Genomic DNA, 121,896 nt, shown 5'->3' with positions numbered 1-121,896 from the left:
GTGTTAAATTGTTTATCATTCTATAATGGCCAGAAAACCACGCGATGATACCGAAGCGCTGTGAAAAATTAATTTGCTACTTGTAGTCCAAGTTTGCAATCTCGAAAACCAGCCGTATTTTATGAGATAAGTGGAAAAAAGGGTAGTCTATTTGTAAGGTTACACCCGAAAACGTATTACTGTAAAAGCAAAGCCATATTGATCAGATTACAGTTGTTCATGGTCTATTGTTCTCTTATAGTATGTAGGCACTTCGATTTAAACGAACGAGCTAGCATACGCATATGAAAGTTGGAATAGAATTTTCACTTCGAATTTCGAAGTAGCTGTATTTCGAACTAACAGAATTTCTTAACAAAAACAGCCGTGGGGGTTGCAGTTGCCTGCGCGACAGGAAGTCGCAAGGTGTGACCACGGTTTAAGGGTTAAATAGGGGTTTCAGTTTTGCCCATTAAAATCTGCCTGATCTATAACGCACGTTGTGCGGAAAGACTTGTTTATCCATAAAGATTCTAGAGATTCCAATTCGACGGCCGGATGGCCGAGCGGTCAAGGTGGCAGCCTACCGCTCTGGGGGACCCGGGATCAAATCCGAACGGGTCGAATAATCCCCAGGAATTTTTCGGGGGGTGGTCCGTTCGGATATGTCGGGCCCCGTCCCTCACCACCCGGTCGCCCCATTGTGGGCCTGGCCGAACCCATAATGGGCCTTCTAAAAGAGGCCCTCTTAGTGCCCACAGGGCGGAAAGAGTTAAAAAAAAAAAAAGAGAGAGAGAGATTCCAATTCGGCTTCAAATCTAGAATCCTCAGAATGGAAAACTTTCAGTGGAGCGTTATACCTACGCAAATTTAAATTAGGAGGCCCCGTGTACAGTGTTGAGTTCACACATTTTTTTTTGAGAAAATTTTTGGGAGAAATATTTTTTTATAAAAGGTTGGTTAGAGCCCGCTGTTGGTGGGGGCGCTCTTTTTTCCCATAAGATAACGCGCTACTGACAGACTTTTATCATTTTGTCTGGCTCTGTAATTTTATGCACGATTTAAATTGTTTACATAAATAAATATTTAAAGTTCTAATTTAATATTTTATAAATTATTATTATATTAAAAAATTTATGTATTATTAAAATAAATAACAGTAATAATTTAAACATCGAAGAAATAAAACAAAGTTTTAGTAGGTTGGCAACCTGTAACGAGTTTGTTATGTTTGTGGGTAATGTTCGTCTGATTTGATTCATTACAAAGTGTGTGTGTTTGACGCAAAGATAAGCTACACCATGTAAATTCCTCCAATTTTAACGAAAAATCGCAAGATCCAAGGTAAAATTATATGTTATTTGTTTAAAATTCTCAATTATTATACTTCTACTATTTTAAACTACGAATATAAATAATATATAAGAACAATATTTGTTAATTTCCACAACAACACCTTATCTGACTGAGAATTATTTATTAAGTTTAACAAACGTTTTTAACTTGTTCTACAGGCTATCATCAGGTTTTTAAAATACTATGGATCATTGATAACTTCTTTTTTGTATAGAACAGTTAAGAACACATTTAAAATACAAACTTCTTTGGAATATTGAGCTATTTGAATCCAATGAATAAATTACAGTAATATATATACAATTTAAAATAACAAAATAATAAATATAATAAGATAAAAAGGAACAATAAAATAAAATTTCATTTGCGACATAAGTTGCATCAGTTGCATCATGCATAACATAACATCAGTTGTTGATTATATGGACATTATGCACTATTCTTCAGTAAGTTCTTTTCGACTATATATTTCAGTTAATGGGATGCCAGAAGACTCTAACTATTTAGCCCATGCGACTGTGCCGGCTTCAAGTAGTTTACTTGACCATTTGTAGAGTATTTGATGTTATATAGTTTTAGGGGTGTAGGAACTCACCCCTGTGCGGCCCACCAGTGGCCAAGCAGTTCTGCCACTTGGCCACTGTTCCCTGAACACTGGGAGTTTGATCGTGGGTTTGCACTTCTCTGGGACAGTGGAGTTTTTTGGGTTTTCTCCATGTCTGTAACACCTGAATAGGGGTCAGTTACTCTTAAAAAGGCCTCCCGGAAAGCATTTCCTCTAGGCAGATTGCCCAAGTGTTGTGTTGCCATAACTTAATAAAACCTAAATCTCACCCCTGTGCAGCATTGAGGTACTCGCTATTGCTCATGCTGAAGTGCCCAACTACATGCAGAGCATCAGTCAAATACTGGTAGTGGTACTGATATACAGTAAAAATCTGATTTTTGGAGACAAATATCTTGCAAGGATTGCATGTACAGGTATGGTTCCTTTGACTTTTTTGCTCATACAGGAGGTCTACAATTCTGAGGTTGTGTAACCCTTCATTCAGTGTTCACATCTGACCTAAACTGCTCTAAATTAATAACAAAAATCTGTTTTATTGGAGCACTTGTATTAAGTAACAATTTATTGAATACTTTTGGTCAATCAAACCCACTGCCAGAATATAGAAAAGTAAACTATGGGAGAATACAACGTGATAAAGCAGCAGTTCTCAACCAGTGGTACACAAGAAGGATTCATTAGTGCTACAAATCTATTCATGGAAGGCTCAGGTTGTACATGGGTGAAAAAAAGGTTGAAAACTGCTATGTTAAAATGTTAATGGTTCTTAAGGGATAAGATACTGGGGACTATTAGATAGAATGGCATCCAGATGTATGTGGACAGATAATGGTGACTTGGCTGGTCCACTTTTGTGTAACCTGATGATGAGCTTGGTTGCACAAAAGTACTCAAGAAGTTGTTACTTAAATTAATATAATAAACTCCAATAAAACAGATTTTTAGCAGCAAAGAACACACCTTAGAAATTCCAGCAACTGTGATTTATTTGTGACAAATGTTTTCAGTCATGTTTAAAAGCCTTCTTAATCACATGTCAACTATGTAAAAGAATCCAAAAAGGAATAATATTTTCAAATTGTAGAATTCAAAATTATTAGAATATACAAATACTCATAAAACTTTAAATATATTGTAAACATAAATTAGAGATAAAAACAAGGAAAGATATTTGGAGGAAAATACATTAAGAGATTTCGTATAGAGATCTCAAAGCACAAGAAATTGTTTTAACATCATTTGCATTTATAGTTCCCTAAGGGTCGATTTACACACAACAGTGACATGCCGGCACAGTGACCGTTTGGTGCAGTAAGCATTGATAAATATCACACATAGCCAATCAGAGTTTCATCTAGGACACGTGATCTGTATTCTGTCAATCATACAAGTGTTGTAAATGAAACTCTGATTGGCTATGTGTGAAATTTATTGATGCTTACTGCACCAAACGGTCACTGTGCCGGCACGTCACTGTTGCGTGTAAATTGACCCTAATACTTCCAGCTGTTTTAAGTCAAAATTACTATGTTAGACATTACAATCCTTGAAAGTTATCTGTTTGTCCTGTGCCATAACATAGGGATCTAAGATAGTGACAGGTTACTTTTTCGAGATTATCATCTCTTCTTCCCTGACTCTCGTTTGAAGTGTGAAATATGGTCCAACTCAGCATTAAATCTGTGATCAGTAAGAAGAATGCTGTAAACACTCAGTCTGTGATGTCAGTTGGATGGTCCTTTGTTGTTTACAGCAGTAAAATATAAAGGAATTGACTTTGTACTTGTCAGTACTTTTCCTTTGTTTTCAGTTTTTTTTTTTTTTGCAGCATATTTGGTGTTCAATTAAGAACAGCATGAGAAAGCCTTTAAACTTGGCCAAAAATATTTGTTCCAAATAAATCTGAAGAATTCAAAGGTGTGTTCTTTGTTGCTATTGCTTTTCTAGCCATTGGTTTTCCTACACAAAGCAGATGTTTGTTATTAATTTAAGAAATTGATGTTAAATTCATTACATATCTAAACTGTTTTATGCAGTAGTATGTGAATATATTGGTATATCTACATTGGTAAATCTAAATATTTAGAAATCTGAGAGTTTAATAGAAAATGTTTTCATATCTTTAATTTAGCTAAGATTTAAATTAACATTTTCATAAATTTATGGATTTTTAAATGTTCCAATTATTTATTTCAAAAATAATATTGCTTTGTTATTTCCAAACAGTTATTCTTACAGTCTGATAAAATTGATGTTTGCTATTGTAAAGATTTTCTGAATGTAACACTGAAAACATTTAAAGGGATCTTTCAGATACAAAAAAAAAAAAAAAAAAAATAGTATTGAGAAGAATTTGGAAAATATTATCTAAGATTGAAACACTATCAAATAGTAGTGTTTTTATATATACTGTACAGTCAAACTTCTCTTTTTGAAATTAAGTCATTCCTAAAATCAATTTGTTCTCAAGCTGAAATAAATTTTTCCTTAAGAAACAATATAATATGGATTAATCTGTTCGTGACCCCCAACAAAGTTTTTTTTTTGCCATTTTAGTCTCATTTCATGCATAAAAATGCCTACAAATGCAATATAATATATTATCATCTATATCCATTATATATATATATATATATATATATATTAAAAACAAAATGTTCTGTCACTGCCAACAGAAACGATTGCTTTAAAGAAGTGCTAAAAAAAGAGACTCAACTCTTTTTGGATGAAACATAACCAAATCAATGAAGACAGACAAGTACTTGACTCACACTTTCTGAAATATTATGTTTCAATTGCTTTGATTTAAACTCAAAATTAATTAATTAATTAAAATTTCTTTTTAATTTTACAGTTTCAGTTTCATTGTAAAAACCAGAGATTTTAAAATCTTTATTGTTATTTTATTATTTTTAGCTTTAATTAACTGGCTACCTAGTATTAATAGATATTAATATTTTCACTAAAAAATAGTAACAGCTAAAATGTAATAGTTCAAAATTTGAAAAAGTGACAAAATAGGTAACAAAGTAAACTTAACAAATATGCTTTGTGATCCTAACTATAAATGCAATATCATCTTGAGGAATAAGAAACTGACTACAGTTAGCTCAAAATAATAAATTCAGTTGTACTTACAGTTTAATGTCTTCTCATGTAGCCTTATTACTTAACACTATTATGGGAGAAATGGATAAATGCTTGTAAATTAGAATGTGCATAAACATACCTAATATTAACTAATCTTTCTCTTTTTCAATACTCTACACCAGGGGTTGCCAAAGTGGTCGATATCGACCCCACGGGTCGATGCAGCTAACAGGTCGATTGGGGTAGATGGAAAAATTGAAACTAAATTAATTTTAGTTAGTCTTAGCCTTTTCTTTGTTTCTTTGTTCTCTCTTTTCGTAAAACTTTCCGACGACTGTTATCGCCTTTGGGTAGGATTAGCCGTTCTAAGAATCGGGGAAGACAATAGAAGGTAGTGTGGTGTGGGGAAGAGCGGCCAAGAGATAAGACACTTTTTGACTAGACACAAACGGTGTCGGAAGGAGCTCTGAACGAAGTTTTGTATAGAGGAGAGAAGTTTGAGAGTCCAGCGAGGGACCGAGATAGATAGTTTGGAGTATCTGGACCATACTTGGACGGTATTTGGACCGTACTGTATTACTTTTACGAACACCACATATAACTACAAAACTTGCAGAGGTCACAGACAAAGGTTTATAGAAGGTAAGCTAAATTCATTTGATAAAAATACTAATGTAGAAAGCTAAATAATCTTTTTTTTTTTTTTTTTCGAAACAAATTTTTTTCACTGGAGTTAGACTCCAGCGTGGGTTTTGAGTCCCACCTCGGTCGAGGGCGGTAACGGGCTAGCCTTGTTTTTTTACATCCAATAAACTACGCGCTGCGGTTTTTGGTTGTGTATCTATTTGTTAAAAGAAAAAAATAAGTATACGCCTAAAGCAGTAACGCCTCGTTTATTGGATTTAATATCCGAAAAAAAGCTAGGATTGATGAAGCGGTGGCAAGCTAAACTCGGTTAGAAAATTGTAGTTACTTTTGTTCGCCTTGATACGATGTAACTTCATTTCTTTTATTATTTATAGATCCCCAATTCTGCAATGGCAGCTTCAGTTTCTGAAAAAAATGTTGACAATATTCATTGGATTATTTAAAGTTTGGATTTATTCTTTCTCCAACAAATGAAACAATGCCTATGTGTCTTTTTTGTGAGAAAACTTTTATAAATGATGCGATGAAACCAGCTAAAATGAAAGACCATCTTGAGAGAGTTCATTCTGATAAAAAGGATAAAGATCTTGATTTTTTTAAAACACTTAAAAGAAAACTTGCAACACAACTAAATATAAAAAGTTTTATGAAGCCGTCTGCTTCTTCTATAAATGATATTAAAGGAGGCTTAATTGCTTCGTACAAGATTTTGCTCAATATAGCAAAAAAAGGGAAAACAATATGCAACTGCAGAAGATATAGTTGTACCTGCAATTAAAGATGTCATTGAAAATGAAAAGAAAAAAGACTCTGTTGACGTTTTAAAGTGCTTACCATTAAGTGCGAATTCAGTAAAACAGCATATTGACGAAATGGCGGAAACGTCGAAAATATATTAGTTTCAGAGCTCAAAAATTTCAAATTTCCTATTCAACTTGATGAGTTTGTTTTTGGTGTTTCTTCTCTTCTTATGGCTTATGTCAGATATTTTAGTAAAAGTAAATGTCAAATCATTGATGAATTTTTATTTGCTAAATATCTTGAATGTGATGGAAAAGGTCTGACAATATATCGGAATTTAGAAGATTTGAATAAATACGACATTCCAATTAACAATATAACAGCAGTAGCCACAGATGGTGCACCTGCTATGGTAGGCTGTTACCGAGGTTTTGCAACTTTTCTTAAAGAAAAAGTCTCTGGAATGTGTACTGTTCACTGTGTGCTGGATAGAAACCACCTTGTAGCAAAATATCTCAGTCCAGATTTGCATAATGCTTTACAGTTTTGTATTAAATCTATTAATCAAATTAGAGCCCACTCTCTTAAATCAAGATTGTTTTCCAAACTTTGTGAGAAAAATGGCGAATTAACAAACCAGTTACTTTTACACACCGAAGTCAGATGGTTATCTAGAGGTGCATGTGTACAAAGACTCGTTGAGTTATTTGATTCTACAATAGAATTTCTTACCAAAATAAATTCTGTTCTAAGTGATGAACTGCAAAAACATAAGAACCACATTTTTTACTTAGCAGACTTATTTGTAAAATTCAATGATGTTCAAACAAGGCTCCAAGGTGAAGACGTCACAATTATTCAAGCTCGGACAATTCTTTTAGGTTTTCAAGTTAAATTAAACTTGTTTAAATCTTCATTGTTACGTAAAGATTTTCAGTACTTTCCAAATCTAAGACAATTGCAAATAATAGATGAAGACGTGGAAATATATACAAATCATCTTCAAAAATTGAGCAATGATTTTAAAGTGCGTTTTGCAGATTTAGAAAATATCGATATTCCAGAATGGATTATGGCGCCATTTTCCCTCATATCGAAAACGTTGACATCAACCTGCAAGATGAACTTATAGAATTATTAGCAGACCTTGAAGCAAGAACGCTTTATAAAAATTTAACTTTAAGAAATTTCTGGATGAATGTAAACATAACAAAAAAATACACCAAACTTTGTGATATTGTAAATCGTCTTTTGTTGGCATTTCCAAGTTCATTTACAGTCGAAGCTGGTTTTAGCCATGTTAATTCCATCTTAACCAAACAGAGAAATAAGTTAAATGTGGAACTTCGAGGTTATTTAAGATTAAAGCTAACAAATTTTGACCAAATATTGCTAATCTTGCAAAGGAACATCAAGCTCACCCATATCACTGATTGTGAGTTACAAATAAACGTAAAGTATGTAAAATTAAAGGAAATGCATAGTAAGATTGTTTCTCTGTTTTTTTCTTTGCTCATACACTTGCACTTGTAATAAAACTTTTCAGAGGGGGTCAATGTGAGGTTTCAGAAAGTTGTTGGGGGTCGACGGTTAAAAAAGTTTGGCGACCTCTGCTCTACACTAATACAAACAATCAAGTTATTTCTAAAAAGTGTTTTCAAAAATAAAATACAATATCCATTATACTTCTATTCATTTAAAATAAAGAATTAGTTAATTGATTTACTAAAGTGATGAGGTTAAAGTTAAAGAATTGTGTGACATTTGCCCTTGAGTTGCATGGAGATCACTTAAATCTCACAGCGCTAATGAGTAACAAAGTAAATGAGCATGGAAAGATTTTTATTTTATGTATACTTACATTTTTTATTTTGTTGTTTATGATAAATGCCTTATATTAATATTTCACATTCATGTTATTAAATTTAATAAAACATAATTTAAAATTACATACTTCAAAATATTTAATAATAATAACAATAATTATTTTTCTTTTTTCTCTGTAAACAATACAGATTTCAGAATTTTAGTACAGGACTTCTAGTATACAAAAGTTTTCAATGATGGTAACTTTATTCATTTAATTTATTGTTACAAATGCATTTCAGAACAATGTATATTTTCATTCCATCTTCAGTCTAATCTATATAAATAAAAATGTAATGTTCATTTATTCCTAATAGCTAATCTCTAAAAGTTCTTCACAGATTGCTTTGAAATTTTGACACAACATTGCATTCAAATACGCGCGTGTTTTTATATAATATAGATGTCGAATTTCCCCCTGCGGTTAGAGGGACAAAATTAAGGCTTACCATGAAGAACTTGGCTTCTATTATATTATTTTAGATGCCATTTTTTTTTTTTTGCATTTTTCATTGTGTTTTAATCGGGTATGTCAAGTGAATGTACACCAAGAAGGGATTTTTCGAAATCCCTCCTACGGGGGAAGTGTTATACATTTATAATAGATACGTTTTGAGCCACAGCAACGCGTGGCGGGTACTGCTAGTTATAAATAAAAAACTCAGTATGTTACACATCATCACTCACTATTCCTATTTTAAACACAAAAAAATAAAACGGCAAGGCCATTTTTGGAACGAAACTATATCTCAGAGACTCAGGGCTTGACTGCACATCATTTTCTAGGGTAAAGAGAAAAATGAACACACTCCAATGAGGAAAAGCCAACACCAGTACTCAGGATCCTGGTGTAGATTACAGTGGGCTTTGTTGCCGCTGTGGTTATGACAGATTGCATTGTCATGGGCCTGTTCTTGGCTATGGTAAGCAGGATCACTTCAACGCTCATGGCAGGTCTCGTTCTCATTCTCGAATCTTCTTTGTTATTGCTGATTTTGATCATGATCGTTCAAACTTTGCCAGCCCCGGCCATGACCACAAGGTCGTCCACGAGGCATTTCCGGTGAAATTAATGGGTCAAAGGGATTCAAATGAGGTGTCAGCAACTCACAAGAAAATCGAAATGATGAGAGGAAGAGAATACACATGTAACGTGTGTCACATATTTCTCAAAATTCATTTTTGCAACATTTGCATTTCGAACTTCCCAACACGTGCGTTTGTCAAAATTCAATTTCATAACGTTTGCATTTCGAACTTTCCAATGAGTAATGCATTCACAAATCTCGCACTAGCACCTGTTTGAACAAACAGTGTCGCCATTTTCTATTTTATTTTGACTCGGTTCTCAGTCCCCTGACTACTTACAAGTCTGGTTTTTTTTTATGTGTGCATGATTTGGGCACCAAATACTCTGTGCCAAATTGCAACTCCTGACATGTACTCCTTCATACCTCTAAGGTTTACAGCCGTTGACAGCAGCGCAATTTTATAGACGAGACATGGCCTCATCAATTATATCAGTACTTACAAGTTAAAAAAATAGTTTCAATAATTTTTGAATTCAAATATATCAAAATCGCATACATTAAAAACTTGTTAAAATACCACTCTCGTATTTGTAATGTTAAACAAATAATATGTAAGACAATATTGATATTTAACTTAATACTTAATTTTTGTTCAATAGAATCATCATAAAATGTAATTACTTACATTTTAAACATTTACTATTTCATACTATTAAAATGTTATACAGATATTTTACACAATTAAAAAACATTTTAATCTTATTACGTAATGATGCTTCTTTACTTATTATTTTAACATTATGCCCTTTATTATGTCGTATATTATATTATTCATTTGCATACCTTCTGATATATTAATAATTATTATTTTTTTAGAATTATCTGTCATGACAACTAGAAGGGCAAGGCTACAGATTCGACCCAATACTGGACTAAGTATTCGAGACAGTACTGATACTACAGCCAGAAAAACTAATTTGACGAAAAAACCAGCCTTAAAGAAAAATGAAAATTCTGTTAATGTAATACAAAATGGCATTGATAAAACAACTGATTTACAAACTGTAGAATGTGTTGAAAAAACTATAGATTCATTTCCAAAAGAACAGGAACAAATCTTGTTACAAAAAGAATTAAATCCAATTCCTAAATCTCCATTAATAGAGAAAAAAGTTGATATAAACCAACAGAATCAGTCATTGTTACCTCATAATGGAACTGTACATAAGCCAAAGGACGAGATTCTTCAGAATAAAAATATAGAAGATATAACTGAACAATGTGAAAAATCTTCTGTAAAGTCTGACTTTCATGATAAAGAATTAAATAGTGATAAGGATATATCATCAAAAGAAACTTCAGAAGTTACGCCTAGCAAAATAACAACCAAAACTGTTGAAAATAATGAAATAACAAACAACACGTCACCTGTGAAAACCAGTGAGAAGAGTGTGGCAAGGCGGAGGTTAGTTAGAGCTCAACCAAATATACGTGAAGCGGGTCAGAGAAATAGTAGACAGTGGAAGACATCATTAAATGAAGTGATCAGTGAAAAGAAAAAATCCACTAAATCAAAAGAACAGTGAGTTTAATTTAACATAGACTTTTTTATTTGAAACATTAACTCTGACTTTACTTTGTTTTACAATGTACAATTTAACTATAATATATAATAATGTATAAAAATATACAATATTATATAATAGACTTTAATATAATTAAAATGAAAACAACACCTTTCTTTCAAAAATTCCAGCAACAAACTTTAATCATATAAAAATGTTTTCAACTGATTTCATCAGTCTTCTTCAGTTAACCGAACAAAAAATAAAAAGAACGATCTAATAATTCAAATTTACAAAATCATGAGAACGAAAAGAATTTTCGCGATTGCTCAGACTATGCAAAAAACGATATACTGAAAAACAGTAATAAAAATGCAGATTCTTGACAAACTATATATAATATCCCATTCTTACGTTATCCAATGAACAATTTCCAGGCAGATGACAGCCCATCTGCATCTCTGTGGTTTATTTTTTGTTCGGTTAACTGAAGAAGACTGATGAAATCAGTTGAAAACGTTTTTATATGATTAAAGTTTGTTGCTGGAATTTTTGAAAGAAAGGTGTTGTTTTCATTTTATTATACCAGTTCCAGTAAGTTCGTTATTTTTATTTAATATAATTATTTATATAAACTAACTATGGGTCTAGGTTACTCATAGAGTTATTCTAAATATGTGTAACTAATTTATCTTTATTTATTTAAATAAATTAAAAGTACATTTAATATTTATTTAAAATTAATTTAACTTTTTTTGAAGTGCTGTTCCAAATCTTGGAAGTCCTACATCAGAAAACAATAAAATCTCCTCACCAACTAAAGAAATAACTTTAGCAACTAACACAAAGCAATATATAAGTCCTCAAAGTACTTCACCGGTTGCCTCGGAAAAGAAAAATGTAAATAAATCAAATGATGATGTAAGTATTCTATATTATTTCTTACACATGCAACATTGTACTTATGCACTTTGGGTGTACAGCAGTTTGAAAGGTTTTCTTCCATAATATTAATTGATTCTAGACTAATTTGACTCGAACATTTCCAAAACACACAGAAGTTTTTGGGGATTTCCATAATAAATATGCTATAAACAAAAAATTTTAGGAATGCTTACTGTATGTGTGTGTGTGTGCCATTCAAAGATGCCATTGCTTAAACTTATTTTTGCTGTAGAGCAGCACATTGGATGGCAGATACATATAAAGTGTGTCACATGACACTTTCATGGTGTCATTTGGTCGTGTGACTACTCATTCATCTTAGCCACACCTCGCATCTATGACATGTTTCCTGATAATTTATTCTTCTTGTGAAAGAATTCATTCTTTTGCCCTGTACTTTGGAGACATCATGTGATAGAGTAGTGACGTCATATTTCCTATCACGTGATTTTACTCTTTGACTTCAAAGAATCCCTGGACTACAGGTTGATAAACATTGCATTAGTTACATTTCTGGTAATACTGCAACAATCTACAACAAAACCCACCAAGTTAACTTTGCAAAAAACAAACAATTTTTAAAAACTAAAGAATAACCTTTAAAATTCTGATTGAATTCCTATAATTCCAAATTAAATAATTAGAAATTTCTTATCTAAATTTACAAATAAATTTTAACATAAAATCATATAAACTAAAGTTATATAACAATTATATACATATAATTTATGTAAGATATGTGACTAATTCTATATAAAGATTTTGTTTTGAAATAAAATGTTTTATCTAAAACGATAGAGGAAATGTGTGTCAAAGCTAGGATTACTCATTTCTTGGTCTTTTGGTTGTCTCAGGATTCCAGGATAAAAGTGAACTGTTTCCCGGGATAGAATTAATTACTTTTAAGATATACAAAATGTCATGAAATCAAATGATATAATTATTTTTCATTTTTAAAGTAATTTAATGCATTCTGAAACCTCCAAATTCATATTAATAATGCTGTTTATTAATACATTACATTATACATTTAAGATATATATTAAAAATTATCTTTGAATTACGTAGAAATTTTCACAAATAGAAAAAAATTATTAAAGTTTGCAGGAAACTGCATACAACAACAACAACAACAGCAAAAACAAAATGCTTTGAATTGAGTTGAAAATTTAAAAAAATGAACTGAGATCAAACTTCTAACTTAAAAAGTAATTTTCGTTTTTTAAATAAAACATAATACAGAATATTATTGTAAATTTTTATAATAAGATTTTAAAAAGCAAAGATGGTCAATACTCTGATCACTCAATCTGATTCTTCCCAACGCACTTGTTTGTCAAAATTTGATTTCACAATATTCGTATTTTTAACTTAGCAACGAGCAATGCATGCGCAAATCTCGCACTACTGCCCGTTTGTAGAGAGTGTCGCCATTTTGTATTTTATTGTGTTTCGGTTCTCAGTCCCCTGACTACCTACAAGTCTTGTTTTTTTTTATGCATGCATGATTTGGGCAGCTAATACTCTGCGCCAAATTTCAACTCCTGACATGTACTCTTTCGTACCTCTAAGCTGATAAGACAGCAGGCAGTACGATTTTATAAACAAGACATAGTCTTGTCAAAAAGGAAAGATATTACATAATGATTAATGTAAATACCATACAAATTAGAGTTCAGGAATTATATAAAATATTTTGAAATATGATAGAAAATGATTGAATATGATATGATACAAAAATGAAACAAATAAGAGTCAACTAATTAGCTGCATCAGGCTAAATTTGATGCACTTGAGAATTTTTCTTTGAAACCGTTGACACCATAAAAATTCTGTGAAATAATTCTGAAGCATGACATGATGAGTGCCAAAGTGACATTTATTTATTTCCTTGGCCTTTTGCCGAATACATTTGACATGATTTGTACTTGCATGAGTGACAAGGTCAACAAAGTTAACTGAATGGTTAACAGTAAGATGTTGGTACCAAGAAAATGTCACATGACATGCTTCGTACACATCCACTTCACAACTAAAATAAGCTTAATTAATTAAGCAATGGCATCTTCAAATGGTACACAGTTGGTAAGTATTCCTACAATTTTTTTATTTATAGCATATTTTATATGGATCATCCCCAAAAAATCTGTTTGTTTGGAAATATTCAAGTCAAATTAGTCTAGAATCGATGAAAAATTACTGCTATACCAAAACTGTCTAAGTGCCCATTCAAAAAATCTGTTTAAAATCTTAAATACAAGATTACTATTAGAATATTTCATAAAACTATAGTTTCTTATCATTATGAGTTTTCTTTTAATTTTTTTTTTTAAGAGATTTAATTTTTTTTAATATTTGATAGACATTTTCAAAACATCAAATTTTTTCTTGCTGACATAAACAAAAAAAACTGTAGGACTACTTACATAAAAACTCTGCACTGTTTGGGTCACCATTGCTTAAGATTATTTCTGTTGTGGAGTATCATGTCGGACAGCGGATGTGTATAAAACATGTGATGTGACCTTACTTCAATTAGAGCATCAGATTATACAAGCATAACAATTTGCCATTTTGAATCTCAACATTCATTTAAACAAATATCAATAAATTTGTTTGCATAAAATATTTCATTAATAGTTAATTTATTACACTTATTACATTCTTTTATTTTTAAAATAATCTTTATTTTTTATATTTATTAAGCTAACAGTTTAATTGAAACAATAAAAAATGATAAACACATACAAAACTTTACTGCTGTTTAGAAATTACATTGAAATTACATTGAATCTTACATTGAAAAGTTCTTTATTTATATTATATCTGGGATTTAGGATTTTTATTTAGAGCTGTGTAAAAAATTCTATGAAATTAATATTATATACATTGTAATATTATAATAAAATAGTATTAATTTTTCTGTTGTTTTAGTGTTCTGTCTGTTTTGAAAATTTTGAGGCACTTTTCTTTTAAATATTTACTAAAAGAAAAACCTCACACAGTTATATAATGTAAAAGTAAATTTTTGCCTATATAACAGCTTGTTGGATCTTGCTGAAAGCAATTCATTACAGTGTTGATAATAGTATTCATATTTAAGTTTGATATTAGAAGACTGTGATTATGCTTTTGAATGATTTCTTCAGTAACAACACAAAGTTTAAATATAATGTCAGACACAATTTAAATTGCTTCCATGAGTATTCTGTTAATTTTTTTTGAGCTAGGTGTGATGTTTTCTAATTCCATGGTCAAAAATTCTTTACAAGTTTTTCAAAATTCTTTCTTTTTTTATAGCCTTTAATGCACTTCTGGCAATATAATAAATGCTTTTGATTTGATAAAAATTTGATAAAAAATTAGGATTTTCATCATTTATTGATAATGATTCCTACTGAACTTCAGCTTGTATAGGTTATGTTGTTTTTAGATTTGAATAAATCAATAGTACCTTGTCATTATCACAAAAATAATTTGTACTTTTAGATTGTGATGTATATTGTGAAATACAAATTAATTTAATTGTTCTTAAACAAGCTAAAGTGGAAGGATTAGCGTCATCTTTACTTTTAATCTGAAAAAATACATTTTCCAAGCCATCTTGGGAAAATCAACTTCCGAATATCCATCATGTCTTTGAAAAAATTTTTGGATAATTTAATAAAAGATAATGTTGACAATGATTCAGTATTTAAAGGTTTCCATCCACCTGAGCCATCTTGCACAATGTCAATGAAATTTTTGAGAAAGGTAACTTTTTTTAAACTGATTTTTCCATGTTATTGATTTTGTCCTGTTTCTTGATGTCAGAAAAGTAAATTGTTCATGCAATAAACAAATAAACCATGCTGTAATGAGAGCATTCAATGGCAAAATTTTACACGTAACAACTGTTTCTAATGCTGTAGCAGTTTTTAATGTAAAGAAATTCACTGCAAAAGCCAACATTCATTTTTTTAAAATGCAAAGGATAAATAAAACTTTCATTTAAGTGGAATCAAGTGTGTAATCCACTAGTCAAATTAATTTCTTTTTCCCATAAATCTATAATGTATTTTGATGATACTACTGCAGATGGTAAACCTTCATTACTTACTACAAATTCTGGAAAATTGAAATCAGAATTTAACATTGCTGTATGCCAATTTTTTTAATAAATGGAGAACATCTGCAAATATTATTATTATATGTAAAATAATGGTTTCTGTCAGATCTTGTTACAGAATCTTCAACTTTCTGACAAGTTTTATGCTGTAATTTCTGACATTCCTTGTCAGAAACTACAGCATAAACACAGTCCAACATCACTAACTCTATCTAAATTTTTCATTATCAAATCTTTTAATTCAAATCATTTGTTGTAGAATCAGTAATGTGAACAGTGACAATTTATATTTAATTTGTATTAATTCCTTGTAAAAGAACAACTGTTAAATGATTTCCTACATGGGCATTTCCTAAAGTTGGGGTACCAAAAAAAGTTTTTGTTGTTTTGTCATAATCTAGATTTCTGATATTTCCAATCTTTTTCAAAAGCTGTCATGGATTCAACTTTTGTTTTCAAAACTACAAAAACATCTTGGAGTATAACAAACTACACTTTAAATCCACGAAGATGATTATTAAGTCTGCTATATGATGGAATAGGAAAAATCATGGAACACAAAAAAATTATATTTCCTTCTTCCTAATACAAATCTTAATTTCAGTCCTTTCATAATCCCTTCTTCAGACAAATTTTTTATTTTTTTTGCACTGATAAAAATTCAAACATTGCCAATTTCATATTTATAATTACTTTCTTCATTGATTCATTTTTTTTAAAGATTAATTATTTCTTCTTTTAACTTGGAAATAACTTTGGGAAATACTTTATCTTCAATAATGAGATTATTTTGTGATAGTTATATTCCATCCCTAACCTACATAAAAATTATACAGTTAATAAAGATAATGAAGTTCAACACACAGAACTATAATTCTATTCAATATATAAATATTTTATTATAAATTGAAAAATAGAGACTAAATTTCTGTAAAAAAATCAAAAATTGTCTCTGATAAAATGCAGTTATGGATAAAAAATGGCAGTTATATTCTGTAACCCTTGAAGTTTTTTTAATTTTTTAAAGAAATATATAAAAAACCGCACCACAAGAAATATATATACTGTATTTGTTACTTATATATATATTTTACAAGAGACTGAATTACATGAAATTGGTATTGATGAATAACAATGTTGTTATATTAATGGAAGTAATATATTAAAGTATAAATAAATAATTACTCTTTCACTATTTATTTGTGTTGCTAAAGTTATTTTATAAACATTCTTCTTTCTACATTATAGATCTCTAGATGGATTAAGTACCGTACATCAAACAATGTAGGAATAGCATTTGGCTTCAATTTTTTTTCGGCCATCAGCCCTGTGCTGTTCAAATTGGCTTTCCTCAAAGTGAACCTGTTATGATGTTCATAAAATTAATCTTAAACCCTTATTGACCCCATTTTATAATAATTATTAACTTACTTTAACCTATATTATTTTTTTAAAATTAAAATGTAAATTTTCAAAGAGAACTTTTGAATTATAAGTATCCAATTATAGAAAAATGTTTCATTTTTATTAGATTTTAATAACATGAATCACAATTAAGATTTTTTTCAAATCATCAATATTCTGTTTTTGTGCTCATGACATACATATTTATGTTGCATTTACAAATTGATGAAAGTCGAAGAAAAAATCATATTTTAAGAACTTGATTAATTTTAGCAGTGAAATAAATTATGTAATTGCTCAAAAAATTTAAACATCAGTACTGAACTTATTACTTCAGCTGCACATAAATTAAAAGAAAAAGAAGTTACTGAATTTCTCAAATATTAATAACAACATAGAAATAAAGAAAGGAATGGAGATAAATATATAAATATAAATTAATTAATATCATAAATTTGCGATATTTGATAAACTTTTAGTGTTCAGATACGATTGATAAATTGACTAGGCCTAGGATACTTAATTTATTCTGACAAATATAATTAAAAAAAATAATAATAATTTACTTGATATGCACAACATATCATCAATATTTCTTCTTCTGCCAGCGCCTTCTCCTAGGGGAGGTTGGCGGCCAGCAAATACCACGAATCTCTATTGTGAATCTTACAAATAATTTCTTCGGTATTTAGTCCTGTCCAGTCCTTAAGGTCATCCATCCAGCCTCATCTTCTTCTTCCCCTTGATCTTCTTCCCTCAATCTTTCCTTCTAATGTGAGTATGAGGATTTCATATTTTTTTCCCCTCAGTATGTGTCCACAGTATGCTAGTTTTCTCCTCTTTATTATTTTTATTAATTCTCTTTTAGTATCTGCCATCTATAACACCCTGTCATTAGTGGTTCTGCTAGTCCACTTTATCTTCAATATTCTTCTGACTGCCCACATATCAAAGGCCTCAATTTTTCTCTCCATATCTTTTGTAGTGTCCATGCCTCACATCCATAAAGAAAAATGGACCAAATGTAGAATTTTAGCATTTTTAGTCTTAATTGTAGATTTAGTTTCTTTTCACACAGAATGTTTTTCATCTGGTTAAACTTGTCTTTAGCTTGTCCAGTTCTGCTTCAGATTTCCTTTGATACATTATTGTCTGAATAAAATTTTTTCCCCAAATAACGGAAACTATCTACTTGTTCAAGGTTCTCCCTCTGCATTTCATCTTTATTGTGTACTTTATTGTGTACTCATCTTTATTGTGTATTTACTTGTGCACATTGCCTTACTATTCTTTGTATTTACTGTGTGTCCCATTTTTTCACTTTTTGATACTAGTTCATTTAACAGTATTTGTAATTCTTTTTATGATGTAGTGAGAATGACTTGTGTCATCTGCATATCTGAGATTGTTAATGCTTATCCCGTTAATCTTTACACCTTCTGTTCTTTCTTCCAGGGCCTCCCACATTATGTGCTCAGCATACAAATTATATAGGATTGGTGAAAGTACACAGCCCTATCTAACCCCTCTTTTCACTTCAATCCATTCAGATTTTTTATTTTTCAATCTAACTTTTGTTTTCTGATTCCAATATGCATCTTTAATGATATTAATGTCTCTTTTGTCTAGTCCTAGGTTACAAAGAATTTTAAGTAGTTTATCATGCCGTATCTTATCAAATGCTTTTTTCATAGTCCAGGAAGTACACAAAAATGAGGACATTCATATTTATTGTTTTTTAGCAATTTGAGAGAGAACAAAGATCGCTTCTCTTATGCCAACTCCTGTTCGAAATCCAAATTGAGTATTATTGATGTTACTTTCAATTTTGCCATATATTCTGTTGTGAATGATTTTTAGTAATATTTTGTTTATATGGTTTAGCAAGCTAATTGTTCTGTGTTCACAAAGTTTTATAGTTCCTGTTTTCTTGGATATAGGTACCCATAATACCCATAATAGAATAGTTCATTTCATCTGGTGCCTTCCCTTTTTTCGTATATGTTATTCAAGATGTCTGCTAATGCATCTATTCCTTTGTCACTTATATTTTTGATAAGTTCAATGGGAATTCCATCTGGTCCAGTTGCCTTACCTTCATTCATGTTTTTAATTGCATGTTCTCAACGACAACCTTATGCTAAGAAAATACATTTAGTAAAGAGTACAGCAAGCAACCAAGAACCAAGATTTATTTGTTCTGTTTTTTAAGGAGTTAATCTCGAAAAATAAATCATCATTGTCAAATCTTAAGTCGGTGGATTTTGTTATAGAATTTTATGGAACCGTAACTAAAGAATGTTCATCGCACCATGGTCTGCGGGGTGTTTTGAGTAACAATAACAATCACATGTTAGGAATGAGACGTCACTCACTGCTCTATCATGTGACATCAAAGAGGTCTTGAGTGAAATTTCTGTATAGTCACGTGACAAAATGGCATGTGTGAAAAGTAATGTGACACACTGCTTCTGCTGTCCAACGTGTTGCGTTGCGATGACAACAAGCTTAAGCAATGGCATCTCAAACGGGGTACAGTCAGTAAGTAGTCCTATGATTTTTTGTTTATAGCATTTTATATACAGGTCACCCAGAAAAATGTTATGCATTTTCTGAATGTCTATTAAATGTATCTTCTTTTTAAAATAAAATAAGAAAAAATCTCATGTTTCCTTAAACTGTATAATTACTGTGAGGTATCTTAAGGAAGAAAAATTATGAAAAAATGTGTAATGAGGGAATCCTGTACAATTACCGAAATAAATTCAATAAAAACTAATAGGAATTATGTATTGATAATTTAAACATGAATAAGTTTTTTAGCCTTAAGATTTGTATTTAGAAAAAGTTTTGATATAACGTACAATTTTATTGTTCTAGGAAGTATCAAAAAAACGCAACAGATACAACAAAAAACCACCGGAACGTAATCAAATGACAATGATGGATTTAATTTATTGGAATCCACCAAATAATCCAATGAGGTTGGATAAAATTTATTCTTTGTATTGTTAATTATTAATTATTTAAATTTTCATTTAAAAAATTAACTTTCAAATGTCTATGAATGTTGTTATATCATCGTCAATACGTGAAAACCTTGTAAATGCCACTATGGATCAAATAATTTTTATGTCATAGTCATGCAGGCCCTTGGAATATGTGTTCTGCGAAAATCTCAAAAATATTAAATCAGTAGAATAATCTGTACTTTTACTTGTATATAGTTGAGTAGTCTGCATTGCTGAGGATATCTGGTAAACAACTAAATTATTTTTTATTTTTTGGTCAAGTTTAGTCATTAGTAAATCTAGATAATTTTGTGATTACAATTTATAATGAACCTTTGCGTGATAAAAATTTTGTTATTATATGCAATATTAATTGTCTTTTATTGCTTCTGTAAAATTGATTTTTAGTACTTAATGGGGTTTTAGTGTGTTGATGACAGTATAATTTCGGTACTTTTCGTTAATGGGACACCAGCCAATATGTACGGCAACAAGTAAGATTCAAGCTGTGAATGAGAGGTTTCATACAACTCCTAGAATTGTTAACCCTTCACAAGATATTTGCTTCCAAAGGTTTTTAACATATATGAGTATACTGTCTATTCTACTTGCTTGGCATGCAGACCTGCACCTTGGTGCTTGCTATAACATTTGCCTTGACACCAAAATGGGGCGAGTACTCCATGAAACTATATAACATCAAGTACTCCATGAACAGTCGAGTGGGCTACTCGAGGCTAGCACAGTTGCATGAGCTAAATTGTTAAACACGATAGTCTTTTGTCATCATCTTCTGGCATCCCATTAACCAAAAAGAACCATAATTTCTTTGTTATATATCTTTTTAGATATTCAATAAACTGTACTAATTAATTTTATTGAATTATTAGTATTTTCGTTATATTGTTTTCAATATGGTTTAGCATTTCTTTTTAGTATTAAAATATTCAAATAAATTACACATTGGTTGAAAAAAATTATATGTTTATATACAGAGGTTGTAATCCAAATCATGATGCTAGTTTAATTAACATGTTTTTCACACACTTAAAAAAACATTTCCATAGACATGTGAAAATTTTTTATTTTATTGAAAAGTAATAAAAATCCCTACATAAAAAAAGAAGTTGAATCAGACTAATTTGTATATTAAATAAGACTAAATGAAGATTTCATAACTGAAAAATTACTTCTATGGCAAAGTTACAGGAATTTGAAGGCATTACTTCTATATATATATTAATTAGTTTTCGTAAACATTTTTAGTAAGACCAGACAATAGAAAATGATGTTTAAAATTTTGATGGTTGTAATGTATAAAATACAAATTTCTGCATAAATTATTAAGATCAAATCAGATAATTAAGTTTTATAGCCAGAAAATTTTTCATTAACATGTTTTGACAAATTTGAACTATGAAAAATAATTTTAAATAAAGAACTTCAAATTATTTTGAAATGTTGAAATTAATTTAAACATATGAAAGAATAATTTTTAAATGTGAAACCTCAATGTAGTTGCCCTCCTAAATAATGCCATTCTCTTAAAGCACAAATGATTATTTATGAATGGATTACTCTCAAAAGTATTAAATAGTAATTCACAGATAGTGAAAGGGTTTCTAACAAGGAGAAGGTAAGATGTTCATGTCTCTGATTTGAACAAACCTTGCTGAGCACATAGCCCTAAACACAAACAGCTCCTTGTTCAAATAATAGGACCCACTTTTGAAGCATTTCCAAAAAACAGGCCTCTGAAATTGAACGTTTAGTTTATAAGTCTTTGGAAGTTTCACGTCTTGTAATAGTGATAACCAAATTGATAAGGTGCTAGCTACCAGAGCACAATGTAGATTCAAACCTTCACAATTTTAATGTGTAACAAAATAATTTTTTATTTTACCATAGCATTATTATTATTATATTTAATAATTAATTAATTAATTATATTTATAAAATGAGATTTAAAAAACATGATGTCATTTCATGTTCATCAAAAATGAAGTCTGTGGATTTAACTCTTCTTTTTCATTAAATAAAATTTTTATTTCTTCATACAGTAGAGCATCGATTATCCAACCTCCTATCAACCGTCACATCGGTTAACCGACCGCGTTCTAGTCGGCAAATTCAAATGTCCACTAGTGATGTGGTGCTACAATATTTGGCTATGTCTTGGTACTTTAATAATATTTTTGTTAAATTTTTGCGTGTTTTAGCTGGCAACACTGGCTTGACCATGAAAGGGAAGCCAGTATTTAAACGAGGCTTAATTTTATTTAATGAAGCAATCCAATTGCTGTTTTTAAAATTTGTGAGGGATTTAGCGGCAAAAAAACGAGTGTCAGCTGAGAAGCAAAAGAAAATTTTGGACTTCTTTTTCTAATGTATAGGCCTACTTTATGTAAAATATGTAACCCAAATATATATTTTTTTGTTTTATATTTTTCAATATACAGTACAGTACTGTATTTATTTTGTGCAAAATGAAGAAATAATTTTTAACAATACAATAGTGACGATTATTATTTAAAAAGAAATTTTGTTAGGCTTAACATCGATGAAAATTTAATGCGAAGTTGGTTAATAGCGATATACTAATATACTGTACTAATAATGTATTTTTTCATACTTTTCGGTTATCCATTTTTTCAGTTATCCGACCAACCCCAGTCCCCAATTGTGTCGGATAATCGATGCTCTACTGTATTTATTTTCAGATATTTTCACTCTTGGTTACTTACTATGTCATCACAAGCAAATAACTTTCAGACATTACTGTACATGGACAAAAATGGCAAGTCTGATATGAAAATGCTGTGATGATGCTACTGTATCGTTTTTAATTATTAATGTTATGGACAATTTTCTCACACACCCATGTTTGTTATACCTCAAATATAACAATACCACCATATCTGAAAGTAAATATGAAGAAATTAAAACTTTATTTAATGACATACAAGACTTCGTTTTCCCTAAACTGGAAATGACATGTTTTAAGTCTCTATTTTATAAGCTTTTAACACGAAGAATAATGATAGTAATAATAATGCTAAAAATACAGAAAAATAATAATTTTGTTATACATAAAAAAAACTGAAATTGCAAAGGTTCAAACCAACATCATATAACTCCAGTACCTAGTTATTTATCCACTCATCTTGTGCCAATACAAGAAGTGAAACTTCCAAAGACATAAGCTAAACACTCAATTTTCAGAGGCTCAGTTTTTGGAAATGCTTGAGAAGTGGGTCCTATTACTTAGACAAGCAGTTGTTTGCATTTAGAGCTACATGCTCACCAAGTTTTGTACAAATCAGAGACTCAAATGTCTGGCTGTTTCTCTGTGTTATTTGCAATTCAAAGTCACACACTGTCATCGCTAAATCGTGTGATTTCTTTTTCAAACTCTCAAACTCAAACTTTCCATGTAGGTCTTGCACACGATTATCTTTTTTTGAGGTTATTCAGTTTAATGCAACATTTGATTTAGTTCCAGTCTCAAAATGTATTGAAATTTACTGAATTTGATTTTCTTTGTGAATACAGTTAAAGATTGAAAGTAAAAAGTTGTAAAATTGGCAGAAAATATTCAATAAATTTTAATCAATGTAATATACATTAAACATAGATACAACTCAAAATTTGTTAGCTTAAACATAGTTATTTATATAGACCCTTTTTGTGAATTTTAAAAGATTTTATTTTATTCATTTATTTATATTCTATTAGTAATTCTTAATTCTCTTCTCTTACAAATCACTCTTAGAGGAAAATTGTTTTAGTGTCAAAATAATTGCTATATCCATTCAACATTAAAATTTGAAACAATCTTTTGCATACTGTAGAGCAGTTTCTCAAAATGGGTGATAATGCCCCCTTGTGGGCGGTGAGTAAATCTAGGGAGGTGCTGGAGGCAGGGTATCGAACGGTGACCAAAGGCAAAAGTTGGGGTCACTGACAGCCATTCCCTTTCCTCTGTTAAACTGATAAGAGGAAACATTGCATTTAATGGTTTCCAGATGTCGAGAACAATGTACGGTAAGGGCACAAAGTGTGAGATTCATAGAAAAGTTTTCCTAAGAATATTTCCAATCCTTTCTCACACAAGAGAAAATGGGTTAGGGGGCGTTGGGTATAACTTTATGGAACAAAGGGGGCGATGGATCAAAAAAGTTTGGGAATCACTGCTGTAGAGGAATCATTTAATTTCCTTTACAGAAAACAAAATGTTTTTATTCATAAGATTTTATTAAAATTATAACAAATTTTACATTGATTATATGCACTTATATAAATCTGTTTTGAATAATAACAAATATATTGTAATTTATTATTAGAAATAATAATTTTAAAAATTAGAAATGGTATCCAAATATATATGCTGTTTTTTGATTTTGGGTTATTTCCATAATTGATTAGTTTTAGCTTATTATATTACGTTCATTATAAAAACTTATCCGACTTTCAATATTGGGACTGGGGTTGGTCGGATAACTGAAAAGTCGGATAACCGAAAAGTACGAAAAAATACATTATTAGTATAGTGTATTAGGCCTGGTTTAAATACTAGCCTCCCTTTCATGGTCGAGCCAGTGCTGCCAGCTAAAACATGCAAAAATTTAACAAAAATAATAATAAAGTAGCCAAGACATAACCAAATATTGTAGCGCCACATCACTAGCGGACATTTGAATTTGCCGACTAGAACGTGGTTGGTTAACCGATAAGTCGGCTAATCGATGCTCTACTGTATATTACTTTCATTATAAAAACTATATTATTTTAAATATTTTATTTCAGTCAAAAGAAAGAAAATAAAGGATTGAATACAGTGACTATATTACAGCCAATGTAAGCCCTTATTTCTTTATATTTAATTTAGTATAATATATTATTACAAAATGAATCTTAAATGGGTCATACTAGTTATTCATATTATCGGTCCATTGTGGTCCCATTTTCAAACATCATCCAGCTAAGTACAGCCAATGACAGTAGAAGATTATAGCATGTGTTAAGTCATTTGATGTTTTTCTGCAATTATACACCTATTTTTTCCAAGCAAGACGGTCGTCTTGTTTATTACACTCTCTCAAATTTATGATAAATGAAGGAACAAGATGTAGATAGAGTTAAATATGATATCTTATAATTACAATAAAGAAATAACACTGGAAATATGTTTGCTGTTAGGCTGAGAATAAGATGATTGTTATGATAAATAAGACATTGCACTAGTTTGATTTTATCACATATACAACATTTTAATTTATAAATAATGTTAGCTCAATTTGAATACAATTTGTTAAATTGCAAACTTTTGCATAACTGATAGTAGCTTTAGCCCAAAGCATTGTAATATGCATAAAGTTGAATATTAGATATTTACTAGGAAGGCAATTGTTTATTAAATTAATCTTTATAAAGAGATTTTTTGACTTGAGTAAATTCAACTGTGCATAAGTTTTTCTTAATCAGTGCAAACTTTAAAGAATCATAAAACTTAAAAAAGTTTCGGTATGTCAATTGCCAGATCTTTGCCAAAATCATTCATTATGTTGTCTAAGTGTTAATTATTTTGGCCTTCTCAATTTTCAATTGTAAGATGTTTGTACTGTTCCTTCTTATCATACATTCCAAAATACACTGTAATGTTTCTTTTATATGAGACAAAAATTGAATAAACAATTTTATTTATGCATTTTTTTGCAAATTTCTTTTCTACTTCACTCAAATTAAGCATGTATACTGGTTCTATTCCCTAAGCATTTAGGGAAATTTCAACTTAACTTTTAATAAATAAAATTTAACTTGTATAAAATTTAAGTAGTATTGATAATACTTACATAAATTAGTAAGTGGCTTGCATTCTCATATTTATTATTTATTTTATTTTAATTTAATTTTGTTATAACTGTAGTCAATACTGTATTGCATATTAATTCGCAATAATCAGGAAGCTCTAAATAATTAACATTTTCTTATTGCCACCTATAGAAAAAAATCCAAACTAATGTCTTTAAAATTCTTCTTGTAATTATTTACAAATATAATTCAATATTCTTGACAAAATAACTTTTTTCAATTTTGTCAATGCTCCTTTTTTGATAAAATATTCTGTATTAGCCAATTTATTATAAGCAATAATGACCATTTATTTAAGCTCTGGATTCTAATCTGTCAAGTAATAAAATTTATAAGTTGACACTTTTGTTGCCAATTGATGCAACTTTGTGTCATCTAGGAAGTTTTTGGTAAATTGCACATGTGTTAGTTCAGATGTCATTTTATTACTACTTGGAAGTACAAGAAATATATTAGAAGTTTTATTTTATTCCTTGGTTTCTTATTTCCCCAGGACATGAACAAGGAAAAACCATTGTAATTAAGTATGTCTTCATATAGTTGTCAGTGACTCAATTTCACGTCATCACATATAATTCCATAAAGGTTACTCAAAATGAAAAACAAATCAGCATATTTGGTACAATTTTTTTCAGCAGTGGCAGTGAAATGTTAAATTGAATATGTCAAAACATCTCAAAGAGAATGAAGTTAGACAAGTATAGTAATTTGTTTTCTTTTCCTATGTATATGTAAGGATGGATAAAACTATTCAGAAATTTATCAAAATTTTTTTAACATAGTGTATTTCATGTGTTAAAAAAATAATTTGAGTAATTGGAACATTTTCGTTTAACTTAGAATTCCTTATTGATACTTACTGTATTTTACAGACTATAAGACGCACTTTTTTTTTCGAAAAATTGTTTCCAAAATTCAGGTGTGTCTTATAGTCCATAGCGTCTTATAGGTATTTTTTTTAAAAAATTGTTTAAAAATTAAGGTGCATCTTATAGTCCATAGCGTCTTATAGTCCGTAAAATACGGTATATTTAAAAAAAGTGTGCAATAAAGTGTTATGATGACATTGGTATAAAAAAAAAGAACGGTTTTGAAGAATACATGATTAAATTTAACCATAGAAATCTTATTAATTAGTGAGTATTAGTATTATCATTCCATTCGTGCATCACTACATGTGAGAAACTCTAACAAAGTTGCTAATTGGTTTTTTTCTGTTTAATATGTTTATAACCTGTTACATGTAAATATTCAATATAATACTGTATATTATGTTGAAAAGAAATACCCTTCTAATATAAATTAAGTCATATGTTGAAACCACATTCATATTTAAAGCTGTTGTTTCAAATATAGAGCATATTGTTTTGTACTTTTTTGATGAAGGCTTTTTGATTAGTATTTTAGTAGTTAAAATACTTTATTGACATTGTTGTCATCTATATATATAAAAACGAATGTATGTCTGTGTGTGTGTGTGTGTGTGTGTGTGTGTTTGTCCTTTATGCATTACCACACCATTTATCCGATTGCCATGAAACTTTGGGAAGTTGTTTAATACATTCCCACGAAGGTTTGTGGCATATGTGAAGATCACCATTTCCCCCCTTTCAAAAATATATTTATATATGGATTAAGGCTTTTATGTCCAACAGATGGTGCTAACTTCCGACGACCTAAGTTTGCTTTTCTGTAAGGCATTATGCTTTTCAGTGAGAATGGACCTAAGCAGATCATTTTCTACCTATCTATATAAATAAAATACAACGTTTGTTTGTTCCTACCGATTCCTTTGAAATTTTGACACAACGTTGCATTCGAATATGCACGTGTTTTTATATAATATACATGTCGAAATTCCCCTACGGGGGGGAGATGGACGGGATTAAAGCTTACCGCGAAGAACTCCGCTTCTATTTATACTATTTTACATGCGGTTTTTTGCGTTTTAATAGGTGACGTCAACAGAATATACACTAAAAAGGGATTTTTCGATATTCGCCAGCGGGGAAAGGGACAGAATTAAGGCTTACCGTGAAGAACTCTGCTTCTATTTATACTATTTTACATGCGGTTTTTTGCGTTTTTAATTGCGTTTTAATAGGTGACGTCAACAGAATATACACTAAAAAGAGATTTTTCGATATTCCCCAGCGGGGAGAGGGACAGGATTAAGGCTTACCGTGAAGAACTCTGCTTCTATTTATACTATTTTACATGCGGTTTTTTGCGTTTTTCATTGCGTTTCAATAGGTGACGTCAACAGAATATACACTAAAAAGAGATTTTTCGATATTCCCCAGCGGGGAGAAGGACAGGATTAAGGCTTACCGTGAAGAACTCTGCTTCTATTTATACTATTTTACATGCGGTTTTTTGCGTTTTAATAGGTGACGTCAACAGAATATACACTAAAAAGGGATTTTTCGATATTCGCCAGCGGGGAAAGGGACAGAATTAAGGCTTACCGTGAAGAACTCTGGCTTCTATTTATACTATTTTACATGCGGTTTTTTGCGTTTTTAATTGCGTTTTAATAGGTGATGTCAACAGAATATACACTAAAAAGAGATTTTTCGATATTCCCCAGCGGGGAGAGGGACAGGATTAAGGCTTACCGTGAAGAACTTGGCTTCTATTTATACTATTTTACATGCGGTTTTTTGCGTTTTTAATTGCGTTTTAATAGGTGACGTCAACAGAATATACACTAAAAAGAGATTTTTCGATATTCCCCAGCGGGGAGAGGGACAGGATTAAGGCTTACCGTGAAGAACTCTGCTTCTATTTATACTATTTTACATGCGGTTTTTTGCGTTTTTCATTGCGTTTCAATAGGTGACGTCAACAGAATATACACTAAAAAGGGATTTTTCGATATTCCCCAGCGGGGAAAGGGACAGAATTAAGGCTTACCGTGAAGAACTCGGCTTCTATTTATACTATTTTACATGCGGTTTTTTGCGTTTTTAATTGCGTTTTAATAGGTGACGTCAACAGAATATACACTAAAAAGGGATTTTTTGAAATTCCCCCCATGGGGGAAGTGTTACACATTTATAATAGATACATTTTGAGCCACAACAACGCGTGGCCGGGTCAGCTAGTATACTATATATTATATAACACTGAAACATATTTTAACGAAATAATAATATTGAAGAATTCATGTCAGTAGTTCTTCAGTGATAAAATTAATTTTGAACATAATCAATCTGTTTAGTTTATTTCCAGATGATTTAATACGGTTAAAATAAATTCTTGATCTTGAAAAAAATCAATATTTATAAGTGGATGGGTGCAACAATTCAGCGTGTACTTTATTTTGATTGGAATATATTAATACTAGTAACTGTGATAAGTTTCAAAAAGAGATAATAATACTAAAAGATCTATATTAATTGCTAGCATACTTTCTTCTAATCTACATATCTGATTTTATAAACTATTTAAACGACTCAAGAATATTGTGTGTAATTCGGAAAAAGCATTTCCCATATCATTGTGCTCTTAGGAGTCTAGAGGTGTCTTCTTAGATAGTTTTCAGAATTGGAACTTTTCACCTTAATTTTATTTATTAATACAAGTATGTATTAAATCCTAGGGTATCTAAAAAAATTCTAATCATTAATTTAGCCTGTATTCTGGAACTAATGATCAGAACAGCATGAAAATTAACATACAAGCAGAATATTTTATTTTTTATGCAGCAAAACAATTGAAAAGCATTAAATTTAATGTAATTTAGTACTTTTTTTGGTTTTACCTAAACATTTTCATAAATCTTTTTGCACAGAAAATTATTAATATGGCATGATGCAACACTAGATGAAATTTTGTGAATTTGAGTACAGAAATTTATAGATAGAAGGACAGTTAGAAGTATTTTACAGAAACTAAATCTTGATAGGCCTTTTTAAATTAACTTAAAAACATAGTATTTCATTACGTAATGAAATATAATTTATTTTTACTTGGAATTAAAAGTAGTATATCATTTGCACAAAGATAACTTTTTATTGGTTTTAATAGTAATTTTTATTTTTAAATTTGTAGAGAGGAAGAAGATGAAGAAGAAGAAGAAGTTGATGATCCTCAGGATATGCCAAGTAATGAGAATTTAGAGGAGCAGGAAATTGAACAACCTTCGGAAGAATCCATACCCGGGCCACGTGTGATGGTTGGTCCAAATGGAGAAATTACAATTGATGAAGATTCTTTAGTGATTCGAAGAAGCAATGATAAAAACACTTTAACAGAAGTTGTTCAAGAGGTCTCTGAATGTACATATTCTTCTTTTAGAAAACAGAGGCCAAAACATTTTTGGACAGATAAAGGTACAATAAATTATTTTATTTATAACTTAAAAATTTTTATGTAGTTAATATGCTATATATTTACATTATAAAATTATGAAGTATTTTTATCTTTAAATGGAAAGTAATATCAGTCATAATGCATTATCATCATTACACAATAAATGTGTATTTTGTTATGTTGATAAGATGGCAAACATTTTGAGACTGCATGTCAAAAATACATTTAACTTAAAAAAGTTTGATTTTGGGGCTTTTACTGGATAAGCACAATGTTGAAAGAAGTGAACTATTATTATTTGGATTATCATAAATATATGAAAAGAAAGATTATTATTTGTTATTATTATGGTAGTGTTGAAGTGTATGTTACTACATGCTACTCTTATATACCAGTGTGTAATGCTATATTGGATTTAAATTAAGGCATGATAAAAATTTGTTTTCTAGTTAGTTACATACACATACAGTATATAAACATGTGTTTAGTATGGCAGCCTTCCATAGTGTGATGAAACATTAGGGCTTCACAACAGCATAAAAAGATTTTTGTGTAGTGTATGATGCCTGGGCAAGAAAGAACTACTGTCATAATAAGTACAATTAAATGCATTAAATTTTATATAGTTAACAGATGTGGGTATGTTCCATTTGTTTTGAATGGGATAAGTGTATAAGTTTTGCAAACATGAAGTGAAGGAATTGCTGTAACACAAATTATAGTGATGCATGCAATAAGGTCATGATCCTTGTATAAGTTATTAAGTTATTTTGTTTACTTTGGGAAAAGGTTTAAATCACTTTACAGGCGTCATGATCACACTGCTACACCTGATCATTCTAAAATGTTGAAGCTGGGAGAAATAGAGCATTATCTTAACCAAATACTTTGTTATTCTGCCAATTACAAAACTACGTCATAAATAAAATTTTCATTGGCCTGTTCTGACACTCATGTTATAGCAATTCCTTCACCTCTTGCTTTTAAATATCCTCTATACCTACAAAGCAAATGGAATATGCCCAAACCTTTCCATTGTCTAAAATTTAATGCATCTAACTGTATCTTAGCCATTATCCACAGACACTTCATTTCCTGAGCAAGTTCTCAGTATTTACTAATTCTTTCAGTGTGTATATATTGGATGTTTGGATAGATATGTCTGTGATGTAAGTGGTTTTGTTTTGTTTGTTAATGAATATATCTGGTCTATTGACCAAGACTTCTATTATTACCAAGATAATTCCCATCTAAAACTAAAACTAAATTCAAGATACTCATTAGGTAACATAGTTACAAAAGTTAAATGCTAAGACGACAAAATTGAATTATAAATAATACAATAAGCTTCAAATTTAGAATGTTTTTAGCATTGCAATGCATTTGCATTTACATTACAAGCATGCCTAAAATGTTGTCGTGAAATATAGAATTAAGGCTATTCTATGAGAAAGGACTGACTAAGTAGAACAGTATTCAATTCAAAGGTTTTTATTACACTTTAAAAATCCAATAATTCTGATGTGCTGGAATGAAATATTATTCCAGCACATCAGGAGCACATAATCAAGAAACATTGAGAAAAATTTTGTCAACAAGAGCTAAAGTTGCTGAATCACAAAAAAATAAGAAAAGTGTTTTCTTCTCACATGCTCAGCACACTCCAGAACTAACATGTATATAGTGTTGTCAGAATACTTTTATGTCAAACATTGGAGCAGAGCTACATAATTTTAAATGTATTCATAATTTTATTATCTTAAACTTTCCTAAAGATTTCACTTTCTGAAACCAATATTCCATTCTGGTCCAAAACTAGTCTTAACTGTCTTGACCATCCAGCCATTACTACATAAACTGACTTCAACACTGTATGTTGAAAGTCTAGTCTATTTACAGAATGGTTCATGCTGACATCAGAAAATTAAATTATGATGCATTGTTGTCAAAATTTTCTTCTGGTAGCTTAGCATAAGTCTACAACTTACTGTTTGTGCTGCAAAATACTATAGTTTGTGTACACTGTTGCATTACAATACTATGTCACACTGTCATGATTTAATAAACTGTCAGGCATTGTCAGTGCAAGTTGTTTGCAACTGCTTATTTTCAGATTGTATGTATTATGATATTAAAAATGTCAAAAAGATCCAGATGATAATTCTCTTCAGTTTCACTATACAGGGTGGGCCAACGAAAACGAAACGGCAGAGTGTTTGTGTTCGTCCAAGCAAATCGCTCAGACAGGTCGATTTTATTCTCAAGGGGACATCTTATGCAATAAAGTTTTTGCGAATCTGAATATTAACTAAACAAAGATTTTTTTCGAAATAAATGTTTGTTTAGTTAATACAAAATAAATGAGTTTTTAAAATTTTTTGTTGTCTGTTGTATTCAGAATCGCAAAAACTTTATTGCAAAAGATGTCCCCTCGAGAATAAAATCGACCTGTCCGAGCGATTTGCTTGGACGAACACAAACACTCTGCCGTTTCGTTTTCGCTGGCCCACCCTGTATGTATTCAAAAATATGAAACATTTTCAATCCTAAACATTTCAGGTACAGTATAATCAACCTGTACAAGCATTTTCAAATACAGTGGGTGATCGGGTTATGGACTGCAAACAAATCGGAAACCAGTGATGTGGAAATCAAATAAAATGGCATGGGTCAAGCAGGCTCTTTCCAAAGAATGGCTGTTTGAAGTTTGTGCTCCAAACATCAAGAATTATCTCCAGATCAATGAATAGCCATTGAAAGCACTGTTATTATTGGACAATGCACCAGGACACCCAAAAGATCTTGATGATAATTTGCTGGAAGACTTTCCCTGGCTGACAGTTCAGTTTCTGTCTCCAAATACCACTTTGTTGATTCAACCAATGGATCAGGAAATTATTGTGGGTTTCAAGAAATTGTACATTTGCACATTGTTTCATCAGTGTTTTGAATCATGCCTATTCTCCTCAATGATGACATTAAAAACATTTTGGAAAGAAAAATTTGATATTCTTGAAGTCATTTGGCTCATTCGAAAGGTGTCATAAGAAGTCATTCAACAACAGTTGAATTCTGCTTGGCAAAAGCTGTGTTTCTTCTACATTCCAGGCGGCAGAGCTGAGGTTCCTGAAATTATGGATGAAATTGTGACAACTGCTAGAGATCTTAAATTGGCGATGAATGAAGATGACATTGAAGAGCTCATAACATAAACCTGAAACTGATCTGAAGACAGAAGAACTCCAAGAAATCTTGAATGAGCACACCAAGATATGTTCTCTCCTGAAAAAGAGGACATATGCTGACCATCTGCTAATAAAAATCTTTTGAAGAAGTGGGAGGATGTCAGAACAATGATCTTAGAATGGCATCCAAACCAGGTTGAGGTTAATAAGCTTGGTGATCTCTACAACGATAATGCTGTTAATTACTTCCAAAAAATCTTGAATAAGAGAGAAAAGCAATTGACATTAGACAGATTCTTTGATGCTCCACAAATGGAAAAAAAAAAACATGACTGATAAAAATGCAAGACTGTGTGTGTGTGTGTGTGTGTTTGTATATTATTATGTTTAGTTATATGTAATAATAAAGATGACAAATTATTTATTTATTTATTTATTTTTTTTTGGGGTCTTCAGACAAATTAATCAAATTCCCATAAATATGTATGATAAATTGATAATCGGTTAACGAACAATTTGGGTAGCAAACATGGTCTTGGAATGGATTATGTTCATTAACCGATTACCCACTGTAATTGCATCAGAGGATTATTAGCTATATTTTAAGCTAATTACTGTTCATATATCTGAGTTTTTACTTTAAAATACAATACAACATAAATAAATAATGGGTTTTTTATTTTTTATGTAGAGGTAGAAATCTCATGCCTTATGCGTTACTTACTTTAGTGTGTAAAATAAAAAAAATATATTGTAAATAATGTTTATTTTATATTTTCTGTGAAACTTTTTTCATTTAGAGTTAGCTACTCATAATAAATTTTAAAATTTCTTATGAAATATTCTAGAAGTATAGACTTGTCGTATAGACTATATTTAATTTTCCTGCAGAATTATTGTATTTACTTTCTATAATTTATATATTAAATTTAATTTTAAAATAATAATAATAATAATAATATTTTAGTAATCTTATATTAGCAGATATGTTTTGATTTAAAAAAAATTTTTTTTACAGAAACAACAAAATTTTATAAAGCATTAAATGTTGTTGGGACAGATTTTAGCTTAATGCAAAACCTTTTTCCAAATAGAACTAGACAGGAGTTAAAGGTAAAAACCAATTACATATTACTGTTGTTTATATATCGTTTATTTAAATTTTATTTATTTTTTTAGAATAAATTTAAAAGAGAAGAGAGACTAAACAGAAAGTTAGTTGATAGAGCAATGAGTAAGTAAAAATTCTATTTGTTATATAAAGGAAACCAATTATAAAAATGAAATGTCTTATTGTATGTTCTATTTGAAAATTCATACTGAAATATTCATTTCATGAAATCTAAATTTATCAAAAGCTCTCAACTTAAGAACTTATATATATATATTATATATAAATTTACACGTGTGTGTGTGTGTGTGTGTGTGTGGAAGATAAAATTATTAGTGCTATTTTTAGTGCTTAGTGTCAAACTAACACCTAACGAAAAACTCTGCATATCAACATTTAATTAAAAGAATTGTATAATAAAACTTACAAGTTTAATGCTTGACAGCTGTAATTCTGTCAAAAGTACTATTAATCTTCTGGAGAAAATTCAAATTGAAAAGGACAGTATTCTACAAATTTAAAATTGTCAAATACCAACTTATTTACTTTACTGTAAATAAGTTGGTATATTATTAAGTAAAATATTACTTACATCACCACGTAAGTGATGTGATCATCTCAACTGATGTAAAACTCTAACATTTAAAAAGCTCTTTTAAATAAAATATATTCTTAATTATTATAAAATGGAAAAGAGCTTAATTTTGAGGATAGTGATGAGTTTTATTTTAAAAAAAAATTATAAATGTTAATAATGAATAACATTTTTATTAAATCTAATTTCTCTCAAGATATGACACATGACACCCCTCTATCTCCCCACCCTTTTATCCTCTAACCACCAAAATTTAATAACATCAGTGCTTCTTATACAAAAGCTATCATGCCAAATTTTGTTTCTTATAAATGCCAACACACATACATGGAATATTTTTACCTTTTTCAACTTTGTTGGATTCAGGTTTCAAAACAAAGATTTGCAAAAAACTCAGTCAAGTTTGACACGATTCCAATGCTTTCCCTTGTTATGTATACATAACAGTCAGGAAAGTAAAATTAAGAATGTTTAGAAATGCATTTAACCTATTGCCTCAAAATATTTTGTATTGCTTAGAAAAATTTAAATAAAAGGTTAAAGAAAGAAATGTCTAATTATTAACTTTTAAAATTTAAAAAAAATACTAAGTAGGGTCATTTTGACTTGCACCACCTTGGTTAAAATTCTTCCTTTCCTTTGCACACTTTTACACAATGAGTTAGAATATTCTAACTCATTGCCTTTACACAATACAGAAGACACACCCCCTTGACTAAAAGGAAAATGGTAGGTATTCAATTTTCTTTCAACATGGCATTGCTGCAGCCACTATGTATATTCTAGCTCATTAATTTTCTGAATTTATGTAAAACCAAAGAAAAATTCTTAAATGGAAGTAACTAGATATGCAGAATTGTCCAAGTACAGTGGAACCTCACTTAATGAGCATAATTTGTTCCAGTACCTTACTCGTAATGCGAAATACTCATTATGCAAAACAATTTTTTCCATAGAAATTAATGTAAAATACGATGTGTTTGACACCGAAAAAAATACTCAAATATTTTGTGTATAACATTTATTCAAAGACAATTTACATTCCTTAACAATATCTTCACTTTTTCTTCTAGCGCAGAATAAACCAACCTGGAATGTGAATTCGATTTACAGAAAACTAAACTAGTTATTTCAATTTTTTTTTTGTTTATGATACAGTACATAATTCTTTTTTACTAGAAAGCTAGCTGTTTAGAGACATTTGTTTTTGTCGATGCTGTGTCTCATTTTCACCAAATTTTGAAGCGTCATCATTAAATAAATTTGTAGCACATGTAGCCATTGCCTTATTCGATGATGATTCTCAATGTACAATGCAACAGTTTCCCATGCTTTCAGCATTTCTCTTATTTCTCCAGAAGATTGTTGCTATGCAGTTACCTCCTCTTCTGACAAACTCTCCTCCATGACTTCTTGCTGTGAAATGCAATACAACTCTTAAGCTTTTCAGTGGTCAGCTCTTGGCTATGCTCTTCCACAAGCTCATTGATATCATTGTTATCCACTGCCAGTCCCATGATTTTGGCCAAAGACACAATCTCGTTGACTACAGGGTCCACAAGCACTGTCTCAAACTTCTCAGAATCACATTTGATAATGCTCTCCGGCCAAAGCTTCTTCCAGGCAGAAGTGAGGGTTCTCTTGGTAACACCTTCCTATGCCTTTTGGATCATCTTGAGGAAAGCAACGATGTGAAAGTGATATTTCCAAAATTCTCTGAGAGTGAGATTGGTACCTTCAGTCACCTCAAAACAATGCTCGAAAAGTGCTTTAGTGTATAGCTTCTTAAAGTTAGAAATAACCTGCTGGTCCATTGGCTGGAGTAACGGAGTAGCGTTGGGAGGCAGAAACTGGATCTTGATAAATTTAAATTCTTGAAGGAGGTCAGTCATCTTGTAGGCTTGGAGGATGGGCAGGAGCATTGTTCATAAACAAGCAAGACATGGAGTGGCATACTCATCTCAAGCAAATATTTTTTTACAGACAGACCAAACACTTCATTCATCCAATTAGTAAAAAGGTCACATGTCACCCAAGCCTTGTTGTTGGATCTCCACATCACATTTAGCCTGCTCTTCTGGACTTTACACTTCTTGAAGGCTTGTGGAGTTTCCGAATGGTAAACAAGCAGTGATTTAATTTTCAAATCGCCACTTGCATTGATGCAAAATAGCAGCATAAGACTGTCTTTTATTGGCTTGTAGTCAGGCAATGTATTCTCTTCTGCTGTTATATAGGTTCACTTCGGCATCTTTTTCCAGAAGAGACCCATTTCATCGCAATGAAAAACCTGTTGTGGCAGATAACCCTCAGAATCTATGAACTTCTTGAAGTTGCCAATGAAGTTCTCTGCTGCCTTTGTGTCAGAGCTTGCTACTTTACCATGCCTTACAATGTTATGGATGCCGGTTTTTCTCTTAAACTTCTTGAACCACCCACAACTTCCCTTAAATACATCTTCTTCAGTCGATGATCCTGGCATTTTTTTAACGAGGTCAGCGAAAATCACTTTTATCTTCTCACAAATGATGTTCTCGTTAATAGTGTTGCCTTGCAATTTCTTTTCGTTTATCCGTATGAGAAGTAACCTTTCAACATCGTCAAGAATACATAACTGTTGCCTAGATATTCTTGTCACACCCTTTGAAGCAACTATCTTCTTAATCTTATCCTTGTTCTTGAGCATAGTGCAAATCGTTGATGTAGATCGATTGTATGTGTATGCTAGATCAGCCACATTCACACCTTGTTCTCACTTTTTAATGATTTTACGTTTTATTTCTGTGGTTATTTTTTAATTCTCTTATGGTTCTCTTCTTGCATCTTTTTCTTTGGGGACATCTTTGCAATGGTAATTAAATGATGCAGAAAAAAAATTCCAAATAATATGTCTGATAAACACACATTTCTCACTTCAACCTTATATAACCGTCGACAGCTATCGGCCAACCAATCAGTGACTATGCTAGTCATAGCTGTATTCTAGGTCTGCCACATCACATGATGTGTCAGCCAATGGTCTCTTCCTTGAGACACATGCACTACCAGTTCAAATTTAACTGATCGTGTTCCTCAATGATCTCTCCTCAGCAGCATTCGTTACCAGTTGAAATCGACCAATCCTGTTCATTACATGATATCACAATCCATATGTTTCTATATTCAACGATTGACTCAATGGTGAGAAAACGACGTTTGTAAATGGACTGTTGAGTTTTCCGTTGAGACTAGTGAGTAACGTCACTGCTGATTCACTGTTGAGCTCAACGGTCTCAATGACCTGAAAGACTGTTGAGTATTCAACAAACTAACATGGCGACTTCCATGAAATAAGTAAATTTTGCTTATAGAAACTATCCATTTGCTCTTGCTGTGGATGCTGTAATAGCAGACAGATTAATGAACGATCTGAATATGATAAAACGCGATTTCATGATTATGTTGGATAATTTAGTCAATATTAAAATATTAAGCTTTTTTTCATAAGCAAACAACGTCCACAAATTTGTCTAAAAGTGATTAGGACCAATATTGACCTAAGGACTTAGGACCTTTTTAAGTCTTCCTAATGATATAAATATTCAAGAAATTCAAATTATTAAAGACCCAGTATAGAAGAAATTGATACAGATAAGGGTTCATTTGAATAAAAGGATTTATTTGAATTAATGATTAAGTGAGTTACTTTAATTATTTAGCAAAACAGTCACAATCGTTGCCTTCTCCATAATTAAGTCCGCCATCATGAAAAGTGCCCTCTCAATGGAAACGTTTTTTTTTTTTCTACAAAACATGACATCAGATCGTTCAAGAGAGGAACTCAATGGAAAATTCACTGTTGAGTGAACCGTTGAATATAGAAATGTACGGCATGACAATGCCAAACAATATGCCAAATTCTTGGGCTATGTAAGGGCTATAATTAAATATTAGAAATCAGTTAACTTGACTACAGATAGGCAGTTATGCTGCCATATCGTATTAAATTTAATAGAGTGGAACCTCGCTTAACGAGCAAATCAAATTTTTTAAAAAACGACTCGCTTAATGAGTGATGAGGAGAGGGGAAGTCCAGATTGTGTGCATATCAATGCTATTATCTGTGATTTTTTTTTGTATTCTGCAAATCGAATTTGCATTCTAGGTTGTACCATTCCGTGCTAGAAGAAACAATTATGATGATTCATGCTCCTTAACAATGTATATTGTATAATTTCCTTTGAATAAACATTATATGTAAAATACCATATTTACTTGCGTATAGGACAATCTTGCATATAGGACAAGGTGTGACTTTAAAGATGAAAATAAAGAAAATTAGATTTATTAATACAATTCTAATTTTATTTTGTTTAATCAGAAATAAATTATCATCAAACGCACGTATTAAGACAAACAATCATGTTTTCTTGATGCAATCACCTTTTATCTACTTGGACTCACCCCCCGAAGCTTCGTTACAATTCTCTTCTTTTTCACTCATACTCCACAAAGCATCATCCATTCAAGTGAATTTAAAATGCAGTATTTTCTGAATGACTGCTATCAGCTTTTGAAGATTGCTTTTCCACACACCTGATACCCATGTAGCAAAACCAAAAGATTATAATGCACGTGAGAAGAAAAAGTTTATTTTTAATGATTCAGAATGTACAAATATTCATTAAAAATACCAATTTAACAAATATGAAATACCTACATTTATAATCATTGCTAAGTGACCAGCTATTTTCGGATCATCTTTTTAAAAGTGACATTCACCTTGACCTCGATAGCACTCTGCTATAATGGCAGCATGAACTATACACAGTTCACAAAAATTATTACAAAAACACAAAGGATCCTTCACTTGCGCTTATAGGACGACCTAGGTTTTTGATACAGTGAAAAAATGAATAAAAACCTTGTCTTATATGCAAGTAAATACAGTATATGAGAATTTTTTTTGGCATGGAACGCATTATTGTATTTTACATTAATTTCTATGGGAAAAATTGTTTTGCATTACAAGTGAGGTTCTGAAACGAATTATGCTTGTTAAGCGTGGTTCCATTGTAATTATAAATAATTAATTTTTAATTTACACATTTCTGGAATTTAATTTAGAATTGGTCATTAAATTTAATCTGAGATGGCAGCATAACTGCCTAACTCTAGCCTGCCTCTAATCAAATTAATTAATTTCTAATATTTAATTATGGCCTTTACATAGCCCAAGAATTTACATAGCATATTGTTTGGTGTGATTATTATATACTGTAGCAGGCTATGGTTGTTAATGTTTATATGTAATATGTCTGAACATAAGTTTGGAAAAATGTGTTATCACAAGCCACACTAAGATGCTAGTGGAACAAGTGCAAAACTCATACTGATGTAGCATGCACAAAATCCGGGACTTTCCTCACCTGACCACTCGTTAAGTGAGTCATTTTTTCACAATTTATTTTGCTTGTTGTGTGAAACACTCGTTATGCAAGGTGCTTGTTAAGTGAGGTTTCACTGTATCAGAAAAGAAAGTTTAATATCACTAAATAACTACTTGAAATTCTATAGTTGTTATTCAAATATATAAAATATGTGATATGAAATATATTTTAAACTATTTAATAATCTTAAAACAAATCAATATATTTAAAGTAAGTTTTTACTATTTTAGAAGATCCTCAGCAATTTGATTTAACTGGATTTGATGAAGATGACGATGATGGTTCAAACTACAGTAGTGAAGAAGAAAAATCTAAAAGAAAATGTTCAAAAGATTTGAACCCAAAGACTAAAGTCAAAAAAAGAAAAAAAGATAAGAGTCTTGATAAAGGTAGTAAATTGACTTAATAATAATTCAGTAACTTTGTACAACTGATGTAGATTTTGATAAATAGTATAAAAAGAGTTATTTAAAGCACATTAATATTGTTGCATTCTAATCTTTCATTAATATCATATTTGATATAAAAAGTTGATACTCACTTAAATACATCACTTAATCCTTTTGATTTGTGATTAAGTAATATAAAGGATCATATATTGTTGCCAAAATGTCTTTTGACATAAAAATTATACAATAACATAGGTAATGTTTATTTTTATGTGATGCAAAAATTAGAGTCTACAAGTCTAAATAAATTCAAACATTTGTAGATATAAATACTGCTTAAGATTTTTAATGTGAATTCATTGATGAAATACAGCTTTCAAATTATCACCATGTATATCATAATAAAACTCATTAGTTGTACTAGGACATAGCACTACTTTCTTGTATTGCAATAGAATTGAGACAGAGCCAGAAAGAAAAAGGCAATTTTTGTATATGATGGTTGTGAACAGGCAAACTTTGCACTTGCCTCCACAAATTAGGCTATACTTGTACCTATATACAGTCGAGTCCGCATAAGTAGACACCCCAAGGGGAAGTGAAAATAGTTGAGTTATTCGATATGATGACTAAAGCGAAGTTGAAAAAAACCACAATACTACAATTAGGAAAATACAGTAGAACAATGTACCTCTTTGACCATCCATCACTGGCACTAAAGTTGGTTTCTACTCCAAGTATCCCAGCAATTTCCATCACCTTTTTTTTCCAGTATCGGTCCTGAAACGGAAAGATTCGATGAATGAATTTGCTTTAGCCAACGTACGAGAGCATCTTCAACATCTTTGTACGGCGACTTTCTCTGGCATTTTCAAGACAGCCGTGATGAAAATCCAAGAAAAAGCTTATTAATTTCCTCTTTTTTCTTCAGGATTCTCACCAATGTAGTTTTTGGAAGGTTTTTTTGTTTGCAAATTCAGCTTGTGGAGTTTTCTAACATTCAAATTCAGACAAGTTTGTATTTTTCCTTCAGCCTCAGCATTGTTAGCTTTTGGACACTCATTTCTAACAGAAATGTGAAACATGTGCTACAAATAACGCTTGATGTGAGAAAATGCAAAATCTGGTTCTGCTGTGACATTGATGTAGATCATATATTTTCTTTCTGTTTATCTGTTATTATTTTATATATAAAAATACATAAAATGTTTATACATATTAATAAAAATTCCTTTATTAATAAATAAGTTGACTCCCCTCCTGAAAAAAAAAAATGAGTTTACACTGCACAGTGTGGTGTAAACTCATTTTTTTCAGGAGGGGAGTAGACTTATCAGAAGTCTAAACGAGTGTGGGCCAGCAAAAGTATGTCGATTTATCCAGTGATGACAAGTTAAAAAACTCAGGTTTACTTGACACCATTTATTTTAACATTAATGCCTATGTAAGTCGGCCGGGACCACAGAAAACTGACTACTTAACCGATGGTGTCGAGTTATACCTATGACGACTTATGTATATAGCTGGAGCATTTGGCACCAGGGGCAAGTGTTAATCAAGTGCTTATCCAAAAGGTGCCATATTTGTCTGTTAAAAATTTAAAAATTATAAAATCACTTTTTAGTAATATAATGGATATTATATTTTCATCGTATAGTGCTACCATACTCTATAATAGAGCTCGGCAACACGTGTAATGTTAAAGTACCAACGAAAACCCTTAATATCGCCAGGACCAATGAACTGGTTTGGATGAAATTTAAAATATTTAGTGACTGTGGTGATTACTATGGACATCTTAAATTTTGAATAAATTCATTGGATTATTTTGAACTTGCATGATTGACATTTTATCACTTATAATTTACAAGAGAGAATAGTGACACTGAGTTACTGAACGTTATAGGAGGATTCTAATGTTTAATAGCTCTTTCAAGAGCTGACTGACTCTTAAATGAAACCTTTAAAAAAACCACATAAATGTATTGAGTATTTATAAAATAATAGCATATTTTTTTAAATTTTAACATATTATTAGTCAATTGACACCAGAAGTTCCTTCACTGATACTGGTCAAAGATGCTCTAATGTTTAGCCAAATTATTGTAAGTGCAGTGACTTTAAGGCACAAAATAAAGCTTGAAGCCTTTTTTTATGATGATGCTTGTTTTGTGATTTATCATCATGATGATATTGCTCCATCCAAAACCTCCTGTAGTTATAGTCTGTAGTTATTGTCTGTTAAAAATTTAAAAATTATAAAATTACTTTTTAGTAATATAATGGATATTATATTTTGTCGTATAGTGCTACCATACTCTATAATAGAGCTCGGCAACGCGTGTAATGTTAAAGTACCAACTAAAACCCTTAATATCGCCAGGACCAATATTCTTACGCCACAAGTTTCAAAAGTTTTCTTTATTTAGATGTTTTTGCCGAGCTTTATTTTTCAACCTGGCTCCACCGGTTTTTTATGAGATAATATAATTTTTCATACTCATGTGTGACAGTTTTCTATGAATTTGTTAGTGAGCAAACTAATTATTTTGGCACTCTGGACAAGTACTCCCTCTTCCCCTGCTTGTACCTGCCAGCCATGGGAGATGCAGTCCTTGCACTGACTGACATAGAATCAAAACAAGAACAAGGCAATTGCCATCAATTGCTTTTTATTTGTGTTTTGTTTGTTTTTTTTATCTATTTTCCGTTAGGCACATACAATGCTGTTATTTTTCTGTTAAGCATGCTCAATCACTTCAGGGAGCACAGATATTGTTACTTTGACTCCAGTGTGTATCAAAAATAAAGTCATGGATCCCTATTTTTTACTTTTAAATGGAACCTCATTGCATTTTTTGATTCCTCATCAGAACTAATGGAAAATGGCAAAGTTTTGTCAAAATCGGCCCTTCAAATTTTGAGAACAAATTCAATTCTATAAGCTTATGGTTGATGTGCTAGCAACCTTGGGACATTGTGTGATATAGCAATGCTTTGTTGCACGTACTCATGTTATGACCTTGTATCTCAAAAAAAAAGGGGGGGGTCCATGACTTTGTTTTTAACATTTTTGGATTCTTCATTGCAATAAATGGAAAGTGGCAAAGTTTTATAAAAATCAATTGATCAAATTTTGAGATTGATCACAATATTGTAAGCCACATAGAAGAGGCTTTGCAAACTCTCTTCAGTGAAGCTCAAATTTTGCCAGAAAGGAAAGTTATCCAGTGAAACTCCCACCTTAGTTTTGCCACGTGACAAAAGTGAAAATGGCATTGACCATGCATCAACAAACAGTTTGATAGTATTGTAAATTTGATGAACTAACATTAATAAATCATACACTTTTAAACTTTGCTTACCAAAAAACAAAAAAGACACTCTGGCAGTCATAAGCATGATCTCAAGAAAGAAGCCCTTAATTAAAATTGAAGACAAAAAATGTGTTAAACTAAGATAAAAACACTTTTAAAAAAAATATCCAATTTAAAAGGAGTTTCTTAAAATTTTTTGGTGATCAAGTAGCCTAAAACGAAAAGCCAGGCTATCGTGGTATGGTTATCACGAAAGTGAAAAAAATGCAGTTTTTTTCTATGAACTTTGTCTTCAATTTTAATTAATAAAAAAATACCATCTGCAATTTTTAAAAATTGATGAAAGCCCTTATCACTGCATTGGTGTGTGGGCCAAGGAAAGGTCACTCTATGATGGTTATCCTTGGAGTTGACTCTGAAGAATGCACTAGCATGTTGTGTGTCAGTGGGTAAGTAGTATGTGTACAATAAATTATTTTTTATTTTAAAGAAAAATTTAAAAAGTATCAGACAAAGCCTGTATAGTCTAAAGTGTAGTTATAAAAAGTATATCACCTGTGTGTAATACTTCTGTTACTGTGATTTATAAATCAGTTTTTGTATTAATTTTCTCAGCTAAGATGTTTTAATATATGTAAAATATAAGAAATTTTAATAAAAAATATTTTTTAAAATCTACAGTCCATTATTTCTATAATTATTGCATTTATACCCATATTTCAAATTTATATAATATTTATTGCATAATAAAGTTTTTGTTTCATTTCTATATATATATATATATACACATATACATAGATGTGTTATCCATCCCACAGCATAAGTTGATTGCATGACTGCTCTTAATTGCCTATGCACCCTGGCCTATCTTGCTGGCTTTGGCACACTTGATTGTGACATCACACCTAAGATGGATAAAAACCTTACATAAACTGAAGATGGCAAGGTGAAATGCCTGTGAGCAAGCGAGGCAATTTCAAAATGAATTTGATTGATTAAAGGATTTTTTGGCATTTTTGGTGTGATGGTTAGGCAGTTTAGATTGTAAGTAATCTAATTCTGATTTACTTTCAGTTCTCGTGGAGAATTAATTTTAAGTTTTAAGATGTGTTGGCTAGTGTTTGCAAACACATGACTAAATTTCAAGACCGATTGAAAAAGGCCCAAGACCTTACTTGTAAAATTTCTGGAGAGGTATAAAATTTCCCAGTTAGAAAACGTTTTGGTATCATTAACTTCCTAAATCAAAAATTTTGTAATGCATCATGTAATAGTCCAGAAACAAACCTAACAATGCAGCATTACATGTAACAAAAGATGAGGGTCAGTCAGTACGGTGTCTGTCCCAGAGTTTGGAAACGGGGAACATGAACGGGAAGAACATGAACAAAAATAATCCATATATCAATAGAAACAAAAAAAAAAATTATTGAAAATGTTACAAATGAGCTATATACAAGATATTAATAAAAAAAAAAACAAAAATATGTTAGCAATAATAACACAAAAGTTAAAGAAAGAACAGTAATTAGTTTAAATCAAAAACAAAACAAATGTTCACAAAACTTACTCAATTTCATGAAACCTAAAATTAATTCTTTATGAGAACTGAAAGTAAATCAGAACTAGATTACTTCCATTCTAAACTTCCTAACCAACCATCACACTAAAAATGCCAGAAAATCCTTTATCAATCAAATTCATTTTGAAATTGCCTCACTAGCTCACAGGTGTTTCACCTCGCCATCTTCAGTTTATGTAAGGTTTTTATCCATCTTAGGTGTGATGTCACAATCAAGTGTGCCAAGGTCAACAAGAAAGACAGGCCAAGGTGCATAGGCAATTAAGAGCAGTCATGCAATCAACTTATGCTGTGGCATGGATAACATGTATATATATATATATATATACACAGAAATGAAACAAAAACTTTATTATGCAATAAATATTATATAAATTTGAAATATGGGTATAAATGCAATAATTATAGAAATAATGGACTGTAGATTTTTTAAATATTTTTATTAAAATTTCTTACATTTTACATACATTAAAACATCTTAGCAGGGGAAAATACAAAAAATGATTTATAAATTACAGTAACAGAAGTATTACATACAGGCAGTGGTGATATTTGAAATATTTAACAAAGGGTTCACTAACAGAAAATTTTAACTTAACATTTTTTTTTTCCTCAAATGATGCATTAGCAACATTAGCACAAAAACTGACCTTAAGATACTCAAATAAATAAAAACAACGATGCATTTGCAAAATTCAGTCGGTTAAAATTTAACATTTTTTTTATTATTTATCAAAAAATATAGTTCTGGCATAAACAGTGTTCAAAATGGTTATTTTGTACATATTTTAATATTTTTCATTCAAAATATTTTATAAGCTTATAAAAATTGGCTTTTTTTTTAATCAGAAAAAGTCATAGGGGAAGCAGTTAAACAAGAAAAAACTTTTTTAAATCATTTATTTTATCATTAGGTATTATTATAATGTATAATAATAGACTCAGCTATGTTGCATCATGACTCGCACACGTCTAACAACTAACTGGCTCCCCCCAGTACTGGCTCATGCTCCGAGCAGTTTTCTTGGAAACTACGAACGGTCTAAGGCTCTAATTTAATAGTGTTACAGGGTATAATATTGTGAGATAAGCAGAGGGTCAGGGGGAAAACCTCGCTGACCACTTACGCTGCACGGGTTGGTAAAATCAGACCTCGTTGTCGTTGGATGGCTAGCAGGGCAAAAAGTGAGTGGTGAGATGCGTTAGTAAGTCGACAGACGTCCTTACTTTGACAGGAAACAGGTTTTACAAATAACAATAAAGGTTTATTAAATAACAAAAGCAAACATACAATAAAGATATAAAGATAACTACTGCTAAAATGCGGATAAAATATTTGTATCGCTAACCGCGATCTAACCAATAAAGTGGTCACATGCCTAACTTCTAGTGAGAGAGAGTTTACAAAGGCTACATCGATATACCTTACTATGTAGTCCGATGACAGTATGCGATGACCTCCTAGACTATGGAAGCTGGCATCAGTCTTATGTCCGGGACTGGAGACACTGGATTCAGACCTTCCTGGACGATTGCGCCTTTTCCAGAGTCGATCAGGTTTTTATACGATCGTTGTTGGCACTGAGCCAGCCTATCATTCAACGTTTGATGACTAATTTGCTGACTCGTGATGACTTGGATTTTTGTTTTCTCTTTGATTGGATCGCGATGACTTGGATTTTTGTTTTCTCTTTCTGATCGGATCAGATGTGTAATCAACATCCGATCGATTTCCGATGAACTTGCGGGTCACGAACCCCCTTTAAACTCTCGAATTTACACCCTCAAAACCTGCATGCTCACAATATGTATATTTTAATATATTTTTTAAAAGAAACAAAACCACTGAGAAATGTTACGTGTGTTTAACAAGGTTTGGAAAACTTTGAAAATTCTAACAACGGTTTGGCAGAACCTGTGCGAACCTGCTGAATATCACCACTACATACAGGTGATATACTTTTTTTCACTTTTTTACAGAAATACATTCCTCAAGAAGGAATGCAAATAGCCACATGCACAGTGAAATGGGAGACATGCAAATAATTAAAAGAACAAAGATATGCAAAAGATGCCTGTTTATTCAGTAACAAATATGGCTTCATGGGCTGCTATACAGGCCACTATATGAGAAAGCATACTATCAATGAGGCAATTAATGGTTGCCCGAGGTGTCCACTTCAGCATGCATGTTGTCTAAGGTATGTGGTGGTGGTCCCAGTGCACCTCATGTCAGATGAAATCCCATAGGTGTTGAACAAGAGAGAAATCCAGCAAAGATGCCGGCTGGGGAAGGATGTGAATTGCCTTTGGACTGGTGTGATGTACTGTTGGGCACTATCTTGCCGAAATAGTGTGTCGGGTGTGGCTTGCACCAGTGGGTCCATAATTCATGCAATACTCTGGTCTGCTATCAGAGTACCAGAAATGTGTGCCAGGGTAATCCATTGCTGAAATATGATGCGTGGTGCGGGGCCAGTGAGATGCTTGGCAAAAATGGCTGACGTGGAGTTTTCCAGAATACCACCACCCTCATCGTGACCGTCATTCCTCCACAGACAGAAGTGGGATTCATCCTTAAACAATACCCGATGCCATTCGGTGGTCCAGTTGTGACAACAATACTGTGCCAGGCATGCAGTGTGTCAAGCAGTTAATGGCACCTGTTTTTTCACTTGAGCTTCCGTGCATTTCTTCACACGACAAAGAATTGGCTGGCCGAGGAATAACCATCACAAGGTCATCATTTATATGTCCTTATTCATATGGGGTAGGTCAGTCCTTCCTTCTCATGCAAAATATTACATGCTCCACATCTTCCAGCAACACAAAATGGCATATTGAAAATCTCCCACACCGTTCCATCGGCAGCAAAATTGTTTTTTAGGTAATATTTCCAGTAACATTCTCCCATTTCTGCAGTTAACTCTACCGTGACAGTGACAATTTTTACTTCCTCTAGCAATAGATGAAGATTGTCTGTTCATACAATAATCCCAATTGCCAATGCATCTTTTGAGTCAACTCAGTTGTTCCACTGCTATACTAAACTATTACTCCACTATCATCATCCGAAACTTTCATCATCTCATTACCTGATTCACATTCTGATTTTGACACATTTTGTAAATGTCTAAGGATACCTTCAAAAGAACATACAAGTGACAACATTGTTGTATTGATTCAATACATACATACAAGAAAGACTTTAGCCGTACACAAGATGTTTAGCCAGTAGAAAAGAGGGTAAGGGAAAGGGGGAAGAAGGAGGTAGACAAGATAGATAGTAGAGAAAGGTTGCATCCCTCTGAACGGCGTACATATGGCTACAGTACCCTCTATGTTTGATGTTGGCGTGCAGTTTTTAGGCTGCAAGGCCATAATCCCCCAAAGGATCTAAAAGAAAATCTGAGTGTAGCGAACACCAATGATCGAGTCCTGCCAAGAATAGCTAAGTGTTGAAGTTAGTGCCAAATGGTTATTAGTAGGAAGACTTATATTTACTTAATACTAATAAAACTGAACGTGAGCACGAATCTTAATACTACTTATAGCTAGACAGACAGTGCGAAAAACACAAACACAAAACAAACTAGACGAGATGAACAGACTGACAAAAGACAAACAAGCAAGACCCCAATATATATATATATATATATATTTTTAGTAAGTTAATGTTAAAAACAACAACAAACTAAATAAAATGACCTACCATAACTAAAATGAATCTAACTAGACAACTAAAGCTAACAATCTCTAATCTAATTTAACCTAACCGGAAACCAAGCTAAGAGTCCCTAAGCTAACTTACAACTATGACTAACTTAAACTAACTGAATTTAGACTGACAAAGAAGACAGAAAATAAGAATTAAAATACAAAGTTGAAAGGCAACTATATACCAACAGTTGGAACAAAGCAAGGGAAAGCTAATTGCCATCTGTGCCCCAGAGCAAGTGGTGCTCTCAAGAGCCCCACTTAGGGATATGAATGCAAGTAGACGATGGAACATTGTGTGCATTTCAATGAGTTGGTGCGGATTGCAAGGCCAGTTGTACCCCTCAAGAATAGCAGCTCTCATTAAACTATCCCTAATGTGATAGTTTTTCACTGCAATAGGTACAAAGTGAAGTAGTGTTTGGTCCTCCTGAATACTAAAATCACATTGTGGATTGTCCTCAAGGTTAAATCTATGCAAGTATTGCTTAAAGTTGCCGTGTCCCGTAAGTAGCTGAGTGAGGGTGTAACTAGAGTAAAAGTGAAGAGTTGCAGTAGTGTTAACCTTGGGGATGAAAGTGTAAGTGAGCTACCAGTGGTGTCACAGTCCCAGCTGTCTTGCCACAGAATGAAGATTTGCGTCTTGTTGTTATTGTTGATGTATAAGGTAGGAATGTAACTGAAAGTGCTAGTGACTGAAGACTTTGCAAGACGGTCAGCGGTCTTGTTGCCTAGAACCCCCGCATGACCCGGGACCATTGAAAATCTATTCTAATGTTGTTGTCTAAATGTCTGAGGATGTGGTATATGAGATGGATGAGTTTTAAGCAACTATCAGACTTTGCAATCCTGTGTAAAGCTACCCTACTGTCAGAATAAATGCAATAGTGTAAGTAGTGTCGTTTGTTCTTCCTACACCTAGTGTGAATTAAGCTCATAAATAGCTAAAGTTTCCACCTGTGCTATTGAGCAGTGTGTGCCTAGATGGAAACAAGCATTGTGAATTTGATTCAATACAGTAAGATTTCTCTCATTAAAAAAAAAGAAATTTGAGACTAAATTGTCTTGTTTAGCTGAAAAATCATCAATTTACAAACATAACAGCAGAGGGAGAGTTGATAAACCTCAGTATCTCAGTGAAATGCATAATTTTTATCTTTTTATTATATTAAAATATTGTATTATTGTGTATTTATTGCTTTAAAATATATCTCCCAATGTTTGGCAGCAGCACACAAAATTTTCGTAAAAGGCTGTAACTATTATTAATTAATCTACAGTTATACTATATTATCAATTAATTTTTCCATAATATTTAAAATACAAAAAGAAAATGGCAAACAAAATTTTTTGGAGGCGTCAGAAAAGAAACAAGACAGGATGGTCAAAACAATCACTCTTACTGTTCTAATGTTAAATCAATACTGCAAGATTGATGACAAATTTGGAAAGATGCCAATTAACCCTCTTTATTTAAAACATTGAAGTCAAAACATTGAATATTTTATATTCAATGTGTTGAATTCAAAAAGTTCAATATGACATGGAACTTTTTATTTAAAAGTTACATTATTTAACATCAATCTTTTTTTTAATATAGGTTCTTTGAAAGAATTTCTTCAAAATGATGAAGCCAACATTCCCAAAAAGAGAAGAAAAGAAACTGCCAAACAGGCAGGAGACTCTTTGAGTAATTCGAGAGAAGACTGCAAGAAGACTGTGGAAGGCGAAGAGATGCCCGAAGAATCCGAAGTGATCAAAAGTAGACTGGTGGAGAATTCCACTTTTTGTAACAGTTTGTCCAGTGAAACAGATCTTTCAAAAACTACAGAAGAAGCAGAGGCGCAGTCCGGTTGTCGGGGCGGGGAAGGCTTCGTCCCCGATGCAATTCCGGAAAATAGCAAGGTCTCTCGACTCTCGCCCGGACAGATAGTTCTGTTGCCCGTGAAGACGACAAACAAGGAACAGGTGTTGCACGTCTACGTGGTGTCGCCCAAACATCCGTTCGGTTCGAACTCTGACCGACCGCCAGACAAATCTTGCGATTCCTCCGAGGATAAGTTACAAGAATCTTAGCTCTAAAAGTACGGTAATGCGCGGTTTGGAGGTAAGCGGCAGTTTTAAAATTCCAACTTTTGCAATGTGCTGTACATATTTATACTGTATATATTTGCATTAAATGATAATTATTATTATTTATCGAGTTACCGTAATAAATAGCAACATAAAATTTATCAAATTCTAAAAACATAATAAACATTTGTAAAAAGAAGTTATATAAATATTAAAAATTATTTTAGTAAATTGTTTGCAATTATTAAAAAAACAATAAAAGGAGGAAACCGGGTTTTGTTTTTATATGTATTAAATACGTTCTTTGCCAGAAGCACCTCCATTCTTTTTTAGATGAGAAAATTTTCCACAATAAAATGTGACAGTGCGCCACATTTTCGTATTTACAAACTAACTGGACAATGTTTTTACACAAAAAATAAGGGACAAGTCAAGTCAGGTACTCCAAATATGTTAATGTACATTGTCTCTTTTCATTCCAAAGTTTCACACTTATAATGACAGTTTCCAATGATATTGTATAGATAACTTTTTCTGAATGGACTGAAATTCTGAAAACGTTTGAAAATTTATTTTTAACAGATGAGTTTTCAAAGAAGAGAAAATTATTTTTAATAGAAAAGCAATTCTGAAAATGTGAGCAGACAAAATTATAAACTCATCTAATTTACAAATATTGTAAAAATTGCATTGATTTGAAAAAGAAAAAAAAAATAGCTTACTCGCACAGATAAACTGGCAATCTAGCAATTAGCAGACGAGTACAATGCTGCCAAGTCACAGTGTCTTCTCTGAAAGTTCTGCAATGCATACTCTTAATTTTCTCGAGTTTTTTTACTTCAAATTTCTTCAGAATGTGTAAGAAGTGTGCATTCTGCTCAATAAAGGTTCCTACCGAATCTTTATTGAGCAGAAAACACACATCTTAAACATTATCATACAAATGATATCATTGAAAACTGACGACCAAATTACGACATACCCATTCTGATGTCTGTTGGCCATCTTGGATTCACCTTAAGAATGTTCAATGGGAAGGGAGGATTGCTTGTCATAACTTTAGGCCAGAATTTCACTGGTGAAGTGTGGTTTTGGTATCCGTAAACCATTCTGTGCCAGTAATAATTTTTTGAAACGAAATACTCTAGTTAGAAAGAATGTTTTGATGTAATGGGTACAGTTTCACATGATATGCTCAAAATGTACTCTATTTTGAGCCTTAAGAGTGTTTCCCCGATTGGCACGAAGTCGGTGGAGTGTGTCTGCTGTGTTCTTTGAGCAAGCTTGAAGGATTTTAAACTTGAAATAGTATGTCAGAAATTTCGCACGCACTAGCTTTCAAGTAATTTCACGGGTAACCTGCTCAAAGATCACAGCAGACATAATCGACACAAGTCAGTGGAATATGTGTAAGAAAATTTAAGGTGGAATTATTTTTCGAAAGTTTTTCTAAGAATAATTCCTAACCTTTTTCACACAAGAGAAAATGGATTAAGAGGGATGTTGGATATAAGTTTAGTCAACAGAGAAGGCAGTGGCTAAAAAAAGTTGGGACTTGCCAATTTAGGCTTTGTGCTCTTCCACAATTCAGCATTTCACACGTGGGCCAGACCCTGTAATGGAATGGACCAACAAGGGTGAAAGACAGAACGAAGCCAGAACTTTGTAATTTTTCATGTTGGCAATAAAGTCCTGAGTGGCTCTCAAATGCCGATCTACAACCTATCTCACCTTGCAACTGCCTGACTCATTCATAACAAGTTTTTCACAATAAAAGTTGGAATTTACTCCATTCTTCAAATTATCTCGATTATCATTGCAATAAGACTCCACTTTACGTGAATCACATAGTGCTAAATCCCCCCGTTTTGGCAAGTTTCCATTTCAAACAGGTTTAGGTGTTTTCATCTTCTTTTAAACTTTTATGGAGTTGTGCTGGTCATCTATCTAACTCTATGAAAAAACAGCAAATAAAGTTTCAAAATATATACAGGCTTATATATAGAACTGAAATGAAAATGTAACAAATTAATTATTTGCACATTGTTCCCCAAAACATTCAAATTGCCCCCTGGTGGGCTTACGCCCCAAATTGAAGAACACTGCTCTACGGCAAACAGTGCCAATGGCGGGAGATCGAATTTAAGTCATCAGAAGGGATCCCAGTGTGATACATCCCACTATGCTGATCCCTTCAGGAAAACCGAACAACTCAAGCGAAAGACAAAATTGCTTTGTCTCCGCCAACCATTAGGCCTATACGACTTTAGTAAACGTAGTGTAGCATTATTTTCGGAAGATCCCCAAAATATATCAAAAATTGCTTTTTTCCTACTGTCCAATTAGCGTTTAAATTATGTATTAGTTTATTACTTTGGTTTCTGATTTTTGAGATTTGGCCCAAAAAAGCAGCTGCTAAAATTATACTTCAGAAAAATAAGTCAATAACGCAGACACCGACTGTGAATTAGGATATTCAAATAATGATGATAAAGTTGATAAGAATATAATCTCAACAAAACGAAAAAAAAAAAAAGAAATTCTTAACTTAATTATTTTTTTTAGAATTATCTGGTCATCACAACTAGAAGGTCAAGGCTACAGATTCGACACAATACTGAACAAGTATTCGAGACAGTACTGAACAAGTATTCGAGACAGTACTGATGCTACAGCCAAGAAAACTAATTTGACAAAAAAGCCAGCCTTAAAGAAAAATGAAAATTCTCTTAATGTAATCAGAAAAATGGCATTGATATAACTGTTGTGCAAACTAGAATGTGTTGAAAAATTATAGATTCATTCCCAAAAGAACAAGAACAAATCTGGTTGCAAAAAGAATTCAATTCAATTCCCAAATCTCCATTAATAGAGAAAACAGTTGATATAAATCAACAGAATCAGTCATATTTGTCTTATAATGGAAATGTACATAAGACAAAGGATGAGATTCTTCAGATTAACAATAGAAGATATTACAGAAGATTTTTCACATTTTTCAGTTAAGTCTGACTTTCATAATAAAGAATTAAATAGTGATAATGATATACCAATAGAAACTTCAGAAGTTACGCCTAGCAAAATATTTTCAGTTTTGGTTTATAATGAGGTAACAAATAACGCATCACCTGCGAAAACCAGCGAGAAGCGTGTGAGGAAACGAAAGTTAATTACAGCTCAACCAAATATATGTGCGAGATTTCTGAAGACATCAATATTTTAACAGAAAATATTTTTAAAAAATTAAATATAATATTTCGATATTTTATTTTAAAAAAAGTTAAAAACAATCAAAGAGAACAAGGAACAAATGTTTCCTGTGTTGACAGCCAGTTCCTGAGAGAGATCTTTATCTCCCCATGACTAAGGGGCCGACTAAACCAAAAGACTCATCATGACACCCAGTCAGATGGTCTAAAATTTGAATCTCCATTGTAGGAGAATGGGAGTATAAATAAGAGATGCGCGCCAAACTCGGTGCACATTACTATATCCTCCTATGTTTCAATAAGTGCCATACTCCCTGGAATGGAACTTCCGCCCACAGAACAGAATTGTTATTGTACTGTATAAGTTATTAAGAGGTAATATAAAGGATTTTTGTAAACTTTCTGTCGAACTCTCAGATTAGGGACATTTAGTTAAGGCATAATAACAACTGGATTCCTGTCCATTTTTAACATAACAAGCATACAAACTAAATTCATATTTTATATAGTAAAATAGTTTTTGATTATTAATTAACTTGATTGTCATTATCTAAACGGACATCTTATCACTTAACTACGTGTCTCCTTACTCCATAGATTCTAAGCCCTCCTTTATCTTAGTGATATATTAAATTTAGACGGTGAGTAAACCGCGATTAGAAATAATAGTTTAACTGGTGTCAGCATCCTGACTGGGTTGAGATTTCACAATCTCGATCCCCATACTAGACATAATGGGCAGTTTCTACCAAACTGTTACCGATTAAGAGGTATAAAGAAAATTCATATACCCCTGGTTCCTCACTTACTTGAAGCGGGTTAGAGAAATACAGTGGAAGGCATCATTAAATGATCAGTGAAAAGTAAATCAACGAAGTCAAAAGAACAGCGCATTTAATTTAGCATAGACTTTCTTACTCATAACATTAACTCATATTGTAAAACAAAGTAAAAATATTTAACTATAATGTATAAAAATATTTGGTTAATGTTACCTATGGTTCCAAAATGGCGGCTCGTATCTGATTCCAGCAAATAGAAGAAAGGAAACAGTGGGAACGCACGTTCTAACCTATTCTAATAATTTGGTTGGTAATAATTATGGTAATTTATCAGAATAGGTTAGGTTAGGTTAGAACGTGCGTCCCCACTGTTTCCTTTTTTCTATTTGCTGGAATCAGAGACGAGCCACCATCTTGAAACCATAGGTAACATTAACCAAATATTTATATATCATATAGACTTTAGTTACTTATATTATTATATAATTATATTAGACTCATGGTTACTTAAATTAGTTATATTTAGAATAACTCTAAGCTATCTATTAATTTATATAAAAGTACATATTTAAAATTAAATACTTATAATTACAAAAAACTTAAACAAACACCTTAATGTTCGCTGAGAAATTTATTAATTTAACTAACGTTTTCGGCTTATTCAATAAGCCATCTTCAGGTTTTAACTTTCGAACAAGAAACAATATCGTTCTATTAAAAGAATACAATAGTTTGAAAAAATTCAAATCATTAGTAACGGACAAAAAATAAAACAAAGAGGATGAACATGGTAATAAAAATAAATAAATAAACATAAATAAATAAAAATGGTAATATAAATAAATAAATATACAAAAATATATAAAAACAAAAAAAGAAAAAAAGGAAGAACGTGGTAATATAAATAAATATACAATAAAATCGTAAAAGATACAACAAATGTAAGGTAAAAACGTTTTACTCGTGCCCATATATACTACTATCTATCCTAACCAGAAATACTTTCCCATAGAGCTCACGTGTCTCTTATAAATTTTTAACTGCATATTTCCAAGCAGAAGGAAGACCTTCTGCGTCCCTTGCGTTAATACATTTATCTCTTAGTTTGCTTCTGTAAATTTCTATCTTTTCAGCCGCTCTTGCCAAAGTTGGGGAGTGTACCTGCTTTATGATTTTCGCCTCATTCCAATGTACTAAGGATCCCTCCGCCTGCCCCATCTGGGCTAATACCGTTGTGTTGGAACCTTTTCTAATATCATATTTATGTTCCTTGATCCTTATTCCTAGGTTTCTAGTAGTAACCCCTACATAATCTTTATTAATACCTAATAGCTGGTTCTCGTAGGGAATCTTATACACACCCGCCTTATCTTCTTTTTTAACTAACCCTTTATCGTTTCTAAGTATTTTATACAAATTCGGAGCTCTTTTCAAGATCACCCTTGTATCCTTAGTTCTTGCTATTTCTTTCATAATCCCTCCCAGATACTTATTGTATTACAAATTCTGTATTAGAAATTTACAGAAGCAAACTAAGAGATAAATGTATTAACGCAAGGGACGCAGAAGGTCTTCCTTCTGCTTGGAAATATGCAGTTAAAAATTTATAAGAGACACGTGAGCTCTATGGGAAAGTATTTCTGGTTAGGATAGATAGTAGTATATATGGGCACGAGTAAAACGTTTTTACCTTACATTCGTTGTATCTTTTACGATTTTATTGTATATTTATTTATATTACCACGTTCTTCCTTTTTTTCTTTTTTTGTTTTTATATATTTTTGTATATTTATTTATTTATATTACCATTTTTATTTATTTATTTTATTTATTTATTTTTATTACCATGTTCATCCTCTTTGTTTTATTTTTTGTCCGTTACTAATGATTTGAATTTTTTCAAACTATTGTATTCTTTTAATAGAACGATATTGTTTCTTGTTCGAAAGTTAAAACCTGAAGATGGCTTATTGAATAAGCCGAAAACGTTAGTTAAATTAATAAATTTCTCAACGAACATTAAGGTGTTTGTTTAAGTTTTTTGTATATTGAATTCTGCTGGGTACGAGTGTGGTTTATACTTATAATTACTTTAAAAAAGTATTAAAAGTAATGTTTCAAATCTCAAAAGTTTTACATCAGAAAACAATAAAATCTCGACAACTAAAGCAATAGAGGTTGCGGCCGAAGTTTTCAACGCGAAACGTGTACGTCGGACGTTCGGCGCCGCTTTCCTGTAAGTCTAGAAGTTTGACAATGGCGTTTGGAACGTCAGTGGAAGCATGCTCGACGTTCCAAACGCATTGTCAAACTTCTAGGCTTGCAAGTAGATATAAAACATGGCCGATGGTATTACATTTAATTGTATAAATAAATAGAAAATTGCAACGTTTAATTAACAAAAGTAAAATACTTTGCTTCTGTTTTTCGTTCCAGTGGCAGTCCAGAAATTCACAAGCGCGGAGGCGACTTTCCTTTTCAGGTTACTGCCTCCGCAGTAAAATGCAAATATGATATTTAAAAAAAAAAATGTTTTCTTTTAATAATCTGAAACCGTGCTGTAAACTTTGTTGCTGCTTCAAACACAATAAAGTGCTATAAATTAATACACTTGGCGGTTTTTCTCATCTTTAATTTAGTCGATACGTGTGAAAATATACACGTTTCGGTCTCCTAAGCCCCTCTTTTTTTTTTTTTTTTTTTTAACTCTTTCCGCCCTGTGGGCACTAAGAGGGCCTCTTTTAGTAGGCCCATTATGGGTTCGGCCAGGCCCACAAGGGGCGACCGGGTGGTGAGGGACGGGGCCCGACATCCTAAGCCCCTCTTCAGCCAACTAAAATATTAAGAGTATACAACACGTGTATAAAAAATACGTAAGTTTTTAAGGATTTATAAAAATATTTTGATTTAAAACATACCTATGCATACACAAGTTTTACAAATTAAAGTTGCATCATGAACAGCGTATTCTCAAGTTTCTTCAATACATCTTTAAGGCTTTATACGTCAGAGACATCGCAATGCACTAAGACAGTTAAGCATACCGAACAATGTCCGATGTAAAATACTATTCACCTCCATTACCTGGGGGACAACTATTATTAAAGACAGTACTTAATTAACTATACTTTCCATCTGTATGTCACTCATAAATTACGTTTGTAAAATCATTACCTCTGTTGATACTCGTTCATCCTTTACGTAATATAATACAAATTTGCATATCGTATAACGCCTATGACAATTTTACAGTTGTATATCTTTTGTTAAGTTATTTAACAGTTTAATATCTATTATTATAAATTATTGCGTGAACTATAATAATTAAAAAAATGGTGAACATGATTAATAGTTAATATAAAATTTTTAGCCAGTTTTCACTTATTGAAATGCTAGGATTTTTATTTATACAATTTTGAGTTTGATGATTTCTACACTTTCTTTAAATTTAATTTTAAATGTATCTTTTTCTCAGTATAAAATATTTACAGTAGGCCCCCCTATAACACGGTAGATACGTTCCGTGTTATATGAATTCCGTGTTGTACGAGTCACTTAAATATACGAGCCAATCACAGCCGGGCACGTGTGCAGTTTAGGGTCTACGGCTATTTGAAAGGTTTTCTTTCATAAAATTAATCGATTCTAGACTAATTTGACTCAACATTTCAAATCACGTATAATTTTTCGGGAAAAATCCATATAAACTATGCCATACACAAAAAATTGTAGGATTACTTACCGAGTGCGCACCGTTCGACGACGCTATTGCTTAAGCTTGTTTTCGTCGCGGAGCGGCTCATCGAACGGCGGACGCGTGTTTCCTGATAAGTTATCTTTCTGCGAAAAATTCGCTGAACTTTGGCGACATCATTAATAGAAATATAATTTTTATGGCCGTTGAATAATAAATGGTTTTTAGTAGGTCCAGTGCTCGTTTAAACTCAACCGTTTGTAAAATATCCGCTATTGGTCCAGATTCGACCAATCCTGTCGCAACACCAGTCGGCGATGAGGTTTTACCGTCTTATACGAGTCTCTTTTAGCGTGTTATACGAATACGATCGCAATTTTTTCACCGTGTTATATGAACCCGTGTTATAGGGGATCTACTGTATTACAATTATTTAAAAGACAGTGTTCATGAAAAGCAGAATTTAGTCTTCGATATTTTAAATCGGCTATATGTTCTTTCAATCTTACGTTTAGTTTCTCCTGTATAAAAATTAGTATTTTCACATGTACACGGAATTTTATAAACGCCATTTTTGCTTTCTTCTTTCTTTGCTATGTTTGTCTTCCTAAGTTGTTTCGCAGTTAATCTAGAGTGTAGCTTTTCATATGTCGGAACCAATTTTACATTAATTTTTTTCACTTCATTAACTTTCTCATATAAGTCTTTTATGTACGGAAAACGAATGTATTTTGTCCGTTTGTTTAGGATCTACTCTTATTTCTTTATCTATTTTTTTGGCTATTTCTTTTTCTTAAGCGCTAAGAATTCTGTTAGGGTATATGCAGTCAAGAGAATAAATTTTCTCTTGAGTGCATTTAAATGTTCAATTTGTTTGGTATTTACACTAGTTCTGTTTTTGATCTTAGTGTATTTCATATTAAATATGTTTCGTTTTATATGAAGTGGTATGTTAGAATTGTAGTTAAACAACGTAACACAATCAGGTTCAATGACAATACAAGTCCATACGGGACATTCCAATTTTCAACATTGATTCGGCGCTCGTTAAAATTCGTTCCATTTTTCAATGTTGAGGTAGCGCTGTTGTCAGCACTAACTCAGCATTCAACAGATATGTTGACTGCTACTTTCCAATGAATTATGGGTAATTGGAGCGACATATGAATGAAAAATGGCGGCAATGCAGGAGATGCACATTACGTATCTATAGGTACCAGTGGCGTAGCGTAGTGGGGGCGGCAGGGACGGCCCGCCCCGGGCGGCATTTTTTCACAATAAATAATAATAATATCTTGTAAAAATTTGAACCATTCCATTTCATATTTTTATCGCAGCTACGATACCGATTGAAATGAGCACGGTATTTTTCATTACTTATTCTGTGATGAAACTGGGAAATCCCCTTTCTTTAAATGAATGCATAATAATGACATCTTGCTCATTGTAGAGACTGACAACACCGTCTGTACTGTACAGACGGTGTTGCCAAGTCAGTACAGATTGTACTGACTTGTAGGGATTCCCCGTATTTTATTTAAGAGGGGGGCGAAATTTTCCTCCGCCCCGGGCGGCTGACACCCACGCTACGCCACTGTATATACATAATCACTAAATTCAATTTTTCTGTGGTAGACGCCATTATATATATATTAATTTTAATCAGAGTTTTAGAAGATTTGTCTTTGTTCTTTGTTCCTTCTCACTTCTAGAACTTCCTTTTCTGACTCTTTTCTCTTAGATGGTGAGGGCGCGGTTCATGGAACTACAGGAAACAAAGAGAGAATGAGGTAGTGAAGATCTTTATTGTAATCCAGTGAAGATCTTTACGATAATCTGTCTCGAGTTGGTTCTTACGTTGGTTCGTAGAAAGGTACACCTCCACACTCAATCCAGTGAATATTTACAGTTTATTTACAAAACAAAATATTTCAGAATATACAAGTTTGACGACATTACACACACGGTACAACAAAGGGAGGGTGTCTCACGTAACAGCTTGTTCTTCGGGGACTATTAGACTCTGGGGAAACTCCGGTCGGTTTGTGGAGTTGGCTCAACCGTACGACCTGTCCAGTCTCCGCACTTACCCGTCCCCAGATCGTTGCCTGAGGAGAACAATCTCTCTACGCTCAGCGGGCTAAGTGCCCGAGACTATCGTACCATCCGTCTCTTGCCCTTCTCCCCGTTCCTCTCGCCACTCTTACTATTTAAAGCAGCGGTTCCCAACCTTTTTTTGACCAGAGACCACAAGGTTTAAGAAAAATAAACTGTGTCAATTTAAAAATAAACTTTAATCAAAACTTTTAACATAAGTAATCGTTAAACTCAAGAGTAACATGCTTCAACAGTACTATTATAATAGAAAACATAACATTTTTAGTAAAAATTAAATTCGTTTTGTATCAATGTGGAAATAATAATTTAAAATGAATAAAAGTTTTAAATCTTTCGCGGACCATACTTTAGCTCTTGCGGACCACTGGTCGGGAACCGCTGATTTAGAGTCCCTTGACGAAAAGTTACGACCAATCAGGGTCCTTCCTTTCCCGGAAGCTTTCAAAAACGTCCGCTCTTCTCACGACGAAACAGCTTACCGTCACGTCCGTTCCTTGTTTACATTTTTCTAGCCGACAAACATGTGGCAAACACATTGACGCATACAGACGAGTCCTATAAACGGAGACGCTACAGCCTTTGTCTTCCCGACCGTTTATAGACACAACGTAAGGTGGGACCAATTACCAAGGTCGTGTTGCTTTTATACCTGCTCTGCCAAAAGCGGTCCTTTACAGAGGTTGTGAGGGAACGAGTGAGATATTGCTTATTTTTATGCAATTTGTCCATCTAAAACAAAAATTATTATTATTATTATTATTATTATTAAATTAAGTCTTCCTCTTCCTTGATCCTATCAAATGACTTTATTTCATAGCAAACAAAAAATAAAATAAAAGCTATTTTACCAAATTCAAATTTACCTTTTTAAAGGTGCACGTTTGATAATATTTCTGAACTAGAGTTTACTTTCTGAAGTTTTACTGTGGGGTTTACGATCCTCCCTTATGTATGCATTGTTTACAGTTTGCGAGTAGTTTGAAATGTAGGGTCTAATATATTTTCTTAAAATCAAATTATAAACTATTTTTGGGCGCTTACGTCTTGGCTACGTGCAATTATTGGATATTTTTCTATCGACGGCTGAATTATTTTGCACAGACGAAACATCACAGCTGGCTGGCGAATAAAAGATGGTAGAGCAACTTCAATTGCTTTTTCTAGTTGTAGCAAAAATATAATAAATTCTAGCTTTGGATATAAAAGTTTCCCACGACCATTTAAATTTATTAGATTCATAGAAGAGAGTGGAGTCTTCACTGATTGAATCATGTCCAAACAGTCAGAACAATCAACATGCTCTTCTACAACCCTAACTAAGTAGCCACCAATGTACGCCATTGTTACAGAACAAATATTGGTTTGTATAACGTTACAAGGTCTGGTTGCAATCAGTTTCAGTTCTGGTTCAATTACCTCTTCGACACCTTTAATTTCATCAGTTGACACATTTTTGATTTATTCCAAGTACAAAATGGTACAGAAAAATGAGCCACAGTAAATTAATCTTACAAAAACAGCAAAAAGTACTAAGAAAAATAATGTTGAAAGATTATTCGAATAATACTGAAAAAATTAATAATTTTCACACTTATAAAACTTGTATCAGTGCAGGGAATCAGTACAGTAAAACAGCGCTGCTGTGAGAAAAATCTACAAATTGCGGCAAGGCAGATTTGCCATCTGTACGATAATTATCGTACAGATTATTTCAGGTGACGTACGATGTACGATCATTTCAGAAATACACTTTACACCCGAAACAACCGTTAATTATTGAAAAAATCCAATTCGCAATCACCATTTTTATACGTATCATCTCGTCATTGATATTTCGTGTCTTTTTTTCCTCCGCTAAAGAACTACTAGATTTCTAGAAGTTTTTGGTTCTACTGTATATTCTCGATTATAATGCACACCTTTCTCATACTTTTCGAGCTGCTAACTGTTATACTGTGCTTTTAGACCGACTGATAAACTACTCAAAACGACGCACGAAGAAAATTTGCACAAATAAACATTCTGTCGAAATACCATTATGTTTCTACTTGTACAAAATATAGGTACTACATTAGTTAATACATTTTATTGCAGAATAATTTCCATCTACTGAGCTGTCAAGAACTGGCAGTTTTTTAAACTAGGAGTTGCGACCATTCGAGGGGTAGACTAAAAATTTTAGACGATCGCAAAAGTTTTGAAAAACGGTTTATAAAGAATATGTTACATATTTGTTAATGTTTGATATGTTCAAATTGTATAAAGAAACATAGATTTTTAGATTATGCCCATTCAGAGTATGTTTTGAACCAGAGAATATTCTAACATGCAACTGGACACAAAATGTGTAATGGGGAATTCGAACTATGCAGAGGGAATTTCATAATTAATTGTCCAATTTATAAGTATATTTCTTTCTTCTAGTTATGTTAAAGTTAAAATATTTACGTAAATTAAACAGTGTACGATAAAACCTGTCTAAAACAGAACCCGAATAAGTCTAAACGGGAAAAAATTCTTCGGAATGGAACGATTTTTTATGTTAAAAAGCTGTTCGAAACGGAAATCCGGCAAACCAAAAAATATTTGGTACTATGCGATTCTGGTGTACACAAGTTTTATTATATATTTTATTGGGTTTACGAAAAAGAACTACGAAAGGTATATTGGTAAGACTTCCGCCATTGTAAATATACTGACCGTCAGCTGGCAACAATGTAAATACATAAACGCGTTGTGTTTTAACACGTGCAACGTCAAAGTAAACAATTCGATCACGTGATATAAAAGCGGTGAAGTGAAACGTCAATTTAATTATACTACATATTGTCTCTTTATTCTGCTCTGAACTATTAAACAATATCTCAGAATGAGTAAAGTTTAAAAAACAAAATTTGGTACAGTAGCGTGTGTATAAAGGGCATTAATGCTATTAAATTTTGGTTCTTTATTAAAGGTCGACAGGGTACAGCAGACATGGAAGGAGTCATGTGTCATATCTGCAGTGTGGTCGGACTTAATGAATATTTTACTCGTTATTAGCATTCACAATCTTATAATATAATCGAGATGGGATTAATAATAATAATAATGATAAGCTCAGAGTTCAAACTGTTAAGAGTTGAAATTTGGTACACAGTTAGGATACATCATAAGAATGTACACTAAAGGGATTTTTCGAAATTCCTCTCGCGGAGGGAAGAGAGAGAGGGTTAAGGATACCCCGAAGAACCGTCCGTACTATTTTAGATGCGGTATTTTGCGTTTTTGTGAAAATCGAACATTTAGATCCGTCTAAAAATTCTCTAATTAGCCTCGGAAGAGAGAGGACCTAATTCTTGCACCCGGTGAAAACCAGTTTAAATCGGCCATAATCTAAATATCTTAATCTTCGTTATCGTTACTTTTTACGTGAGCAACATCTGGCTCATCTGCTGATTTTTTTTTTTTTTTTTTTATATAAAACTCGTCTCTACCCTCAAAATTAAGCTCGAGTTCTAATATGAGCACAGACAGAAAAGGAAATCTTACAAAATTTGAAGATTCACTGGAAAAAATAAATCAAATTGGCCATTTTGTACATAGAAGCCCGTAGGATTATTTTGACTAATTACATTAATGAAAGTTTAGACCATACAAAAATAAATTTCGAGGTTCCTGGTTTGGAATAAAAGGATATTAATAGGCAAAAAGACTCAAAATTTATTTTTGTATGGTCTAAACTTTCATTAATGAAATACACATTGACCAATCTTCGAGTTTGGGTGTTAAAACGGCAATACCGCATTATCCAGACATTATCTAAACTACAACATTGATTGTCACAGCATTGTCACCAACCGAGTTTCGGTAGAGCGTTTATTTTCCTCTCTTAAAATTATTAAATATGATTTAAGAGCTTCAGTGAATGCTGACTTAATAGAAGTGATATTTTTTGTAAGAAATAATTCAGTTTATGACAGACATGAAAAATAATAAATTAATCAACATGGTAAAATAAGCAACCTCTTTTACCAGTCTAAATGTTACATTTCTCATTCTTGACTTAGTTTAATGTATCTATATACTTATATATTACCCAATATACTCGTATATTATGTACTGTACAACATTTTCATTAAACTAATTTGTTTGTATAAGAAAGTATTTACTATTTTTATTTATACATGCCTACCAAATACCAATGCCATCATCAAACGAGTCAATAAATGTGAACTTATATATTCGGTATCGTTTTATTTTGTATTAAAAATAATAATCAGAATCGTCGTCATTATTATTTTCCCGGCTGTTATACAGTATAGGCCTGTAACAAAGGAAAAGAATGACTTTCTCAGACTTTTATCTTTTGCACTCGGGAAGCCTCGAAACGTAGAGAAGTGCAAACGGATGTGAGAATGTGTATCAACCGATTTAGTTCAACTATTTTCAAGCTTAATAACTCCTGCGTTAAACCATCCCACTCCGATTCAAAATCGTGTCTCCCATACACTCTAACATTCGTACATACAAGAAAAAAATACCGAATCTTTTGCGTATCTCGACATTTCGAGGTGCCCCGAGTCCAAAAATGCAAAAATTTGGGGTGGGATCATTTTTGAACGATCGCTACACTTTTCCTCTGTTAGATATAACAACAGAAAAGTAAAAATGATCCTATTGACTCATTTCTTAGAGGCATATTTTAGCTTTGGAATAAAAAAGTTTCTACGTTCTATCTTTATTAGAACTATATTTATTGATGCTAATATTCTGAGGCCACCTGATGACGTCAGCATTTTCGGGCCCTACTTTGTTAACAACTCCGCCCCTGGTCGGAGTCGGAGTCGTGTAAAAATCTACCGGCTCCACAGCCCTGATTATAACAATGACACACGCAAATTTTTATTTATTTAATTGTTTTGGTATACACATAATGGGAAACAAAAGTTTTAATAGATATATAATATTGCTTAGAGGGCCACACAATTTAACGTGACGGGCCGCGGGCTGGCCAGGCCTGATCTAGGATATTGTTCTATAAACTGAATAAATGCTTACAGATATAAATTAACAATTCATATTAGCTTAATATGTTTATTAATTAACATGTATAATATTTATTGTCGTGATCAACTTGCAGTTATTTTTCTCATACGACTTAAAGTTTAATATTTATCAGAATTTACCATTGTAATTAACACGGTTCATTAGAACATAGACAATTTAACTAAAATCAAAACAGTAGATTGATTTCAGTTTTCTAAATTTAACATTTGAAAGTTTTCTAATATATGTATTATATATTTTAGGATAATTGAAACAAACCATTTTAAAATAAATGTAATCGTTTTAAGTATTCTTTAGATAAGCTGATAATAGCATTTACAACTCAGAATCAGTGAAAATGGGTTCTAAAACTAATCGAACATTGATTATTTTTGAAAATTTATTTATTTATTCATCTATATTTGTGTTAATTAAATCGGTTCTAGTCAAAGATTGATTTCACGAACTCTAATAACCACTACCTTATAAGTTGCTGAGGCAATTTTTAATTAAGAAAACTAACGTTTTCTTAATTAAAAATTTCACCTACAAATATTAAAAACCGTAAACATCTGGTCCTCATTAAGGTTAAGTGGTGTATTGTATTAACTCTCAGATAATAGTTTCATCTTTTGTTGCAAGGTAATAAACCCCGGGGACACGCTCAGTACGTTAAGTTTTCAAAATAAATCCCTTCCCCGAATTTTCCAAGTAAGAAAAGTTTTTTTTTTTTTAACTCTTTCCGCCCTGTGGGCACTAAGAGGGCCTTTTTTAGTAGGCCCATTATGGGTTCGGCCAGGCCCACAATGGGGCGACCGGGTGGTGAGGGACGGGGCCCGACATATCCGAACGGACCACCCCCCTGAAAAATACCTGGGGATTATTCGACCCGTTCGGATTCGATCCCGGGTCCCCCAGAGCGGTAGGCTGCCACCTTTACCGCTCGGCCATCCGGCCTAGTAAGAAAAGTTAATGACAAATACAAGCAAGCGCTTTCTGACTTTTATGAAAGTTTATAGAAAAACTTATTTCGTAAAAATGTAAAAAATAAATATAGGCCCAACTGAACGAGTGAGATGCACAGCATAAGCACCGTTACCCGACTTTTGTATTAATAGGCCTGCCCAAATATCCATAAATGTATTAGTGTATTATTATTTTTTTTAAATTTAAATTTGTGTAATGTATCTAAGTTTAACATACTTTAATATTGTTGGATTTACTTACAAATATTTGTTTAAATGTTTGTATGAATAAAATTAGCTGTAAAGCCGTTAACAATTAAAGTTACGTGACTTGGAGAAACAGCTTAAGTCGTACACCTCCCGCTGTACAATAAATGAAATTTATTTTTACTGTTCTTATTTTTTCAAAATTATGTTTTATATCAATTTAATTTAAACCAGTAATTATTTTTCAAATATATTACAAATACAATTCCGAATCAAGTAACACTAGATTTGCGTAGTATTTTAAACGGGATAGAGTATTTACAGTATGTAAGCAGCTGTACGGATAAGAATTTTTTTGAAATATTTATTAGTAAATAATATCAAACAATATAAAATATATCTGTAGGATAATAGTTTTATTTGTAATTTTTTAATCAAAATATTCTATTAGATTGCGATATATCTAAGAAAGCATTTAATAAGTGATAAATTTTGTCGTTTAAATTAATAACTAAGAATTTTTATTATAAAGAAAAATGGATCCACACATCCACAAGAGCCGAACCATCGGGCTAGAGTTGGCTATAATAAATAAATAATTAATAAGACAATTTGGCACTAGAGCTTGGCGTTAGGCGCCATCTCTTACTAAACTTAATAATTATAATTAAATTAAATAAATAAAAAATGGATCGTTTTCATTATACGACGAATGAATATTTCCGATTTTACTTTTTAAATATTAAAATCGAATTTTATTATGCATCTTTTTATTTAATAAAAGTAAATAATTTCGTTCAAAATTTTAAATATTTTTAAATAAATTTTCCATTAATATATTTTCGAACCAAGATTTTTTTTTAGCAATTAATATTTTATAAGATCTATAAATTTTCGAACTATTTATTGTAAGATTGAAGTTATTCGAGTGAAACATTAATTCAAAATTAAGAATTTAAGTAAATAAGTAATATCGTAATTTTAAATGCATTTTTGAAAGTATATGCACGTGAAAAAAGTTATAACTTTAATAAAAATATTTATAAAAGTTTTTATGAAATGTTTAAAATATTACTTTTTTCAAATTTTAATTCATTATGTACAATGTTTGACTTAATATGTGGCTAGCTTGGGATCGGAAGAGGTCCGAATTTCTGGATTTTCTGGTTTTTTTGTACACACCAGCGCTCACCATGAAATCATTTATTCGAGTCTACCTATACGTATACATCAGGGATTTCTTTAAATATTTACTGCTTCTTCGCCCAATAATTACACATTTTCACTACTCTTTTTTTCTACTTATCTATCTTATTGAAAATAGATTGCTAAATTTAAAAAAAAAAAGAGTTTGTTTAATGATAAAATGTGCAGATTACACCCGCTGCACAAAAACAATGTACTTCCCACCTCCGCCCTCCCAGATTGAAAATCCTGGCACCGTTACTACTGGACACAGGCTAAATATATACTTAAAATATGAAGTAAACAATGGAAAGTAAAAAACGGAAGTGTTTTTAACACACCGTATGCCAACAGTTACACTAGAACGGGCGTCGTGCAATGCGTACGCCATGGGGAAAAAAAATGGTCGCGTGGCGAGTTACAGCTTTATTACAGCCCTCCAAATTTAAACCTAGCGAATTTCATAAATAGCCGATTTTCCGGTAAGCCGGATATTTGGTTTGTTACTGTATAACATTTCAGTATTAATATTGACATTAATTAACGTATATACAAGCACACATAGGCTATAATTTTACAATATAAAATTTTTATTATTAGTGTCTTGTATTTTGTGTATAAGATTTATATCATTTCAAAATAAATAATTATAAGATATATATAAAGTAATAAAATTAGTAAAATATTTTTATGAAAGTTTCGAATACTGTAATATTATTTAATTATAATAGTAAACCTACATGTTTTATACTCCTAATAAATACAATAGTACAGTACATATGAAGCTACTATAAAGCAGTAGAAGTGATTTATTGAAAATGATATTAATTAACACATTGGTACTGTACATATTGATAATTTCTATAATAAATAATCAAAAATGTTTTAAAAATTCCTTATGCAATAAGTATTTTATATTTAAAAGATTTATGCATATTTTCTTAACTACATATTTAAGCTTGATAAATATTCAAAAATATTTTTTATTAATTATTTGCAACTTTAAAAAATAGAATTACTTACTTATAGAATTACTAGCCGCGGGACATTGTCACTGACTCAGTTATTCCTAGAACGTGACGTCACAGCAAGGATGAGGTCGTGTTGTTCTAATTAGCGTCACCTGTATAATTTACCGGTTACTTGTTCACTCGTCAGATGCCTCGTGTCTGTGGAGAAGTAAGCAGTGTTACTGAAGTTCTTTGTGTTCATCGTATCGATTATTAAGTTTTTATTTGAAGACTTCGAAAGTCGGTAAGTAATTTAGAAATATCGCGGTTATTTGTTTATTTCAGTTAGTATTACTTACTTAATTTTGTTGTAATATTAATCTTTAATTAGGTCGTTAATTAAGATCTGAGACATAATTTTCATGATTATATCTATTGATAAGCGGAAATGAAGTTTTCTAAATTTCTTTACTATTCGTTTCCACGTGGTTTCGTATATGCTTTTTAGTACATGATTGCTTTTCTCCACGTAATGTGTCTCTCAATAAATGTGATGATTAACTTCAGTATAATTTATAATTAAGAAAGACGATTTTTTTTCTGTTGTGTAGAATAGATTACTACAGATATAATCGATTAGAATTTTCGAAAATTGAACGATATACATTTATTAAAATGAAAATTTGTGTTATTTCTGTATACGAGTATAATTTAAGAAATAAAATTAAAATTTGGTTTGAGTCTTTTATTCTGCGAGAGATTAGAATACCGAATACCACGTGCATGGATTGTAAAGTTCAGCACGTGCTTCTCTTCGGTTCTTACGATAAGTTGCCGTATTCTATAGAGTTAGTGGAAGAAACGACGAAGATTAAAATTGCTTGTAAATTAGTTTCTAATTAATTTAATTAATGTTGTTGTTATTTATTTTTTAGATTTTGAAAATGGCTTCGGGGGGTTTTGATCCCGATCGAGTTTTTCCGATTCCTCCTCGAGGTATGTTTTGTTTCAATGAAGACCATTCACCTATTATCCCCGATATTTATTTATACAGTTCGAATCCAAGCAATCATGAAATACCATTTGAGCCATTTCCACGGCCGATTTATCCAGGATATCCACGTAGGAGGAGAGTCAATCCATATTCTCGATTTGCTGGAATGGAGATAGATGGTAATCCGCCTATACCACGGGAACCGTTTCCGCAGCCAATTTATTTAGAATTGCCAAACGAAGGAATCAATCCATTTTCTCGATTTGCTGGTGGTTGTGAAATAGATGAGATAGATGGAAATCCTCCTGTACCACGGGAACTATGTCCAGACGAATTTCGTTTTGAATTGCCAAAGGAAGGAATCAATCCAAAGGCTGGTTTTAAAGTGGATATAGGGCCTCCTATACCATTTGAGTTATTTTTAAAGCATCAAAATACTTGTCAAGTAGAGAAGAATGAAGCTTTCTTCATTTCTTTTTATTCATTTTTAGAGACAATAATGTTAACACCAACGCAATTAATGACATATAACTTTCCAATGCAATCCTTTGCCAAAGCTTTTCGTGGTGAAATTAATGCAGATTCTTCAATAGAAATATGTGCTCGTTGCCGCTCCGAATATAATAGAATTATCGATGATCCTGAGGATATCTGTCTTTACCACCCTAAAAAAGCGATTCCTGTTCCCCCATTTGACACACTCTATCGGCTTCATCCATGTTGCGGTACTGAAAAAGGAAGTACTGGCTGCACTTTTAACAATTTTCATGTATCAAGTTCAAAGTGCCGGGTGAATGATGATTTTCTAAACACAGCTGATTATGATTTTACAGAAAAGAACATAGTCGTTCTGGACACAGAGATGTGTTACACTAAATTGGGTCTGGAAATAACTAAGGTAACTCTCTTATCATTTGATGGAAGTTTATTATTCGAGACATATGTGCAACCAAAATCACTTATAATTGATTATAACACAGAGTACAGTGGCATCACTGCAGAAATGCTTGAAAAGAAAAAGACACTTCAATTTGAAGAAGTGCAAGCATTATTATTAACTATTATTAACAAAGACACCATTATAATTGGGCATGGACTGGAAAATGACCTGCAAGCTTTACATTTTATCCATACAAAAATTGTAGATACTTCTGTAATATTTCGTACTGAACCTGGATTTCCTTTTCGCCCATCATTGAAATGTTTATCAGAGAAATTTTTAGGACAAGTCATTCAGAAAGATACTCACGATAGCAGAGAAGATTGCCGAGTTTGTCTTGATCTTCTTATGCTTAAATGGTCTTGGAGTGATTTTTGCTTAGGTCTATGCAATTGCCCTAATGTATATCATGAAGTTTTTAATCCCCCTATTAAGATATAAGTTTAAGATGTTTCAGTAACTGTCACATCAACTAGTCATTTATTTTGTATTTCATAGTTTTACTTATAAATACTTTATTTATATAAAATGTGGTTAAAGATTTTAATAGATTTTAAATAAATCATATACTTATGTAAATACGAAGTTTTATATGTATATAAAGGATCATTGTTATATATACAGTGATAATCTATTGAATAACAGTGCTGTTTTGTATAATTTTCTAAACGTTTTGTCATGTATTTTATAAAATCTGTAATTTTATTTTTAAAATTTGTATATTGTGAATCACGCACAATGTCAATTTTATTTGACAAGTACAAACTATATTTTTGTAATGAACTACAGACATTGTAGAAGTGATCAATCTACATTTTTGTATTATTTCACTACGTGCCAAACTGATTTGACCTAGATTAAAATTTATTTTTTTGTGATGATGTGTGTACAACCATCAATATATTCTGTTCAAATTGTAACAAGTGCAATGCATTAAAACTTTTTAGCAGATATACATTCGTAGTTTGATTATTTATATTTTTTAAACGATTGATTACAGAAACTTATATTTTGTAATACGTTTAATGCGTTCTGTTAAATAAAACAGAGTCGTAGCTTACAACACATTAAATTTGTTAAAGAATATTTGAATAAATTATTTATAAAATTAGGTAATAATTGTAATTTCTTACGTCAAGAAAAAATGCACTCTTGTAATAAGAACATGTAGTAAAAACTCGATTATCCGATCTTTGTGGAACTAGCGGTTATTAGGATTATTCAGAAACTCTTTTTGTATTTTGGGTTTTAATAAACAACGGATGTGACAACAAGGAATACATGTAACTTGAGGCGTTAACCTTAAAACATGGCACAATAAAGTTACATGGAGAATTTAGTCTGTATACACAGCGCTACGTGTTTTATTGTAACTTTCGGATAATCGAGTTTCTATTGTATTTCTACACTGCATATTTTGACATTTAGAAACACCTTTAAATCAGCAACAAGGTGCATAACTTTCGTGGCAAATTTAAAATTGTATATGGCGCCATCTGTTACGAGATTTTATTTTAAAATGTTTAATTATTATAAATTGGCAAATAGCTTAATTTTGAGGGCACAGATGAGTTTTATAAAAAGTTGTAAATTGTAATAACGAATAAATTTATAAGTCCTACTCCTATCGACATATGACATGACTCTATTTCCCCATCCCCTTGATCTTTGATTACCAAACTTTAATAGCATTAATGTCCGTTATACACAAGCTACTATGCCAAATTTCGTTAATCATTACTCCATCCTGGGATATTAAACTTAATAGACGCCAACACACCTATACGGATGCTTATACAGTATTATTAAAATTATAAAATTCATAAAAGTTATCATAATAAAACATAAATAATACTTTCTACTTATTATCGTGTAATATTTAATAAGTTAATTTTTTTTATTTTTGTAATATATACAATACTATTTGTGCATGTAAAAGAGTTACTATTGTGATCTCTAGATGGCGTCAATGTAAAAGTTTGAAAACTTTCCCTGGCGCAGAAATGCGCGGTCGTTTTTAATTTTATTTTTCCTGAGAACCATACATTTTATACATTAGCAGATTACACCTTCGTTTTCTTCTGTTTTTATTCTACATAGTAGTATATTTTTTGGATTTTATTTTTAAATAAATTTGTCATTTTCGATTTTTTAACGTTTTTACGTTCGTAAATTTGATTACGTTTTATTTTTTTAAATTAAAAAATTCAAGTAATTCAACATAATTCAAAATTTGTTAAAATACACAATTCTCAATGTTACTTGTAATTTGGTTCATAAGAATATTTACTTTTTTTTCTATTATTTATGTTAAATGATTTTTTCTATTTTTTAATTAATGTTTAATAAAAAAAAGAGGTTCTAAAAATGTGTGTATAAATATTGTACTTGTTTTAATGCAAACTCACAAAATTTACGCTACAGTGTATTAAAGTAATTTGAGCAGGTCTTTAGTTTACATTATCGTTAAAAGATGGCATAGCTATAGCAAGTTGTAAATTTCCATTAAAACACCAGAAATTATTTTTTTTACTTCAAGTTACGATCTACTTTAGTAATTGCATAATTACCTTTACTGACAGGCGATTAACGCTTAATTGTTTTTAATAGGATTTTTTTTATCAAATTAATTAAATTTACAATTAGTAATGCTTTGAAAAGTATTGTCACAATAATATACTCGACAATTAATAATATTGTTCATTATTAATTAGCTATTTCACGAGAATCAACAACTAAATAAGCAATGACTGAACATTACTCATGTTTAGCATCATCCTTTTACTTATAATTTCACAAATTTTGACAGAACAACAGAATACCAACAATGAAAGGATTTTCACTAATGTAACGTATACCGAATACCGAATATTCGGCCAGGAGCGTGGCCGAATGGCCGAATATTCGGCCAAACTATTCGGCTTGATTAACGCACGTACGAAAATTGGCGCGCAAACCGCATTATGGCAAGGATCGCGCACCCTGCTCTCTATTGGCCTGCTGTCACTACGATTTTTTCTTCCAGTAGGTCTAAATTATTTAAATTAATTAATTAAATTATAATTATTAAAGTTAATATGAGATGGAGCCTAACGTCTACCTCTAGTGCCAAATTGGTTTATAATTTATGTAATAGCCGTAAATAGCCCGATACGATTCGGCAGTTGTTGGTATTTAGATGTAAGTTATAACTTAAGTTATTTTATTTGCAATCGATCTTTTTAACTCTAAAATTTTGTTTTTACTACGTATTTGTAGACTGAATAGTACCCTAAGGATATACTTTAGTGGGAACATATGGTCTAGTTTCTCCCCAGTTGTGGAACAGTTCAAATATATTATTGGGGGTTTCTATTTTTGAAGTTTTGTGATATTTTGTTGCTATTGTTTTTGTCAATATTTTTAAAATTAACATCTTTTCAAATGTTATCTTTTGTATATAATGAGAAATGCTCATTATTTGCTTTATATATAAAATAAATTATATATTAGTTACTCATCTTCTAGAAATAGATAAATAATTCTTTCATTAAATACGATAAGTTTCAATAAAACGTTTCGTAAAAAATATTAAAATACACGCGAATACGAATATAACATAATTAACTAAACAATAACATTAATGCCCGATACATTCTAACCTACACGCCATCAATGCCATAAGATATCGGGCTAGATAAAGGCTATAATAATATTTAATTACGAAATAATTTAATACTAGAGTTAGATGCTATTTCTTATTAACTTTAATAATTATAGTTTAATGTTCAGCATTAATAAAAGTTACCAAAATGATTAATTTACTGTGTTTTTGTTATTTCTTACTCCTGTTTTCAGGTATTCGGTATTCGGCCGAATAGCGAAAAATAGGCCGAATAGGCCGAATACCGGGTAGTAACCGAATATTCGTTACATCACTAATTTTCACCAAAACAAGCGACATCGATTACACGTTCATTTTCAGCGTTTGTCACCTTGTGTTACAGTTTAATCATTCCTTATCTTAGCCCCACACATGCTCAGGCATGGGCTTCGTTCATCACACTACAGTTCACCGTTAACGCGCGTACCTGCTTGTTCTTGTATGTATTGATTATCACTTATTGTTATACCACTGTGCACTGTATATCCACTGTATAGCCGCTTCCATTTGCACCCGTGTAACCATTTTCTTGTGTAGTCAAATTTATTTTCTTACTATGTAACATATTGTTTCAAATAAAATCCCGGTGCGGCTGGTGACCTCCCCTTCCCCTTCTCACTTCTCTTTCACATTTTCATCCCCTTTGGCCTCTGCCACAAATAACTTTTCCTTCTGTCTAACACAGTGGCGTGCCGTGACATTTGATGATAGGGAAGCTGTGTTTCTGTAAGAAGCCGACTTTCAGGGGCAATCAATTAATTGCGCGTCAGGGCCCGTTCGTATTCGTTTGTTCGATAAGCCAGTAAAAACCGTATACTTCTTTAAATGTATATTTAATAGATTATCTGACGTACTTAATAAATAAGAAAGTTCAATATAATTACCTCCGTTATTAGATTCAATAAATTTCCTACGCCCTCTAAATGCCAATTCTCGCTTTGAGAAAAAACATAACATCTATTAATTTAGATATATCTATTAATTGTAATTATCTTATAATTTTCAATATTTATTTTATATTGTCTATCAATGTTAAATTCTATTCCTCTTTGATTTCCAAATTGCTTCAATTTTACGAAAGAATCGTCATTCGTCATAAATTTTATCGTCGAAATGTCGAAATTTTTTGTTGACGTATTTATATTTAATTTAGGCATCGGTCTTTCTCTTTTAATAATGTTTTCTTTTTCATTATATGGTCTTGAGCCAAAACTTTTTTAAAATAAATTTTTGAATCACTAGCCACGATATAAGGGCTAATATTAAAATTATCAGAAAAACTTACTTGGTAAAACAAAATGTGTGACGAATACATACCTAGTACAAAAAATTCTTCAATTGTACGAATATACTTTTAAAGAAACTTATAATTAAATATAACTTTGTGAAGAAACGTACATAAAAATAACAAAATGTTCTTTACTTTTTAAATCTTAAAACAATCCACTTAGTGAAATACTGTAGCTCCCTACGAGTGGCTAATCCCTAATGAATGGAATCAGAGACGGTCCAGGTAGGTGTGTCCGTGCCAAATCCCGAGGGTGCCGATATCGGTCAATGTCAAATGCCTCTTTTGTCGCGTCACTAGTATATCTCAAAGGACGCGACGGGGCCGTTGTAAATTTTAAACGTTCCTCACCATAGATGTAAATATGTTAAACTTAATAGTCATTTGTTTTCTAACTACTGCAATTCGTTTTAGTACCAGGTGTACACGGAAATGTCGAAAATTTACAGCTTTTCGGTCACTCTCATTGAACTGGAAAAATTTCTATCTTTATTACATCTAATATTATGAAGAGATCAGACCCCACTGTACTCGGCAAGAGATTGGTTCAGTTAAGCTTCTGTTTAAGTAAAATTTCGGCTCTTTTATCAGGGTTTTATTTATGTCCCCATTCCCTAATCTCTTAATTATTTAACTACTTCTTAGTAGAAATAAGTCAAAACCAGTTACTTTGTACTTGAATATCTGTAATCTTGGAAAAACACTGGAAAGACAAATTTTTATGACAACCGATACTTTTTTTTTTTTTTTTTTTAAACTCTTTCCGCCCTGTGGGCACTAAGAGGGCCTCTTTTAGTAGGCCCATTATGGGTCGGCCAGGCCCACAATGGGGCAACCGGGTGGTGAGGGACGGGGCCCGACATATCCGAACGGACCACCCCCCGAAAAATTCCTGGGGATTATTCGACCCGTTCGGATTCGATCCCGGTCCCCCATAGCGGTAGGCTGCCACCTTTACCGCTCGGCCATCCGGCCGTCACAACCGATACTTAGATCGTACATTTAAGGAAAATAAATTCTAGAGCTTTTTTTGTACCATTGTACGTCTCATTCATTAAATTTGGTTGTAAATGATGATGCCAAAGTAACAGTTAATTTTTTAACATTATACAAGAATTGTACACGTTTTTTCTGCATTCCCTTACAGATGGGACATACTATAATCGTAATATCACCGGTTTAACATTGAAACCCGTAAGTAATATAAGATGGGAGAGCAGACTAAATACAGAATAAATATATCAAATATTTTAATGGATTTTTTTTAAACTCCTGTCAACTATACAGAACTATCATAAAAACAATGCCAGTAAACTCCTATCGGTTGGGTTAAGTTATAAATCTAGTCTAGGGTGGGCAACCTTTTTTATAACACGGGCCAGAATAAATTTTACGTTTTTCCGCGGGCCATAGTAGTTAATTGATGCCTTTTTGTGGACTCGTAATTTTTTTAGTCTGCAAATATGAAATAAATAAATAAAAAGTTTATACTACATTTATTTCTCTTATCGTTTTCGAAAAATTACAAAGAATTGGAAAATTAACTATTAATTAGTTATTTTTCCAATTTAATAATCTATTAAAGATCTCGCGGGCCGGATAGAAACTTTTCGCGAGCCGTAGCTGGACCGCGGGCCGGGGTTGCCCGCCATTGATCTAGTCTGCTCGTGATTCACGTAATCGGGCTAGGGCGGCCGAATATCTAGCAGGCAGGCGGCTAAACAGCCCACAACCGGTCCGGGATATAAAATTAGAAGCTTTATGTGTGAAGCATCCACCAGCTAAACCGGGTGACGTTGGTGTTCTGTAAAGCGCATGCGCCAATGCCTATAATCTTGCTGCTTGGAAGTTGACAGGCAGGTGGCTAACAGCCCACAACCGCTCCGGGATATAAAGCTGTACTCTTTACGAGTGTGTCGCTTCTACCAGCTAAACCGGGTGAGGTTGGTGCACTGTAAACCGCATGTGCTAATGCCTATATAATCTGACTGATTGGAGACTGACCCGGTTTCGACATTCCTTCCGCCACCGAATTATTCGAATATACAATAGCAATGTTATCGTTTTTTTCACATGTAGTATAAAAATTTGTAAAAGATATATAATGCAGTTATAATAAAATATTAATTTTAATTAATTCAAAGTACGTTAAAATATGAAAATTTATATTTTATAAAATACAAGGAAAGGTCATTAGAAGGTGGAATCGGCGCTTCCATCGCTTCCAATGACGGCACGCCACTGGTCTAACACCTTCTCAATCCTTTTTCATCCCCTTTAAAGGAAATACCATTGAGTAATGCCTTCTAAACTTTCCACCTGTAATTGACATTGATTACGCAGAGTTACCAAAGTCAAAACGCGTGAAACACTAATTACAGTTCACAAGATTCAGGAAAGGAGAAGAGAAAATTAGAGGATATCTTCAATGCACCAGAGAAAAATGATCCTAAGAATGGAGAAGGATATTACTTTATGAGTGCTTGTGCCTTTTTCATGTATTGTGACTTACAAAAAACAATTGGAAATGATTTTTGTTATGGTTGTCTCGTCACCCCTACTTCGATTACGCATTCCAACCTTCTCGAAAGATCGTTTAGCCTATATTATTATAATTTAAATTAGTCTTCGATTAATAATACTTCGAACCAAATATTTGGTATCAAAGGACGACGCAATTTCTGAAATTACTAAAGCCCTGGTCACACTATGCGATTTCCAGCCGCGCAGGCGACCACAAGTGCAACAAGCGCGAGTCGCGCGCGTCTTCTCGTGGTCACACATTGTTCGTTGACGTTGCAACTCGGAACACCTGACCCTATAATAAACCAATAAAATTACAGTAGCTTGTTTTTGTCTACTTTCGTAAGTTTACCGACATTTTTACGTTCTACTTCAGAGTATTTACGAAATTTTTGCTACTTTTCTTATTAAAATAGCAAGCAGTTCCTTTTCTGGAATGAATAAAAGAAAAAAGGCGCTAATTTTGTTAGAGCTGGCGAGAATATACGAAGAGAAAAATAAGAAAAAACATTCATGCTGGGTTAAAACTTGACGAAATGAAAATCAACGGGCTAAACAATCGTGCTTTCTTTCACCAGTTGATGAATGAATTAAGGCTTTCGGATGCCGTAGGTTATAGGGATATCCATATGAATATAATTTATACTTATATATAATTTAGGTGAAACGTTTCGTAGTTTGATATACCAATTTAGAGTGGCCCATAATTCGATATCAGTCATTATCCCAGTTTTGGATGCTATTTATCAATCTTATAAAAGTGAATATTTGAGGGTAAGTGTTGTTTAGAGGAAAGCTTGAATGATTTAATTCATTTATAATCGATATATATTTTTCTTTCATATAAGCATTTATTTTATTCAATTGTATATTATTAAAAGTAATCAAACTTTTTAAAATAAATCTAACAATAACTTTTATAAATTCAGATTTGATTTCTATCAAATATAGCATTTAAATGTACTGAAACTGAGTTAATACAAATGTTATAATCAGGATATGTTGACAAATATACAACACAAAGTATGACGTGGCACAAAGACGTTTTCTGATTGGATGCGCGTTTGCAACCGTTGCCAGTAGAACAAACTTTTTGTTTCTAGTTGCGGTTGCAGTCGCGCCGGTTTTCGAGGGGGGATTACTAGTTAACGGGGACAGTCGTTGCGGTTGCAGTCGCCCGCGCGGCTGGAAATCGCATAGTGTGACCAGGGCTTTAGAAACACTAGAAATTTACAAGGCAAGCAACTCGGAAAACTATATAAACTTCAAGGAAAGCAACACAATATCACAAGTGTGGCGATACACCTGTGAAGACCATTCACATCAGTAAATATTTATTATTCTCCCAACGATCAACCACAGCATTAAGATATAGTTATGGGGTGCAAGCATTCACATTTTTTATTATCAATTCATTAATGATTCAAGCAATTTGTATTTAAAAATGTTCTAAATTCTTGGCATTCCGCAATTGGAACGATTTTTGAACCTGAAGCGGATCTAGACTAAGGATCAAAAACATTTGTACTGTACTGGAAATTCTAAAGACTTGGAGCTGATACTTATTGGTACTGCTATTTTACCTAGAAAGTTTAACCCTTCATTTAAATTCTTCTAAACAAGACAAAATATTCTGTATCAATAAGTTAAATGCATTTCTAAACATTACTTTCCTGGTTGTTACGTATACATAAAAAGGGAAAGCATTGGAATCATGTCAAATTTGATTCTCAAGAGTTTTTTGCAAATCTTCCTAAACCCAACAAAGTTAAAAAAGAAAAAAGTCTGTGTATGTGTGTGTTGGCATATATAAGAAACGAAATTTGGCATGATAGCTTTTGTATAAGGAGCATTAAGGCTATTAAATTTTGGTGGTCAAAGGTTAAAGGGGTGGGGAGAGAGAGAGGTGTCACGTGTCGTATCTCGAGAGAGGTCGGACTTAATGAAGACATTATTCATTATTAACATTTACAATTTTTTTAAAAATAAAACTCATTACTACCCTCAAAATTAAGCTTCTTGTCATTCGATAATAATTAAAAATATGTTTTATTTAAAAACGCTTTTTATAACGGATGGGACCACATGCTGTTTTAAATGTTGCAGTTTTTTTATAAGCTTAGATGATCACATTACTTATGTGGCAATTTAAGTGGGGTTTTGCTAGCATCTGATAATTTTAAATTTGTAGAATACTGTTCTTTTATATTTGAATTTTCTCCTGAAAATTAAGAGTACTTTTGACAGAATTACAGTTGTCAAGCATTAAACTTTTAATTAAATGTTGATATACAGAATTTTTCTTTAAGTGTTAGATTGACATTAAGCACTAAAAAAAGCACTAATAATTTTATCTTCAACACACACACACACACATGCATAAATTTATATATATATATATATATATATATATATATATATATAAATTTCTTAAGTTGAAAGCTTAAGTTGAAGCTTTTGATAAATTTAGATTTCATAAAATGAATATTTCAGTATGAATTTTCAAATAGAACATACAATAAGACATTTCATTTTTATAATTGGATTCCTTTATATAACAAACAGAATTTTTACTTACTCATTGCTCTATCTATTAATTTCCTGTTATTCCTCTCTTCTCTTTTAAATTTATTCTAAAAAAAATAAATAAATTTTAAATAAATAATTTATAAACAACAGTAATACGTAATTGGTTTTTACCTTTAACTCCCGTCTTGTTCTATTTGTAAAAAATTTTTCTATTAAAGTAAAATCTGTCCCAAATTTATGTAACAATTTATAAAATTTTATCGTTTCTGTAAAAAAAAATTTCTTTTAAGTCAAAACATATCTGCTAATATAAGATTAAAAAAAAATTAATAATAATATTTTAGTAACTACATTTAATATATGAATTATAGAGAGTGAATACAATAATTCTGCAGGAAAATTAAATATAGAAACAAGAATATTTCATAAGAAATTTTAAAATTTATTATGAGTAGCTAACTGTAAATAAAAAAAGTTTCACAGAAAATATAAAATAAACATTATTCATAATATATTTTTTAATTTTACATACTGTGAGGATTTGCACCTCTTAGTGAAAGGGGCGAAGTTTACCCGACTCGCTTTAGGTCAGGATGTCGCGAAACCGGCCTTTACCGTATGGGAGTTAGTGGTCTGGACGCAAAGGGACTCACACAGAGACCGTATTTATAAATTTTTCCGCGTTTATTCAGAGACAATCATGCTTACAGACAAAGCCGAATAGATGTGTCGCAGCCGTACTGTCTCTTCCGTCGATCCTGGGTGTTCTCCGCCGAATCGGGTATTGGAGGTCCGAGGTGAAGAAAGTCGTCGGAAAGTTGAGTCCTTATAGTCCCTGCGCCCGGAGTCTCTCGAATCTCGAATCTCCTTTTCTGTCTTCCATCGGTATCCTTAAGGTTTCTTCTCTCACTCGAGTATCTGCAGTCCGTACACAAGGGTTGACGCTCTCGATCACCACACCACCCTGTCCCGGGAATTTCGGGCTTTTATAACCTTTCTTTCCCCGAAACCCCGAGCTTTTTGGTTGGTCCGAACGAGGGTCTTCTTTTTCTCTATTGGTCCCTGGTCTGTTGCCAGGGACGCGATTCGGGCCGCGGGGTCGCCGAAGATCCCCGAACTCCCCCTCCTGGGCCGCTCCCTGTCCGAGTAGGGTCAAGCCCTTCCCCGGACGACGGTCCCGTAAATTACATCTAAATGTGTTTTCTGACTTGGAGAAGGCGCAGCCGGGACCACTCGGCTCCGAATACCGCCTCCCTCGATGGAAAGCCATACAGATTCCGCTTTGAACTCGGAGCAACCCGATGACCCAAACTTATCCCGGTCGGTTGATCCCTCAGTTGCTCCCACAATCTACGATTTGGGATCTGTCAATTAGGTCGGGAATGTGACAATTAAATCGTCTCGCGCACCCATTTCTTTACCATCTCGATCTTGTTTACCGGATAAATCACGGGTTTAACGACTTTAACTCGACAACCACTTTGCCAACAGGGGGGGGGCGAACTTCCAACAGATGTCCGTTTAAGTTAGTTGTCCTGTTAAATTATTTACAAAACACAAAAAAAAAACGGATTCTAGAAACTAAAATTAGACTTCGAATAGGAAGAAAACAGTAATTATTATTATTATTATTATTTATATTCTCAACTCCCGGCCCCACAATACTAAAAGTAAGTAATGCATAAGGCACAAGATTCCTACCTCTATATATCAATAGAAAATAAAATACAACACCACATAAATAAATAATGGATATTTTAAAGTAAAAATGCAGATATAGTTTAAGTTTAATTACTGTTCATATGACTAATAATTTTTTGATGCAATTACAATGGGTGATTGGTTAATGAACATAATCTGTTCCAAGACCATGCTCTCTACCCAAATTGTTCGTTAACCGATTCTAGATTTACCATAGATTTTTACAGGTATTCCATTAATTCATTCTGGAGATCCTAAAAAGTAAATAAAAAATTATTTGTTGTCTTATTACATATAACTAAATGAAGTAATATACACACAGTCTCGCATTTTTATCAGTCATGCTATTTTTCTATTTGTAGGGCATTAGCTCCTTCGCGGCAATTGATCTGCCCGGAATGGTTCTCGGAAAACCTGTAATTAATTGACTTTTTATATTAAATAATTATTTCCACTCAAACGCAAATCTGACAGCCAAAAAAACTGCCGGGAAATAATGCCCGCGAAATAAATACACCAAAAAGTGTTTTTACAGAAAAACTGTATAAAAAATTTAAAATAAATGCTTTTATTTGAAAAATGTAGCTGCCCCAGATTGTTACTTTTTCATTTATAAGGTGTGAAATTTAACAGGTGCAGTCTACATTGTTTATAAACTGGGTGACCTTGAGAACAGCTGGTATCAGCTTTCCCAGGTCATTCTTATGTACGCCTCGGGAATATTGGTTTAAAGCGGAAAAGGAGCTAACTTACTCCATCTATTCAAATATAACACAAAATTTTGGAGTTTTATGCAATTAAAACACGAGGGGGACTGTAAAAAAAGTATGGGAAAAAAATTTTACTGAATAAAAAACAAACAAACCTGCTGATGTCATAAAAAACATCCAATAGCATTTAAAAAAACTTCACAGATGTCAAATCCATGAAATAGAAGTTTAGAACGATTTTATTAATTTGATAAAAAAACAATAGCGCAATTAATTAGCTAATTAATAAATCATCATAAAAAATTTTGCAGCAAAAATAATTCATGAAATTTGCATAGGTGATAGATAACGATGTATATATGCTGATCAATACATTTTTGGAAAAGTTATAAGTCAAGGCCCTTTTTGGAGGCCCCTTAAGGTCCATGCTCAAGATATCTCGGGTTATGGGTGGAAGGAGTTAATGTCGATTGCTTTTCTCTCTTTTCCATAATTTCAGGGACATCAGTTCTGCCTCCCTGAATGCAGGAGGGACACAGCTTTTGCCAAGCAGAATTCAACTATCATTGAATGACTTCTTACCATGCCTTTTGAATGAGCCAGATAACTTCACGAATATCAAACTTTTCTTTCCAAAATGTTTTTAATGTCATCATTGAGGAGAATAGGCATGATTCAAAACACTGATGAAACAGTGTGCAAATGTACAATTTCTTGAAACCCACAATAATTTCCTGATCCATTAACTGAGTCAACAAAGTGTTATTTGGAGACAGAAACTGAACTGTCAGTCAGGGAAAGTCTTCCAGCAAATTATCTTCAAGATCTTTTGGATGTCCTGGTGCATTGTCCAATAACAACAGTGCTTTCAATGGCTATTCATTGATCTGGAGATAATCCTTGATGCTTGGAGCACAAACTTCAAACAGCCATTCTTTGAAAAGAGCCTGCTTGACCCATGCCATTTTATTTGATTTCCACGTCAATGGTTTCCGATTTGTTTGCAGTCCATAACCCGATCACCCACTGTATTTGAAAATGTTTCATATTTTTGAATACATATAGTGAAACTGAAGAGAATTATCATCTGGATCTTTTTGACATTTTTAATATCATAATACATACAACCTGAAAATAAGCAGTTGCAAACAGCTTGCATTGACAATGCTCGATGGAGACACTTGGTTCCTTGAAATCAATATGCAATGTGTCCTGGTGATTGAAGAACAGGGTAAGCATCACTTTTCCAGCAAATGATTGGCTCTTGAACTTCTTGGGACGAGGGGATGAAGGATGACACCACTGCATGGTTGCACTTTCGACTCTGGTTCCCAGTGGTGACACCAGCTTTTGTCGCCAGCAACAATGCACTCAAGGAACGTGTCGTCTTCAACATTGAAATGCATCAGGTGCTTCAGGGAAACAGCCATCCGGTTTGATTGTTGTTTGGAATTTAACACCTGGGGTATCCACTGGCTGCAGTTCTTATGCTGGCCTAACTCCTGCCGGATTATGTGTTGCATGCTACCGAATCGTACGTAGAGATTTTTTGAAAGCGCTCATATGGATATGCGACAATCTGCCCTAATTGCATCATCAGCTGCCCGCTTGTTTTCTGTATTGGATGTGGCTGGTCTCCCAGATTGACTTGCATTTTGGGTCGAATCGTGACCAGCTCTGAACTTTGCACACCATTCCAGTACGGTGGTTTTCGACAGGCATGCTTCTCCATACACATTCTTCATTCTCCAATGAATGTCTACTAGTGTGTTTCCTTCGGCAGCCAAAAAAAATTACAGCACATTGGTCCTGTTTGGACGCATGTGGTATTAACATTGCCATTGTTTACGTTTCAGCGTTTTCCACACAATAATCCCACGCCTCGCTGTCGGTGCTTATATACCCCACATTGGCGATGCACTAATTTGCATATATGCTGCAGCCACGTTCTTAAATGGAAACTTTTTGATCGCCCCCTTATAATAACAAATAAATATATGAAAAGAAAGACTATTATGTTAATCCAAATAATAATAATAGTTCACTTCTTTTAACATTGTGATTATCCAGTAAAAAGCCCCAAAATTAAACATTTTTAAGTTAAACGTATTTTTGACATGCAGTCTCAAAATGTTTGCCATTTTATCGACATAACAAAATACATGTTTATTGTATAACGACGATAATGCATTATGATCGATATTACTTTCCATTTAAAAATAGCATATTAACTACACAAAAATTTTTTTCTATTTACATTATAAAATTATGAAGTACTTTTAAGTTATAAATAAAATAATTTATTGTACCTTTATCTGTCCAAAAACGTTTTGGCCTCTGTTTTCTAAAAGAAGAATATGTACATTCAGAGACCTCTTGAACAACTTCTGTTAAAGTATTTTTATCATTGCTTCTTCGAATCACTAAAGAATCTTCATCAATTGTAATTTCTCCATTTGGACCAACCATCACACGTGGCCCGGCTACGGATTCTTCCGAAGGTTGTTCAATTTCCTGCTCTCCCAAGTTGTCTTTACTTGGCATATCCTGAGGATCATCAACTTCTTCTTCTTCCTCTCTACAAATTTAAAGATAAGAATTACTATTAAAACCAATAAAAAGTTATCTTTGTGCAAATGATATTTATTTTTACTTAAATTAAAATAGTATTAATATTTCATTACATAAGTTAAAAACATATAATATTAATTTAATTTAAAGGTGCCTATCAAGATTTAGCTTCTGTAAAATACTTGTAATTGTCCTTCCATCTATTAATTTCTGTACTCAAATTCACAAAATTTCATCTAGTGTATAAAACTTTCTAAATCATTAAGCTGATTTTTAGTTAAGACCAGATAACAATTTTTAAATAACTTATTTTTTTAGACACGAGTGTGTATCAAATATTAATAAACATAATTGTCCAATTCATAGATAGAACAAAAAATTAACAAAATAAACAGTAGAAAATTGATGCAAATGTTTCAGGGAATAAAACTACCCAGAATGCAGCCATATTTGTGCTTTTTAAAAGGAACATTCGTCGAGGGTCCATAATTCAGAAGCAGCATAATATTGTTTAACCATAAAGACAATTGTTGTTTTACTGTATGATACTGACAGTGACAATGCTCCAAGATGCCACACACAATTTTACAAAAAGAGAATTATTGGAAGACTAGATGCAAGAAATTTGTAATCGCATGTGTCCGGGTTCTGCTGGCTCAAAGCCTGAATTGATGCTGACACGTTTAAAGAACAGATGTTAGATATCAACCAGAGAGTGTATCAAAAACATTAACTTTGGACTTTGTACCTGGACTCATCAGAACACTACCCCATTCTGTCTACAAAGCAAGTCTTGTCAGATTATCTTCAATACAGTCCCATAAGAGACCAGTTTTGAGGAAGCGGTTTCATGGTCTGAGAAAGCATTACCTTAATGGTTCTACTAGGCTCCATAATTTTGGAAGAGATGTTATTACTGTAAGAAGGTATACAGATATTTTGGAACTACATGAAAGAATTTTCCAAGGTGTTCTGGATGTAGATTTCATTTTCACAGACAATAATGTCCACAAACATAGGGCTGCACTCAGCAAGATCTCCAGACCTAAATCCATAGAATACATGAATGATGCTTAAAGGAAATGAGTTGCATCCTGTTAGCCTTTACCAAGAATACTCCAGGAACTTCAAGATGTTCTTGTTCAAGAATGAACTTTGCTCCTGACAAAGTTGAACATTGTTATAACCAGCATGAAGAATTGCAGTGCAGAATTTGTGCATGCAAAGAGGTAATAACATGCCATATTAATAATTTTCTGTGCAAAAAGATTTATGTAAAGGCTTAGGTCAAACCAATAAAGTGCTAAATTACATTAAATTTAATGTTTTTCAATTGTTTTGTTGCATAAATAATAAAATATTCTGCTTGTATGTAAAGTTTCATGCTGTTCTGATCATTAGTTCCAAAATACAAAAAGTGCTAAATTAATGATTTATTTTATTTTATAAATTAATGATTAGCAGTTTTTTAAATACAAGTAGGCCTATATATTAAATCCTAGGGTATTAATAAATAAAATTAAGCTGAAAACTATCTAAGAATTCATTTCTAGATGCCTAAGAGCACAATGATACGGGAAATGATTTTTCCGAATTACACACAATATTCTTGAGTTGTTTAAATAGTTTATAAAATCAGATATGTAGATTAAAAGAAACTATGCTAAAAATACTAAAAGATCTATATTAATTGCTATCTCTTTTTGAAAGTTATCACAGTTACTAGTATTAATATATTCCAATCAAAATAAAGTACATGCTGAATTGTTATGCCCATCCACTTATAAATATTGATTTTTTCAAGAATTTATTTTAACTGTATTAATTCATCTGGAAATAAACTAAACAGATTGATTATGTTCAAAATTAATTTTATCACTGAAGAACTATTGACATCAGTTCTTCAATATTATTTCATTAAAATATGTTTCAGTGCTATATAATATATAGCCAGGGGGTCAACCTGCGGCTCGCGAGCCACATGCGGCTCTTTGAAGGATTATTTGCGGCTCTCGATAAATGTACCCGAGTTCCCTTCGTTTTTTTTTTCCGATTTTTTGCTACCGCGCATAGTCGCGTGGAAGCTTGTTAGAAGCCGGCACTTTTTGGAATTTTTTTCTGAGTAAACGCGGCGCGCAATAATAACGTTATTTATTGCATTTTTCGCAGTTCGAAAAAATTGAAGATCTTAAATTTTTTGAAATTTTTTGAAAAATTTCAGAAAAAATTCCAACAAAAACCACTAAAGGGCTTCTCACAGAAGCTGGGCGATCATAGAAGGGTTAAATTACTGACAACAAATATGAAAGTCTAAGTGCAACGTTGTAACAAATTTCATTTCCATCCAAGTTAAGAATGATATGACTCATCGAAAACTGCGCGAACGAACATAAACAGTGGTGTAATCGTCCGTAATCGATTGACTCCAGACCGATTTTGAATTTGTAAACTTTCATTGCAAAAGACAGTTGACATTGTGCTCTGGAGGAAACAATTTGTATCACTCTTGCTACGGATATAATTTGTAATCTGGAATTTTTAGTAAGTTAACTAAATTTGTTTCGTAGTATGCAACACGTGTTGTTATTGTTTTAATAACATGAATCTTGTATTTTCTAAATTTATTTATTTATTTCCAGTTTTTTTAAAAGTATGACAACAGAGAACGAAAATAAAAAAAGAAAATACGAGCAAGAAAATAGAAGTTTTAATAATGAGTGGAAAGAGAATTTCTTTTTTATTGACAATAACGGAAAAGCATTATGTGTTATTTGTAATTCTACGGTCAAAAATTATAAAGCTAGCAATTTACGTCAACATTATGAAACCAATCATCCTCAGTTTTCTAATCAGTATCCACCAAATTCCAAATTAAGATCAGATAAACTTGCTTCTTTAAAATCAAATTTACATAAACAACAGTCAGTTTTGATGACCTTCAGCAATCAAGCTAATAATGTGGCTGAAGCCAGTTTTGTTATTGCCTGGAATATTGCTCGTGCAAAACGCCCGTATGGAAAGGGGGAGTTTATTAAAAAAACTTGGACGATGTACTTAAAGTTTTATATCCAAATAATGCAGCATTGCACAAAGTTGTTTCGCAAATTCCCATCTCGAGACACACAACCGAACGACGCGTAACTGCAATTAATACATCTCTTGAATATAATTTAAAAAATGATTTGAAGAACTGTATTGCATTCAGCTTAGCCCTTGACGAATCGACAGATATCACAGATCTTCCGCAATTGGCAGTTTTCATACGTTTTGTTTCACCTGACTTCGTTGTTAAAGAAGAATTATTAGATTTAGTGGCACTTCAAGAGTCAACCCGTGGTGTCGATATTAAAAATGAATTAGATTCCATAATGAAAGTTTTTGATGTGCCTCTTAATAAACTTGTAAGCATTGCAACTGATGGAGCTCCGGCAATGCTAAGTAAAAAAATCGGTCTTATTGGGCTTTTAAGAGATGATTCTCAAATTCCACAATTCATACCGATTCACTGCATAATTCACCGAGAACATCTTGTTACAAAATATTTAAAATATCCTGATGTTATGAAAACAGTGTTACACATTGTGAATTACATTCGCACCAATGCAAAAAATCATCGACAATTCAAAAATTTCCTTGAAGAATTAAAGGATGAAAGAACTTCCAAATGACATTAATTTCTTTTGCATTGTTAGATGGTTGTCTAGCTACAACGTATTAAATTGTTTCGTAGATTTGTTTGATCCGATAACTGCATTTCTAAAAGAAAAGGAAATAACCTATTCAGAATTAGACTATGACGAGTGGTTACAAAACTTAATGTTTTTGACTGATGTCACGGAACATTTGCAAACACTCAATTTAAAATTGCAGGGGAAAGATAAAATAATATCTGACCTCTCACAGTGTATATTTAGTTTTCAAACTAAATTACAACTTTTTCAAAAAGACATTAAAAATAAAACTTTTTGTCATTTTCCTCGAATTACAAAAATTTGTTCCAATATTAAACAATAAAAACTCAACGAGTATATAAAAAAGCTAGAAAGAATATTGACGGAATTCCAAAATAGATTTCAAGACTTGAAATATTTTAAATCGTCTCTTGATTTTTTTCTGAATCAATTTGAAATTAACATAATTCAAGGTGAGTTTTCCATTTCCAATATAATCATGACCCAAAAAGCATCTGGAAAATTAGAATTAATAGAGATGCAAGAAGATCAAGCTCTACAATTAAAATATAAGTCGACATCGATTACTGAATTTTGGAAATTTGTACCAGAATCGAAGTATCCTGAATTAAAAAAGGCTGCTTGTCGAATTATTTCAATATTCGGAACAACATACTTATGTGAATCATTTTATTCCACTTTAAAATTCGTGAAATCCAAACACCGATCAGTATTAACTAACCAGCATCTCAAAGAATTATTGAGAAGTGCTGTCACCAATTATTAACCAAATTTTAAAGAATTATCAAGAAAAGTAAAATAAATGTGTTTAATTTTTAATATTTAAATTCAATACACATATTTTGTACTTTTATTTATATGTTTACAATAAATATAATTTCTGTAAGAAAATTTTTTAATACCTTTTTTGCATGCCTTTTAAATACATATCTAATGGCGGCTCGCAAAAAATTTTAAATTTTGAAAAATGGCTCGGACTATCAAGGAGCTTGGCCACCCGATATATAGTATATGACAACAATATCAATAAATTACTAAAATACTAATCAAACAGCCTTCTTCACAAAAGTACAAAACAATATGCTCTATATTTGAAAACAACAGCTTTATATTAGAACAGCATTCATATTTAAAGTCATATGTTGAAAAACTATGTCTTTTCAATGTAATACATGAAATATGCAATATAATACTATATAACAATATAAAATCAACTTTATGTAAATCAAATAACCGGAGCAAAAATGTTCTACTACTGTGAATGTTTTCAACGCCCCTTCTGGGCTCTTCTTCGGGCTTTTACGTAAATCCATTGTAAGCCGTTCGTTCAATTTTCGAATTTCAATTTAGAAGGCATTCGATTTCTAATTCAAAATGCACACTAGTTTCAATTTCAACCATTATAAAACCAATATAAAATCAAAACGTCGCTTTCCATGGCATGGCAAGTCCTAATGAACAATAACATTTGATTTTATATTGGTTTTATAATGGTTTAAATTGAAACAAGTGCGCATTTCAAATCTCATACTAATATCTGTTATTCAAATATCTTGGAATATGTGTGCATTTTGAGTCAGAAACCGAATGCCTTATAAATTGAAATTCAAAAATTGAATGAACAACTTGCAACGGATTTACGTAAAAGCCCGAAGAAGATCCTAGAAGGGGCGTTGAAAACGCTTGCAATAGTAGAACATTTTTGCTCTGGTTATTTAATTTAAGTGAAGTTGATTTTATATTCATCCCAATGTGTTAAGAAGTTAAAAACTACATAACAAGATATAAACACATTAAACAAACAGAAAAAAGAACAATTAGCAACTTTGTTACAGTCTCTCACATATAGTGATGCACGAATGGAATGATAATATTAATGCTCACTAATTAATAAGAATTCTATGATTAAATTTAATCATGTATTCCCCAAAACAGTTTCTTTTTTTTTTATACCAATGCCGTCATAACACGTTATTGACACTTTTTTAAATTATAAGTATCAATAAGGAAGTTAAATGGAAATGTTCCAATTACTCAAATTATTGTTTTAACACACATGAAATAAGCTATAATAAAAAAATTTTGATAAATTTCTGAATAGTTTTATCCATCCTTACATATACATAGAAAAAGAAAACAAATTACTATACTTGTCTAACTTCATTCTCTTTGAGATGTTTTGACATATTCAATTTAACATTTCACTGCCACTGCTGAAAAAAATTGTACCAAATATGCTGATTTGTTTTTCATTTTGAGTAACCTTTATAGAATTATATGTGATGACGTGAAATTGAGTCACTGACAACTATATGAAGACATACTTAATTACAATGATTTTTCCTTGTTCACATCCTGGGGAAATAAGAAACCAAGGAATAAAATAAAACTTCTAAAATATTTCTTGTACTTCCAAGTAGTAATAAAATGACATCTGAAATAACACATGTGCAATTTACCAAAAACTTCCTAGATGACACAAAGTTGCTTCAATTGGCAACAAAAGTGTCAACTTATAAATTTTATTACTTGACAGATTAGAATCCAGAGCTTAAATAAATGGTCATTATTGCTTATAATAAATTGGCTAATACAGAATATTTTATCAAAAAAGGAGCATTAACAAAATTGAAAAAAGTTATTTTGTCAAGAATATTGAATTATATTTGTAAATAATTACAAGAAGAATTTTAAAGACATTAGTTTGGATTTTTTTCTATAGGTGGCAATAAGAAAATGTTAGATTATCTTGAGCATCCTGATTATTGCAAATTAATATGCAATACAGTATTGACTACAGTTATAACAAAATTAAATTAAAATAAAATAAATAATAAATATGAGAATGCAAGCCACTTACTAATTTATGTAAGTATTATCAATACTACTTAAATTTTATACAAGTTAAATTTTATTTATTAAAAGTTAAGTTGAAATTTCCCTAAATGCTTAGGGAATAGAACCAGTATACACGCTTAATTTGAATGAAGTAGAAAAGAAATTTGCAAAAAAATGCATAAATAAAATTGTTTATTCAATTTTTGTCTCATATAAAAAAAAACATTACAGTGTATTTTGGAATGTATGATAAGAAGGAACAGTACAAACATCTTACAATCAAAAATTGAGAAGGCCAAAATAATTAACACTTTGCCAAAATCATTCATTATGTTGTCTAAGATCTGGCAATTGACATACAGAAACATTTTTAAGTTTTATGATTCTTTAAAGTTTGCACTGATTAAGAAAAACTTATGCACAGTTGAATTTACTCAAGTCAAAAAATCTCTTTATAAAGATTAATTTAATAAACAATTGCCTTCCTAGTAAATATCTAATATTCAACTTTATGCATATTACAATGCTTTGGGCTAAAGCTACTATCAATTATGCAAAAGTCAGCTCATACAGATAAACCTATAAAATTTTATACATTTACCAAATTTTAAAATTATCCCTATTCATAAAGGATTTATATAATAATAAAATTGTACTGAAATTTTGTAGCTAAGTAAAACTGTTTGTCCATTTTGACTGTGTTTTACTATTCTATTCATTTGAATATAATTTATAAAGAAATTATGTTTGCAATTTAACAAATTAAAACACTGCATGTGTGATAAAATGAAACCAGTGCAATGTCTTATTTATCACAACAATCATCTTATTCTCAGCCTAACAGCAAACATATTTCCAGTATTATTTCTTTATTGTAATTATAAGATTTCATATTTAACTCTATCTCCATCTTGTTCCTTCATTTATCATAAATTTGAGAGCGTGTAATAAACAAGACGACTGTCTTGCTTGGAAAAAATAGGCGTATAATTGCAGATAAACATCAAATGACTTAACGCATGCTATAATCTTCTACTGTCATTGGCTATATTTAACTGGATGATGTTTGAAAATGGGACCACAATGGACCGATAATATGAATAACTAGTACAACCCTTTTAAGATTCATTTTGTAATAATATATTATACTAAATTAAAGAAATAAGGGCTTACGTTGGCTGTACTATAGTCACTGTATTCAATCCTTTATTTTCTTTCTTTTGACTGAAATAAAATATTTAAAATAATACAGTTTTTATAATGAAAGTAATATAATAAGCTAAAACTAATCAATTATGGAAATAACCCAAAATCAAAAAACAGCATATATATTTGGATACCATTTCTAATTTTTAAAATTATTATTTCTAATAATAAATTACAATATATTTGTTATTATTCGAAACAGATTTATATAAGTGCATATAATCAATGTAAAATTTGTTATAATTTTAATAAAATCTTGTGAATAAAAACATTTTGTTTTCTGTAAAGGAAATTAAATGATTTTTCTACAGCGTGCAAAAGACGGTTTCAAGTTTTAATGTTGAGTGGACACAGCAATTATTTTGACACTAAAACAATTTTCAGCTGAGAGTGATTTGTAAGAGAAAAGAATTAAGAATTACTAGTAGAATATAAATAAATGATTAGAAGAAAATATAACAAAATTATTTTTCTCTATTTTTAGCATTATTATCACTATCATTATTCTTCGTGTTAAAAGCTTATAAAATAGAGACTTAAAACATGTCATTTCCAGTTTAGGGAAAACGAAGTCTTGTATGTCATTAAATAAAGTTTTAATTTCGTCATATTTACTTTCAGATATGGTGGTATTGTTATATTTGAGGTATAACTAACATGGGTGTGTGAGAAAATTGTCCATAACATTAATAATTAAAAAAGGATGTTGTGACGATGCTACTGTATTTTCATATCAGAATTGCCATTTTTGTCCATGCACGTAACGTCAAAGTTATTTGCTTGTGAAGACATAGTAAGCAGTGTTGCAATGAATAGTATATTCGATCAGAAGCGTGGCCAAAAACTGAATATTTGGCCAGACTATTCAGCTTGATTAACGCATGTACGAAAATTGACACGCAAACTGCATTATGGCAAGGATCATGCTCTCTATTGGCCCGCTATCACCACGCTTCGCCAATCGCGTTAATTCTTGACAGTTGTAGCAGACAGATATAAGCATCATGGCAGTATGTTATACATGATGATATCAAGTGTGGATAACAATGAAATGACCTACACATGTAAATAATGAAAAAAGAACAGAGAAGGACCACAAGTAAAAATTTGAAAATAAATATGAAATTGAGTTGATAATATAATCAAACAAGTTCAGGCAGTTTACTGGCATGAAATTTGCGACCGTCAATGCCAAATAATTGTTCTCGTAGACTTCGGAAAGCTAAATGCTTGTAATGAAAGTCACTTAGTGTGCATGGGCGAAAGCCTGGGGCCATTCAGGCTACCAAGCTGTCTCGAATCTGTGAAATCATAACTGTGACTTATACCAACATCCTATCTGTCTCTTTTCTTTGCTATCACCAGGCTACAAGTCATGTGATTGTGGAATGGGAAATCTACGATGGAAGAGTGACGAATCAAATGTATTATGCGTGCACATTATGATGTATGCATAGGCATATGTGAACTAGAGCAATAGAGGAAAGAGAATGGGAAGAGCAAAGACCAGCGCATAAAAAGAAAGATAGGCACCCTCGTTTTGTGCAAGTTATAAGTTATAAATAAATATAAACAAACAACACTAACCCAATAACATTAAATCTAAATACCAAAAGGATTAATTTACTGTGTTTTTGTTATTTCTTACTCCTGTTTTTAGGTACAGTAGAGAATTGAAAATCGGAATCAATTGGGGACTGGGGTTGTTTAGATTAGTGATTTGTTCCGATTACCAATTATGTACGAATAAATATATTAACCTGTCCGATGTTCAAATTTTTCTCCATTGCATGTTGCTTCGTGTTGAATTTTCGTCGATTTTAAGCCTAACGAAAATTTTTATGATAATAATCGAGGCTATCGTATCGTTAAAAATTATTTCTGCATTTTGTACAAACAAAATAAATATATTGAAGAATATAAAAACATGAAAATTATACTTTAAAAATAAATTTAGTATCAAAAATGTTCGATTCAGCACGACACAGTCCGACTGAAAATCGTTCCGATTACCGGGGTTCCGATTAACGAGTCTCTACTGTATTCGATATTCGGCTGAATACCAAATAGTAACTGAATATTCGTTGCATCACTAATAGTAAGTAACCAAGAGTGAAAATAAATATGAAGAAATAAAAATTTTTTTTAATGAAAAAGAAAAGTTAAATTCACAGTCTTCATTTTGGATGAACATGAAATGACATCATGTTTTTTAAATCTCGTTTTATAATTATTATTAATTAATTAATTATTAAATATAATAATAATAATGTTATGGTAAAATAAAAAAATTATTTTGTTTCAAAAAATCCCTTCTTACTGTGCGTTCTTGTGACGTACCCTAACTGTGAAAACTGGTAAAATTGAGAAGGTTTGAACCTACATTGTGCTCTGGTAGCTAGCATCTTATCCATTTGGCTATCACTATTACAAGAAGTGAAACTTCCAAAGACTTATAAGCTAAATGCTCAATTTCAGAGGCCGGTTTTTGTTGGAATCAACAATCATGATGTTTTGTAGATGTTCTTCTGATGTAATAAAAGGTTGGTGGTGCTGTTGACCCCTTGGGGAAGGTGATCTCATTTCACTCCCCCCTTTCCAGAGCTGACCTTCTGTGAGTCAAGACTGTGTGTAATCTTTGTGCACTCTTTGTTCCTTTGTTACATAACCGGTTATGCTAGTCCAACTGCCTTTTTACTAATCTCTCCAATAAGTGCCAAGTCTAACAGCTTTCTAGAAGTGCTTCAGAAGTGGGTCCTATTATTTGAACAAGGAGCTGTTTGTGTTTAGGGCTATGTGCTCAGCAAGTTTTGTTCAAATCAGAGACCTGAACATCTGACCTCCTTGTTAGAAACCCTTTCACTATCTGTGAATTACTATTTAATACTTTTGAGAGTAATCCATTCATAAATAATCATTTGTGCTTTAAAAGAATGGCATTACTTAGGAGGGCAACTACATTAATTTTTATAAATGTGAAACCTCATTCTTTTATATGTTTAAATTAATTTCAACATTTCAAAATAATTAAAAGTTCTTTATTTAAAATTATTTTTCATAGTTCAAATTTGTCAAAACATGTTAATGAAAAATTTTCTGGCTATAAAACTTAATTATCTGATCTGATCTTAATAATTTATGCAGAAATTTGTATTTTATACATTACAACCATCAAAATTTTAAACATCTTCATTTTGTATTGTCTGGTCTTACTAAAAACGTTTACGAAAAGTAATTAATATATATATATATACACTGGACGAGAAAAAAAATAACGCACCATGAAGGACTTGTTGGATTTGAATTAAAATTGGTATGTTGCATCATCATAGCTAGATATGTAAATGATTAGCTTTTGGGATCAGGTTCTTGTGTTGTATCGCCACCAGAGGGTAGAAAAGTGCTTCCTCTGTCTGGTATAAAGGTGCACGCTGTGACGACTTGTGCATATGTCCTGCGCTTGTGTTGATGGTTGTGACTTTGTTGAGTGACAGACATGCCTCTATGACACATTCGACGGCCTTACACTCAGTTAAGTGAGTTTGAGAGAGGTCGCATCGTTGGATTGAGAGGAGGAGAATGGTCATATCGCCGGATTGGCTGCCATCTGAACCATTCTGATGGAACTGTTAGGATGTGTTATGAGCAGTGGGGATGTAGGGGAACGCATGAATGGCAAACAGGCTCCGGACACTATCGACAGACCACCAGGCGGGAGGATCATCTCATTGTACGTCAAGCACGGATAGCGCCTACAGCTTTGTCGTCTACCATTCATGCAGCATTGGCACCTGCATTACAAAACCGTGTATCCAGCTGCACCATTTTCAGGCGCTTAGTAGAAGGCGGATTGGTCTCCCGAAGGCCAGTATGTGTTCTACCATTAACAGCCATCCACCAACGCCTCCATCTGCAGTGCTGTCTTGCACGACAATCATGGACAGCTACCGACTGGCAGCATATTGTCTTCAGCGACAAATCCTGCTTTTGTTTGGGGGCTCACGATGGCTGTGTGAGGGTATGGTGGCCCGCTGGTCAAGGTGTCAACCCAGCCTATACTGTGGAGCGGCACACGGGCCCAACCCCTGGTGTTATGGTGTGGAAAACTGTAACATACAACAGTAGGACACCTCTGGTTGTCATGCATACTACCTTCACAGCCCAACGATGTGTGCAATACAACCTCCGGCCACATGTGTTGCCCCTCATGGCAGGGCTTCCTACAGGCATATTCCAGCAGAATAATGCCCAGCCACACACTGCAGCGGTCTCCCAAGCATGCCTACATAACATTGCCACACTTCCTTGGCCTGCACGGTCTCCAGATTTATCATTAATCCAACATGTGTGGGACTACCTGGGACGCCAGCTGTGACAGCCGCGAGATCTGACACATCTTGAGTCCCAGTTGCATCACGCATGGACAGATATGCCACAGAACATTATATGGAACCTTTATGCCTCCATGCCAAGGCGTATCACAGCTTATATCTGCACTAGAGGCGGCCCAACAGGATATTAGTGCTTGCACTGTATTGAACATTACTGCACAATAAAGTATGTTTTTGCTTTATGGTTGCAATCATATACCTGTCTAGCTATGACAATGTCACATACCAAGTTTTGCTCAAATCCAACAAGTCCTTCCTGGTGCGTTATTTTTTTTGTCGTCCAGTGTGTGTATATATATATATATTAGCAGGTAGGCCCGGCATTGCTTGGGCAAAAGTAACAATAGCAAAGATTAAGATTACTACGTTATAGTCAAAAAAAAAAAAAAAGAGTAATTTCATCAACAAACTAAATGTTTCTAAAGAAAGGTCAAATTTAAAAATTGAATGTTCTAATATTGTTCAATTTTCACGACGTGTTCTGATTATATCGTTCAATTTTCATCGAATGTTCTAAAGAAGAAAGATCGAGAAAAACTAAACTAATCTGTTTAAATTTGAAGATCGAATATGTTCCAACATATTACTCTCTCTTCTTTTTTTCCTCCAGCGCCCGTAAATCTTGCACGTCGCTTTCTATTGTTCATCATTGTTACTTAACACTTTGGTACTTAAATTTGGTACTGTGTACCAAATTTCAACTTTCAACTCCTAACCGTTTGGGCTCTGCGCTGAATTTTATCATCATCAACTCGTCTCGATTATATATATAGATATATAATATATATATATATATTATATATATATTGAAGTAATGCCTTCAAATTCCTGTAACTTTGCCATAGAAGTAATTTTTCAGTTATGAAATCTTCATTTAGTCTGATTTAATATACAAATTAGTCTGATTCAACTTCTTTTTTATGTAGAGATTTTTATTACTTTTCAATAAAATAAAAAATTTTCACGTGTCTATAGAAATGTTTTTTTAAGTGTGTGAAAAACATGTTAATTAAACTAGCATCATGATTTCGATTACAACTTCTGTATATAAACATATAATTTTTTTCGACCAGTGTGTAATTTATTTGAATATTTTAATACTAAAAAGAAATGCTAAACCATATTGAAAACAATATAACGAAAATACTAATAATTCAACAAAATTAATTAGTACAGTTTATTGAATATCTAAAAAGATATATAACAAAGAAATTATGGTTCTTTTTGGTTAATGGGACGCCAGAAGATGATCGCAAAAGACTATCGTGTTTAACAATTTAGCTCATGCAACTGTGCTAGCCTCGAGTAGCCCACTCGACTGTTCACAGAGTACTTGATTTTATATAGTTTTAGGGGAGTGTGGGGGCTCGCCCCTACTTGGGTGTCAAAGTGAATGTTATAGTGAGCACCAAGGTGCAGATCTACATGCCAAGCATATAAAATAGGCAGTATACTGATATGCATTAAAAACCTTTAGAAGCAAATACCTCGTGAAGGGTTAACAATTCTAGGAGTTGTATGAAACCCCTCATTCACAGCTTGAATCTTACTTGTTGCTGTACATATTGGCTGGTGTCCCATTAACCAAAAAGTACTGAAATTATACTGTCATCAACACACAAAAACCCCATTAAGTACTAAAAATCAATTCTACAGAAGCAATAAAAGACAATTAATATTGCATATAACAACATAAAATTTTTATCACACAAAGGTTCATTATAAATTGTAATCACAAAATTACCTAGATTTACTAACAACTAAACTTGACCAAAAAATAAAAAATAATTTAGTAGTTTACCAGATATCCTCAGCAATGCAGACTGCCCAACTATATACAAGTAAAAGTACAAATAATTCTACTGATTTAATATTTTTGAGATTTTCGCAGAACACATATTCCAAGGATCTGCATGACTACGACATAAAAATTATTTGACCCATAGTGGCATTTACAAGGTTTTCGTGTATTGACGATGATATAACTTAACATTTCTAGTCATTTGAAAGTTAATTTTTTAAATGAAAATTTAAATAATTAATAATTAACAATACAAAGAATAAATTTTATCCAACCTCATTGGATTATTTGGTGGATTCCAATAAATTAAATCCATCATTGTCATTTGATTACGTTCCGGTGGTTTTTTGTTGTATCTGTTGCGTTTTTTTGATACTTCCTAGAACAATAAAATTATAAGTTATATCAAAACTTTTTCTAAATACAAACCTTAAGGCTAAAAAAACTTATGGACTTATTCATGTTTAAATTATCAATACATAATTCCTATTAGTCTTTGTTGAATTTATTTCGGTAATTGTACAGGATTCCCTCATTCCAACGTGGGTTAAAATGCACCTAGATAGTCCAAGATGGCGGATGGCGAATGGCAACGGAGAAATTTTTGCTACCCTACATTCTAACCATCAAATGCTATAAACAAAAAATCATAGGACTACTCACTGACTGTACCCCATTCGAAGATGCCATTGCTTAAGCTTGTTGTCTTTGCGAAGCAACACGTTGGACAGCAGAAGCATAGAAGGTATGTCACGTGACTTCACACATACGCCACTTTGTCACATGACTATACAGAAATTTCACTCGAGACCTCTCCGATGTCACATGATAGAACAGTGAGTGATGCACTTGTACTAACATTCAACATTTACATGCAGATAAAGCTTCAAATTTAACTAATTTACTAGTGAAATAATCTAATAAATAAGCCAGCAATGAGTTGCTCAACTTTCCCAGCAAACATTTAAAATTTTGGTGACGCCATCTATTATCATATTTTATTTTAAAAATTTTTATATAATAAAATGGCAAAAAAGCTTATTTTTAGGGTAGGGTAGGGTATTTTGCATGGGTTTTATAGAAAATTGTATATGCTAATAACAAATAAATCAGCAATAAGTCCAACCCTACTGGAGATATACACAATTCCCATTATGTCCCTGCCCCCTTGACCTTCAATCACAAAAACTTAATAGCATCGATCCCCAATACACAAACCTCCCTGCAAAATTTCAGAAATTTTCGACATAAAGCACAAGAGTTATTTAACTTCAAACAGGGTAAATAAAATCATGCCACACACATGTACACTAACATTTATACATACAGAAATTACATCTGAATTTTTTTACATTTCTTGAGATTTCAAGATGTCCTAAGCCCAAAATATAAAAATATTAGGGGGGAGGCATTTTGACTGATCACTCTACTTTCTTTCCCTCTGTTATATATAACAGGCAGGAAAGTAAAAATAATATGCAGTGTTTAAGGCATATATTTCTGCTTGCATCAGCTGCAACCTGAGATTGTGGGGTCAGTGGAGTGCATAGTTGTCGGCATTCACAGCTTGCTCAAACTATTTCAAAACTGCCTAAAACGATTTTCAAAAGATTGTTTGATAGTATTTTATTGGAAATAAAAAGAATAGAAGTTATCATTGAGTAATCTGCCACTGGGTAGGAAAAGTGATAATTGATTAGTCAGATTTCAAAGCTTTTGTTTGCACAAATGCTAAAACCTAATACATATCCAATAGCATATCCATGCTCTAATGGTTTATTACTGGGTTTATAGGTCTGCAATTTGAAAAAATTGTAAACCTATAAATTCCCACCGTTGTCTGTCTGTCTTTCCTTAATCTCGAGAACGGTGTTTTAGAAAAATGAAATTCAAGACCCGATAAGGAAAGCTTAGGGGCAGGAGGCCACGATTAAGTATATATAAACTTATTTATGATGCAAACTGGAAATCACGTTATTTCTATTAAAAAATTTTATCCCGAAAGGAGTTAGATGACTGGCACAACTCCATTTATAACAGAAAAGTATCATGTACAGTATAGGGGCAAGACACTATAGTACTAATTCAAGGTGGCAAGGTGGAGAGTATATATTTTAAATGAAATAAATTAAAAAATATCATTAAAAATTGCAGCCTGGTAATGTGATGATGTAACAATAAATAATTATTCAAACACTGCCAGAGGTTGACAGGCAACCAAAATCAACTCGTGAAAATTAGCCCACAAACACAAGGAATTAGGATTTCAAAAGGATTAGAACCACATTTTGTTGTATTTCTTACTAATTCAGTTTAAAATTTAAAAAATAATGCATAAAATTAAATAATTATTAAACTCCATTTAATACTGTAATTATTTAATTTTACAAAAGTACTGGTCTGTGAAAATAAAAAGTTTGAGCACTGCTCTGATACAGGTTTCATCTATTGTTTTAGATAAAACATTTTATTTGCAAACAAATTCTTTATATGGAATTACTTGCATATCTTACATAAATTATATATATATATATATATATTATTGTTATATAATTTTATATGATTCTATGTTAAAATTTATTTGCAGATTTAGATAAGAAATTTCTAATTACTTAATTTGGGATTATAGGGATTTAATTAGAATTTTAAAGTTTATTCTTTAGTTTTTAAAAATTGTTTGTTTTTTGCAAAGTTAACTCGGTAGGTTTTGTTGTAGATTGTTGCAGTATTACCAGAAATTAACTAATGCAATGTTTATCAACATGTAGTCCAGGGATTCTTTGGAGTCAGAGTAAAATCACATGATAGGAAATATGACGTCACTACTCTATCACATGATGTCTCCAAAGTACAGGGCAAAAGAATGAATTCTTCCACAAGAAGAATAAATTATCAGGAAACATGTCATAGATGCGAGATGTGGCTAAGATGAATGAATAGTCACACGACCAAATGACACCATGAAAGTGTCATGTGACACACTTTATATGTATCTGCCATCCAATGTGCTGCTCTACAGCAAAAATAAGTTTAAGCAATGGCATCTTTGAATGGCACACACTCAATAAGCATTCCTAAAATTTTTTGTTTATAGCATATTTTTTATGGAAATTCCAAAAACTTCTGTGTTTTGGAAATGTTCGAGTCTAATTAGTCTAGAATCAATTAATATTATGGAAAAAAATCTTTCAAACTGCTGTATCCCCAAAGTGCATAAGTGCAATGTTGCATGTGTAAGAAATAATACAGAATACTTACGTCATCATTTGATTTATTTACTTTTCTCTTTTCTGAGGCAACTGGTGAAGTAATTTGAGGACTTATATCATCGTCATTTGATTTATTTACATTTTTGTTTTCTGAGGCAACTGGTGAAGTAATTTGAGGACTTATATCATCGTCATTTGATTTATTTACATTTTTGTTTTCTGAGGCAACTGGTGAAGTAATTTGAGGACTTATATCATCGTCATTTGATTTATTTACATTTTTGTTTTCTGAGGCAACTGGTGAAGTAATTTGAGGACTTATATCATCGTCATTTGATTTATTTACATTTTTGTTTTCTGAGGCAACTGGTGAAGTAATTTGAGGACTTATATCATCGTCATTTGATTTATTTACATTTTTCTTTTCTGAGGCAACTGGTGAAGTAATTTGAGGACTTATATCATCGTCATTTGATTTATTTACATTTTTGTTTTCTGAGGCAACTGGTGAAGTAATTTGAGGACTTATATCATCGTCATTTGATTTATTTACATTTTTCTTTTCCGAGGCAACCGGTGAAGTACTTTGAGGACTTATATATTGCTTTGTGTTAGTTGCTAAAGTTATTTCTTTAGTTGGTGAGGAGATTTTATTGTTTTCTGATGTAGGACTTCCAAGATTTGGCACAACACTTCAAAAAAAGTTAAATTAATTTTAAATAAATATTAAATGTACTTTTAATTTATATAAATAAAGATAAATTAGTCACACATATTTAGAATAACTCTATGAGTAATCTAGACCCATAGTTAGCTTATATAAATAATTATATTAAAGTCTATTATATAATATTGTATATTTTTATACATTATTTTGGTTAGATTTACCTTAGGTATCCATGAGGGCGGCTCGTCTCCGATTCCACCAAACAGAAAACGGGAAACAGTGGGGACGCACGTTTTCCTCAACCTAACCTATTCTAATAATTTGGTTGCTAATAGGTTAGAACGTGCGTCCCCACTGTTTCTTGTCTTCTGTTTGCTGGAATCAGAGACGAGCCGCCATCTTGGATACCTAAGGTAAATCTAACCATTATCTTATATTGTAGTTAAATTGTATATTGTAAAACAAAGTAGAGTCAGAATTAATGTTTCAAGTAAGAAAGTCTATGTTAAATTAAACTCACAGTTCTTTAGATTTAATAGATTTTTCCTTTCCATCGATTTCTTCATTTAATGATACTTTCCATTGTCTAGTATTCCTCTGAACTGCTTCACGTACATTTGGTTGAGCTCTAATCAACCTCCGCCTTGTCACACACTCCGTCACGAGATCTCTCCGATGTGTTTCCGGCATCACTTGATACAGCAGTGAGTGAAGTCTTGTTCCTAACACGTGATTATTGTTATTCAAAACACCCGGCAGACCACAGTTCGAGTGTTGCCAGACTGGGCGTAAAGTCGCCGCTTGGGCTATTTTTGGGCTTTTCAACAAAGCATGCTACAAATTTTTTGGGGGCAACTTGCTACTTTTAAGGCTACTTCTGTAATTTCATTGGCTACTTCATGCTACTTTTTGGTAAATGAAATATTAAATCATTTTAATAGCTATAAAATTAGTTAAATTATATCAAGATTGCTAATGTAGTGGGGGTTCTACTGCTGTTATTTAACGGGCAAAAAGTAACGATAGCGAAGATTAAGATTATTACAATACAGCCAATCTTACCCGTTTTCACAGAATTCAAGAATCGGATACCTCTGTTTCCAGACTAATTAGAGAATTTTTAAATGCGTCTAAAAATATGTTCGATTTCCCTCAAAAACGCAAAATACCGCATCTGCGCCTGTAAATCTTGCACGTCGCGTTCTTTTAACACTTCCATTGTTGACACTTCCCCGCGGGAGAAGTGTTAACAACCTCTCCCCCGCGGTGGGAATTTAAAAAAATCCCTTCTTAGTGTACGTTCTCATGAAGTACTCTGTGTACCAAATTTCAACTTTCAACTCCTAATCGTTTGGGCTCTGCGCTTATTATTATCATCAACCTATCTCGATTATATATATAGACTAGCTGACCCGGCCACGCGTTGTTGTGGCTAAAAATGTATCTATTATAAATGTGCAACACTTCCCCCGTGGGGGGAATTTCAAAAAATCTCTTTTTAGTGTATATTCTGTTGACGTCACCTATTAAAACGCAATTAAAAACGCAAAAAAACCGCATGTAAAATAGTATAAATAGAAGCCGAGTTCTTCACAGTAAGCCTTAATCCTGTCCCTTTCCCCGCTGGGGAATATCGAAAAATCCCTTTTTAGTGTATATTCTGTTGACGTCACCTATTAAAACGCAATTAAAAACGCAAAAAACCGCATGTAAAATAGTATAAATAGAAGCCGAGTTCTTCACAGTAAGCCTTAATCCTGTCCCTTTCCCCGCTGGGGAATGTCGAAAAATCCCTTTTTAGTGTATATTCTGTTGACGTCACCTATTAAAACGCAATTAAAAACGCAAAAAACCGCATGTAAAATAGTATAAATAGAAGCCGAGTTCTTCACAGTAAGCCTTAATCCTGTCCCTTTCCCCGCTGGGGAATATCGAAAAATCCCTTTTTAGTGTATATTCTGTTGACGTCACCTATTAAAACGCAATTAAAAACGCAAAAAACCGCATGTAAAATAGTATAAATAGAAGCCGAGTTCTTCACAGTAAGCCTTAATCCTGTCCCTTTCCCCGCTGGGGAATATCGAAAAATCCCTTTTTAGTGTATATTCTGTTGACGTCACCTATTAAAACGCAATTAAAAACGCAAAAAACCGCATGTAAAATAGTATAAATAGAAGCCGAGTTCTTCACAGTAAGCCTTAATCCTGTCTCTTTCCCCGCTGGGGAATGTCGAAAAATCCCTTTTTAGTGTATATTCTGTTGACGTCACCTATTAAAACGCAATTAAAAACGCAAAAAACCGCATGTAAAATAGTATAAATAGAAGCCGAGTTCTTCACAGTAAGCCTTAATCCTGTCCCTTTCCCCGCTGGGGAATGTCGAAAAATCCCTTTTTAGTGTATATTCTGTTGACGTCACCTATTAAAACGCAATTAAAAACGCAAAAAACCGCATGTAAAATAGTATAAATAGAAGCCGAGTTCTTCACAGTAAGCCTTAATCCTGTCCCTTTCCCGGCTGGAGAATATCGAAAAATCCCTTTTTAGTGTATATTCTGTTGACGTCACCTATTAAAACGCAATTAAAAACGCAAAAAACCGCATGTAAAATAGTATAAATAGAAGCCGAGTTCTTCACGGTAAGCCTTAATCCTGTCCATCTCCCCCCGTAGGGAGAATTTCGACATGTATATTATATAAAAACACGTGCATATTCGAATGCAACGTTGTGTCAAAATTTCAAAGGAATCTGTAGGAACAAACAAACGTTGTATTTTATTTATATAGATAGGTAGAAAATGATCTGCTTAGGTCCATTCTCACAGAAAAGCATAATGCCTCACAGAAAAGCAAACTTAGGTCGTCTGAAGTTAGCGCCATCTGTTGGACATAAAATCCTTAATCCATATATAAATATATTATTGAAAGGGGGGAAATGGTGATCTTCACATATGCCACAAACCTTCGCGGGAATGTATTAAACAACTTCCCAAAGTTTTATGGCAATCGGATAAATGGTGTGGTAATGCATGAAGGACAAACACACACACACACACACACACACACACACACAGACATACATTCGTTTTTATATATATAGATTGTAAATGGTAGCCTCTTATCAAACAAAAGAGACTTTCATAGAGAAAAAAGGGGGAGTCATTAGCAATTCGAAAACACGCTTTATTTGTAAAAAGAAAAGAGGGGATAGCCCGAGCCGCCCCCTAGCAGCAGCGGGGTCATTCCGTAGTATAAATAATTTCATATCAATGGAAAATTTTTCTTTTCCCGTGGGGGGAATTCCCCTCATCACGGGGGAGGGAAATTTATTCTCCCGTGGGGGAGGGGGTTAAGAGTTACCTTCCCCCCACGAGAAAAGCGCTGTAGCAGCAGCGGTGTCATTCTGTGGTATAAATAATAAATTCATATCAGTAATAAATCCTATTACAAATAAAAATAATTTATTGTTAATTTAATATCATCGCTAGGCGCCCCTAGTGGGCGTTTTAGGCATACAGTTACAACTCACAGATATAAGCTATTGATCGCGTATTTGTGTATGTATATGTATGTATGTATATATATATATATTTACCGGTATATATATATTTACCGGTATATATATATATATATATATATATATATATATATAAATCTAGACAGATTTTCGTTTCAGTGTTGACGTATTTACCAAGCCGCGACATTTTACATTCGTTAAAACAAAGATTTTTATTGAATATGCTGTATTTATTTTTTCTGTTTAATATTATTGGATATGTATACATTTGCATTAAATTAATATTAAAATACTAAACGTTTAGGTACCCACGAGTCAAGTTATTAAACTTAATAGTCCAATAAATGGAGTTCGAATCCATAACGCCAATGAATGTATCCCGTGTAGTTCGTTCAGGAAAACACCTTACGACGCAGTATCGCTTCCGGCGATCACAAATTATCGTTAATGAGCAGTGGCGTGCCATGACATTTGATGATAGGGTGGCTGTGTTTCTGTAAGAAGCCGACTTCTAGGGGCAATCAGTTAATTGCGCGTCAGTGATGGTCTAGGGCAGTGGTTCTTAACCTTTTTATACTCGCAGCCCACCAAATATTTCATAATTTTTTGTGACCCTCATTTTTTTAAATAATAATTTATATTTGATAATGTATCTATAATAAATTGATTTTTTTATTATTGCTTTATCTATATATATGTAAAAACGAATGTATGTCTGTGTGTGTGTGTGTGTGTGTGTGTGTGTGTGTGTGTGTGTGTTTGTCCTTCATGCATTACCACACCATTTATCCGATTGCCATGAAACTTTGGGAAGTTGTTTAATACATTCCCGCGAAGGTTTGTGGCATATGTGAAGATCTCCATTTCCCCCCTTTCAAAAATATATTTATATATGGATTAAGGCTTTTATGTCCAACAGATGGCGCTAACTTCAGACGACCTAAGTTTGCTTTTCTGTGAGGCATTATGCTTTTCTGTGAGAATGGATCTAAGCAGATCATTTTCTACCTATCTATATAAATAAAATACAACGTTTGTTTGTTCCTACAGATTCCTTTGAAATTTTGACACAACGTTGCATTCGAATATGCACGTGTTTTTATATAATATACATGTCGAAATTCTCCCTACGGGGAGGAGATGGACGGGATTAAGGCTTACCGTGAAGAACTCGGCTTCTATTTATACTATTTTACATGCGGTTTTTTGCGTTTTTAATTGCGTTTTAATAGGTGACGTCAACAGAATATACACTAAAAAGGGATTTTTCGATATTCCCCAGCGGGGAAAGGGACAGGATTAAGGCTTACCGTGAAGAACTCGGCTTCTATTTATACTATTTTACATGCGGTTTTTTGCGTTTTTAATTGCGTTTTAATAAGTGACGTCAACAGAATATACACTAAAAAGGGATTTTTCGATATTCCCCAGCGGGGAAAGGGACAGGATTAAGGCTTACCGTGAAGAACTCGGCTTCTATTTATACTATTTTACATGCGGTTTTTTGCGTTTTTAATTGCGTTTTAATAGGTGACGTCAACAGAATATACACTAAAAAGGGATTTTTCGATATTCCCCAGCGGGGAAAGGGACAGGATTAAGGCTTACCGTGAAGAACTCGGCTTCTATTTATACTATTTTACATGCGGTTTTTTGCGTTTTTAATTGCGTTTTAATAGGTGACGTCAACAGAATATACACTAAAAAGGGATTTTTCGATATTCCCCAGCGGGGAAAGGGACAGGATTAAGGCTTACCGTGAAGAACTCGGCTTCTATTTATACTATTTTACCTGCGGTTTTTTGCGTTTTTAATTGCGTTTTAATAGGTGACGTCAACAGAATATACACTAAAAAGGGATTTTTCGATATTCCCCAGCGGGGAAAGGGACAGGATTAAGGCTTACCGTGAAGAACTCGGCTTCTATTTATACTATTTTACATGCGGTTTTTTGCGTTTTTAATTGCGTTTTAATAAGTGACGTCAACAGAATATACACTAAAAAGGGATTTTTCGATATTCCCCAGCGGGGAAAGGGACAGGATTAAGGCTTACCGTGAAGAACTCGGCTTCTATTTATACTATTTTACATGCGGTTTTTTGCGTTTTTAATTGCGTTTTAATAGGTGACGTCAACAGAATATACACTAAAAAGGGATTTTTCGATATTCCCCAGCGGGGAAAGGGACAGGATTAAGGCTTACCGTGAAGAACTCGGCTTCTATTTATACTATTTTACATGCGGTTTTTTGCGTTTTTAATTGCGTTTTAATAGGTGACGTCAACAGAATATACACTAAAAAGGGATTTTTCGATATTCCCCAGCGGGGAAAGGGACAGGATTAAGGCTTACCGTGAAGAACTCGGCTTCTATTTATACTATTTTACATGCGGTTTTTTGCGTTTTTAATTGCGTTTTAATAGGTGACGTCAACAGAATATACACTAAAAAGGGATTTTTCGATATTCCCCAGCGGGGAAAGGGACAGGATTAAGGCTTACCGTGAAGAACTCGGCTTCTATTTATACTATTTTACATGCGGTTTTTTGCGTTTTTAATTGCGTTTTAATAGGTGACGTCAACAGAATATACACTAAAAAGGGATTTTTCGATATTCCCCAGCGGGGAAAGGGACAGGATTAAGGCTTACCGTGAAGAACTCGGCTTCTATTTATACTATTTTACCTGCAGTTTTTTGCGTTTTTAATTGCGTTTTAATAGGTGACGTCAACAGAATATACACTAAAAAGGGATTTTTCGATATTCCCCAGCGGGGAAAGGGACAGGATTAAGGCTTACTGTGAAGAACTCGGCTTCTATTTATACTATTTTACATGCGGTTTTTTGCGTTTTTAATTGCGTTTTAATAGGTGACGTCAACAGAATATACACTAAAAAGGGATTTTTTGAAATTCTCCCCACGGGGAAGTGTTACACATTTATAATAGATACATTTTGAGCCACAACAACGCGTGGCCGGGTCAACTAGTTTTTTTATAAAATAAATGTAAATCATAACTTTATTATTTCATTTTCTATTTAAATAACATTCAAACTTCACAATTAAACATAAAAACTCATTTATTTTTAACAAAAAATAAAATAAACAATTAAAAATTCATAGAAAAAACAAAAAATATTCGAAAATAATTTAACGAGATTTCTTGTGATTTTGTAATTCCCCGAACTTCTATTCTTACGGACCCATATTTGATATAATCACCATCGTATTTTCTAATTTTAATGTTACTTAATTTTATACCTTTAGTTTAGGACTTGTGGTTTTTTTTTCCGTTGCGTTTTTCACTGTATCATCGTCCGAACTTTCACTAGTACAGTATTTTCTTCAGTATATTTTCTTTTTGAAGGTCCCGGTTCGTTTTCTAATGTTCCTTTCTGTTTTTGTCTCATTTTTGTGGGTTAATTATAAATAATTAAAACTAAACACACAATATAACAAAGAAATGCACTATTATTAGATCCAAATCCGGTGTTAAAACTAAACTAAAACACCTACAACTTGTGGTAAAGATTTTGCATAACTTTTGCAAAAATATTTAAATTTTCTAACCCTACTACTAAGCCTACTATTTTTTCATAATTATTTTTAAAATTCCAAGCATTAATAGTTTCTTAGAATTACTTTGGAATAAAAGAAGTAAATACTGCGGTGTAAATAGCATATTTGCATTTATTTCTTCTGTACTAACAAAGTTGTATGTAGGAAGAAATAAAAAACAAATAAAAAAAAACTAAATACCAAAACTTTATCTTTCTTATTTCACTTTTCAATACGATATTCGGTTATACATCAATTTTCTTTTTATTATATTCCGAAGGAAATTTTGCATAATTTGGCGGCCCCCCGGCAAACTTCTTACGGACCCCCAGGGGGCCGCGGCCACCCTGTTAAGCATCACTGGTCTAGGGTCCATTCGTATTCATTTGTTCGATAAGCCAGTAAAAACTGTAGACTTCTCTAAAAGTATTTTTAATATCACAATTACATTCCGAATCGCTAGCCACGATATAAAAGCTAAAATTATAAAGATAAATAATAAAAACTTACTCGGTGAAATAAAATTGCGATGGATATACATACCTGGTACAATATATTGTTCAATTGTATTAATATACTTTAAAAAAAAATTATAATTAAAATATAGCTTTGTAAAGAAACGTACATAAAAATAACATAAAATATTCTTTACTTTTTAAATTTTAAAACAATCCACTTAGTCAAATAGCTCGATACGAATAGCTAATGGATGGAATCGGAGACGGTCCAGGTAGGTATGTAGTGTGTGCGTGCCAAATCCCGAAGGTGCCGATACCGGTCAATGTCAAATGCCTCTTTTGTGGCATCACTAGTATATCTCAAAGGACGCCACAGGGCTGTTGTAAATTTTAAACGTTTCTCACCATAGCTGTAAAAATCTATGTTAACCACTGCCAGGCTCTTTTAAAAATGTAATCTTTCCAAAAAGTCGGGACTTTTTTGAAACGCCGCGGGACGCGGGACAAATTGTTAAAAATCGGAATTGTTCCGCCAAAAGCGGGACATCTGGTCGCCTTATCTCTGGGTGATCGTATACCACCCTTGTTGAATACCATTACTTTTGTTTTAGAAACATTTATAGTTAGTCCATAGTCAAAACAAAATTTCTCCAGAATTGCAATTTTATTTTAATTTTTGCTGATACCCCACAAATGTGGGGTATCAGCAAAAATTACTGTCGTCAGCATACATTAACAAGGAAGTAAATAGTTTACCGATTACAGGAACCAAAGATATTGGTCGAGAATTTTTGGGATAATATACATCGCCTCTTTTATATATTGGAATAACCAAAGATTCGATCCATTTTTCCAGAAAAGTAATATCTCTTTTAATAGCGTTAAAAGCTTCCAATATTGTAAGAAGAAAGTTTTCTGAAAAACACATTAAATATTCTGTTCTAATAAAATCGATTCCAGGTGAAGTACCAGATTTAAAACGGTTAATAGTTCGTTTTGATTTCTCCAGTGTAAAATCTGTAAAACATTTCTTTTTTATTGGAAACACTTTATACAGATCCAATGACAATTGTTCACCATTAATATATAAAGAATGTTCTTTGGAGATTTTTTCTCGTGATCGAACACTCGCTATCATACCATATATTTGTTATTTTTTTGAATTGAAGATTGGCATTGAAATTTCGCATTTTTTTGATGGGATTAAAACAAAAAATTCAATTCGATTTAATCATTTTTTTAAAGAAATTGTAGCAAATATTGTTTGTGGCGAGTTTCGTGGAATTTTTATCTTACTAACTTGTAAAAATAGGTCAATTTTAGTCGGGCACCAGTTGTGAGTCCACACACCTGTGATCGAAGGGTGCGTGACTCACTACTATTGTAAAGATTGAACACTTGTAAAGCTTTATAACAAAGAAGTTATCTACATATATGACAAACAAATAGCTGATTTATATTCCTTACATTACACTGAACATTAAAGCAACGAACATTTTATCCTAGGCATATATCATTTTTTCATAACTCGGAGACATATCTTACATCTATAAAAATATGCATTTTTTAAAACTTAACGACAGGTTACAAAATAACTTATAACATTCGTTACATAAATTTAGGTTTTCTGAGTATATTATACACTTCTGAATAAAATGCCACTGTAATTTCGATCGTAAACATATACAGTACTAAGTCGAGATACGTGGCCGGATGGCCGAGCGGTAAAGGTGGCAGCCTACCGCTCTGGGGGACCCGGGATCGAATCCGAACGGGTCGAATAATCCCCAGAAATTTTTCGGGGGTGGTCCGTTCGGATATGTCGGGCCCCGTCCCTCACCACCCGTTCGCCCCATTGTGGGCCTGGCCGAACCCATAATGGGCCTACTAAAAGAGGCCCTCTTAGTGCCCACAGGGCGGAAAGAGTTAAAAAAATATACAGTAATAAGTCGAGATACGTTAATTTTAATTCTCGTTTCTTCGAGTCATTACGTGATAATATTGTCGATTTTTTTAAGACGTAAAATAGTTTTCTTTGTTAAAGTTGACATTGAGTCGAGTAAATCATTCATAGTCTTGTCTATATTCCATCTCTCTCATCCAACAGAAATTGATTTTTATTGGTTTTAATGTTGTGAGTAGTTAAACACATAAATACATTACCTACAACTTGTCCGTTAGCATTAATTAAATATTGAACATTGTAGGAATGCGCAACTTTATTACTTGAAGAATGTGCAAATCAAATAGTATTTTTTCTCCTTTATATGAAAGTGTTCTCGGTGAAGTCATTTCGTACGAAAAACCACACTGATCTGTATTGAATATAAAGTTACGCGAATAAGATGGCAATAAATTGTTTACTGTTGTTTGAAATTGAGCAGCTTTTATTAAAATATCCTTTTCGTTTAATATTTCAATTTTATTTACAAGTTTTGTAGTTTTTCGAGATACTAATCTGTATTCTTTTTTGCATTTAGCAACCCAGGAATCACTAGTTGTAAATTTAATTGAACTATTTAGCTCAACAAATTTCTGTAATTCCCATATTTTTAATTGACTACCTTTAACAATTTTATAGCTGTTTTGTATGATGTCACAACTTGGTGAATTTAAAGACACTTTGCAAAATTCATCGATATTTATTACATAAGCTTTACAGAAACGCGTTTCGGGCTTTCGCCCCTCGTCAAACCGGTAAATACTCGAAGCAAAGATAAAAGCAGTCTAAGATACACCCCCTTCCCTTACATCCGTGGTTTCTTCGAACAGATAAATAAAAGTTTTGATAAAATAAATATAAAACTGGCACCAACCTATAAAAACCTACAAAAAAGAATCCAGCAAACTAAACCTAGAGCAAATAATCAATCAGACAAATACAACACTGCTGACGTCGTTTACAAAATACCTTGCACGTGTGACTCACCAAAAGTATTCGCATTTTTCACCGGATGCTCGCCCTCTGGTGTTTAAAAACAAAACTATTCCATCTGGGTCGTTTGATTAATTCTTGTGTATTATCAGCAGTAAATATGAATAACAATAAAAGAAGCAAAGCTTTCTGTTGCGTTCCAAATTGCAATTTCGAAGATTTACGGGAGCCTAATATAAGTTTTCGTCTATTCTCACACGAAAAACAGATGATTATTCGGAAATCGGTCGGTTATATTTATGAGCTTCTCCGAATTGGGAAAGAGTGAATTAGACTTAAGAATTGGCAGTTTCCCGATTGTCCAACTTTACACGAACAAGTTATGCTGTCAATTTTAAAAGTTATTTTCTTAAAGTTAAAATGCCAGTTATTTTGTATGGGACACAGCGTCGGATTTAAGCATTTCGAAGCCTTAAGCTGAATGTAAGCCCTTCACAATTTTAGAAGTCAATCATAAAAAGAAAAAAATTAAATCAGACTATCTCTCTGATTCAATACGGTTATTGGAAAAAAACGATGTGAGGTTTCACTAGTCTTCTGTTTTATAACTGAATTTAATTAAATTTTTATACCCATTCTTTTAAAAATCTTTTTTAAAATTGGTTTTATCGTTTTTTTTTAAAAAAGACCTTACGTTAATTCTTAGAAAAAAAATTAACGAAATACTACACAAAATAAAAAGTAAAGTATGTTTTGTTGGTTTGTAAAAAAAATGTTTATTACAAAATTCGACTTTAATTTTTTTTTTTTTTTGTACAAATGTTTGAGGCTGCTTGAAAGTCGAAGCCTAAGCAACAATTTACATAGCTTTTTACTTGTAAATCTAACCCTGATAGGACAATGTCAAAGCTGATGTTTTTAACACAAAGGGCACAAATATGCATAGAACGATCTAGTTCACTTGCTTTGATAGACGTATCCCGCTAGCAATAATTGTTCTGCTACTATAAAATTTCTCGATAAACAGCTGCAAGCAGCATATATCATTATATCGGGCAGTAATATATGATTAATTTTACATTACTAGTTACAAGCGACCCAGATAAAGTAGCCATTTTGTAAAAATTCAACGCCCTCTATAGTTCATGAAAAACGCGAATACATTGGTGAAGCAAAAAGAAGATTGGAAACAAGACTAAAAGAACACATAGCGGACTAAAATACAATAGATTAATCTCTGTTTTCTACCATCATTGCACAACGCATAACTGCAACATAGCTAAAACTGATGTTAAAATAGTTCACAGAGGAAAAAATTGGTACAAAAGAAAATTTAAAGAAAGCTACGAAATAACGATCGACAAAAATAATATTGACAAGAACCTTAGCATCGAAATCCATAAAAGCTGGTTACAACTACTGAAATAACAAATCTTAATGAAATCTTAAAAAGTATATTTATACAATTGTAGGCGTGGCTGTGTGAAGCATTCTGGGTGTAAGACTTTGTGCGGCAGGTGACGAACAGATGTCCTCCAGGGGTGCATGTACTTTTCGTTTTGTATGGATCGATCTGTAAAATCGGATCAGTCCTTGTCACGTGATACAGATTGCTTCTGTCGTGGCAGAAAGTATACAAGTAGGATCGAAGATGGCGGCGAACATTTGTTAGTTAATAATAGTCTCTCCTTGTTAGTTAACATATACTGAGTTTTAATATCTTTGAAACTCTGTATATTTTAACTAACAAAAATCAATTAATTAAATTAAAATAATCCATTTTGTCTTTCGATATTAAAACTGTAGTTAGTACTAAACGACATACGCTGTTACGAATTATCGTTTATTTGACAAAATTGTTTGTGCTCATTCATACGAATTTTTAAATCGTATTACTCTGTGAATAAAATTGTTTTCCACAAAATAAAATTTAAATAACAATTTCCCAAAATTAAAAAATAAAACTTGCAGAAAAGATGAAAGTGCACGCCATACATTCTTGCTGTACAACTCGCAAAATCGTCTCTAAATACTTATTTTTTCATCTCAGTTTATCGGATATTTTAATAATGATGTTTTTACTTGCCATTTATAAGTTTTAAATAAGTTTCCTTGTCAACAATTAAACGTGTTTCTTCGTTATTTATTGTAAGCTTAACTTCAACCATGGAAGCCACAATCTTTAATCTCTTTTAACCGATCCAAACGATCCTACCCTCCGCTCGGATTAGTTTGATCGCGATCCAGTTGATCCTAGATGGCGTTTGTATACGCAAATAGAGATTGATCGGATCGCAGTAGTTCCTTTGTATACACGATTCGAACGATCGAAGTGATCTTGGATCAGTTTGATTCCAAAAGTATATGCACTCTAGATGCAACACATGCTCATCGCGTAACAGACTGACGAGGGGCGAAAGCCCGAAACGCGTTTCTGTAAAGCTTATGTAATAAATATCGATGAATTTTGCCAAGTGTCTTTAAATTCACCAAGTTGTAACATCATACAAAACAAGAAACAGAAGACACGGTTTCAACAAAACTAATAAATTTTATAGCTGCCTCGAGCTTCGTCAAACATTTGTTTAGCGTGTTCTTTAATAATTTTCAATGTTTCAATTTATGTTTTCTAGATTTAAATTGTTTTTCTCATTTATATAAATCATTAAAATGACTTCTTTAGCTTTTTTTCCACTGTAATATGCGTAATTTTCATTTTGAATGTTTCTTATGTAAGTTAAGAATTTCTTCTTTTCGTTTTGTTGAAATTATATTTTTATCAGCTTTTTCATCATCATTTGAATATCCTGATTCACAGTTGATGTCTGCCTTATCAACTTCTTTTTCTTGAAGCAGGCAAGTGTTTTTTTTTCATCTGAAATATCTTTAATCAAATTCTTATCTTTCATCCGACAAAACTGTTCGTCATCTCTACTTACATAATTATTTAAAATATCGCTAAATGCATTTAAACTGCTTTTATAATTATTTTTATTTAATCGAGCTAATTTAACAGCAGGGGCGACGAGGAAAAAATAGTCGAGTTAAAGATGTAATTATCGTTCGAGGTACATGTTTTGTTTATTTATTTTTAATGTTCGTTTGAATAAAATTACTATAAATCATATTACTATTTTCACTATGAAATGAGTGTAACGTATACATAAGATACGTATGTTACATGTTTTAATGAATGTAACAGATAAAGTTTGTCTGAAAAGTGCAAGTATAAAATCAAATACTTGCTTTCACTGGACATATTGACAAGTGTTTTGTTTTCTGCTTTTTACAACAGAATGGCTGTTTCTAAAGCCAAAATTTTGAATGCTGCTATAGTCCATGCAGTGAAAGAGTAGACACAAAGTCAACTTGAGCTAGAAGGGTCGACTGAAAGGGATGGAAGATGTGTGGAAGTTGTTACGTGGATCTGATCTCTTTTCGTTGTTTTTTACTCGACCAAACAATCCCTTTAAATGATTGGGCTGTAAATAAGGTTTTGGCGGGACAGTCCCGATTTTTAACAATTTGTCCCGCGTCCCGCGGTGTTTTAAGAAAGTCCCGACTTTTTGGAAGGATTAAATTTTTGTCAATTATGTGTCATAAACGTACGTCTTATGTTTAAGATTCGATAAAGATCGTTTTGTATTGTGGCTGTACGCCATATTAGATATATATTCTGTTCCTTGTAGAAATTTCCTTCCCAACCCTTCTGGTGACTAATCCCTTTAGAACAAAAGAAAGGAATGGGACCCTGAGGGCTGTATGTGCGAATAACAGGCATTCTTTGTTGGGACATTACAATGATATCGAACATTTTCATTAGGTCATGTTAAAACAAGAACTTAATAGGAAAGATGTGCAAAAATCATTCGATTAGATTATTAGATTAAAATTATAGATTTTGTAATGTTTTAATAGAATCTTTTATATTTTTTATCCCAAGTATCTATCTTGTGCATTGCTAATCAATGCAATTAATTTTAAATTATTCTGTGTTTTATTCATATAGTGACTGCCCAAAAAATAAATTATATAGATATGGATAGGTGGGTTTGCAGATAATCATTATGATGCTTTAAAAGGGGCGGGGTGTTTACAAAAATGTTAGATAATGCTAGAGTCTTTGGTAACATAATGATTCCTTTCTGTTTCTGGAGAGTTAAATAGAAAATTACGCAGTTTATGTCACTTCTTTGTACCTAAGTAATAAAATATGTAATGTTCAATACGTTATGATTTTGTTCAATGTAGAAATTCTTTAACTCCAAAAAATATAGTTTTGCATGGTTGTTTTTAGTTTATTTAAATGATTTAAATGTTTATGATGGCTACCAAAATTTGTTTTACAAAAATTAGTTTAAAACAATTTATATTTTCATTCTAGAATAATTTTTAAAAGTTTTGATAAATAAATTGAGCGTATATAAATTTTCTTAAATTTAATAAATTTCGATTAATTAATTACAATTTATTAGATGTTTATCTATAAAATATAATTGGTATTTTAATTTATATAGTGAAGTTTAATAAAAACTGTAATGATAAATTTATCCTAGAAGAAAAAACTGAATAAATACTTTTTTAAAAGACAATTTAGTAGTTTGTAGTAGTTCCTCACTGAAAAAATGCAGTTACAGATAAAAAAAAGACGGTTAAACCCTAGAAGTTGTTTAATTTTTTAAGAAAAAAATTGTCTTTAAAATATATTAAAAACCCGCACCATAAATAAATACATATATTTGTTACTTATACACGAATAAATCGTTGGTGCACAAGAATAGTGACACAACTCAAAAAAATAGTTCTTCCAGAACAGCCACTTAAAAGTTTCTTGTTTCCTGTAAGGCTTTGTCATGATCTTGGATTTTTTAAATTTTCAAATCTATTTTGGAAATAAATGTTAGTGTTCGTTCTTCCACATAAAAATATGGGGAGTTTGCTATACATTTCTACAATAAACTAAAAATTGGAAATTTTTGAGTTGTGTCACTATTCTTGTGCACCAACGAAATAATTCTTATCAGCCATATATTATTAAAAATGCATTTATAAAAAAAATGCAGAACTGGGAACGGTTATTTGTGGTTTAGCCTAGTGACAAGTAAATTCGTGTTTCGACAATTAAAAAGTCGGTAAACACGAACCATCTTAAAATTAGACGACGCTTTAAGTAATTTCTAATTCTCGGATTTGTTTAATTAATTAGAATAAATGAAATCATGTAAGAATGAAAAACCGTTCTAATTTAATTCTAATTTAATAAAAATTTATAAATTTTAAGCCTTTTGAATATATTTTTCTTATATATTACTTCAAAAAGTTTAGTTCCTCTAGAAGTATGCCAGAACAACTGAATCAGTCGATTCTAAGAAAAACAATCGAATCGAATAATTGGCTTTTTACAACTGATTTTGCCCAACACTAGTACGATCCGGAGACAGTGTCCTAATTCTTTTTCTATGAACTGTTAACCACGGGTCATTTCACAATTCGGGAGACTCTCTTGTTTTTAAATGCCATTCTTTTTTCTATTATATATTTCCACGCTGTTGGAAGCGCATTAGCATCCATAGCATTTAGGCAACGGTTTTTCATTTTACTTTTACAAATTTCCACCTTTTCCATCTCCAACGCAATGGATGGAGAGTGACCGTTTAAATGACTTTAGCCTCTTCCCATTTTACAATCGTTCCTTCAGTCTGTGCTATAAATGATAATATTGTGTTGTGTCGTTTGTCAACATTGTATCAAATGCTCTGTTTTTAATAAAAATCGAGAATGATCTATAAAAGAGCACCTAATATCTGTAGCTTGCTACGGAACGATAAAGACAGCGTAAAAAGGGAAGGTAAAGCTGGGGTATATAAAGTTCCATTTGAAAATCAACAGTTAGGAATCGAAAAAGATTATGTGGGTGTGACTAGAAGAAACCTGGCGGTACGTCTGCGAGAACATACATACAATTGTGACAAAGGACACAACACTATTAGCAATTATGGCACAGACTGAAGGAGCGATTGTAAAATGGGAAGAAACTAAAGTTATTTAAGCGGTGCACTCTCCATCCATTGCGTTGGAGATGGAAAAGGTGGAAATTTATAAAAGTAAAATGAAAAACCGTTGCCTAAATGCTATGGATGCTAATGCGCTTCCAACAGCGTGGAAATATATAATAGAAAAAAGAATGGCATTTAAAAACCCTTAAATCATTTCTTTCTACTTAGCTTTGTTTTCTATATTTTATTTGTTTATTTATTTATTTAATATACACACTTCTTTCAACTTATTTTGAAGTTAAATTATTTTTTTGAATTTTAAATATGTAAAATATTCGAAAACGGTACTGTACGTTCCATTTTGGAACATTTATAATATTAAACCTGACGATGGCCTATATTAGTGTTATGTATTTGTTATGTATGTAAACCTCCAGAGGATAACCCACACCGAATTGCCCCTTGACCTAGTTAGGCGACCCCGCACCTCTGACCTTTGTCTTTGTCGTGCTTCTTTGTCTTCGGGCAGTCGTGCGTTAGCTGTTGTAACACTTAGACCTGGAGGCACAAACGTTACGTTGTATTACCCGCCGTTACGTTCTATTTTAATAAAGTTGTTCATATACGTTAACAGTAATCGTTTATTTTACGAACACAACAATTAGATAGAGTGAAAACATTTGTATAAAAGAATTTTAAGCTCAGCAAAATTAGCTGTGGTGAAACTGAAGTGAATTGTTTGCTGAGAAAGA

At 32.2% G+C, this 121,896-nt stretch overlaps 2 protein-coding genes and 1 long non-coding RNA gene across 3 annotated transcripts; 2 read left to right on the top strand and 1 right to left on the bottom strand.

Annotated features, from left to right (window-relative positions):
- Nucleotides 1-1,196: 1,196 nt before the first annotated feature.
- On the top strand, nt 1,197-52,020 carry LOC136986773 (transcription factor TFIIIB component B'' homolog). The gene is made up of 10 exons (XM_067284377.1): nt 1,197-1,323; nt 10,156-10,861; nt 11,606-11,765; nt 20,182-20,285; nt 25,119-25,169; nt 30,240-30,520; nt 34,704-34,798; nt 34,865-34,919; nt 41,051-41,209; nt 51,426-52,020. The coding sequence occupies exons 2-10, from the start codon at nt 10,167-10,169 to the stop codon at nt 51,899-51,901; spliced, it is 2,076 nt and encodes a 691-aa protein (XP_067140478.1). The 5' UTR covers nt 1,197-1,323; nt 10,156-10,166; the 3' UTR covers nt 51,902-52,020.
- Nucleotides 52,021-55,400: 3,380 nt separating this feature from the next.
- Nucleotides 55,401-58,497, top strand: LOC136986798 (uncharacterized). Its single transcript, XR_010882530.1, has 2 exons — nt 55,401-55,482; nt 58,326-58,497. It is a non-coding gene; the product is annotated as an uncharacterized lncRNA (long non-coding RNA).
- A 28,120-nt stretch (nt 58,498-86,617) lies between these two features.
- LOC136986797 (transcription factor TFIIIB component B'' homolog) lies at nt 86,618-105,429 on the bottom strand. The gene is made up of 5 exons (XM_067284412.1): nt 105,260-105,429; nt 104,122-104,764; nt 101,139-101,242; nt 94,639-94,689; nt 86,618-86,942 (listed from the first exon to the last, which is right to left on the bottom strand). Exons 1-5 carry the CDS (start codon nt 105,427-105,429, stop codon nt 86,618-86,620), a joined length of 1,293 nt encoding a protein of 430 aa, XP_067140513.1.
- Nucleotides 105,430-121,896: the final 16,467 nt, after the last annotated feature.

Source organism: Centruroides vittatus, unplaced genomic scaffold (genome assembly GCF_030686945.1).
Source record: "Centruroides vittatus isolate TY-2023 unplaced genomic scaffold, ASM3068694v2 scaffold_1172, whole genome shotgun sequence".
NCBI lineage: Eukaryota > Metazoa > Arthropoda > Arachnida > Scorpiones > Buthidae > Centruroides > Centruroides vittatus.
Note: the sequence above shows the minus strand (reverse complement) of the source record. Positions and strands in the feature narration are given on the sequence as shown.

Excerpts from the sequence above, each read along its gene's own strand:
- LOC136986773 (XM_067284377.1), top strand. The coding sequence starts at position 10,167 with ATGACAACTAGAAGGGCAAGGCTACAGATTCGACCCAATACTGGACTA. Across the intron at positions 10,862-11,605 it reads TCCACTAAATCAAAAGAACA|TGCTGTTCCAAATCTTGGAA; the intron begins GTGAGTTTAATT and ends CTTTTTTTGAAG. Across the intron at positions 20,286-25,118 it reads CCACCAAATAATCCAATGAG|TCAAAAGAAAGAAAATAAAG; the intron begins GTTGGATAAAAT and ends ATTTTATTTCAG.
- LOC136986797 (XM_067284412.1), bottom strand. The coding sequence starts at position 105,429 with ATGCCGGAAACACATCGGAGAGATCTCGTGACGGAGTGTGTGACAAGG. Across the intron at positions 104,765-105,259 it reads TCTATTAAATCTAAAGAACT|TGTTGTGCCAAATCTTGGAA; the intron begins GTGAGTTTAATT and ends CTTTTTTTGAAG. Across the intron at positions 94,690-101,138 it reads CCACCAAATAATCCAATGAG|TCAAAAGAAAGAAAATAAAG; the intron begins GTTGGATAAAAT and ends ATTTTATTTCAG.